Genomic DNA, 144,179 nt, shown 5'->3' with positions numbered 1-144,179 from the left:
GTAAAGACTTAACATAGATATAAAAAATATAATGGTAAAAATAAATCATAAAAGTAATAAAAAAAGAAAGCACTCTGCCTCGGGCCTGCAGTCGGGGACAATATAATTTTTATTACGGCACACAGTTCCATTCAGAGGGGTTTTGTAGGATAATTTAAGATGTTAATATATCAATGTGTATTGTTTGTTTTTTTAAAGTTTCACTTCTTTCTCGAAACATAGCTCATCTTTATAAAAGGTGTACACTAGACACTAGCGTGCGACTACAGAATGCATACATAATGAGAAAGACCAATCACGTTCTAGCAGCTATGCATGGATGAATTTACATAGATAAAAGTTTACGAAAAGCTTCTGCTTATGCAGAAATCTCGCTTGACTCAGACGCTTATCTGTCAACTCTTGAGGCCATTTAGTGAAAACTATATTCCAAGCAGACAACTACCTGAAACCGTCCATAGACTTCAAAACAACAAAATGTTTATATAGTGGACGTGATAGAAAACACATAGGGATAATAATCAACCATCAATTATTGCGTGAGAATGTTTCTTTTTCATCAAAACGTGACATAGTAATAGGACACCGTACAGTAGCGTTGGTAAACCAAATAAGTTAATAACAATGATAATGACGCAAAACCCCTTTATGTAATCAGTTTCATTACTTTCATGATGGTTATATTTATCCAGCGCAGTGTTACCGTGAGTGTTTGATATAAACATTGGAACAGCTGCTTACGAAGTGAATACCAATATTAACATATAAAGGGGTTGTGCTCAAACTTTGAACGTAGATAGTACTAGTATGGACAATTGTGCATACGTTGTCTTCGACGTGCATGCTATTTACCTCCGATGCATGAAATTGTATCATAATAATATAAACATGCACAGGTATAACGACATCGAGAAAAACAGTGGCAAACTTCAAGTATTAGTAGGAACAGAAAATTTAGCAACATCAATCAAACCCTTTAACATGATTTCCAAAATAACTAATATTTTACATCTGACTGTAATATACATCTTATAGGACATGGCTGTCAAATATTGGAGAGAATTGGTTTGAATATTAACACGTAATTCTGTTTTCATCTGCTCACGAAGTGAATGCAAAAATAGCACATTAAAGGTTGTGATCAAACTTTGACCGTACATACTACTAGCATGAGCATTTGCGAATACGTTGTTTCAATGTGATTGCATTCAATGCAACATAACTTATATGATACAGTATATACATGCTACATACGTGGGTTAATGACAAAATAAAAAATATTTGCTACATCAATCAAAACTGTTAATATGATTTCCAAAATAACTTATATTTTACATCTGACTGTAATATACATCTTATAGGACATGGCTGTCAAATATTGGAGAGAATTGGACAATTGGTAAACTAGGGTCTTACTGCTTTCTGTCGATATTATATGTGAGGAAATTGTTCAGAGATTGAACTAAAATGCAGAGAAAATGTAGTGAATACTTTGGTAAAGATTTGGAGAATCCATTAATGACTGGCGCTTTTTCTGTTTAGATCTGCTTAATTGATGCATGAAGGTATGTTATATTACCGAAGACATTTCCTAGCTTATCAAAGGGGCAGTTAGTTAATGTAGTTAGTAAACAAAAACTTGTACAATGAACTGAGTTGTGGGGGGAGGCAGCCGACAGAAGTTACGATTATTCAGAAGGCGGTGTAAAGTGATTTTAAAACCAAACTTCAAGCTGTCCAAGGGCTGTGTTTTATCAAACGTACATGCGCTTAATAGTTCTTAGGAAAAGCAATATAAAATGAGAGGGAAAATCATATACAATAATCAAATTGTTCATCAATATTGTAAAATCGGTTATTGTAGAACTTACCATTTTTGCTTGTATTCAGAAAGTCGACGCTCACTCTACCGCATTACAAAATATCAGAGTACGCAATAGTTCCCACTCCTCTTTCCGACCTGTTTTGTGCAAGTTTGGAAATAATTATCAAAAATCCAAACAGATCAAGAACGTTTATTTGTTTCAGTTAAGACTATCATCAACATTTATCATTTAATTGATTAAAACTTAATGTCCAAAAAGAAATTGAACAGCTAGCAGGTTATTGAAGGAAATGTAGGAAAGGTCAACAATATTAAACGAAAGAAATGTGGATTTATCAAAATTATGATAACGAATTTATGTTCGAGTATTTGTTTTCGTTTGTAAAATTTTTGAAAGATAGATAACAATTTTTGAAAACTCTTTATTCAAACATATGCAATCTTCTCTTAATGTTCATTTTTTTTTCTCTTGGCATTAAGGTTGGCATTTAGATTTTTTAAAGATGAGGTACTTATTAGACTGATTAAACTCCATATTTCACGGAAAAGTGTTACAGAAAATGCAATAAACCCAAAGAAAATACTTTACCGACAAAAAAGGAAATATTGCCCGCCTAAAGAATACTTAATAGGCCATAGATTGATATTGCAAGTTATGTTATTATAATAGTTGTTCATTTTGAAAGATGTGGGAAAGTCCCAAAACTATTACTAGCTGATACGTAAAACAGGACTTCAAAATCTGGTCATGGAAATTGATGATCTTGGTCCACTTATGTCATAATCAAGATTTATGATAAATGCCCACACTGTCATTTTTGATGGTAAGTGGTGTTTATAATGATTGTTCCATCGAGAAACAGAAACATGGTATGGCTCAATTGATCACTTTTATTAATCCTAAAGTGATGCGTAATCTGCAAGGTATCAAGAATGCGATATTCTATAAACCATTTTGGAATTCCTTTACAAGGTCAGATGACTTTCCAACTGTGACTATGTAATATGTCCTTACCATAAATAATAAGGTTTTCACAGATAGTGTCTTCCAAATAGAAATGTATGCAAATAACATTTAGGAGCTCTGATATTGGCTGTCCACTTTAGATACTTGGTTGCTATAACCAAACCTTTAAAAGTTTTATAGGATAAACTTTTAAGTTGAAAAAATCCCCTGTAGTTTCCAAAGTATTATGAATATCCATCCGAATTCTATTAGTCGTATATACCACCTTGTAATGACGAAGTTTAATGAACAGAGGTCTTCGAAGCTAGGCTTGCCCCCTGTAGTTTCCATTGTATTATGACTATCATTCTAAACAGTTATATCCACTGAAAATACTATTATGAACAGCTCACCAAGATGTCGCACCATATGTCCTAAAGTTTTTCACTGTTTTTAACCGAGGCAGAAAATTTTCTGATGATCAATGTCTAATTAAATTATTTAAATTCGTTTCTACCCGTTTATTTCCGTAAAGATATTAAACTTAACTGAAACAGAGATATCTGCACAGATTTAAGACATAAATAAGCACATTTGTTATAGCCAGCGTAAGCATATTTAAATATGTTCACAAAAGGGATCCATGCATTGTGAGTAGACGACACTGCATTGAATAATACAGAAGCTGAGTACATATGCACTTGACAATACCACCTTGTAAATAACGAAGTTTACTGTACATGGGTCTTATGCCCTAAGCTTGTCCTTGTAGTTTCTATAATATGAATATGCGTCAAAACAGTTTAAGCCACAAAACATATGAGTATGGACAGTTACAACCTTAACGCAGATATGTCTTAAAGTGATTAACAGTTTTTAACTGTGATAGACAACCTTTTGATAACTCAAGGATATATTACTTAAATGAAACAGAGAAATCTGCACAGAGAAGTATCTATTATCTCAATGAATAATCTCAATCTGTTGTCATTGTGGGAGCATTTAGTAATTTCAAACAAGGTATGCATGCATTGTGAGCGTACGACACTAGTTATTAAAAATTACGGGTTAGTAGGTTACATGATATGGGATATACGGGGCATAGGAAACCATATCGACCCATTGCGGCAAATGCTTTTCTGCGCCCCATATCGGTTCACATATTAGCCCCGTAATGTAAATATCAACACTATAATCTGTTCATATTGATCAACGTGTGGGAAATGTTTCATTAATCGGAATCGGAAAAAAATGCCATTTGCGATACAAAATAAAGATTAGTTACCCAATATTGAAAAATAGGGGGTTGGTCCTAGATCAACGGCTTAAGGTAATTCATATTAGAGCGGTGATATACGCACATATTAGTTAAACAATAACACCCAGTAATGACAAAGTTTATATCACCCTACAAAATAGAATATGCATGGTGAATCTATTTCGATGAAGAATTTCGTAACAAATGTCAATTCAATTTGAAAATACAGAGTTCGAAGGAAATACCAACAAATACTGTAATTTAAAAGTGCATCGCGACACGAACCGCCTTGTTACCAGATGAAAGTGTGTGTTTTTCAGTTACCAATTTAACAGAAATACTTCATTCAAGCTTTTGTTATAATCTTTTAATACGAACGCCTTCAATTCAACGAGAGTCAAATTAGCAAATGAGTTTATTTGACTTGATCTGATTTAAACCTATCAAAATGCTACTGTGAGAACGTTGTGATTATTATTGATATCACCCATACTGAAGTCGGCATTCCACTTTCACGTTCTACATTTTTGAGTTTGGGGTTTCTGATGAAATGTTCACCTGTGAGCTATATATGAAATAAACACACCAGTATTAAATTATAGTAAAATATCCTTCCATATTGTCATGTCACCGTAGTCGACATATATTTCTTCGCCAAGTTAAGCACTCTGATAACATGATCGAAAGATACGATGAAAACATTTATGACAAGAGCATGGACTTGCTACAACATTTCGTCAATTTAGGTAACTAATCCGATGATGGAAAGTCAACGAACATGTCCTTTGACCGGTTACTGCAGATGCTTATAATGCTTATAACCATGGTCTTTTACTGGTCATCGTCTTCATATTTATTATTAAACAGACTTGAAAACAAATTGGATCAGGTATGAAATGTTTATAGCAATAAACTTTAAGAAATGATGCATTAAATTACCAAAATATATTTCTCTCAATCGTGTTCATGACGTCATTAACTTTGGACTCGAAGGTTGATTTAAATTAACGAAGGCCATCATCGGAATTGACTATTATTGTGATAACTCATCGTAATATTACAATGGAGTTGTACGTTATGAAAAGACTGGATACTGAAGACGAACGAAGGCATGAGTGAGCAATTGGTATACATCTTAATACAAAACATTAAGACTTTTTAACTTTTTTAAGTAATTTTAACGATACCAAAGACGCCAGATCAGAGAAGATACCCGTTTATGAAAAACGAAAATGTTTAAGAACGTTTAACAAAAATCCTGAGGAACTTTCTCTCAAATTGCATAAATATGATGTTTATCCTAAAACTTCTATACTTGGCATAAATAAACATGCTAGCACATTCTCAATAAATCATGACAAACGCTTGCAAAAATATCATAGATGAAAACACAGTGTGTTTTTTTTAAACTAATGAATCTAGATCACCATGCAGATGAAACTATATAATTAAACAATTAACAGTACAAAAGGATTGAACAATGAGGTACTGAATTTATTATATATAACATTGTAACGCGCCATTTGCACAGCATAGGAAAAAGTCATCAGAAGGTAATACATTTTAAGTTTACGAGCATAGAATAAAACTTTAAAATATCTGGTGATACAAACCATTTATATTGGTTATATCTAGCTTTATGTTTTGCCGTGCAAATATCTAGTGTTTAAAGTCCTCATCATTTGTATTAATATATAAGTAATGGTAAGGAAACTTATTATCTTACACCTAAAATCCACATAATAAAGGAAAGGTTTAACCTCAAGACATGTTCACTTCGTGAATAGTTCATTACCTGCATTGATTTCCTGAACAAGCAAGCCTACTAATGATGTCTTGAACTTTGTTTTATTGCTAAAGCACATAGGCACAGTTATTATCATGTATTCTGAGCAAACACACAAGTTGTAATTGTTGGTTGCTGTTCTTTATATAAAAGCTGTTTATAGTCTACTGTGGTAGATGTTATCTCAAGAAACTCCAAAAACGGCTATAATCCCCATGCAATACATAAGTTTATGTCCCGAAAAGTTTTCATATTTGATTTTGCCATTCCTCTTTTTACAACAACTAAACCAGCATTACAAGACTTGTCATGTCGTTCGTATGAACAACTTTAATTACGTTAAACCCTTTGTTTTCATTTCAAACGTTTAATAGGAAAATTCAGTCTAAAATGCAACGCAGTATTCAAATTGAATTACATTTTATGTAGTCTGTATAAATTGTCAATACAATACACCGAAGGAACATAAAGAGACGGCATTAAGGTACAAATATGGGACATCTTCATTAAAAAAAATGAAAGCAACTATTACAAGTTTGAGGTTTCAAGAATGATTCTTTGATGGCGTTAATTTCAGGACGTTTGCCTGATAGATGGAGAGTACAGTGTGTTATTGTGTTATTGTTTCAATTCAACTTCTATTCTACAATTTCCAAAGTAATCTATCAATCCCGATTCCGTGGATTATTCACAGCAACAATGGCGATTATGTTACTATCAGGGACGAATCGGTTAGTCCGAACAGGTAGGGTCATGTTCATGCCACAGCCCCTACAATCATACAGACCACAATCTTACACCACTTTGGGCCTTGTTGCCTGGATTTTAATGGGGGGGGGGGGGTACTGCAACTGGAACCCCTGTAGACTTTCCCACAAAAGTACTTAATGCACGCCGCCACATCAAGGCAGAGTGTATGGCCGGCGAAAGTCTTACAGTCGTCAGGGCATTGAAATGATACAAAGTCTGTGACAATGGGCAATGCTTTTCAAGGTGGATATCAAGAGTGCATGCAAAAATTTGCCGGTTCACCACAATGACTCTGATTTACTTGGGTTCCAATTTGGGAATAAATTTAATTTTGATAAATGTCTGCCATTTCATTCGGTTGCAGCATTTCTTGCAGAACGTTTGAACAGTTTGTCACTTTTTAGAATTGTGTGAGCGAAGAAAGACATCGAGTGCAATTCATTACATAACCTTAATGAGATTCTTGGTCGGGGCAGCATCTGATGACTGTATTTGTTATGTGCATGGCAAATTTTGGGGTACCTTGGGCAGACGATAAAACAGAGGGTCCAGTAACTGTGTTTTCTGGGTCTAGACTTTTATTCAGAGAGCTAGTTGTGCGCATGCCTCTGGGGGAAATGTAAGGACATTGTGACATTGAAATTTAGAGTCTGTCATTGCAAATCGAGGGTCCAATTGCGGGAAATGCAGTCGCTCATTGGTGCTTTGAATTTCGCTTGTAGAACAATTCTTGCAAGTCGACCTTTTTGTCGTATGCTTATCGATTCCCTTTGTGGATTATCAAAGCTGCATCATGATCTCCGGGTTACAAGTGCAATTAAGGCAGACCCGGAAATGTGGTCGATTTTCTTAAGCAAGTATAACGGAATTTCTATGTTTCATGATCGTTTTTGGTGCTCTAATACAGATGTTGAATTTTTCACGGACAGTGTAGGTGGCAAAAGCTTAGGCTTTGGTGTGTATTTTGAGGGCAACTGGTACTTTGACCGGACAGTTGGCACGAGAAGAAATTTGCTAAAGACAAATTGTGGTGGAGATCACACTAAAACCTATAAAAATAATCATGTGGTGGTGGTTTTAAGACGTATTACACTCGCATGTTTGGCACATAATATCGAGATCAGAGCTGTGCATCTCCTGGTTCAAAAACACTTTATGTGACACTTTATCTCGTTTACACATCAGGCGGTTCAATGACCAATATTCGCATTTTGAGACAACATTATTTAGGGCAGCGTATGTCTTGGGTTATTTTTTTTATTAAGAGTCATCAAGATTGCATTATCGGATACTAACAAGATCCATTCGCAAGAGTGATCTCGTATTCGAAGGCGACAAAAGAGCCTTATTGGTCACGGTCAGGGCTGGGATTCTCTTGTAAGGTTTGTTGGCAAAATTGAACTTAAGACAATGTTAAGCAAGGCACCGCGCATCATTGTGATCATTTCTGGCATCTATGGAGCAATGTGAATTTAAAGCGCATGTCTTTTCAGATTTTAAAATTTATACGTACCGTTTTCTCTACTGCACTTTTAGCTTGGTTTGATATCCTCCCAAGGTTGCATTGTAGGTGAGAGGGTGGAGATGGATGATGCATCTGCGAAGCCAATGAACTAAAGAGAAAGCGTGCAAATCGTTTGGGTCGACAGGCTGTTTATAGCGGTCAATGTGGTTGGATATTCGTCTCTAATATTGATCACAGACCGCCTGGTGGTATCCACCTGTCCCAAGTTGGCTATCAGATGTATCCTGTCACATTGCTTTAATCCAGTTCCTCAATGATTCTTCTGAAGTCAAATATGTTGAAATTTAAATAAGAATGCCGCCTAGAGTTTTTCGCCACAGCAAGTTTGTGGGAGCACTTCTAAACATATTTGTCCCCCAAATTTCTTTCATAATTTTCTGACTTGTGTTGCCATTTATTTGATTATATTAATTTATTTACGGATGTATCTCCCTTGACCATGGAGTTGAACTCGGGTTGGGAGGATGGATGGTGCAGGTTTTTTTTCGGCATATATCCATCAAATATTGGTGGTTACGATTGCAAAAAAATGGTATGTAATTATGGACCAGGGTTAAGCCCAAATAGTTTAATACTAGGTTTGTCCCGTGTATCGCCTTATCTTTGGCTTTTAGGAATTAGCGGAATTGTAAGCTTGTGGAAATTTTGAAGGCTTTGGATAAAGGATATAATTATGCAAAACATAATCGTTACCACAGCATTAGGCATTAATTCTTATTTGGCTAACACATGTCAGTGGCATGTCGCTTGGGGTTTTACCTCCTGTTATCTGACTACGGCATAACCTAGCAGAGTACCATTGTGATCCACAATGTAATATCCTAGTATTTTTACTTTGTCTCAGCTTACTATATGTATGTGTAAATGCAATATGTTCTGAATAGAATGTGCCATGCCAGTATTGTATTCATTGCCAAAGACATATGAAAAATATCTATAAATATGTCGAGTTAATTTGTGTTATCATCATTGTTATCATTGTGTAGATCATGCTATCTAATTATGCGATTTCTTTCTCTACTGATTGGCTTTAGCCACACATAGGCTTTTTAATGATGGTTGGTGTCGGATATTTCGTTTCTTAGTCTTTTCAGGGCAAAAAGGCGAAAACAAGAAAATGCAAAAATCCCGCTGATGGTGTTGCGAAAATGCGAGATAATTTTGCAACACGGTAATGTAGTATTGTGCAGTACCATATCAAGATAATTCAAACCGCTGCATTTCCATTCCTACTGGAGAGCGAAATTGCAAAAATACACCCGGGTATGGAGCGAACATGAAGTTGCTTGTATACCCCCTTCATTACCCGCCAAACATATATAGGTAAGGAATCATCCGCTTCCTCAAGTTGCCTATATACCCCCTCCATTACCTGCCAAACATATATAGGTAAGGAATCATCCGCTTCCTCAAGTTGCCTATATACCCCCTCCATTACCTGCCAAACATTGATAGGTAAGGACAGTTCGGACATATCATGCTTCATAAAATAACAACAATAAACCGACTAGTAACCAAACCAAAAGTAGCACAACAAAATCAATCCCAATAAAGGTAAAATAAGCGTTTACAAGCATGGTGCAGATGAAAAACGAACATCTTTTCGAACTCAAAGCTGTTTTAATTGGTGTTTATGGAAGCCTTATAACGATATTGTTCTTAATATAATTTGCAAAACATTTTATTGAGCCGACAAACCTTGATATAATTTAATGGCGTTACTTTTTTTCTTTCGTATCCTTTAGCAGAATGAAACGTTTTTCATATGGTGCGATGTTTCTAGTAAAACTGACGAGTTGTGTCAACAATCGCTCGACACCTTTATTCAAGATCCCAGTTTTCTTCATTTATCTAGACTGAAAATTTATGCAACGCATCCTTCGATGAGCGTCATGTGATCGTTCGGGATTCCGTGAACATTGAAAACAGCATTCAATTTTTTGCTATTATCTCTATACCTTTTATCTTAAATGGTATTTATTTCATTGCAAACAAGCTTTTATCTAGTTTTAGATACTTACCTTAAACATTTTATTTTTTTGTTATTCAACATATAAGATCGTGCAACTACACCTAATGGTAAAGCGCTGTCTTAGCAATTCTTACACAGACGCCTGTATCTTCACAATTCTTTTCTATCGGTGCTATCCCCGGGGACCTAAACATGGTAAGAGACTATAGGCCATAGATTCTGGACACAACACTTTATGGAAATAACTTTGTTAATGTCATTTCCTTTTATTTTCTGTAAGAGTCCGTCCGAATTTCGAAGTCGCAATTATGTTTACTGGTTAGATTCTGTATCATATTTATCCGTGCCCAAGAGGGCATTTCCAAAACTGATTATATTGTCATTCACATATGAAGGTTTACAATAATAGCTGGAAGGTACAATTGATTGTTACAAAACGCACAACCTTGAACGAAAGATTCAAGTTTTTAACACTACCAATTATAAGACGATTTAAAATTGTAATAGAAAATTTCGTATGCGCCAAGTTATAAGTTAGCCAGTTTTAACATGTTTTTATATGGAATTTTCCCCCGACTAAACCATGAGGTTCCACAGGACGGTTTGTGCAATCTTGAGTAATAGCAATATATTCAAACTTGTAAAACATAGCAGTTCTTAACTTCCAAGCAGCGCATTTGAAAATCAAAGTCTTCATAATAATGTGTATGCTCACGTAGGCGAGGTTAAATAAGTTCTTCACATTATTCAGGTGTGTGCAGTAGGAAGTGTAAAACTAGAAGCAAAACTGTGTTGCTAGATATCTTCAACAATAGCAAAAAATAGTTTAAGTCTTCCTAGACACGACTTGGGTTACATTAACACAAAATACACATTAAACGATAAACAGTAAATCAGGTTAAACGACTCATTGAATTCGAGACATGTTTGAAGTACAGGTACGTCAAATTTATTTCTATGGCCGGTTAAATGACAGTAATCACTGTGTATTGAAACGTTTAAGGCATAAGAATTAAAACTGAAACGACACTATAGTTTTGAAATATGATACCAGAGCAATAACATATTTGTTGGAGAAATCGTGCAAATGCATTAAAAGCAGTAATGTGATGCCATTAACACGAAGCTGTGAAGAATGGCAGTTACCAAAGTGTTAGTGTACAGTGCATGATGGTGACTCGTATGGACTTCTTTTTCAAAGCAGCACTTAAGATGTCACTTCCTTTCCAGTGCACATCAAATATTTGACATCTGAGTTACAAATGACATAAATTATTAAAAATGAAGTTTAATCTCTCACTGTGAAACAATAAACTTTTAAAACTCTCTGTATATTTAAAAAACAATGATTATTTTTGATACACTAGTATCATGATCCTATAAACGTTGCAGATATCAAATTAAGTTATATCTTAATTTTTAAATTTAAAGCTTTGAATTCTCTTAGATTTGTATGTTGCGTTATTGCTTCGTATTATTATACGTGTTATTTCGAATATTTTAATCGTCTTATTAAATTAAAAGAAACAGTTCAGTTTAAATTGTGCTGATTTTTTTTAGATTAAATATGCCTTGAATTAATTATGATATAGCCATCTGAAATGGAAGCTTCCGTCTCTTATGTGTATATATACAATTATTGGCTACCTGAATGAACATATAGAATTAACTTCACTGTTTATTTTTTTTAATAATCGTGATATGGATAATTTTTCCAAAAAAAACACTCTAAGATGGTAATGTTAACGTTCTGTACTTTACAGCCATAATATGACTCCATGACATTCGTACATTTTAAGTACTGCTGCAGTTTTGAAGTCATTTTTTATCTAGAATTCTCCAATGCCTATCAATGTGCTATCTTTCCGCAAAAGAATATTGTAAAATACATGTTAAAAAGACCCAGTTTTTTGTTTTTGTTTTTGATGTCGTTTTACAATCTTTACGAAAATTTAGAGTTAATTCTTTATGAATTAGATATTCTCTAGAGTCCTACCTGAATGAATGTTGCTTTTACTGTACCTTCAAATTAGCACAATGTACAGTATTTACCTGTGTGAGAGTGAGTGTTGGTCCACAGTCTCAATATTTCAATTCATTAAGCGTATTGTCACATTTAGGCGGCCTCCTTTAGAATTTCATTGACAATGACGGCCATTTAAAAGAAAAGGAAATTCATTAAATGGGTTATTTTAGTAAAATACACCTGGTCTGGACTACCATCATGCAATTTGAAATGCAGTCGGAAATCAAACGCAATTACGGCTATTTCAGATAATGTCAATGAGCTCTCATTTTTTCTGATAACAGGTATACATGAAGGGTATTCAGTTTGATGCTTTTCTCACAAAGTAAACGAGTATTCTGCCAAATGACCCCACTACAGAGTTTAATTTGATACTTAAAGACGTCTGGAAAAGTTTTCCTTCGCATGTAAAAATACATTGATTTGGTTATATTGGATGTTGAAAAATTAAATGGGCGATCCGTGCCTGACGAGATGATTGTATAAGTCAAATAGATTACCTCTCCCGGCGACCATGTTTTAGAGGAATCATGACGGCTTCAAAGGGCAAAAGACCATTCCAGTAAAACTACACCAAAAAGGCTTCCAGTTCCTGACACTTTAAAGACATATGGTCTATGGTTGTAATATATTTTATCAACTATTTCGGCTCGTGTAACTGCATAAGGATCACACAAAGACTATATCTGTGAAGTAATTCCCTTATCGGATCATATGTAGTGATGAAGACATATGACCAATTGATTTTCGGGAAGTCATTTGAAACAACAGTTGACGATAAACATCGATCACAAACATTTAATCTTAAAACAGTTATATTCGTATCATACATGCATACACACGAGAAGCGACCTTCAACACAAGTTTGAATGGGAAATTAAACTGCATCAATTCAATCCGCAAACAAGAGTTCCATAAAATCTCACGTCTGACTGTATTACCATCTTGTAAGATATGGCTCTAAAATTCGAAAGAATATTGGACGATCGGAAAACAACGGTCTTGACCTTTTCAAGCATTACTTGTTGTCGATATTATATTCGTAGATTGAACAAAACAGATTCATAGAAAACAGAATGATCAGTTCGATCAGTTCAGATAGCTGTGTAGAATAATAAACAGAGGCGCGCAGCCAACGTCGATGCTCAAATCTAATGTTTTAGTCGAGCAAAGACTGCAAGCTGATGTTCTTAAAATGAATGTGCTATCTCTGGTAACATGTGTAGAAAAAATCATTTAGACATAATTTTATTATAAAATTTTACGCTATGACATAGGTGAAACAAAATGTTAGATGAGCCGATGACGGCAGAAAGGCTATGACAATGCCTTGACCTTTTATAAGTAAACCTTAGACCAAAAATGACAAGGGCCAGGTCATGAAAATGGGAGGTCTAAGTCCACACTGGTATAACAGTGAAGACTTGTGATGAATAGCTTCATTGTATTTTTGTTGGTAAGTGATATGAAATGTTTATGAGCATTAATCCTTTGACAAAATAAAAGCAGTTTAGCTCATACCATCGCTAATCTGTTTCCAAAATTGCTTTGTAATCAGATATTGAAATCAAGATGAGACAAACTATTCCTTCTTTTGTTAATAATCATAAAATTCAGAATTATCAAAACAAGTCAAAAAGGCACTTGCCCTTTATTTTAGAACCAACCAAGAGCAATAAGAGACTTTCCACATAGATAATTAAGTAAAATATGTCATCTAATCGAAATAAGTTATTTTTAAATAAACTGGTTTACAGTATGGTCACAATTTTAAATTTATTTAATTTAAATCGGATTTTAATTTGAAAAACTATGCTCTAGCCTTTAAGTGATTCTTAGTAATGCGGAAATCCTTTCAAACGTTCACTTTTCAGAAAACGTGGCCATAGCTTACCGATACTTGAAATTGGACAATTTGAAAATGAAATCACCGAACACCATGTCATATTCAAGACTCTGTGATTGTCAAGAATTGTAATGGGTCCAAGGTGTGCGTCAATTGCAAACTTGATTTAAAAAATCTGGTATGATTTCTTTAGCGGGTAGAAGGAAAATGTATAAAGGACATGATGTTCCATATTAATTTGTCTTTGGAGAACGCCGCTGGTCAGTTTTTCGCGCACGTATAAGAAATAACTGCAGTGATCATAATTCAGACTTCTTTAATAATCACCTCAAAGACTCTTCGTTGTGACCACAGCAATGCTGATGCAAATACCGAACGATATTTCTATTTCTACTCACTATTTGCAGGCAAAGGGCAGAGACTTGTGTTAGAAAACTAGCCAAGTTCATCTAGAAACGATGAATTTATGAAATTCACAATTTTTATTTTACTGATAAAACTCCATATTCCACCGAAAGAAATGAAAGAAAATGCATTAACCCCAAAGAAAAACTTTTCCGTCAAGAGAATTCGGAGCTGTTGCCCGCCTAAAGAACATTTAATAGGCCGGTGATTGTTATAGAATGTTATGTTATTAAAATGGACGTTTAATTTAAAAGATTTGGGAAAGTCACCAGACTATTCATTAACCACATATTAATGTCAGTCTAGAGCTGAGACGTATAATAGGACTCCAAGATCAGATCATGAAGATGGATGGTCTTGCGATTGTCACGAATGCATCATAATCAAGATTTATGATAAATGCTCGCACTGTTTTTTTTATGGTAAGTGGTGTTTATGATAACTATTCCATCGAGAAACAGAAAGTCGGAATGGCTCAATTTATCCCTTTTATTAATCCTAAATGGCCGTGAAATCTGAAAAAGTTTCCAGAATGCGATAGTCTATAATCATTTTGTAGTCAGTGACGTGCGTTCAGGCATTGATGTTGACCTAGTACAGTGTGTTGTATTCTTATCTTGTGTGATCTGTTTTGTCATGTGATAAATCCGTCATAGTTATTTCCGTTTTTATTTGGAAAAAATACAAAACAATTCAAAAGACATTTGCATCAGGTTTAACTTATGAGTACCTGCATGTGAACAACAATAGATATATACTCTTATTCATTAAAAACTTGTTGAGCTGTTTAGTTAATTCAAAACGTTTGTATTATCATTATCACACTTGTGTTGTTAAAATGCTGGTAAACTCTTCATATTGCCATATCAATTAATAATTCCTGGGAGTAGAATTATTGCCCCCGATTATTTGTATTATAGTTCATGTCGGCATCGAGTGACGTATAGCCCTGAAGAAATTCCAATAGTCCCCAACTTAATCAAGCAATCTATACTCTATTCCCTGAAGCCGGTCTTAGATCTGTACGTAGGAGTCTTTTCAAAGCTACTTTATTCAAAAAAGGATAAACAATTAGAATCTTGTTAATAGGAAGCTGGATTTGAAATGCTCAAATCGACTTGTATATGCTTCTTTACAACGTACGGTTGCCATTAAGCACCCACTTAGCTTTGATTCTGTTAAGTTTAAAATGAAATTGAACAAAATGTGTTTACATCAAAACAACTCAATAATATCATTTTCATAATTTATTTATTTAAATATGAAAATCTGCGATCTTATTTTTTGTCAGAAATCTTTTGGTCTCACTTGAAACCACATATTTGAAGCAATATATGTGATATCATTGTATGTATTACTTCCCAAATGCTATTAAATTCAAATGTCCAATAACTTTAAAAAAACAACAACAACACATGTATGAAGGTCCAGAACCGCGCGATGCGGCTAATATAGTATTCAGCATGCAATACCTCTTGTAATGATACCAAAAATACACGTTATCAACAGGCATCGAAAGGTTATATTATTGCCAATGGCTCGATAGGGAAAAGCTCATATGTACATCTGAGTCCTTACGTAATGAAATATATTAAAGAAGTGTCGTACAAAAATGTTGTGGTAGGGTTTACGGTTTGAAAGCTCAACAACATTCCGCAAGGTTAAATAAAATGAAGTCGGCATGGCCAACAGCCTTAATATTATAGAATTTTCAAAGTTTACAAACTTGAACTAGATGAGTAAAGGTTGAGTATCTCGCACTTATCTTCGGCGCCAAGCCACTTTGCCTGTTTTGTTCAGTAACTTTATGATCAGTGAAATAAATGGTTAAAAGTATGGTTTAAGCATCGTAACTTCTTTCTATGAAAAAAAAACGCTATAAGTACTCTCCTTCATCCATTTCAGGTATCTCCAACGTTGCTAAAGTTGCGAGTCCAACAGGATGGCCTGGATCATTGTCCGTGTAAACTCAGGAGTTATTTGGTAAAACAGAGATGCAATCAAATGAATTAATCGCATCCACACTTTATGGTTCGTGGAACTTTGCTGTCATTTCAAGTTTTTCAGAAATATAGCTATTTAAAATGCTTTTCGGACATAATGAACATGTAAACAGGAGGAAGTAAATACAGTTTTTATGACATTGCTTGGGTCATGCACAATTACATCTATATCGTCATTTTTAAGTGTTATATTTAGGACACACTACGTAAACAAAATAACTCCAAAGAGGCCGTTTAATGTAAAACAATGGGTTAGTGAAATATCGAACCTTCATCAAATTATACCAATGGGAAACTAATTACGAACTAATTCACAAACAACATTAAACTGTTTGCAAGGTTGTTTTGTGAAAACCCATTAATTTTATTACTCTGCATCCTATGGATATTTCCTTAAGCAGTGACATTTGCTCGATGCAAACCTCCAGCACAGACGTTGCTATCGTTAAGTTGTGGAGGGTGTCATTTTTAAAAATAAAAAGTTGGAGCAAAAGCATGAAGTAATAAGTCAATAAAATTAAAAACTAAAATTTTGTAACAGATTGAAAGAACTGTCTTAATATATTGAGTAAGATGCATTACAACCAGCTTTGAATGGAATGCAAAGAACGTTAAAGTCGAGGTGTAGCCTCGTATACTCAATACTCATATTCAGACAACATCTGCAAGATATGGATCAAGCAAGAAACTTCAATTTTTTTATACAACATGTGTACATATTTTTGCTTTTGTATTTTGAGAAGATATTTGCTCAACGAAATTAATCTACAGGCCCCGATCTCTCGAAATTTTTAAACTGCTTAGATTAACAACGAGTTTAAACCCGTTATTCGGTTTAACTAAAACGCTTTGTTAAACCGAAATTCACGAAAGCGTTTAACAACCGGTTTAACTAATCGAGTATATCGCGATTATATTTTTGGTAGTTTGGGTTAAAAGCATGGATACTCTTCAAATAGAGGTAAAGCTCGACCAAACATCATATACCTGTCAAGTCGTCTGTTTACAACAACGATGGCGTCCTGTAATAAAGTAGCGAAAAACGGTGTGCAAACTGGACAGACAAGGAAAAGGCAACGGCTATTGGTTTGATTGTAGAAGAGGAGGGCAGAGGGCTGTTCTCAACGTTCCGTGGGGCCTCTCAAGGTGCACACGATAAAAAAAATGTGGGAGAACATCTGCCAACGCCTCAACGCGTACGTACATGCATCTTTTAATGACTAGTTATTCCATGTTGAAATTGGCCTAAAACTCTTGTATTGTAAACAACCAATGCTACATCTTTCGATCCAGTTGACCAATAATTTTAGGATAATAGTATGTTTAATCTCAAGGTACGATAACATGTATTTTTTGTCCAAAGGATGAATCAAACTGTTTGTTGTTTTTTTAATTTCAGATCAGGACTTTGTGTCGAAAGAAGGTCTGTGGAGGACATCAAAAGTATGTTCAAAAACAGTAAATCTCTTGGTATGTATAAATGTCAAGTTCTTTGAATAATGTCTCATTAAAGTCTTGAAATAAATGCTGTGTTTAAACAAATATCATGAATGATTGAAAGATCATAACACAACTTCTTATTTAAACTGATGTAATTAATTATGTTATAACAACTGAAATCAGTCCGCTGTATGTTTGCAACATATGAATAATTATGTCTTTTTTCCAGTAAAAGGCAAATTAGATGCAGCCAAAAAAACAGGAGTGGTCCTATCAAACTCTCTCCAGCCGAAGAGGTCTTGGCAGACTACCTAAGGGATGATAACCCGCGACAAATAGACGGCATCCCTGGGGGTATTGAAACTTATGTTACAGGTATAGAACACCCTTAATTTTGAAAATAATTCAATAAAACATTTTAAGCTGCAGAACATATCTTCAACCATAACTGCAGCAATTAAACTGTTATCTCTATTCAATCACCTTTTTAGGGTTTAAATGAGAAATACAATATTCCCCCTTTTTACAAAATGTATATGTTAGCATAATAAGTCATGTATCTGTACTAAACAACTATTTATATATTTAAAAAACAAAACAAAAAAAACATGTATTGCAGTATCATCAGTGCCAGAAGTGAACATGCCTTCTACTCCAACGGAGGATGTTACTGTTATGCCATTGGGTAATATTGTTCTTTATTCCTTTGTTCAACATACACCTTATCACATCTTATCCACACAGAACATGCTTTAACATTTACAATCGATTTCAAAATTTAATTGATTTTACATCTTATAATGCATGCTTGTTTAAACTGTACAATCAGCCATTTTGTACTCTTGTTGTATTGGTACCTACTTCTGAAGCTAATTTTAAATATTTCACTGACAAAGTGTACACAAATAATGTATGCAGCAAATGCACAACATGATATTCCACTTTTGCACCCAATGACCAAGTATAGAACCCACAAAATTTCTCTTGCAGTATTCTCTGTATCAGCTGTACATGAAACAGCGTCACCTGACCAACCACAGCCACCAGTTTCTTGTCCAGGTACCAGTCAAGCGTGTGACCCTGCAAAGGCTTTTGACAACAGTTTTGCCTATGATTCTTCAAGTAACACGTGGGTTACATTTGAATCTTGAGTATACTTTAAATTTACATTAATAAACATATAAACTAGATCCATTACGGTATGAGACAAAGGATTCTGATCATATCGTGTATGCATGCTCAGTCATTTAAATTAGACTTTCGGATGAACAAGCCCGGATTCTTTTACTATTGCATGAAATCATGTTTATGAACAAGCCCTGCTATATAAAATTCAGAATTTGAGCAAGTCCGGAAGACATTTTACCAGTGCAGGGCTTGTAGGCTTGTGTTAATTGTGCATGCTGAATTGGTTTGACTGCATTTTGGGAGAGAAGCAGAGTTTCACTGAAAGTGAGTCATTCTGTGGCAAGTGTTGAAGAGGGTATGTGTATCGGTTATTTTTATGTTAGTAATTGTAATAATTGTAATAATAGTTCAGGTATCAGATTGTCATGGACGGTGCAAGTGGAAGTACAGTGGAAAAAACAGACTTCCAGAAAGGTAACAAAAGATACCTTTTAAACGTTTTGTTTGTAATGCAACAACAAATTGTTTGTTTGTAAAAAAGAAGTATTTTGGTAAGACTTTTAAATATATTTAATAAAACCATTTGGTATTAATTGAAATCTCATACTAATGCTCATATCAGTTTAACCAATTTGTTTTTTCTTCATTAAAAAGCTGAATTAAATGGTTACAACACACATAATAAGGACAAAATATTTTTTATTTGCATTATTATGTGAATGACAATTCTTAGATAATATTTTTCATTTATCAGGTAAAAAAACTTCCCGCAAGCGCAAAGGACTGTCATAAGAACGCTTGTTTGCGCTAGATGAAAAACGGCTGCTGGCAGAAATAAGAGCTTACGACAGCCAGCATCTCTTTTAGCAAAATAAAATAAAGAAAGACAAAATTCATGAAATTCATGATCTTAACAAAAAACTCCTTCTCAAAAGAATAAATGAAGAATAAATGTGTTCAATTTGATTGCTAGGCGCCGCTATCTTGAACCTTCTTATGTCTCTTATATTATAAACAGAACTAAGCTAATCACACTTTTTTGTTGTTCGATAAGATGCATTATATTTAATTCTTAAAGAGTTTTAAGAAATTATGTAGAAATAACCTATATAATATTAGAATAAACCATTTTTCAAAATCCATTTTCAGTATGTTTGAAGGCTTATTAAAATAAGAGACTTAAGCTTGTTAAGCCTAAGATGTTTTGAGAAATGTGGGCCTGAATGTTTTAATTAACAGTTGCACTCTCTCAAATTTAGATATCATTGAATTTGGTAATATAAGAAATATAAGAAAAGTTGGTTTGGCCATTAATGCATACAATTCAATTTTAAAATTTAACTCGCAATATAACATATCTCAAATATTCAGAAACTGACAAATTTTGTATTTCTTCAAATTACTATTTGATCTTTTGTTAAAAGGGTTCTGTCACTGATTTAAAAAAGTAAAAGCAAAAATTGGTATTATTTGTCTGATGCGAGAATTAAAAAGTTGACTAATCAGTACATTGGTGAGACTTCAACTTTAAATTCAGACTGGAATATCATAATTTGATGTGATTTCTTTTGTAAAAGAAATAAAAAATATTTGTTAAATTCAGTTTAAGATTGTATTTTATTTCGCTTGTGTCAGAAAAAAACATATTTTCACACTAGTGAATTAAGTTACTATGAAAAGTATCATAAACCTTTGTCATAACTTAAGGTAATAAGTTTGTTCCACATACAACAACAGAAGTTATAAAGAAACTTGTCGTACATACATTTACATTTCGAAATTATTGTCGAAATGAATCTCATTACAAATATTTGCATTGTAGTAAGAAATAAGAAAGTAGCTCAAATCTGTAAGGTGCAACCATCTATGTTACAAATACATGGTTTTAATGGCTTGTCACAATTATGGAGTTTATTAAATATAAAAGATTATTTCATAGTTAAATTACATGTAGTAAGACCTATTTCATAGATATCAAAAACAATGTGATGTTAAACAAAATACACATCATTAAGTCATTTTCTGAATTGTTGTCATGTATCGGTGTGTGACTTTCATTTTCAAATAATGTTGGAAAAATTGAATTACTTTTTTTAAAAGTAATTTACTTTTCCATATATACGTTCATATTCAATTTTGTACACAGACTTTCGTCAGTCATTCTAATTTTGATTAAGTGTTTTGCGTCGTCTTCTTAATCATAATCATTAGATCTTATAAATAAACCTTACTCTTTGAGATTTGACACTTCTCAAGTATATCTAACTTAATCTTTTGTAAATTTACTTTTTGACAATAGTTATTTTTGAGCAGCACTTCCTCAGAACTTTCATTAGCTTTTTATCACTTTTTTCTCAGTGGTAACTACTACTCCTTAAAATAAGCATAGTGATATATATATATATCACATGGGCTTTTGGGGCATATTAATTATACTTAAAGTTGTTAATCAAATTCATAGATTGAACTTAAATGACCTGATTAGCCTTGAGTATTGGTATAAGAGATTAAGGTGAAGGTCTTGATTTGAATGCTTTTGAAAAAATTGTTTGCTTAATTGCTTGAATAGAAACACTTCAGATTTAATTGAATTGATTTGTTCCATCTGGTCATTATAATCATATTTTATGTGAAAACACAAATGCAAATAAAATGTTTTTTGTTTAAAATGGTATGTGACTCACATTCAAACCCATTATGTTATCATTTTTATATATGTATAATTGAATTATATTTTGATCATGTAATGAGGAATACGATCGTGTTCAAATTACTTAATAAATGTATTGAATCTCTTATATCTTGTTTTTCATAACCAAAAGCCATATTTGGTACCCAAGAAGAAATACACTTTTTTGAAAACGATCATCATGATTGCATGGTTAATGTCCCAAAATGGTATAAATATAGATTATTATAATTAGACATTTAGTGTTCAAATGTTTATTTCATTTCCTCATGTCATTTTTAAACACTTTAAATGACTCATTATATCAAACATTAACAAACCATGCCAAGCTCTACATATGTGGCCTGTTGCTGATTTACACAATTTCTGAAAAATGTATCATACTTTTTGAACATGAAAGGCCTTCAACATGAAACAACATTCATGGCACAAATAGAGAACAAAAAAGTGGGTAATTTTTAAATAAAATTTTGCATTTAGCAAAGACATTTATTTACACACCAGTTCAATTGAAAGAGGATCATAGTTAAATACCGGTAATTAAAGAATTACTTCAGATTTGAAAGAACCATGTGAAAACATCATTTATAAATTTATGAAAAAAATAATGAACAGGCATGTAAATATTACAAAAATAACTGGTTTCTAGAGTATCTAGAGAATCATTTAAAACAACAAAAATGAAATCTGACACTACGGCTACTATGGGAGAGCGCAGCTTTAAGACTTCAGAATTCTTAAACTTCTTACTTAATAATGCTTTTATGAAAAACAATCATTACTGATAACTAGATTGAAACCAAGTATTATATAGCTAAAAACCTACAAATATCAATTGACTAGGGAGTCCCAAAATATTTAAGTGATTAACTATTGTCCAATAAGTTAGAAAAATGCAACAGTGTTTTTTTCTTCCACATTAAAAATGATATCCTTCATAAGAACAATTGGTTTTGACATGTATTCATCCTTTTGAAATCGTCTAATTCAAAGTCAATATTTAATATTCATTAAACATAAATTTTAAGTGACACATCTTGAACAACTTACCAGATAATGCATTTTTTTTGAAAATATCAATTACCAATAACAATATTGTAACAGTGTATTGAATCGTTGAAAATTTAAAAAAAAAATCAATTGATTGGTAAATGCTGAAAGATTTTAAAAATCTAATATAGTCTCATATGGTAGAAGTTCTGTTCATTCTGAACATTTTTTTCAAATTGAACTAATCCTCCATTAGAACCATTGTTTTAGACATATATTCTTCTTTTGGGGTATATTTAAACACATGTATAAATTGTGGTACATATATTTTGGGAATTATAGAGCATCTTTAAGAAGTGTAATATTTACAGTACATCAAAGGTGGAAGTCAAGAGTTCATCTTTTAGGCAAGCGTACCCCAAATTCAAAAGTACTGCTCTGCAAGAATGTCTCTGTACAGCAGACCATTCCTTGTGCCTTCAAAGTTCAATTGGACTTCTGGCTGGTCATCATTAAAGTCATCATTTGGGTCCAAGGTGTCACCATTACTCAATCCGAAATTGTGCAGAAACACACATGCCACTATGATTGTGCAACAAAAATCAGGCTCCACTCTAAGTCCATACGACAAACAGAGAAACCTCCTCTTCAGGATCCCTAAGGACTGCTCAATCACCACACGCCTTCGTACTTGTGCTCTGTTGTACCTTTAAAGGATACATGTTAAAAAAACGTCATTGTAAATTAAATATAATAAGCCGTTTTCAAAATGTGAATACAAACTGAAATGAACAATTTTAAGCATTTAGTTGATTATTACATTGCAATTGTTCACACACATTTTCAAAACTTGCCATATCAATAAGCAAAATGGTTTCACATAATTTAAATATCATTTTTCAAGACAATCCATATTACTATTATTATATTTTACTACTTTCTCATGTCTAGAATGACTGAATTGGAGGCACTGATACCAAAATCAGCTCTGACATAATTTAATTTCTTATGAAAAATGTCATAATGTGAAAGTGCAGCTCAAAGAGCATACCACTAACATACATGTTTGGAGAGTAGGTATTAATTTAATTCAAGGGTTCTTGTCTAAACTAGATTGATATCTGTCAAGTTGAGATCATAAATCAACAATAATATATGACATTTGATTCAAGTTAAAATTACCGCTCCTGTTTTTGGCTTCTGGTTGCCAGGTATGGTGTCAACAGGTACGGCTTTGAGGGGTAGCCGCTGTCACCCAAATTATATCCATTCAAAGCACCTGAAAATGTGGAAACAAGATAATATTTGGAATGTTAAGAAAACACTGGAATTGCTATTTCAGTTGAATAATAAGTTATTTTTACATTAAGAGGTTGAATCCCAGCCAAAATTCCTCAAGATGGCATATAAAAAGGAGATGGAACAGACATGTTGGTGTACATTATTTTTTAATGTACCAGCTTAAGTTTCCTTCCATATAAAATATAACTATTTTATATCTTCATTTCATTCTTTCATGCATTTTCAGTATCAAAAAGTGAAATATTTAGAATGATAGGTTGTGAACTACCGCAATGAGAACATATGACTGATTCCCTAACTACAACACTTTTTATTAAAGCTGCACTCTTAAATTTACAACTTTTTTATGTTTTGTCTTAGAAGAAACTTATGTTTGCATAAATATCTGCAAACCAGTGATAAAAGACTACTGACAAAATAAAAGATCGCTGATCTCATGTTTCCATTCCAAAATTAAGGTTTTATGGCTTAAACCATTTCTAACAATTTAAGACAACGCATAAAAAATCATTTTTTGAACTTCAATATAAAAATCTGCAATCTTATTTTTTCTGTCACCAGTCTTATGTGACTGGTTTTCATACATTTTAGCATAAATTGGCTCATTCCAAGTAAACAAATGTTGTCACAACGTTCAATCTATGAGAGTGCAGCTTTAAGGATAATAGTAGAATGTTTCACTCCGTTAAGGGGTGCTAACTGAAAAATAAACAGGACTGTTATACTCAAAATTAGGAACATTAAGTAGATATGTATACCTGATTCAAGTTGTTGGCAAAGTTCCGACTCTCTAAAAATCCTGGCATCATTAACACTACCAGGCCATTTCGCAACAACATTCAAGAACCGAAAGCTCGAGTCACAAATCATCTACAAAATTCATAGATGAAAATTATGCTTTATAAATGAAAGTTAATTGTGCAAAGTTCTTTGAAGAATGATACGTTGATGAATATCAAATAACACATTTTAAACACAATGTGATATAAACTTAAGTTTGTTAAATATGATTTGCAGCACTATTGAAGATTAAATATTGCAAGCGCCTCCAATTGTATAATAACAAATAAAAAATTGGTATTATTGATAGTACAGTACATGTACGTCATAATTCAGGTCATTAGTTCCTGATTCATGTGTTATTTCATCTTCACATAAAAGTTTTTGATGTTTTTGAAATAGCTACAGTACTATTAGAAAATGGCTCTATGACACTTAGTTACCATTGGGTTAAGATGATTCACGCTTTGTCTTTATATTATGCGCCAATCAATTGTAATCGCCCCCCCCCCCTTCCGGACGCATTTGGCAGTGATTTTACCTGGGGGGGGGGAGCACGCTGGAGACACATTGGTGGGATACAAGGAAGTCCAGGTGCGATACCCTAGCTTTTTTTTCGAAGCCTTAGTTCTTAGGTAAAGCACCGATACAGGGGGTGGGGCTTTCCTGGGTTAAACCAGTACTGGGTTGAGCAGAAATCCCATGGACAGCACCCACTATATAGTGGGTGCCGGTGGCCAAAAACTGCAGTGTAACAATTAAGCACACTTAGAAGTGGCGGCAGAGGATTTGACCGACTCGTCGGCCGGACCATTGATTTGTACGCCCTGTCAACAAGCTGTATGATAGAGTGTGGCCGGAATCTGTACCGGTTGAATACCTCTAATTCAGACATCACTTCCAGCGGGTTGGTTCGGTCCTGAAAATATCGCGGAATCGGCAAACCAGCGATGCGGTTACGAATACGACGAATTCGGCGTCTGATGTCGGCCATTTTTAATCCATCTATAACGCGTTTAAAACCACCAACAAAGCAGGTTTAGCTAACGGGTTTAAGTCTATCAGATTAAGCGCGTTATTTGTTTCGAGAAATGCAACGGAATTACGGAATGGGTTTTAACCCGTTACTTATCGGTTTTGGCTTAGTAAGAGGTTTAAGAAGTTTCGAGAAATCGGGGCCAGCTGTGTACATTTCAAATATGTGTGCCCGTATAGTTACTGTGGTTGATCGTTAAAGTTTTCATTTTATGTAATAAAATCAAGAGTATTTATCCAATGGTTATCAAACTTGGTCAGACTATTTATCGGTATATTATCTTGAATGTATATGAATATGGGTCATCTCGGGTCAAAAACTAGGTCACTAGGTCAAATCTTTAGAAGAAATATTTCACCGTAATAAATTCAACAATTTTTAACAAATCTTGATGAAACATGGTCAGAATGCTTGTGGCATTATATATTGCATATTTTTAATATGGGTCAACCCCGGTCAAAATCTAGGTCACTAGGTCAAATCTTAGGAAAAATATTTCCACGTCATAAATTCAACATTTTTTTCATATCTTGATGAAACTTGGTCAGAATATTTGTCTGCATTATATCGTGCTTATTTTTTTATCGGTCATCCCGGGTCAAATTATAGGTCACTAGGTCAAATCTTAGGAAATCAATCCATGTCATAATTCAACAATTTTTACAAATCTTTATGAAACTTGGTCAGAATATTTGTCTGCAAAATAACTTATAAAAAATCATTATTTTTTGTAAAATCTTTATGAAACATGCATGGTCAGGATATTTGTCTACATGTTGTCTTAAACATTTGTGAATATGGGTCACCTCAGATAAAAAAACTAGGTCACTAGGTCAAATCTCAGGAATTATTTTGCCGATTTAATTAAAAAAGAAATCTTAGATGATAATGTGTGTCATCTAGGGTCAAATTCTAGGTCTCTGGGACAGATCTTATTGAAAAAGCTGATGTAATTATAAATTGCTCATTTTTTCTCACACAAATGGAATAGTTTCTGTTGATCAGGGTATTTGTATGAACGATTTATCCAATTAGTATAAGTATGGGTCTTTTTGGTTAAAAATACTAGGTCACTAGCTCAAATCCTAGGTTTACAAAATTGCATCGTCAAATAAAAAATCCGGCTTTAATGCGGCGTTGCCGCAGTGGCGTCTTGTTTTACATATATGTCTTGCCCGTACACTCATGGTAGCTAATCAAAATAACATTAAATATATCTTCCCCGTATACTAATTGTGGATGATCAGATTTGTTTTACATATGTCTTGTCAGTAAAATGACTGTGGATGATAAGGATTATTTTACAAGTATTTGCAAGTAAAGTAATTATGGATGATTAGGATAATTTTTCATTTGTCTTGGCATTTTAGGTAATGTGGAGGATAAAGATCATTTTACATTTTTCTTGCCCGCATTGCGTTTGTGGATGATCTGAATTATTTAACATAAGTAGTGTCTGGACAGTAATTGTAGATAATCAGATTTAATTTACCTGTCTTGCTAGTTAAGTGACTGTTGGTGATCAGAAATACTTTTGCATGAATTTGGCAGTATAGTGATCGTGGATGATTTGGATTATTTTACAGAATTATTGTCCGTTTGGTAATTTTGGATGATCACGATTAGTTCATATGAGTGTTAACTATTACGTTATCGTGGGTGATCAGGATCATTTTACATTTGTCTTGCCTGTATTGTGATTGTAGATGATCTGGATTATTTAACATAAGTCTGGTTCGTTTAGTAATTATGGATGATCAGGATTATTCTACATAAGTCTTGGCCGTTTAGTAATTATGGATGATCAGGATCATTTTACATTTGTCTTGCCAATATTGTGATTGTAGATCATCTGTATTATTTAACATACGTCTTGTACGTTTAATAATTATGAATGATCAGGATTATTTAACATTTGTCTTGCCTGTATAGTGATTGTTGATGATCAGGAATAGTTTACATTTGTCTTGTCCGTTTAGTGAATGAAGATTATTATCATAAGTCGTGTACGTTAATTGATTGTGAATGATAAGTATCATTTTACAGAAGTCTTGTACGTTTAGTGATTGCAGATAATCAGAATTAGTTTACATTAGTATTTTCCGTTTAGTAATTGTTTGTGATCGATCAAATTGTGAATGATCTGGAATTTTTGCCCCTACAGTGATAGTGAATTATCAGATTGTGAATGATCAAGAATGACAGATGATTTTACTCATTTGCTCGCCATTTTTGTTCATTGAGTATGCTACCTCCCTTACTGCACACAGCACATATACATGTGATATCAGTTAAACTAAGTTGTGGGTTGTAAACATTTCCAGAAAATAATGCTTTCCTATAAAAAAAAATGTGTCAAAGTTAGCCTTTCGGAGGTAGGATGAAAATGTTTCATTACAACAGTATTGTTTGTTCATTTAACGTGAATTAACATAGGGGCTTTCTAGTATTCCCAATGTATCTGGAGACGTCTTTACAGAAAAATGGTTTGTTTCTGCCAAATTCCTGATACTGATTGAATTGACTAGGGTTAAAGAATCACAGCAAGTCTGTTTTAAGCTTTAATTTAATTACCCTTTGCAAATGCGTCTGTGTCCCTATAAATTGTTATGTCTATATAGCGTCTTCCCCTGAGAACGGACTATATAACAAGCAGCGGACGAGATTACTTTTGAACACATAACTGTCAAGAATTTAGTTGCTTAAATGTAACCGCTAACTCTGTGTTCCTTATGAAAGTAAAATAGTTTAAAGCCAAGTTGATAAACGAGTTGTGAAACATAATGATAAGATGTTTTACCCCAAAACATACTTACATACGATTTGGTCGCTAACAGGACTAAAAGGAAATTTTGTCTAATGAACATATGAGTATGGACGGTTGACCAAGGTGTCGCACCATATGTCCTGAAGGTATTCACTGTTTTTAACCGAGACAGAAAATCTTTCTAAGTCTAATTAAATTATTGAAATGCGTTTCTACCGTTTATTTTCCTACTGATTTCAAACTTAAATGAAAGAGAGAGATCTGCAAAGAGTATAGACACAAATAAGCACATTTGTCATTGCCGTCCTGAAATATTTAAATATTTTCACAGACGGGAGTCATGCATGGTTAGCAGATGACACTTCATTGAATAATACAGAAGCTAAGTACATATGAACTAAACAAAACACCTTTCCATTACCAAGTCTGATGTGACTTTTGAAATACATTTCTACCATTTATTTCCACAAATATATCTTAAATGAAAAAGAGAGATCTGCACAAAGAAGTACATATAAACTCATTGAAAGATATTTTAAGCGACAGCGTTTGTAGGTGTCAAAATATAGGATACCATATCGAAAATGGTTTCATGCGCCCCGTATATCCCCTATCAAGTCACCTATTAACCCCGTAATGTTAATATCACGTCGAGAAACTGTTTACAACGATCAATTTATTAATAATGTTTTCATTTATTTATCAGAATCGAGAAATTGACACCTATTTTGGTACAATATAAAGATTCGTCACCCAATATGGGAACAAATGGGGTCGCCACCTGATTAATGCAGGACCAATGGCGTTGTGTAATTATTGTTGGAAGTGTGGTGTAAGTAACAATTAGTTCAACAATAAAACCCAGTAATGACAACGTTTATAACATTATTTCACTTAAAAGGTTACAAAGAACCACAACGACATAGAATATGTCTGCTGAATGTATTTCGCTGAAAAATTCGTAGCAAAAGTAACTGCAATTTGAAAACAAGATAAAACAAAAACTGTGATTTAAAAGTACATCGCGACACGAACCGCCTTGTTATCAAAACAAACTGTTGTTTTCATTTGCCAATTCAGCAGAAATACTTCAATTCAACTAGAATATATTTTGCGAATGAGTTCATTTGACTAAAGTTCACGATTGTGCAAACTTGAGATCTGATGAAAACCTTTTACAATGCTTCGTTTGGATTAATATAACTCATACTGAAGTCATTCAGATCTCTCCTTATATAAAAATCAAATGTTTCCATTTCTTTCTGTGTAAGTTCGACCACTTGCGGTTTGGGATTTCTTAAGAGATTGGTCATATTTTATCTTGCGTTAACGCTGCTTGAACGCAGTAGGGCACGCGACAAACTCTATTAAGCGAGCTAGCGCTTGATGGTCATTTGCTTGCTTGCCTTACTGCGACATTCTATGTGAGACGGCTGTTACAATCAACGGGTTTCAATGAGATATGGCTATATAGAGATTCTGTTGTTAATATACCATGTTTTATAAACCAATTCAAATTGAGACTAAATGATATTTATGTTTCGCAGTGGTTAGAAGGTTTAAATAATTCATCAAGTCTTGTGTTATTTAGTGCTATGAAAACAACATTTGCAATGTCTCCATATTTATGTTTAGTTGACAATGTAAAACACAGACATGCTTTAAGCAAACTAAGACTTTCATCACACAGACTCAGGATCGAGGACGGACGTTACCGAAATATACCAAGAAATGAGAGGAAATGTGAACTCTGTACCTCTAATGACATTGAGGACGAATACCACTTTGTGTTAATATGTGACAAATATGTACACTTACGGGAACAATATATACCGCGCTTTTATTTTAATAGACCAAGTGTGTATAAACTTGTGCAACTATTGAACACTACCAAGAAGACTTTGCTACACAGATAAGCGATATTTATTCTTAAAGCAAATGAACATAGAGATGCTTATTTAAACGTTCCGGGATAAGAAATTTACTCTCATGAAAATTATGTTAAAATATGTACTCTAACTTTGCTAATATTTGCTCAATTGCTTTTTGTTTACTCCATTTATGTTATCATATGTATTGTATGTGCATGCATTACTAAATATTCCTAATGTTTATGATCATAAGCTGTATATGCTTGTATCTAAATAAATATTCTGTTCTGTTCTGACATTCAACATAAAGGGAAGAAAAAATGTGATCTATACTTATATTTATAATTAACACTTATTTATTAAGTAAAATTAGCAGTTTCTTCTGCAGTTGAGTATTTCTTCTGAAATAAATGTAACCGACAACATATGTTTGTATAAAAAGCTTGATATTTGTGACGTCGTATATCGTAAGTTAAATTGCTTCGCGCTTATCGAATCGGACCGCAATATTAGCAAAGGCCATCGTCGGAATCGACATTGATCTAGGTTTCATTGTTAATTATTGTCTCGTCAACATATACATAAAGCATTTCTAATATAAAACAATGGTTATAAAAAAAGTATTGCCATTCAAATTGAGTTATAAGAGTCTATTATCAATATTAAATTCAGAGACAAAAAGGTAATGAATTCCCTGTCAATTGCTTTATAATGTATCAAGTGTTGAATTTTATCTATTATATGTGGGTTTTATACTATATCAATTTCTTTTTTTTATTTTAAATTAATGCAACCATTTCTCTAGGAAAAAATCAGGAGATACATGAATATGTGAACATAAAATTAAAAATTATTATTTGTTATATTATATGTAAATACTACATCTCAAAAGTTTCACACATAAAAGTTTAAGAATAACACAGAATTATAACGTTCTATAATTTCTATAATATCCAAAAGTAAATACTACTCTCTACCATCAATTCTGTATAAAGTAGTAGATCTAAAATTTATAATATTAAAACGGGTTTTGGCAGTTACTGTTACTATACCATTGATGGAGAATATAAATAATAATTTATTCTCATTATTTATTGAATTAAATGTATTATTTTATTCATTTGCAGCGGAAAATAGTTCTTGTCTTAAGGCCTAGTATACATGACACTGAAACAACACATGTTTTGTTGATTCAAAAAAAATACCACAAATAGAGCATATTCATATATCTTTTGGAATATTTTCATGTCTATAAGCCTCCAATCTCCATTACTCTACATAATATTTCAATGGAGTTGTAAGTAAGAAAATAGACTAGACTGAGGGCGTATGAAGGTATGAGTGAACAATTAGTATTTATTTAAATACGAAGCATACATAATTTAAATCCAATTTTCTTTCTAGCATGTTGAACGGTTTAGTTGTTACGACCACCAAACACAACAGAGAAACAAAAACCAACAGCAAACTTTTAAAAAACGACAAGAGTTCTTATATAAACAATTTTACAAAGGGTTTTATTAATACCTGGAAAAAGAATATTTTTCAAAAGCTGACAAAATATCGTCACTGGTATTTTCACTTGAAATTCTGAAAGTCCATGGATTTTAATCCACATGAAATATTGAATCAATACATGAACACTAATTTAATCCATCAACATCTTCAGATTTATTCCACAATGGGTTGTTATATAATCCATAAAAAAGATTTTATAAATTTATCTATCACATATGTCTCTTTTACTAAGACCTTTTAACTTTGAAACGAACCTTTAACTATGCGAACATCCCAGATCAGAAAAGTAGCCCGTATAGGCATAACAAAAATGCTCAAGAACGTTTTACAAATATCCTGGTGAACTTTCTCTTAAGTTGCATAAATAAGTTATTTATTCTAAAACTTCTATACATGGCATACCTAGAAAATGGAAAACATTATAAATAGAATCTTGACAAACGCATGCAAAAAATATAGTATTAGAAGAAAACACTGGGGGTTCAGACTAATAAATCTAGATCACCATGCAGATGAAACTTGATAATTAAACATAAAACAGTACAAAGGGATCAAACAACGAGATACTGAATTTAAAATATCTCTTTATATAACATTGCAAAGCACCATTTACACAGCATGGGAAAATGTCATCAGAAAGTACAACATTTCAAGGTTCCGAGCATTCAATCAAAGTTTAACATATCTGGTGATACTAACCAACCGTATTAGTTGCAGTATGTCTATTTTTATGTTTTGCCGTGCAATAATCTAGTGTTTATTGTCTATATCATTTGTATACAATATAAAAGTTATGTTAATGAAACTTATTTTCTCACATCTGAAATCCACTTAATCACGAAAAGTTTAAACCTGAAGATATGTTTACGTAGTGACTAGTTCATTACTTGCATTGATTTCCAGAACAAGCGAACTACTAATGATGTCCAACTCTGTTTTATTGCAAAAGAACATCGGCATAGCTATTATCATTTATTCTGAGAAAACACACAACTAGTAATGGTTGGCTGCTATATATTCTATACAAGTTGTATATTACTGCTATTTTACCATGAAATAAATAACACAATGCCATTACAGTCCTGAAGGTTAAGGGTGTCATGGATGATACTTGACGTTAATTTCATGATGTTTTGGTGACGTCGCCGCATACGCCTAATAGACGGAGAGTATATTATGTTTAAGTGAACACATTAAACTGTCTTCTGTGAAATGTTACATGCTCATAAAATATATATTCAACAAAAGTATTTATTCATCATATTTGTTTATAGGCACACAAATGTCGATAAACATTCAGAACATTCGTCTAGTTAAGCAAACATTGCAGGTCTTTTGCATATCATATACGTGTGCTTTCAAATCATTTTCATGTCTGATTGCTTTCTCATTTTTTGTTTCCGACCCCTCAATATTGTTTTCATCAAACGCAATTCATACCAATACTTTTTTACAATGATGTTTCCAATGTAATCAATCAATCTTGACTCAGAGGGATCTTTGCAACAATAATGCGATTTAATAATGCAATTTCTTTTACTGATTGGATTTAGTCACACATAGGCCTAACTATGGCAGCTGATGACCGCCATTTCGTATTTTAGCCTTTTCGCGTCGTAAGGGCAAACATACAAATATGCGGAAATCCTCAACATGGCGGGGCGAAAATGCGCCTTGTGGAGGGCGAACATATGCCAAGTGGAGGTGCGAAAATGCCAGATAATTATGCGGCGTACATTCGCACTTTCGTCTTCCGTTGTAGGCTTGCGCAAAACGATCTCAAGACAATTAAAACCGCTGCATTTCTAAGCCTACTGGAAAGCGAAAGTTCACCAAGTGTCGGAGCGAAAAACACGCCTAGCGATGAGGTGACAAAGCAAAACAAAACTCCCAAGGAACATGAAAAAAGCATAAAATGGCAGAAATCAGTCACAATGCTTTTCGAACACTTTTAATAACAAAATGGAAATCTCCGTTAAGGTAAGACAAATTTACAACTTAATTTACAGGCTATGACAACTATGCAAATTTATTTTACCTGTCAATGCATCATGTTCTACCAATTAACATTTAAAATATGGCAATAACTGACGATATAATGGTTGGCAGTCTCAACGTTTATGGTTTATATCTTACTAAATGTATCCATACTATTTTGATCCCGTAATGCTCAATTTAAATACGTATGTACACCCAAGGATAACTCTAAAATCCCAACCGCCTTATTAAAATAATACCACCCGTCGTGTATAATTTATCCTCTCAATCAAGCTGCCTATATGCTTCCCTCCCCCATTATTACCCTACCTGATTGTGCCAACATTGAAAGGTAAAATACATTGCAGGCATATCATGCTTCAAAAATATAAGTAGCATAAAAAAACTTCAAGCAACCAAACAAAAGGGTAAAGAACAAGAAGGTTTGCAATAAAGGCAAATAAAGCGTTTTATAAGCATGGTGCATATGACAAATGGGCAAACTTTCGAAAACAAAGCTTTTGTATTGGTGTTTATGGAAGCTTAATAACAATAGTGTCCTAAATATAATTTGTTTGCAAAACACTTCATTGAGCCGACATCCCCTAATAAATTTTAATGACGTTCCTTTTTTCAAACTGCTTTAGTCTTTTAGCAGAACGAAACGTTTTCCATATGAAATGTTTATAGCACAACTGACAAGTTGTGTGGACAATCGCTCGACACCTGCATTTAAAATCCCGGTTTCCTTTGTATATTTGCAAAAAAAAAGTACTTCAAACAAATATCGAAGGCAAGCAATTAATTGTACAGAAATTGAAACAAAATGTCAAATATTTCGTTCCGCATCCATTGATATAAACATTTCTAGAGGTCTGGTATATGACATAGCATTCGGTGATTTTATTTTGTTAACTTTCAAATATCAGCAAACTGTGTGTGTGTAATTGCTTGACTCCATACAAAAGATATGGGCAATTTAAAAGATTCACTAGAAGGGCAAAGCAAAGTTATTTAAATTAAGATCTGATAAGAATTTAAAAAATAATAATAGTAAACATATTGTAACAAAATCTATTAAAAAAATAAATGTAAATCCTGAATTATATTATTATTAACTGTTGCCTAAATGCACTCCACACTCTTTGACCAGCCCAATTGCGTTCATACCCCGATAATGACATCAACCCCGCAATTCATTCCTTAATTAAACCTTGGTCATATGTATATGCATTTTGATAGGGTACACATATATAAAAAAAAAAAACAATAATGCTCACTCACACACACGCAAACACAAACTCATACATTCGCACACCGAAGCGCACGCATAAGAACAAACAAACATAAATTTTCATTTAAACGATAAAAAAATTGTTGTATTTTGTATTTTGTCACTATTCCAAATAAGGCTTTACGTTTACTTATAGTAAGAGAGTCTGATATCTTATGAAATCGTTGTTCATTATACCATATAAAAATTAATTTGATTAAAAAAATAAAAAGTGGTTCTATATAAGAGGAAAATTACAGTTACTACATAGAGACACAGTTTCCATCATTAACGCTTTTTAACCAGCACCAACATCACTATTTTTGTTTCCGCTATTGTACATACCCAACATCCTATACAAATACTTTCTCAGGTAAATGTTTGTACATAGAGACACTGTTTCTGTCATTATCCTTATCACCATCACCAACATTATTTTTTCATGCCATCTATAACTTATTGTTTGTGTTATTTTTCTTGTTTATCGTCAACAGTTGCTTCAAATGACTTCTCCAAATAAATTGGTCATATGTCTTCATTAGGACATTTGATCCGATTTGGGAATTATTCCACAGATATTGTCATTGTGCGATCTAATGCAGTTACAAGAGCCGAAATAGTTGATAAAATAGATTACCATAGCAGATAATATGTCCTTAAAAGCGTCAGAAATCGATAGCTGATTTTTGCACTAAATTTACGGGAATGGTCCTTTAAAGCCTCTAAAATATTGTCACCGGGAGACGTAATGTTTTTGACTTATACAATCTTCTTTTCAAGCACGGATCGCCCATTTAAATTTTCAACGTCAATGAACTATTTTATTTTTCTGGTATCACATTTCTCATAAATTGCGTCGTTTCAGTTCTAACTCTTATGCCGGAAAGGTCTCAGTACAAAGTGATTACTGTCACTTAACCAGCCAAAGAAATAAATTTGAAGTACTTCAAACAAAGCTCGATTGTAAACAGTCATTTAAACAGATTTAATGTATATCGTTTAATGCGTGTTTTTTTTGTTAATGTTACCTAGGATATTTATTCTGCAGCATATAACCAGTAATTAAAACTGCCGACTCAAAATTTCGGACGAACTCTTAGAGTAAAAAAGGCAATGACATTAACCAAGTTATTTCCTTAAAATGGTGTGTCCAGAATCCATCTTGGCTTCAATCTAGTATCATGTTTAGGTCTCCGGAAATAGCACCGATAATTAAGAATTGTTGAGAGACAGGCGTCTTGTTAGAGTCGCTAAGACAACGCGCTCACCGTTAAGTGTAGTTAAACGATCCTATCAGTTCAATAACATATACGTAAAAATTGTTAAAGGTAAGTATTGCAATCCATGCTTGTTTGTGTTGAAATAAATACCATTTGAAATTAAATTAAAGGTATAGAGTTAATGGCAAAAAAAATACAAATGCTCTTTTCAATGTTCACGAAATCCCGAACGATCAAAGGATGCTTTGCATAACTTTTCAGGGCAAATGTACAAAGAAAACCGGGATCTTGAATGCAGGTGTCAAGCGATTGTCCACACAAATTCTCACTTGTACTAGAAACATCTCTCGATATGAAAAGCGTTTCGTTCTGTCAAACGATTGAAACAGTTTGAGAAAGTAGTATTATATTAGGGATGTCGGCTCAATGAATTGTTTTGTAAATTATATTTAGAGCAATATCGTCATAAAACTTCCAAAAACACCATTTAAAACAGTTTTGAGTTTGAAAATATGTTTTTGATCTGCACAATATTTGTAATATGCTTTATTTGCCTTTATTTTGGATAATTTTTGTTGTGCTACCAGGTATCATTGTTGTGCGTTGATGAAGGATAACTTTAAATTAAAGTTGTCATTTGTGTCGGCAATGAGGTAGTGTAATATCTATATCTTTCTCAAAACATAGCTCAGCTTTTTTAGACTCTCATCGTGCATCTACAAAATGAATAAATAATGAGAAAGACTAATATCATTTTATCCTCAAGTCTTTTTCCACTTAGATAAAGACCATGTATTGATTAATTTAACAGCAATATAACTCGGGTTACTCAGATGCTCAGGCGGATCTGTGATCTAGTGGTAACACACTTGACTATCAATCCAGGAGTCGCAGGTTCGATTCCCCGTCGCATCACGAATAAAAATTCCAAAAATAATTATCGTCTTCCGGGAGGGACGTTAGATGGGGGTCCCGTGTGACAGTGCTATACACTGGAGCAAGTTAAAGAACCAGGGTAGCTCTAACTAGGGTTACATTCTGTCTGTGCACTACGCTCCAGACAAATCTAAAATGACTAACAATCTCGCAAAGCCCGAGTGCGAGTATAAATAAGCTTACATTCCATTCACACACTCAGACGCTTATAAAATAAGTTGTAGCAGACGGCTACCTGAAACTATCAACATATTCCCAAAAAACAACATATGTCATACGTGAGACAGTAAATAGGTTACTGTGAGCATGCGTTTTGAGGTTATAGTATAAGCATTGGGTCATCTCTGGAAACTTGTTACTTTGTTTTCATCTAGTATTGACGAAGTAACTGGTAAACAAACACATAAAAGGGTGTGGTCAAACTTTGACCTTAGATAATACAAGTATAGCTATGCGCAAGTGCGTATACATTGTCTTTAATGTGCATGCTATTGACATTCAATGCATACATTTGTACCATAAGTAAATACATTCTGCAAACGTTTTAACGAGATCAGGAGAAGCAAGGGCGTGATACATAAGTTGAAATAGAAATTGTAGCTACATCAATCAAAACCGGTAACATGATTTCCATATACCTAATAAATTACATCTGACTGTAATATCCATCTTATAGGACATGGCTGTCAAATATTGAAGGAAATTGGACAATCAGTGAACTTAGGTCTTATTGCTTTCTGTTGATTGAATATGTGAGAAATTTGTCCAGAGATTGAACAACTACCATCCAATAAATAAGAATGAACAGTTTGGTTTAGTTGTTCAAAATCCATTGGTGACTAGCTCTTTTTATAGTTAGATCTGCTTAATTGGTGCATGAAGATATTTCCTGGCTTATGAAAGGGGAACTTAGTTTATGTAGTTGGTAGACAAATACCTGTACATATATTGGTGCTAATGGTGCTTTTAATTTGCTTGCTTTGGATCAGGCTAGATCCGAGGAGGTAAGTTATTACGTCGGTCTTTTAAGAAGGTCAATTATTGCAAAAAGTTATCGGTTGTCTCCAGAAACAAATTAAAGTTAGTTACGACACTGCATAAGTAATGGTGAGGGATGCAGGTCTCAGTTTTGTTAGGGAAGAAGGCGGTGTGTAGTCTGATTTCAAAACCCAACTCCATGCTGCACTAACCTTTGAGGTGCTATTTAGTTCTAAGAAATAGCAATAGAAATTGAAAGAGACAAATTGACCTCTCTTTGATTGTATTCCGAATGAAAACAATGTTTTAAGATACTAAACTATTTAAATCGATAAACTATTTAATACATATGACAAAATTTCACTGGGCACAATTTAATGTCGGAAATGCATAAAAGGTCAAAGGTTATAAACGGAACAATTGGAGGATTATTACGAATTGGATATAACATCGAATTTGTTTTTGTTTGTAATGATTATGTACGAAAGCAAATGTTAGAGCATTTTAGCCATTTAGTTGCAAGAAAATGTTTGAAAGATGGATTACCTAATTAGACGGTAGGCTATGTTTATTTCCAAAACATTTAAGTGTTTAAAAGATGAGGAACTCCGTTTTGATCAACGAGAAGTAACTGAAATTGATTTTGAAAATAAGTTCTTAAAGTTGTTATTTCAAAAGCTTACTTTGCAGTGAAATATGAAATTCACTGTTCTTTTTCACTGATAAAACTCGAAAATCACATGAAAAGTATGAACCAAAATGCAATAAATTTCAAACCAAAAGAAAATACTTTACCGACAAAAAGAATCGAAACTGTTGCCCGCCTACAAAACACTAGATCGTAATAGAGAGTAATGTAATCATAACAGATGTTTGATTTGAAACATTTTGGAAAGTCACCAAACAATTCATTAACCACCTATGAAGCTAAGACGTATTATATGGCGACATTGTCATTTTTGATGGTAACTGATGATTGTGATTCAATTGCATTGAGAAACACAAGGTGGTATGGGCTCATTTACAAAAACCCAGAGGTGCTGCGTGATCTTACCAAGTTTCGAAAATGCCCTCTTTACCACCCTCTCTCTCTCTCTCTCTCTCTCTCTCTCTCTCTCTCGCTTATTTATTTTTCGATATTCTATCAATAAGTTTGGATTTTTACAAGGTAACTTGAGCCTTCCATCTTAAACTAAATGATTAGCTGTTGAAATTCCTTGAATATTAACTTCACAATTTTGCTTCATCTGGTTTATGAAATTTAATCGTCGGAGATGCACGTTGTAGACAATGTCGTTGTTTAAGGAAATAAACATAGCACGCAGAGTAATTAAATCGAATGGGTTTGCACGACACAACCTTGCCGACGTTTTAATTTTGTTCTTGAATTATTGTGTAATGATTTTTGCCATTGATAAATGAAAATATGATGAAGGTTCGCTATTTCACCAAACCATTGTTATACATTCAGTGTTCTCTTTGGAGTTGATTTGTTTCTAAATGTTTCGTAAATATAACACTTCGTCTCTACGAAAATGTTCGTATATGTATTTTTGCATGACATGAGCAATGTCATTAAAACTCAACATTTGTTTCCTCCTTTATACAAGGATAGTATGTCTGAAAAACCTTTTTAAATAATTATATTTCTGATAAACCGACAAACTTTTATGTATATTTGATAAAAAAAATCAAAGCAGCGCTCCGGGCGCCATAAATTCAGGATGCAATTAATTCATTTGATTGCTTCTCTGTGACAAAACAAGTAACTTCAGAATTTACGCCGTATAGCATTCTTGCTAGACTCTCATTCTTAGCAACGTCGTTACTATTTGTTATCTTCGATGGATGCAGGAGTATGAGTGTACGTTTTTGGTAATGTTCATACAAAGACGTGTCAATGTTTATACCACACTAACAAACATTTCTGTTTATTAATACAAAATTCCTGAACTTAACAGGCTGAAAATTTGACTGAACAAAAATGGTCTAGAGAAAAGTGGGATATATTCAATCATAACTCAAGTTTGCAAAACTTCTAAAATATTTAGGGCTGTTGGCCATGCCAAATTCATTGTATTTAAGCTCTATCTTGCGTTATGTTTTTGAGTTTTAAAACCTTAAAACCTACCAAAATGTTTTCACAAAAATATATAGAGCAAAAGAGGGGTTTTTAAACCGTACTATTGCACTCTTCAGAAATTTGTTTTGATTTTTACCCTTCAGAGCCCTAGATTTGTTTATCTTGTTATTGTTTGTAGTGTGTCAGCAGGCCCCGAAAAACTAACATCAACATTTAAGAAAGAGTTAATTTATGATATGTTCAATGTATTAATGTCATCAGTGTTTCGATTTTACGTTTAAAAGTGAGTTCCAGCGGTTGTTTTTTCCCGTATTTTTGTGGCGTAATTTAGTAAACTATTTCCGGTTACGGTCGGGTCGTTCTATTTTCAGAATGAGTGAGAAAGAATAACTGGAAGGTTTTTTTGTATATGAAATGAAGTTTTTGTTTAACAATTCTTGAATAAGGGATGAACTATTGGTGTAAATATAAGTAATGAATTGCGGGATTGGTGTCATTATCGAGGATATGAACGCAGTTGGGCATGTTACACGTCGATGTTAACTGATTGATAATATGTGAAATAAATAACCGAACATTCATTACAGATAGTTATTGCGTTTTTATTTCATTTTGGTTCTTTATCTAAACTGGCCTTTTTATTCAATAATTCCAGGTCGAAACAAAGCGTTTGCAAATTATTAATGGTTCAATATTTACACATTTTTCTGCATATTAAATCCTTACAAATGATACCCTAATATTATGAGGTCACCAGGAATCAGAATGGGGTCACCAGAAATCACAATGAGGTAACCAGAAATCAAAATGAGGTCAAATGGAATCAGAATTCGGTCATCAGGAATCTGAAATAAAACTATTCCACGAGCAGAAGATAATAAATTTGAATATTTTTTCTTCATTATTGTCAACATCTGCTCAACTCGTGTGGGTGTTGATATATGGATTTTTAAAAGGCTAAGGAGACGTGATAAATAACGAAGTGCATGTTCCTGTCAGCGATATTTTAAATGTCTATGGAAATAAAAATACTCTGATTAATTTATTTTAAATATTATGACATTTTTCAATTTCATTTCGAACTTAACAAAATCAAAGATAATTAAGTGGGTACTTTAATGGCCCCCTGACGTTAAAAAGAAGCATGCACAAGTTGACTTGAGGAATTCCTTTCCAGCTCTGTTCTTCTCACTTACTAAAATTTAATTGTTTCAAATTCAGAAGCTTTTTTAAAGTCCCCTACGTACCGATCTAAGACCAGCAGCTCGATTAAGTCGGGGACTAAAGGGATTCCTTCTGGGCTATACCTCGATGCCGACGTGAACTAAAGCCTAAGCCCATGTCACAACTAGCCGCATCGTCACTGCGATTGCACGGCGTTGTTAAGTGAGATCGCTGGAAAAATTGATATTTTTCATGAAGATGTCGATGTCACGGCGCTCTCATGGCATCACCTTGGCGTTTCTACGGAGCTTCATGGCGGTCTGCGTTCCTACGGAGTTCTATTGGGCGATTGTCTGCACTCTCATGTCGCTTCTCCTGTGTGCATCGAGTTGTCATGGCGCACGCATTGCATGTGCACTGCTCTTGTACGGCGCTCAATCTGCACTGTCGGCGTTTTATGTTGCACTGCCTACAAAAACAAGATCTCAATTAGTTCTCCATTCTTCTATTTGCTCTCAAACAATTTGAGACCACCCTGCAACCGCTTGCCTTCGTCCAGCCATGGTCGCACTCAAAGCCTTTTACGCATTGGGGCCCTCCTCCGTCGTCGTCTGAGAATGAGATTCAAAGCGTCTGCATCATTCTGGATCTGCTGTACTTGCATATAGACAAGCTATATTCCTGCTTGCTGCTGCACATCAGTCATACTCGATACACTACTGGGTTGGTTCATTGACATGCAAACGCCGTTTGACGCAGTAGAAGCCCATTTGGAGCGCAATGATCGCCGTAGCGGCTCCGTACAATCGTTTAAGAGCTCAGTAAGAAAACCAAACCTCATTGTCAGCGCCGTAGACGCGCCTTATAGGCGTGACAGGGACGCAGTGTCATCTCGGAGAATGCCGAACGATCGTCAGGCAAGTGTCACCAATAACCATTACGTTCGCACTGGCAACCTCTGTGTGTACCCACGACGATCCTGTGGCGTTGTAGGAGGCCTAATTGCTCTGATACGGCGACCTCGCGGCGATCCCACTGCGCTCTTATAAGAACGCCGAGCGACGACCTTTGTTTTGGCATGCTCAAAGTGCGCGCCGTCGCTCGGCGTTCCATGCGATCCCACCTAGTTCACTGGCGATGCCATTGCGTTTCCATGGCGATGCTTGTGTTCCACTGCTCGCAGATCGGCGTTCTTGATTTTTCTTGAACGCCGTGGGAACGCGGCCGTAGTGTGACAGGGGTTTTAGAGATAATTATGATATAAACGTACATAAAACATTAGTCCATAGAATAAAGTAAAAGATGGATACATGTATAAAGTTTTGGCGTGTAAAACATTTTCAGTACGCTCTAAATCGTAGTTACTCGGCCGTCTCCGCCATTCGTTTTGACGGAAACGACTATCTAGACAAGTACCGTGCAATATCACAGATAAAATTGGCGGTGTCGGGTGGATTCGGCTTAGTTCTCATTTGGCCTTGCTCTTTTCGGCCTACTTTTTATCATTAATGTTTGTTTTAAAGCAGTCAATTCGTTTGTGTTTGGTATTTATATGTGTTTGTTTTAAAGTGTGTGTATTGAACTGTCATTTTATATTTCTTATATTTAAGCTACCTAATTATTTCTGGTGTTTTGGTACTTTCGTAGAAAGTGATTATGTTTAACATGAAAACTCGCATGACGGCAAACAGCCAAACAAGCAACAACAAAAACACCGAATAACATTTTCCATTGCAGGCTCATTTAATAAAGCTTTTCCTTAAGCAAAGGTATCAATAGTTGAGAACATGCCACATGTGTTTGATTATAATCAAACATAATTACTGCAAATATATCAATACTTGAAAAGATGCCACATGTATTTGATTATAATCAAACAAAATGTCTGCAACGATATAAATATTTGAGAGAATGCCATATGTTTTTTTATTTTAATCACACAGACTGACTGCAAATATATTTATATCGATAAAAAAAGTATACGAGTATCTACCGAAAATGGACAGCATAATACAAACACGAATTTATATTGACAATGACCTAACGTTATTTCAATATAAAGGTCCTGTTCATTGTCTTGAGACAGTGTAATACAACACTGAAAGGGTGTTAGAGATATGGAGATGATTTGAAACTAGAAGAACCTGCTACAAAAGGCATTCGTCTTCAGTTCCCGATGTTGTATTATATCCCTAACAACCATTATATTGGTGTCGGGCTTTCGGATGTACCCAATTACTTGACGTATATTCAGGACGGAGGAAAGTTTGGACAATATTCAAATTTATAATTATGATACAAAATTATGGCGTAAATTGTACTCAATTCGCCAAGACTAATTGTCGGGTTTAAGCGATCTGAAGCCTTTGAACGCTTATCAAAATTCTGCTTAGGATCCAGATTGTGCTAATGCGAAATGGGCAAAGAGACAGGCAGAACTTCTGGGGAATCTTTTGTCATATATAACCATTAGTTTAATCATGCCTTAATTGTGTCTGTCACACTGTTCATAAATTAGATGTAAAGCCATGGTAAATTTATTCCAAGAATATCCCCCAGTGTCTGCAGACGCGCGGAGAAGCGGAATGCTTTAAGATGAGTTAAAAAGGAACGTTGAAATCGCCTTTGTTTCCATGTGGCCAATTACAGGAACTCTCAACGGGTGTTCGTAGGCAATGAACCACATAGTCCATCAGCGGTGACTGCCCTGCGGAAGAATTTTGGACACGATAGCTTATTTACTTTAAATGAGTCTGTTATTGCTTCATTTACAGCCCGTCCAGCGGGTTATAAATTAAATCATTCTACGGTCTCTTTGGCGATTTTGTGATGAAAATAAGAAACTGTTATATCACTCAAGATACGTCCAATGCAAATATAAACACGTACGTCCAATGCAGATATGAACACGTACGTCCCGTGCAGATATGAACACATCCGTCCAATGAAGATATAATCACGAACGTCCAATGAAGATATGATCACGTACGTCCAATGCAGATATGAACACGAACGTCTAATGCAGATATGAACACGTAAGTCCAATGCAGACATGAACACGTACGTCCAATGCAAGACATGAACACATACGTCCAATGAAGATATAATCACGTACGTCCAATGCAGATATGAACACGTACGTCTAATGCAGACATGAACACGTACGTCCAATGCAGATATGAACACGTACGTCCCGGGCAGACATGAACACATACGTCCAATGAAGATATGATCACGTACGTCCAATGCAGATATGAACACGTACGTCTAATGCAGACATGAACACGTACGTCAAATGCAGACATGAACACGTACGTCCAATGCAGATATGAACACGTTCGTCCAATGCAGACATGAACAGGTACACGTACGTCCAATGCAGATATGAACACGTACGTCCAATGCAGATATGAACACGTACGTCCGATACAGATATGAACACGTACGTCCAATGAAGATATGAACACGTACGTCCAATGCAGATATGAACACGTACACCCAATGAAGACACGATCACGTACGTCCAATGCAGATATGAACACGTACGTACAATGCACGTCCAATACCGATCTGAACACTTATGTCCAATGCAGATATGAACACGTACGTCCAATACCGTTATGAACAGGTACGTCCAATGCAGACATGACCACGTACGTCCAATGCAGATATGAACACGTACGTCCAATGCATATATGAACACGTACGTATAATGCAAATATGAACACATACGTCCAATGCAAATATAAACACGTACGTCAAGTGAAGATATGATCACGAACGTTCAATGCAGATATGAACACGTACGCCCAATGCATATAAGAGCACGTACATCCAATGCAGATATTAACACGTTCGTCCAATGCAGATATAAACACGTACGTCCAATGCAGATATGAACACGTACGTCTAATGCAGATATGATCACGTACGTGCAATGCAGATATGATCACGCAAGTCCAATGCAGATATGATCAAGTACGTCCAATGCAGATATGATCACGTACGTCCAATGCATATATGATCACGTACGTCCAATTCAGATATGATCACGTACGTCCAATGCATATATGATCACGTACGTCCAATGCAGATATGATCACGTACGTCCAATTCATATATGATCACGTACGTCCAATGCAGATATGAACACGTACGTCCAATGCAGATATGATTACGTACGTCCAATGCAGATATGAACAAGTACGTCCAGTGCAGATATGATCCCGTACGTCCAATGCAGATATGAACACGTACGCCCAGTGCAGATATGAACACGTACACGTACGTCCAATGCAGATATGAACACGTACGTTCAATGAAGATATGATCACGTACGTCCAATGCAGATATGAACACGTACGTCCAATGTACGTCTAATACCGATCTGAACACGTATGTCCAATGCAGATTTGAACATGCACGTCCAATGCAGACATGAGCACGTACGTCCAATGCAGATATGAACACGTACGTCCAATGCAGATATGAACACGTACGTCCAATGCAGATATGAACACGTACGTCCAGTGCAGATATGAACACGTACACGTAAGTCCAATACCGATGTGAACACGTACGTCCAGTGCAGACATGAACACGCATGTATAATGCAGATATGAACACGCACACGTACGTCCAATGCAGATATGAACACGTACGTCCAATGCAGATATGAACACGTTCGTCCAATGAAGATATGAACACGTACGTCCAATGCAGATATGAACACGTACGTCCAATGCAGATATGAACACGTACGTCCAATGCAGATATGAACACGTACGTCCAATGCAGATATAAACACGTACGTCCTATGCAGACATGAACACGTACGTCCAATGCAGAGATAAACTCGTACGACCAATGCATAAATGAACACGTACGTCCAATGTAGAGATAAACACGGGCGTTCAGTGCAGAGATAAACACGTGCGTTCAGTGCAGAGATAAACATGTACGTCTAGTGCAGAAATAAACACGGGCGTTCAGTGCAGAGATAAACACGCGCGTTCAGTGTAGACATTAACACGTACGTCCAGTGCAGATATAACACGTTCGTCCAATGAAAAGATAAACACGGCCGTTCAGTGCAGAGATAAACACGTACGTTCAGTGTAGACATTAACACGTACGTCCCGTGCAGACATGAACACGTAAGTCCAATGAAGATATGATCACGTCCGTCCAATGCAGATATGAACACGTACGTCTAATGCAGACATGAACACGTACGTCAAATGCAGACATGAACACATAGGTCCAATGCAGATATGAACACGTTCGTCCAATGCAGATATGAACACGTACGTCCAATGCAGATATAAACACGTACGTCCTATGCAGACATGAACACGTACGTCCAATGCAGAGATAAACTCGTACGATCAATGCATATATGAACACGTACGTCCAATGTAGAGATAAACACGGGCGTTCAGTGCAGAGATAAACACGTGCGTTCAGTGCAGAGATAAACATGTACTTCTAGTGCAGAGATAAACACGGGCGTTCAGTGCAGAGATAAACACCCGCGTTCAGTGTAGACATCAACACGTACGTCCAGGGCAGATATAACACGTGGGTCCAATGAAGAGATAAACACGGGCGTTCAGTGCAGAGATAAACACGTACGTTCAGTGTAGACATTAACTCGTACGTCCAGTGCAGATATGAACAGGTACGTCCAGTGTAGATATGAACACGTACGTCCAATACCACTGTGAACACGTACGTCCAGTGCAGATATGAACACGTAGGTCCAGTGTAGATATGAACACGTACGTCCAATACCGATCTGAACACGTACGTCCAGTGCAGACATAAGCAGGTACGTCCAATTCAAGTATGAACACGTACACGTACGTCCAATGCATATATGAACACATAAGTCCAATGCAGATATGAACACGTACGTCCAATGTAGATATGAACACGTACGTCCAATGCAGATATGAACACGTACGTACATTGCAGATATAAACACTTTCGTCCAATGACGATATGAACACGTACGTCCAATGCAGATATGAACACGTACGTCCAATGCAGATATGAACACGTACGTCCAATGCAGATATAAACACGTACGTCCTATGCAGACATGAACACGTACGTCCAATGCAGAGATAAACTCGTATGACAAATGCATAAATGAACACGTACGTCCAATGTAGAGATAAACACGGGCGTTCAGTGCAGAGATAAACACGTGCGTTCAGTGGAGAGATTAACACGTACGTCTAGTGCAGAGATAAACACGGGCGTTCAGTGCAGAGATAAACACGTACGTCTAGTGCAGAGATAAACAAGGGCGTTTAGTGCAAAGATAGAGATAGACACGGGTGTTCAGTGCAGAGATAAACACTTGCGTTCAGGGCAGAGATAAACACGTACGTCTAGTGCAGAGATAAACACGGGCGTTCAGTGCAGAGATAAACACGGGCGTTCAATGCAGAGATAAACACGTACGTCTAGTGCAGAGATAAACACGGGCGTTCAGTGCAGAGATAAACACGTGCGTTCAGTGTAGACATTAACACGTACGTCAAATACAGATATGAACACGTACGTCCAGTGCAGAGATAAACATGTACGTCTAGTGCAGAGATAAACAAGGGCGTTCAGTGCAGAAATAAACACGTGCGTTCAGTGCAGAGATAAACACGTACGTCTAGTGCAGAAATAAACATGGGCGTTCAGTGCAGAGATAAACACGTGTGTTCAGTGTAGACATTAACACGTACGTCAAATGCAGATATGAACACGTACGTCCAGTGCAGATATGAACACATGTACGTCCAATGCAGATATGAACACGTACGTCCAGTGCAAATATGGGCACGTACGACCAATGCAGATATAAACACGTACGTCCAGTGCAGATATGAACACGTACGTCCAATGCAGATATGAACACGTACGACCAGTACAGACATGAACACCTACGACCAGTCCAGACATGAACATGGGTGTCCAATGCAGACATGAACACGTAAAAAATGTCCTACATAGTAGTACAATAGTTTATTGAGTGTGGATAAACTTAGTACTTGCCAAAATAAAAAAGAACGCGAATAACTTTAGTTATTGAAAAGTTTAGGCTCCCGCCTTTTCTGTGTTAAACAGTTTTCGTATGCAATACCTTGAAAAGAACTACGAAATAGTTTCAATCGCTCGCATAAAACACACTTATAGTCATCATTACTGCAGGGGCCTTCGTATAGAAAAACGACGTTATGCAAACCCGTTGGTATATTAATGTTCTCAGAAAGAAATAATGAATTCATTGACAAGGTTTATAAAAGATGAAACATCTCGTTTTTGATCTTTTATCATCCAAAATAATAACAATAGTTGTGTTTTAGATAAACAGACTGCTTCAAAAGTCAGTTCGAGCCGATATACTCACGAATAAAACGGAGCAGATTTGTTCAATTTCGAGGAAAAATAATGCATTTTTATAAAGCGTTTATTTTCCCTAAGAACAATATCTGCCTTTGTTACTGTGAATGACGTCGCTAGGTCCTGAATGCCGAAAAAGGTGTCTCAATATTGACAATCGAAAGGAGTACAGTTCAAGAACCGACAGTTCGACAACTTTTCCGACTTTCAAGGCCTGTTGACGAAATTTCCAGCAACAAGATTTAAAGGTTTTAATGATGCGCATTCCGTGGTGCAAAGCTCAAAGTTAAAGGATCATCAAAGTTCATTAAAGAAATATCTTTTAAAATACACATTTTCCTTCCCGAATTTGAACGCACCTGCTCCATTATGTCCGTGAATACTACGGCACGATTCTACATCATAAGTAATAAATATCTTTCTACTACATCAACTATAGCCTATATTATATAATACATCAAATAACTAATAAAGCACAAAAATTGTGTGAAATTCTCTCAGAATTCTACATCACGTAGCATGTCTTCGTCCCTGTATCCGCGTGTCGGCGTTGCCGGCGCCACCTGATCCGCGAGTCGCTCCCCCCAGAACCATACGCGACGGTCGGCGTACCCTGGGGAGCGTGAGAAGGAAGGCAGCGACTTTGAGCCTGGAGACCGCGCCGCCATTTCGATGTCACACATGTCCAATGTCTCGAAAGGAGGCAGTGTCACTGAAACGATACCATACATAAACAGTGAGCATATGTATTTGTATTTATATATATATAAAGCAAGCTAGAGAAATTTTGAAATTGTCATGATTTAAGATTAAGTTAAGTTATTAAATGTCGGTGTCCGTGATTTAAGTGAACCGTAAAATGCATCTAACTTGCATGTCTTCAGATATATTTACCGTCTATCGTAACCTACTAGACAAAAGCAACATTTTGAATGATGTCGTCAGTAGTAAGTGACGACTGACACCGAGTGCAACCTAGTTCAATGGTTTATACAATTACTAATATGCCATCATTCAGGAGGCGCTGGGCGCTAACATAAACTATAAGCATAAACGAAGCCCGATGACGGTTGACATCAAGTGTGTGGGGGGGGGGGGCTAAAATTTAGTGCGTCGGTCACGACGTCTACTTCATGTATCGTACACATACGCCAAGAGTAATTGCAGAAAAATACCATTAAAGTATAAAAAACAAACCCTGGCTGAAGTGGGGAGAGATCCCCCGCCGGAACAGAGAAAAAATGATACAATATTCACTCACCCGTAAGGACTGGAACATAACTGGACGGATGTTTTAACCTTTATTGAAAGTGTGGTTGTAATTTACATGAAAAAGTTACAGCCCGGATATGGAAAGCCGGACGGAGGGACGGATGGTTTGACGCACGGGGTGCACGGAGCATAAAACTCGACGAATTATTGATCGTCAACACTTACTGATCTGTTTTGACATGGGTGACTTTACAAGAGAAAGTGACATCGGCGAAATGGGCGACGTCACAGAAGGAGCCGGTGAATTGGATAGTGTAACGTGTGAGTCTTCGAAACGTTCACGGTCTGAAACCATGAAGGCATAATTTCGAGCATAAACAACTCCATCGCTAAGAATATACGACTACCATGAAATACGGCATTATCCATTACGCTCTTTACAATGCACGACATGCGTTTACAGTTTCAAAGAAGACCCTGCTGGTCCTCGAGCCAGATTTCATAAGGTAAAAAGGTGAAATAATTAGTTTCCATTTGTATTTACATTAGAAGCACCGCATGTATTTAATTTAAATCCATTAAATGATTCCTTTCCGAGCGTGCTTTATTGTAAAAGCGAGTGACCTTCTATGACGTCAGTGTTAAAGGGCGTCATCCGGTCATTGTCGGGGTACGCCTGTTGACCAAGGTACTCCATATCCATGCCTGAAATTATACAAGACTGGTTCAATTTTGAAAAATTCTCTACAGATACGTCAGAGTGTTTGATTCTACTCATCTTTCGTAATAATTATTATTTTGTGGAAAGTGTTATTGCAGAAAAAGTTACAATTATTGAATAAAACATGTAGACTGACAAGTCGCTCATGTGTCATGTAGTTTTTTCCTATTTAAGTATTACATAAATAATTTCAAGTGACGCTATTTCCTACTTGTCTATTATGAAAATTGTTACAACTGTGATCAATTCTGTTGTTTTTTTCTATTCCATGTAGGTGATAGAATCAACGAAAACAAATGAGACACTTCAACAAACCGACGGTTTCTTATTTAAACAAGAGATGTTTGTCAAACATTATGCCCCCCCCCCCCCCCCCCTGAGCGCCATGTTGTCAGGATTATATGGACAATTGAATGAAATATGCATGGACCGAAATGACAGCTGATTTGTTGCTAAAATTGTATGCCGTTGAGGCAGTTTTAAGATTATGACCATTCAAAGTTTGAGGATAGAGTGTGTTATGACCATGACCTTTGACTCTATGACCTCAAAATCCATAGTAGTCATCAGCTGGTCACCAAAAATCTAAATGTTAAGTGTGAGGGCCATGGGTGCAGGCATTGACAAGTTATCACACAGACAAGCATTTTTTGTTCAAGGTCACTGTAACCTTGACCTTTGATCCAATGACCCCTTAAATTATAAGGGGTCATCTACAGGTCAGTCACAACTCCAAGTCAAGTTTGAGGGCCATGGGTGCAGGCATTGTCCTATTATCACTTGAAACATTTTCGCATTCAAGGTCACTGTGAACCTGACCTTTGACCCAATGACTCCTAAAATCAATAAGGGTCATCTCCTGGTCAGGCCCAACTTACATGTCAAGTTTGATGATCATAGATTCAGGCATTGTTGAGATATCACTGGGAGAAGATTTGTTAACTTTTTTTGCGTTAAAGGTTACTGTGACCTTGACCTTGGCCTGATGACCCCCAAAGTCAAGAAGGGTCATCTACTGGTCAGGCCCAACCTTCATGTCAAGTTTGATGACCATAGGTCCAGTAATTGTCGAGTTTGCTTTCAAGGTCACTGTGACCTTGACCTCTGACCCCTTAAATCAATAGGGGTCATCTACTGGTCAGGCCCAACCTCCAAGTCAAGTTTGAGGGCCATGGGCGCAGGCATTGTTGAGTTATCGCTCGGGCAACCTTTTACCATTCAAAGTCACTGTTACCTTGACCTTTGGCCCGATGACCCCTAAAATCAATAGGGGCCATCTACTGGTCAGGCCCAACCTCCAAGTCAAGTTTGATGGCCGTGGGTGCAGGCATTGTCGAGTTATCACTCAGACAACCTGTTACCATTCAAGGTCACTGTGACCTTGACCTTTGGCCTGATGACCCCCAAAAACAATAGGGTTCATCTACTGGTCAGGCCCAACCTCCAAGTCAATTATGAGGGCCATGGGTGCAGGCATTGTTGAGTTATCACTCGGACAACCTTTTACCATTCAATGTCACTATGACTTTGATCTTTGACCCGATGAGCCCCAAAAACAATAGTGGTCAGCTACTGGTCAGGCCCAACCTCCAAGTCAAGAATGAGGGCCAAGGGTGCAGGCATTGTCGAGTTATCACTCAGACATCCTTTTACCATTCAAGGTCACTGTGACCTAGACCTTTGGTCCGATTACCCCCAAAAACAATAGGGGTCATCTAATGGTCAGGACCAACTTCCATATCAAGTTTGATGACCATAAGTCTAGGCATTGTTGAGTTATCACTCGGACAAGCTTTAAAATTATTTTACCATTAAAGGTCACTGTGACCTTGACCTTTGACCCGATGAGCCCTAAAATCAATAGGGGTCATCTACTGGTTAGGCCCAACCTTCCTGTCAAGTTTGATGACCATACGTCCAGGAATTGTTGAGTTATCACTCGGACAAGCTTTGGTCTACCGACGGACCGACCGACCGACCGACCGACCGACATACCGACATGCCTGTGCAAAGCAATATACCCCTCTTCTTCGAAGGGGGGCATAATAATGATATGTTCATAAATTGGGCAAGTGATTATAACCAAGCGATCGAGGACGTCGAACAAACTGTTCTTCATTAACGGACATGGTCCTATTTCCAATTGAGTACCGCGAAATAATGACATCAGACTGAAAACAACTAAAGGAGCAACCGTGTATCTGTCTGGAATGCGACAAGGGGACGCAGGAGAGAAGGCGGGGCACCAGCAACGCGATACCCGTCACGAAGGCGGAACATCCCGCCAACAGGAGGCCCGTCAACACGTTCCATAACAGCGCCTGTATTCGCCAAATAAAAAATGAAATGTACATTTCGACATAGAATGTACTCAATGCTAAAATCATCACTCACAATATGTTGCTTGCCTTTTATTCTAGTAGATGTAATTTACTTTAATACTGGTACTACATGATCAGATGGTTTGACGTAAACAATTTAGTTCGGTTTCTTAAGCGAGATTTTTATATAAACACGGTTACAAGCGATTTCAAACAAAAACTTGTCAATACTGGGCTCTTATTTTGGTTAATATTTGAGAATGGCAATTTGATTTATATTTAATAATGTAAATTCGATGGTCATATGCTATAACAAATCTACATATTTATCTTTGCGACGTAGAATTACGTATATGCCAACTTTATCGAAGGAGTACACTGGTTGGTGAAGACTACCGAAGCGGTTCATCATATTTCCCCTTATTTGCACGAAAAGCAGTGCTGGATCTCGTGATATGCCAATAGATGAACGTTTCTAAAATACAGCACCACCCTTTTTTTTCCGACGGTACCAATTGAACGTGAGTTCACTCAAAATTATGATACTGCAATTTATTTGGAAAACAAGATAATTGCCAAAACATGAAGATAAATGTTTATGTTTCTACAACAGGAAATACCGAAATAAGCAACATTAAATCATTTTTGCGAAGCGCAAATGTAAACAGTTTATGTTGTTTAGGAAAATAGAAGACAAAATGACATTCGGAGCTCTTCGTCCATTTTTATCGAAAACAACCTCGGATATATGCCGGTACATCAGTAGAAGTTCGTATTTTTTAATTATGTCATTAATTATATGTAGTGTTTTAAGCTTGTACTGATTGATCTAAGTTCAAATTGATTGTCAGTGAAGTGTATTATTGCAAACATTATTAAGATTCCCAAGAGTAAAGTCATTAAGTTTAACTGCTAAAATAACTTACTACGTGATCTACTTGCAGCAGACTTAAACATACGGATTTCTTACTATGTTATCCGTCCATATACATCCGAGGTTGTTTTCGATAAAAATGGCCGAGGAGATTCGAATGACAAAGTGAGGGTAATTTTGGTAAGGTGCTCACATTTGCACAAAGCCCCTAGTTAGGTGTACTGTGGTATGATATTTTATTTCAATAACATGCGTTAAGGCTAGTACGAAAAATCTAGGATAAAATCCCTTTTATACAAAACAGTTTTGCAAACCATGTTGTCGGCGTTCGTTTGTTCTTTTTGAATTACCCATTTTGGCACATTCAAATGTATAACACTTCTAAAACTTATCCAATTTCTCGAAACTTGAAATGAATATTTATTATAACTAGATATTGTTTTAAACAACACAAATTGTATTTTTAGGTGAATATCGACAAAGTCGTCATTTAGAAGACAATAAATTAAAATGTTAATAGAAAATAATACCAGCATGAAAGGGTTCGTTTGAAATCATTAGACACATATTTCCGTAGAAATCTCGCTTAAAAGCTAACGTCTGAAAATGAATGGCCATGAAAGCCTTTTAAACAGCATTACTATCCACCCATAATTAATGTTTTGAAGAGGTTTGTGCATTTTGCACACACATCATTTCTAACAACAGCTTTAATACCTGGAAATGTGTACACTATCTTACCAGCGTAGCCCTTCCGGAGTGATGGGCAAATAGAAGCCCGGAGCCCGGGGTGAACAGTGGCCCGCACGCTAGACCCCACAACCCACCGCCCAGATGAACTGTATAAATGAATAAACAATATTCTAATGGCAATAAGAATTGTATCATGTATCACTTTTGGTCCGTTTCTTCGGTAAATTAGCTATTTTTGATGTTCCTTTAGATAGGCCAAGAGAACGTGTCCCATGGGAGCTCGAACCCATGTCATCATGGGTGAGAGGCGGATATAGAAACTACTAGCCAAATCCTGGCATTCTTGACAATAAGATTTCAGCTGGACTGTGTATTCAAATGATTCCTATAATGTACGCTGCCCATTGAATGTATACTCCAGTAACAGCGATCATGGCATCTCCGGTTACAGCGATCTTGGCCTCTCTTGTCGTCTGGATGACCCCGAGTTAGTAATTGACGGTGAGATATCTATTTCGGGTTTTACTTTAATCAGAAATTTAAGTATAAAGCTTTGAAAGCTGAACAGCCTGACGTCTTTCTCAGAAAAACAGTCAGAATTCATCTGTAGAAGTAGCAGAATAATATTGAAATGAAATCCGATTGAGATCCATTATCTGATATCACAAAGAAAGAATGTACCCATTTCCTGGATGTGACGAGACGTTTCTTTAATGGCGCATCGGGAGATAAATTATAATTTCCCATGGGCACCGAGTGTTGAAATCACATCGTGGCGGAACAGAGGTGCTAGACCTTTCAACGCATATAAGTGCAAAAACACTTTTAAATCAAACGATTTTAATGGAGTAGACATGTTTAACAGGGCACCGCCGGCAGGTGCCAGTGCTCATGTTATCTTACTCGGTCAAGGATCACTATTCGACATTTATTAAACACAAAAGTAGGGGCCTTGCAACAACTGACAATATTTGTACTAAGTTGTCACTGAATATTTGAAACGTATTTTAGTTATGGCCACGGTTGTATTTTTTCACGACCACACCGAGGATCTCTAAGGCTATAACAATGTCTCTATATTGGATACGGAAGAGCTAAATTTAACTAGGACTGACCTGCAACGGCCCCAACTGGATCATCAACGCGTAACGCGTATAGAATGGCACTCCACGTGACGTAACCGACTGTTGACGTCACGCCGATGACAAACGCTGCCCAGTGAGCGTATACGTGACAACCAGCGGCCACAGATACCTTGTAAAATTGTTTCGTACAAGTCAATTAAAAGGACAAGACAGCAGATGGTCCAAAGATCGGCAAATACATAATTGTCTCAAGACAAGCCAAGAATTGTCAATACGAGCGAGTATGAGGTCGATAATACATCACTTTACACGATTAAAGAATATTGAGTTTACCCGTTCAAAAATAGCGGGTCATGTTTTCACAGTTTATAGTGTGTATATTAAGCATGTGAAATTCACGTGATCTGTCCAGATACTTATTCCGTTGTGTGTGTTTTTTGTGTGTTTTTTTATTTACATGCATTTACGTGGGAGACAGCCCCAGTATATTTCGAGTTTGAAAAATATGCGAAATCTGCAAAAGATGCAAGCGAAATAAGCCATGTGATACATCAGTAAGTAAGATCCAATGAGTTGTACACAACGATATCAATTTTATATAAGTTTTTGACTAGTTTCTATGTTCTCTTGCAATGGTATTATCTGGCGTCTGGTCCTTCAAATCAAACAAATTAATAAATTTTGATTTTGTTCTCAATTTTCATTCGTAATATTTCTGACAAATTTAGTCAATGTGACGTGATTATTGTGATTTTTGCGATATATACTCGAAATACTAATACTAAGTGTATTTAAACTTTTCAGTAATACATTGGTCATACCATGAACGTTATAATGATAATGAAAGTGACTTTTAACTGGAGTATTTGGAAAAAAGGAGAAATCATCGAAAATTTTCCCGTTTGTTTTGCAGTAGGAAATATGTCCCCGTATAGCACATACCAGGCCGAGGAGAGCGCCGTTGGCCGTCATTCTACACAGCGAATAGTGGAACCTCCGCAGGCCCTTAAAACATATAATTATATTGAATTATTACTTTGGTTTCATAACCAACTTAAGATTTCATCTAGTGAACTAGTATATCTTAACAGAAGCGATTCGTGCTTTAAGAAAACTACAAAGCTACAATATAACATGATCCCCATTCTGACCAATTTTTTTTTTTTATGATTGGACAAAGGCTTTTAATGTTATTGATCAGACAACACACTGGACGACACCTGCCCGCCCATCCGCCCGCCCAAACGCCGCAGGTGAAAGTATTGTACGTCCCATTCTATGAATGGGGGATGAACAGATACTATTGATAGATCATTGATGATACATTTAGAGAAATTTGATGCAAAGAATGGTAACTAACTAGTAGATTAGTCAACAGGTGCACGGTTAACCCGGTGGATATGGCGGAGGCCCCTCCGGCCACGAGACTGTTACTGGCGGCCATCGCGAGACGGTGGACGACCGTGCTGCACGTGATGCATGTGACTGTCGCGCGCACGAAGTTAGTGCACGTGATACACACAAAACACAAGTACCATCCTAACATCTCGAGCTGTAAGTGAAATGATAAATTGTCAAGTTATAAGTGTCCGAGATAAATAAAGATAAATATGTTTTCTACAAGTTGCTTCAATTTGACCATTGCTGTGATCGTCAAAAAGATGAGCTTAATTACGATAAAAATTATAATCACTCGTATAAGAACGTATTAAAGGTAGACAGACATTTAACCTCTTCCTTATTGAAAAGGCCAAGCAAATGCTTAATCGGGTTAAGTAATTACTTTTATATATAAACATATGTATCAATTTGTTTATATATAAACCGGAAGTGAGTGTCCGTCCAGGTCATTAAAGATTATCTTGGACGGGCGGGGCCGGATCCTATAGAAGCGCGGTCCAAGCATATAAGTGGCCACCAGCGCTGCCGACCCGCCAACCACGTGGATCACGCCGCTTCCGCCAAGGTCCTAGAAATCATGGTAACATTTGAGAATAAGATTGAACAGTCATTTAGACAAAGAAATGTCCCACATACATAAATTGGCTTTATTTTAGATTCAACACAGGAACTGACTACGAACGACGTTCTTTTATTGCTTTGTTCTAAAGCAGGATGATACAGTTCTTTTTAAATTTCTTTTAAATTTGAAATATGTAACTACTTTTTAGCATGATATCACAACACTACCACATACTCAAACACTTAACTTTGTGTATGCGTATAATGTTTATATAAAGATATTTCACCGTGAATGGAGCGCCATGCAAGGGGGCCTGAAGGATTGTCCAACTGTCCTGGTGCCACGTCCATCGGTTCACCACGCCACACAACAACCCTTTTGTAAGATGATAATTTTGGCATTGTAAAATATAGAGTTAATGTTTCATATAACATTCATCATTTGTTAGATTTAATTGTTTGAGCTCTATGTTTTTATATTCTTGACATCGGTGTGTGTATGTTTCTTATGTTGTTAATATGTGAACGTATCAACAAATACTTAAACATTAACAGGACGTACCTGAGATTGTGGAGGTAACTATAACGTGCACATATAGCGGGCACCGCTCTAGCCCACCGGATGAGGCAATGTTTGCGGTGGTGACGCATGCGCAAAAGTGCAACAGCCAGTCAAGAGCTTTGTGACTCTCAAAGTCGTGACTAAACCAGTTGCTGTAGCCCAAAGGTGCTGCCCCGTCTGACCGTGCAAACGCGTATCCGACACTCCAGACAGACAACACAGAGACGCCTGCAACGAGAAACATGGTTCGACAAAACTAATAGTGAACATTGCAGATAGTACTGGTAGAAGTATTGCTCTTCTTGTTGTTGGTAATTGTGATGGTAATGTTGACGTGTTTGAATTCATTAATTTATTTTATTTACTTTATGAAACGTAAAACGTTACATTTTATACGAACTTTTAGCACAAAATATAATTGACACTATAGTGTACCACACGTTATAATTGACACTATAGTGTACCACACGTTATAATTGACACTATAGTGTACCACACGTTATAATTGACACTATAGTGTACCACACGTTATAATTGACACTATAGTGTACCACACGTTATAATTGACACTATAGTGTACCACACGTTATAATTGACACTATAGTGTACCACACGTAATAATTGACACTACATTGTATCTTATACCACACGTCATAATTGATACCATCTTAAAGTGAAAGTTATAAATGACATCATCCTCTTGCACATGTTGTAATTGACAGTATCTTATAGCACACGTTATAATTGATACCATCCTTAAAACACGTAATGATTACCATTAGGAGTAAAATCTTATATGGCGATAAAGGGAGATACAAAATAAATACCTAGTGTGAGTATGTTGGCGAGGAAGGGCGTGGCGGCGCTCTCCACTCTGGATGCTCCGGCCTGCATCATCCCCCACCCAACCTGACACACTGCAAAACGAATGCACGCATGCGTAATAAAACCCAACTGTTAACAATGACGTTTATTTTATTTATTTGCACATATTTTTCCATCCGAGAAAATTTGTTGACAGGGAAAAGTTCAGATTATTCACGAAAGTGGAATTATGTGAGCAAATAAAGCCCATGTCACATCAAAATTGCGTCCGCGGTGCAACCACTTCGCAAAGAAAAGAGACAATAGCGAAGATGTTTCAGAAATCTCTGACAGGTTTCGCAGAGCCAACAACGACGCCACCAATAATATGATACTACCTCGATTGATATCTTTGAGAAACCAGACAAGCAAGAACAGGGAATACGAACTCAGAATGAGGCACAGTGGCGAGAGTAGAAACAACTTGGCCACGTCGGAGTACACCACCTCCCAGCTGGTAGCGTTGGTACTGGTAGTAAAATTAAACCACTGCATGATGGTATCGTGGTCATCTGTAAAATATGTTGGACAAATAAAGTGTATAACATTCCCATGGAGAGCTTCTAATTCTCGCAATAGTAAGTATTCTCGACTTTGCTTATATAGAAGTGTGATTTTTGCATGACTGCATGGCTTAAATTCACCAAATTTAAAGTGACACTCTTATTCAAAATCATACATGCACATGTAAAACAAACATTCATTTCGAGTGATTAACCTTTAACTACTGACAAAATAATGCATATATATTTATTACAGATAACAAGATAGTTACCGTGCATTTAAAGCTTAAAAGGCAAAAAATGATTGGTGAGTGCTAAAAATTTAAAATAGTGTTTCATAGGATATAAACCAAAGTTGATGTCGGATCGATACAATGTATATTGGTGACAAATTTTCAGTGAAATTTCAAGCTTCTTTATCCATTATAGTTCTGCGTTTCACTTTCCCTCTCTAAATGCCTTATTTGCTTTAATTAGCGTTCGTTTTATTATGCAAAAACTCGCAAACCATTTTACTAAATGATTTTTAATGCAACTTTAATACATTTATATAGCTCGAGCGCAGAGGGACAGCGTTGTTTACTCACATGTTTTGCCGCCGCCGACGAAGATGAATTTCTCCCGAAAGCTGCTCCCGAGTCGGGCTAGCTCCGTGTCGGACCAAAGGAACGTGAGGTTATCCCGGGGGATCCCGAACACTGTCATGGTGAGGAGTTGCTAGGGGACCACCGACTGGGGAATAAATAAATTGACTACGTAGAATTCATAGATCATTGAACTTGTTTTTAAAGCTGTTATCACTGTTTTTTCAATGTTCTAATGCATCTTACTGTTTAGAAATGCATGCATGAATATACTAACGAACGGCTTTTGTAAATGCGTGTTCCAATATCTGTTAGTTTTATTAAACATATATGCTTTTATTTCCAGGTCACACGCTCAATGCTGTTTTATATGTTGTTTATGTTCGTTATTTATATCGGAAAATAGCTCATTGAGCTTATGTTTCTTGTTAACATATACCCGACTTTAAATAAAGATTTTTTATTCTTGTATCTTGTTTTATTATGATTATGACATGATCCTCCTGAAACACGTGTATAATAGTCTACCTAATGACAGCTGGGTGAGTACCTAAATCGGAACAGTACCTAAATATGGAAGACATTTTATAAAAGCATTTTTCCGATCATGATCGGTTTATTTACGATTTTAATCAATAAAAACGCTTGCCTTAGATACAAGTTCCAAAGAACACGATACTCCGGTAAGTTTTTCAATTGCTGCTGTCATTCAACGTTGTTCGTGCTCAAATGTATTATACATAATAATGTTCATGCTTGACACAATCATTGCATACTGCTACAGTCTGTATTGTTTTTACTTAAGGTAGCACACCCCTAATTAAACCCTCCACATAAAACTCTTCTATTTTAATGCGTTAGCCTATGTTGTTAAAGGGGCTGTACTCCGTATGATGAAATAGCGAAAAAAAAATTGTCGAAAACTGACAAACTTGGTATCGATGCATTGAAACTTACTGACTGAAGTACCACATAGTTTACAATTAATTTATTTTTAGCAGTTAATACGTATTTTTCCATTAAAAAAGATTACTAGGTATGTCTACCTAGTAGAATTCATTCCTTATGCGTGATTGGCTAGTCGATGTTATCACGTGATATTACCAAGTTAGGTATATAGCTTAAATATTCCACTCATTTAGGGTAAGCCTTCGTAGCACAGTGGATACAAGACTGTTGTAAAAAGTAATCAAATACGGCACGGCTAAAATAGCAGGTTGGGGATTACACACTTTTTTTAAATGAGACGGTAAAATAACTTCCAATAAAGAACAGGTCATGAGTATTTCTAGAACTTGTTATTTTTGCTTTTGACATCGATGTTCCAATTTTAAGCGGTAAAAACAGTATGATAAAATTGAAATACCATATGGCTATTTCAGTACAGTATAATAATATTTGTTGGTGATTTGATCAATAATGTATTATTTCTGAAAGCAAATATATTTCTTGTTACTCTGATACCAATTTTATCGACAATTCTGAAACGGGGATAGGGTAATTCAAATTTAAATAAAATTGTTATTTGACGGTAAATTTCTTTTAAATTTTGTTTTTTAATCCAGGGAATGATACACATTAAGAAATTATCAAGCTGATCATAGTTTGAAATGGTGCCCATTAGGAGTGTGCTACCTTAAATCGTCAATTTTTTTCTGACAAAAATGACAAAAGCAAGCTGGAATTAAAATAAATTATTAATTTACTAAAACAAAACATGTAGAAATAATTTCAAAAGGATACATAAAAATAAACAACGAATTAAAATATCCATATTTAGGTACTCCTATGACCAAAAATAGCAGTCCTTGACTGTGTGGTTAATAAAGTACTTTTCATGCAGATTAGTAGTATCTTGATAAATACCATTTATATCAAATAATTGGTCTTGAATCCTAGTATGCTGATGAAAATTTTTGTAGTTTTGGTAAAAGACTAACTAAAATTATTTCAAAAATAGTTCCGAAAGTGTTCCGATTCAGGTACTCACCCAGTATGTTCAATAAGTACGTTTACGGTTCTAACCAAGAAATGCAAAGTTCCCGGCTACTATAACATGGTGAATGAACGATGGACTTTCTTGACAATACCATACAACAAATTACTGTATAATTTACATGGCAGAAATTTTCTCAAATTAAAAAATAACAAATAGTTCCTTACCAATAAGCATGTATTTCCTTTCAGTTATGAAGTAAACAAGAACATCGATGTCTGATTGTTTTTATAAGGTCAACATGTGGTAGCTTTCACAATGCACGAGATGTCCGAGGAATTGTGGTAGCAGCTGTGATCGCCTTTCTACCTGACGGGGTATAGAATAGACAACTCGTGGACATATTAATGAAATGTAAACCCTTGCGTCTTTCCGACTTAGACCACGTGAACAAAAGCAATGCGGTTTGGTTCTTTTTCTTCATTTTAAGAGTCCAATATATTGTAAGCAACATATAATACAGTGTACCGCAAACAACGCGTATTTTGGTTTGTCTTTGCACGAATTTTTCATCATTACACATGCAAGGCAAGGATTTTGACCTCCTATTTGCTATTACCGGCCTTAGGCCATTCCATTTTCGAATTCCGTTTAGAGTCCCAGGACGGACTGGTTTTGCAACGGTGGCCGAGACGATGCTTTTAATATTATTTTTACATAATAATCATAATCATAACTTATCATTTAGTTACATGGTTTAACCACCTTTTTTCATCCAGTTATAATTAATTTTAAGATCAACATGAAATAAATCAACATTTTAAATATGTGCAGTGCTGTTTGAAAGGACAAGGCTGTAGTTTTGTTCGTTTTGAACAAAGTGTACAACAAAAGGGTTCATCTGCATGTAAATGGGTTTACTGCATGTATTTATTGTATTATCATTATTTAAGCTTCTGGTTTTCAAGTATTGGACTACTAGTATTTAAATCTAAACGAATCAATTGATTGGGTATAACATTACGTATCAAGGCGATTTTAATTTGATTGGTAACGTTGCGAGGAAAGATGGAAGTATTTTTCTGAGTTAATAACAAGATGTTTGGATATATAATTAACGCCATTGGATCAGTTGCTAGCGCTAGTGCCTTTTTAAAGGGGAAAGTCAAGAATTTCAGCATATAAATAAATCAAATGACCTTATAATTGACCTGTCTGAAATATACTGTAAATCATGATTATAGACTAATAATATATCATTGATCATTTGCCCATATGAACAAGAGGACTAAAACTAAATTTAATCGACTTAGATATAGGAAAAGCGAACTAAAAAAATGCTTAGTTAATCAGCTACCGCTGTGTTAGCTTTTTTAAATCCCATTTTAGTTTGTGGTCCAGTGCGAAAAAAATATTTACAGTTTGTATACCCAACCACGATTTTAAATGTGTAATGAATTATCACGTTTCAAGTTTCACTTACGATTAACACAGATACATGCGAATAGAGGTTGATATACATATATATTATGCATATAATTATAACTAATTACTTACCTATTTATGATAAGTGTGCATATTAAAATATAAAAACACTTATTACTAATGAACCAGGCTTTGTGACAATTATTAGACCATAAAACAATTAAGCCAATTCCTTTTTCGTTTTACAAAAAAAGTGTGCCTGAAAAACTACATATTTTTTTCTTGGACTCTAAGTACAGTTTCATGTTTGGCTATCAATGTAGTCTCGATGAAATCGTGTTTTGGGGAGTTGTAAACATACTTCTTATGAGAATAGAACGCGAATATATGTTAGACAACAGCTACCTCCAGCCGGCCAATCCTAGGCATGCAAAAGTTTTGATAAATCACACACACAACTGTTTTTCTGTCGGATATTTCAACTGGTAAATCTCGTGCAAATCGTGCACCTACTTATGTTACAAGGACGTTCTTAATACTACAGAAATGTTTGTTTCCTGTGCTTTCCTGACATTTTTCTCATACAAATGTATGGTATCGGACTGAGAAACAAGCAATACACTTTCTGTTGTCTAAGTCGGATAGATCACGAGTAGCCGTTTGATATGGAATTATCAACTCGCTACGCTCGCTGATAAATTCCATATCAAACGGCTACTCGTGATCTATCCTATACTAAATTGGAGCAATGGCGAATGTCGATTGGTTAGATTAAGAGTGAGCGTGGAGTAAGCGTGGATATTGTATTCGGTATCACAATTTTAGCGCTAATCAACCACAATTTCATTTTTGTACGGATGCGGTCTATTGATAATGAGAAATAGTCTGCCAAGGAGAGATATAGGTAAAAGAAACATTTAAACGCTCAACGGAATTTCCAAAGCTCCCATTTTATGGAAACCGTACCATTTTCGTGTACTTTCAATTATTTGTCGTGGTTTTTTTAGATATTCCATTTTGCTATATTACTAAAACAATAGAAATTGCACAGGTCGCATTTATATACTACCGTATTTTGTGTAAGTTCGTGCTAACAAACTCTTACTTTTTAGTGGTCTACATACTTTTGTGTAAATTACCCACTAAGTTGGCCAGCCACAGTTTATATCTACCTGTTCACCTGATTCAAATGAATAACGACTGACTGGTGATTTACTGAAATAAATGTATTGGCAAACTTGAAGTATACTGCCTCTTTCATTGGACAAAAACATACCGATTACTAAGTGTATATATGCACGAATCAATGTACACGCAAGTACGTGGCTGAATCCACATGATTTTGACCAAAAATTATCAGCCATAGTTGCAGTATGCGTACTTGACTACATTATCCTAAAACTGTCCATTTTCCAGTACTAAATAAAGCGCATCAGAACGCCCAGAATGCACCAGATTGCACCATGGTTTCCATTTTTTTCCGAGGGGGCATGCCCCCGAACCCCTAACACAACTATGAATCCACATGAATAGAGGGCTAGCTACGCCTTTGAGAGCACAGACAAAACAAATGCAAATCGTCTTGCCTTGGATGACAATTCATAAATTAAACTATAAGAAGAATCCTTAAAAGTTTCTTATTTCAAAGACTTTTAAACAAAATATTGCTAATTTAACAAAAAAATATTTATTATCAATTTGCAATAGAGAAATAGACATAGCCAAACTAGGGTGTTCTGAAAAGTATCTGTGTATACAATTTCTACGAACATCCAACTTACACTGGACATTTTATGTCAAAATGGTATCCGTCTTCAAGATCGTTCATGTTACAAAAGGTACACTTTCTCTCATTTCTTACAATATTAATATGTCTCCCAACTTCAATATTTAATATATGGCACGATAGTCGTTATTTTGCAAGTACTTGTCTGTACTTAGTGTTATCTAGTTTATAAATATAGCTTGAGACCTCGAATGTACATTTGAAATCTTTATAGATGTATAATGAGCTACAATTTTCCATACCCACTCCCCAGTCTGAAATATATAACCTATTTCTAAGCAAAGGTATAAAGGCAGTCATATTTACTTATTCTGGAAGTAACCACCAGTCATGAAATCCTGAAAGTGGTAAAACATCACGAGCGTTTGAAGCCCAATTTCTAACAGCAGGATTTAAATATATCGCTCTTAATTCTTTACAAATAGTTCTCCTTCCAATACATTTATCAATTTTGTTTGTGAATAGTTTCAGAATATATTTGATAATCCGCATATATCGTTCGGTATACAACGGAAACCTAGCTCTTTGTGTAAAGATAATGTATTTGTAGACATTTTCACTTTGAGGATCCATTTACAAAATATTGTTTGCACTCCTTCCAAGCACTCCTATCCTCCAAATCCCCAATCCTCCGATCCATAATTAAATATAGACACAACAAATGCATCAAACAGATTAGACATAACCTTAAATGGAGCAAAATAACCACCAGCCGTTAGTACTTCAAATACACCAAGTTAATTGAACGTGTTAACTATTACAGCATTAATGCCGTCATATTGTCATTGACCAGTTGGCGACATTTTACCACCTTTTTCGGAGACAACAATTTGAACTTGCTCAGTAATTACAGGGAGATTCCAGCTGTAATAACACATTTGCTTGTGATCTCATGATTTCTGGAGGTCTTCTTTCGACTTGGATATAAGAGCGGCATCGCGAACAGCACTAGTTAAATGATAAGTTCATCAATGGTGAGCCCGACGTTGGTTGCTTGTTGCATATGTAACTCAATGTAATTCAAAATTAGGTGAAACCAGGTCGAAGAAGTTAACTCCCCTTTAAAGTCCTGTTTTCTTTTTATTGGAAGCGAAATTTATATGTTTTATATGTTTTTAAGCAGAAGACTAAATCCTTACACGAAACACACAAAACCACAGAAAGACTTCACATGCATCAACATAGCTTGATCAGTTAATGTTACGGTCACTACCTTGGAGCGGTCAGCAACGAAGAAGTTCACGAGTAATTTTAGCTGATGTATGTGTGCCGTACACAAACTCACACATGTCTCAACATTTATGAAAAATGCAGAATTAAAACTTAATATGCTATCTCAACTTTAAGACAATAAAGAATTAAGTATGAGATTATTAACAGTAGCACTTAAATTCATTATTTTTAAAACTGAAACGCAAAGCTTTATCATTTCGATTCTTATTGACGTCGAGCACGATGTTGGAGATTTCGGTAGTTTCGGTTTAATAAAGAGGCTTCTTACGCAAGTAATCCAAGGTGACAAACTCCGATTGTACTTGTAATACGAGGTACTTGTTATACGAGGTAATATACTCCGGGTGCACTTGTAATACGAGGTAATATACTCTTTGTATTACGAGGTAATATACTCCGGGTATACTTGTTATACGAGGTAATATACTCCGGGTGTACTTGTTATACGAGGTAATATACTCCGGTTGTACTTGTAATACGAGGTAATATACTCCGGGCATACTTGTGATACGAGGTAATATACTCCGGGCATACTTGTGATACGAGGTAATATACTCCGGGCATACTTGTAATACGAGGTAAAATACTCCGGGCATACTTGTAATACGAGGTAATATACTCCGGACATACTTGTAATACGAGGTAATATACTCCGGGCATACTTGTAATACGAGGTAATATACTCCGGGCATACTTGTAATACGAGGTAATATCCTCCGGGTGTACTTGGTATACGAGGTAATATATTCCGGGTGTACGTGTAATACGAGGTAATATACTCCGGGTATATTTGTAATACGAGGTAATATACTCCGGGTATACTTGTAATACGAGGTAATATACTCCGGGTATACTTGAAATACGAGGTAATATACTCCGGGTATACTTGTAATACGAGGTAATATACTCCGGGCATACTTGTAATACGAGGTAATATACTCCGGGTGTACGTGTAATACGAGGTGAAATACTTCGGGTGTACTTGTAATACGAGGTGAAATACTCAGGGTGTACTTTCAATACGAGGTGAATTTCAAACTGTTTGATGCAGTCCACCAATATATTCACTTAACAAAAAGATTTGATTAATCGACTCCAGTTTAAATCCATCCTATGACTATTACTCTGCCTTTCTTCTTTCCTTCTCCTATCTCAACATAGCTTATCATTATCTTCTTTTGCTTTTTTTTCATTATCTGATATTAAATTCCTTTAAATTTGAAATTTTACCACCGTTCTATCTAAAATCATCTTACTACTCTGAGAGCTATCATATTAATCCTTTATTTAGTAAAACCTGTATTTAATACTATTGCAAATAACCATTCAAGGAAAGGAACTTTATTAGTTAATTCTACCGTTCCAATCCTTTATTTTATATGTTTGTAACAAATGCTGTATTGTTGTTGTTTTTTGCATAATAAATATGTTTAAACTAATACGAGGTGAAATATTCCGGTTGTACTTTTAATACGAGGTGAAATACTGATATTGTACTTACAATACGAGGTAAAATACTTCGGTTGTACTTGTAATACGAGGTGAAATACTCCGAGTGTACTTTCAATACGAGGTGAACTACTCCGGGTGTACTTTCAATACGAGGTGAAATACTGCTATTGTTCTTTCAGTACGAGGTGAAATACTCCGGTTTTACTCTCAATATGAGGTGAAATACTCCGGGTGTACTTTCAGTCCGAGGTAAGATTCTCTAAAGTACTTGCAATACGAGGTGAAATACTTCGATTGTACTTTCAATACATGGTGAAATACTCCGGTTGTTCTTTCAATACGAGGTAATATACTCCGGGTGTACTTTCAATACGAGGTGAAATACTCCGGTTGTACTTGCAAATCAAGGTAATATACTCAGGTCGTACATGAAATACGTGATGATATGCTGCGGTCGTACTTACAATACGAGGTGAAATACTCCGGTTGTACTTTCAATACAAGGTGATATATTCTAGTTGTTCTTTCAATACAAGGTGATATATTCCAGTTGTACTTTCAAAACTAGGTAATTTACTCCGGGTGTGCAGGTAATACGTGATGATATATATACTCCGGTTGTAATTTCAATAAAAGGTGAAATACTCCGGTTGCACTTTCAATACGAGGTGATATATTCTAGTTGTTCTTTCAATACGAGATGATATATTCCAGTTGTACTTTCAATACGACGTGGAATATTCCAGTTGTACTTTCAATACGAGGTGATATATTCCAGTTGTACTTTCAATACGAGGTGAAATATTCCAGTTTTACTTTCAATACGAGGTGAAATATTCCAGTTGTACTTTCAAAACGTGGTGATATATTCCTTTTGTGCTTTCAAACCTATGTACTATACTGCGGTTGTTCTTTCAATACGACGTGGAATATTCCAGTTGTACTTTCAATACGAGGTGATATATTCCAGTTGTACTTTCAATACGAGGTGAAATATTCCAGTTTTACTTTCAATACGAGGTGAAATATTCCAGTTGTACTTTCAAAACGAGGTGATATATTCCAGTTGTTCTTTTAAAACGAGGTGATATATTCCAGTTGTGCTTTCAAACCTATGTACTATACTGCGGTCGTACTTACAATACGAGGTTATATATTCCAGTTTTGCTTTCAAAACAAAGTATATATTCCAGTTGTTTTCTCAATTCGATGTGATATATTCTAGTTGTTTTGTTCTTTCAATACGAGGTGATATATTCTAGTTGTTCTTTCAATATGAGGTGATATATTCTAGTTGTACTATCAATACGAGGTGGTATACTTCGGGTGTGCAGGTTATACGAGGTGATCTACTCCGGATGAACGTGTAATATTTTCAATTTATGGTGAACCTTCACATTTATGTAAAATATGATTATAATTCAAATGTATATACAATTATACTATGAAATTTCGTGGCGATCGCAGTCAAATTAAAGTGGTTATTGGTAACACCAGAATAAGGAAAACTGTGTAATTGTAAAAATCACTTTTATTTTTAAATTTGCTTCGCTGATTTTCAAATATTTTATTGCTTACTGAAAATGGTATATGCATTTTCAAAGTTATACAGAAACAAGATACAAATTTTGTTATATATACATTGTATTGTAAATTAATACCTTTCATAAGTTATCTTCCAGACAAAAAGTTTTCGCAAATTCTAACCTGAAAAAGGGCCATTATTCCGTAAAACAAGAGGCCAAAATCAAGGCCTATGCTGTACTTTCAATGTGAGGTAGCTACATTTTCGAAGCAGTTAGTGCAATAATAAAGATTGTATTCATGAAGTTCGATTAAATTCCATATTACGAATTTCAAAAGGTAACAAAGGGCAATTACTCTGTAATAAGCCAATAACTAGTTATGGTTCTCTTACAATGCACTTTCTTCAATTCTATTTAACCACTGTATGTTGTTGTTGTTGTTTCAAAATTCATTGAGTATTTTAAGTTCAGCTGCGGTCAAGAAAACGAAACAAAGGGTGATTACTCTTTAATTAGTGTAGACAGGTATGGCTCTCATACAATGCTCTTTGTTTCATTGTGCTTTACAATTGTATAACTTTTTATCAAATTATATCCAGCAGTTATGCTCCGAATATATCTGTAATTAGCTGTAATAGAGCTATAGTTTTTGGCTACAGCACTTCTTCTCATTGTGCTTTATCAAGGTACGAAGTTTCAATAAAATCAAACGTGTGACAACAAAAAATAACAAAGGGCAATTACTCTGTAATTTGATAAAATAGAGTTATGTTTTTTTGCACGGTACTTCCTTTCATTGTGCTCTACCGTTGTATGAAGTTAAAGTAAATTATATCCAGTAGTTTAACGGATATGCTCTGGTTAAAGAAATTTGGAATCGACCGACCGGTCGCAGGGTGACTCCAATATCCCGTTTCAAACTTTTACAACTATTATTATTTTAGTAAGGATACAAGACCATTTTAGTAGGACACATCATGTCAGTAATGATTAATTTCTTTACGCCATAAAACAGTTTAAGACAAATAAAGTGTTTCACTATATTCTGTCTCAACATTATAAAATAATTATATTATTGGGGACTTAATAAAAACACAACACACCAAAATCTCCGAAAATCTAAAAACAATTGCGAAAATAACATACTTTTATGTCATTTCGTATGTTAACCCTAGCGGCTTCTTAGCTTCCAGAAATACCTCCAAATGGACGAATAATCTATACATATTTTCATAAAGATAATTTCAAATACACACGTACTGTATCTTGCTAGATTCACTGGCACCGGATTTTCAAACTCATTCATTTTTTCACATATTCGGTATTATAATTTTTAGTAAAGAATTATAAGATTTTTTTTGATTTTTTAAAAAAATGATTAAGTTTGAAAATCCGGTGCCAGTGGCTAGATTTTACACGGGTCCTGTAAAGCGATGCTTTTATGGGACCCGGGAATCATGCCATGTTATTCACGCATTATTATAAAATATATCACTGATTAAACCCGGTGAATGTAAATCATACATTCATGCATTGGGATATTTCTTGTTGTCAGTTTAATTTTTGTGTTGTTCCAGGGGCGGTCTCAAGGATTTGACGTTAGAGCAGGCGTAACTAAGGGGGACGCAAGGCATACTCCCCCCCCCCAAGTAACATCCCCTCTTAGAAGCGAAGTTCATTTGGTTAAAAGTTTTGGCACGGGGCTTTGGGGGATATATTTTAACATTTTCTAGCGCAAAACAGTGCATTTTGGGACGTTTTTTTACTTATTTTGTTCTCCTACATTGAAATGAAAGGAAATGACTGGCTCCGTTAGTGGGCTCGATTCTAAAATACATGTACTAGTATCAAGTATAACAATAATTGACAACGACGTATCATTGTCATTTCCTTCTCATGGTAAAGACGTTTCGCACACAGCCATTTCCTTAAATTGGCACAAGCGTGTGTTTCTTCCGCGTAACTATATGTTACCATAAGCGTTTGACAAAAGTGCACACGTGTCATTTCCTTCCGGTTGTTTTTTTATCCCAGAGGTCACATGAGAGCTGCATTTCGACGCCATTCTGAAACTGCCATCTGTTTCCTACTTTCCTTCCATCTACGTAATATATGTTATAATCCCAGGGACAGGTATGTATATAAGCCGAGATGAAGGCCAGCTTAGCCGCGCTGTCCACACGAGCCAGGTACCCTCCCAAGCCAGTACAAGTCGCATTTACTCTACTAATGCTGGCCTTGGTCGAGATCAACCTAATCTTATATCCGCCATCGTTAGGGCCAGTCCAGAACTCGCTAGAGCATTCTGCAGTTTAAAAAGGAAGCAATAATAAGCATGCGATATGCTTCAGTTGTATGGAAAATAAAATGTTGACTGTATGTATATAGCCCCACCCCCAACCTCGTCCTACACGACCCGAAATGTCTCTGATGTACGGAATTTCGTTAGGGCCATCGTATGTGAATGTGTTGATCTGAAACTTGATACTCGATAGTAAGAAATCACAATATGAGGATGATAACGCCACAGTACGATTATAATTACGTGACATTACGATGATGATAACGCGATTATACAATGATGGTAATGCGACAGTACGATGTGAAAACGCGACAGTACGATGTGAAAACATGACAGTACGATGATGATAACGCGACAGTACGATGATAAAAACGCGACAGTACAATGATGATAACACGATAGTACGATGATAAAAACGCGACAGTACAATGATGATAACACGATAGTACGATGATAAAAACGCGACAGTACAACGAAGATAACACGATAGTAAGATGATAAAAACGCGACAGAACAACGATGATAACACGCTAGTACGATGATAAAAACGCGACAGTACAACGATGATAACACGATAGTACGATGATAAAAACGCGACAGTACAACGATGATAACACGATAGTACGATACTTCAATAACGAAAACGCGACATTACGGTGATGAAAAATCGACAGTACGATGGTGAAAACACGATAGCATATCGCAAGATCGTATTACCGCGTTTTCGTTATGGAACTGTCGCGCTGTATCATCGTACTGTCTTGTTTTCAGTATCGTTGTTTCGTGATTTCATGATTTCGCATTATACTATCGAGAATCGGGTTTAGGTCAACACATTCCAAAGGGATTGCCCTAACGGAATTCCGTAATGATGGGATATGACATTAATACACACTAACACAGTCAACAATGTTGCATGGTTATTATAATCAACGAACACATCTACCTATGACATAGCCATCTGTTGGCAACGGAACGCATGAGGGCACGTGCGACCATACTCCACGCTCACCACACGTTAGTGACGGCATACCATTCTCTTCGACGTAGCCTTGGTCACAAAGTACGCGTAGTTTCGCGCCGACATCATATCGGTGTCCGAGAATCTTTCCGTGAGCTACATTCCTTACTGGCTTACATTCTAGAAAACAACAACATTGCTTGTGTTGTCATAAACATTTGGAAATCAAGATTTAAAACTATTATTGAAATTGCATACATCTAAACTCTGGGACTTACATGAAAAACCAATCCAATACACTTCGTGTCAAGTGCTTACCTTCTCGGTGGCAAGTTGTAGACTTGTGACCATTGGAGTCCCAGCTGATACATGTATCCACTCCCTACGATTCGGAAAGCATTGTTTGATAAACCAATTCACAAATCACATTTTTCCCAATTGTGTCGCCATCATCATCGTTATCATCATCATCATCGTCGTCGTAGTCGTCGTCGTCATCATCATCATCATCATCATCATCATCATCATCATCATCATCAACATCGTCGTCGTCGTCGTCGTCGTCGTCGTCATCATCATCATCATCATCATCATCATCAACATTATGACATGGTAACTTATACGTTATTTATAAGTGCACTTGTTCATGTTAAATTACATGTATATAATATGTTTTTATATATTATTTTATAGAATTAACAGAATACCATCAGGTAATTCAAAAAAAGTATATTATGTTTATTTAGCAACAGCAACAACAACCTCAGCAGCAGGATACACACAGCCATAGTCAGCATTACCATCACCACCTTTTTTGGTATAATTATAGAAATATGAGAGATGATTGCGCCCAAATTTAATTATCAGAATAATTGATTTATCAGAACAGAACAGAACATTTTATTAGACGTGTATCATAGTCAAATAATATCAAATATGAATTCAACAAGTCACATAATACAGAACCGATGTTGGTTGAATACAAATAGAAATGAAATAGTTTTCATGAGAATGCATATAAATGCACACACATGCATAATATGAGGATAAGCATATTCTACTAATAATCAAGTAAGAGAAATTCTATGTTTTATAGATTCTTTAATATATTTGGAAAATTTAAATATTGTATTTTTATTTTCAGATTTTAACAATTCTATAAACTTATGCATGCTTGGTCTAATGTAAACTTATTTATTAATATATGAACTTCTTATGTCAATATAACAAGGACAAATTAATACAAAGTGATATTCATCTTCTTAGTCACTAGAGTTACAAAAAATACAGTAACGTTCGTTTCTGGAATTTTTGTTTGTTGCATATATACATGTAGTATGTAATCTTAAAGTGACACTCTTATTTCTGAGTGATAAACCTTCAACTTCTTACTCAATAATACATTTATGGAAAAAATTGATCACTGATAACAAGATTATAACCGTGTATTTAATAGCTGAAAACGCAAAAATATTAAATGATTGGTGAATGCTACAGATTTACTGCGATCTACTATAGTCTCATAAGGTAGAAATACCGTGTTTTCTGCACCGTTCTTTCAAATTAAACACAGTATCCTTCATAAGAACCATTGTTTTCGATATTAATTAGTCCATTTTGGTAAATTAAAACAATTGTATTAAATATGGTAAACAGACACATCATATATTTCCTTAAGTATAACATTGTCAGTGTCTGCAACTTTATACCAATATTTTATTATAATAATAAAATGTGATACAAGCAATGGTTAACGTCCTAAATACTGCACTGTTTCATGTATAATTACATTAAACGCCTTAAAGCTGCACTCTCACAGATTTACCGTTTTACCATCATTTTTTTGTCCAGGAATAAGCAAATTATTGCGTAAATATCTGCAAACCAGTGATGAAAGACTATTGACAAAAGATCAGATCGCAGATTTTCAAATTTCCATTCCAAATTTAATGTTTTATGGCTTAAACCGTTACTAACGGTTTTAGAAAAATGCATAAACATCAATTTTATAGAGGAACTATGAAAATATGTGATCTGATCTTTTGTCATCAGTATTTTATCTTTGTTTTTCAGATATTTACGCAAAAAACTGCTTGTTTCAAGACAAAAAAATTAAAAAGTTGTCAAAACGTTCAATCTGTGAGAGTGCAGCTTTAAGGGCTTTCCCAACGAAGTATTCTTGGTTCAGTGCGAATTTACCTGTGTTATTAAAAGCAGTACCCAAATAATTGAAATAATTTATAACATCTAGGTTATTATTTTTGTATAAAAATGTTTCGTTTCTTAAAAGGCCACCTCGTTTTCGAAATAACATAGCCTTTGTCTTACTTATATTGACATCAAGACTCCACTTAACACAGTATATTTCAAGTAAAGATAACAACTTATTAACATCTTCAGGTGCGTTACCTAGAATAACCATGTCATCTGCAAATAACAATCATATGACAATAAGATCATTTATACTAAGTCCAGAATTCTTTCTGCTTGTAAGAACAATTCTAAATCCTCTAAAAATAGAGAAATCAAAACAATGGACATAACCTCTCTTACCAAAATTAATATAATCGTTTTAACACACTAAAAAGGATGAATTTATTTCGAAGACAATGTTTCTTTTGAATGATTCCGAGTTAAATTTGAAAGAAAATGCAGAAAACACGGTATTTCTTCCTTATGAGGCGATAGTAGATCACTCACCAATTATTTAATATTTCTGCGTTTTCAGCTATTAAATGCACGGTTACAATCTTGTTATCAGTAATTAATATTTTCCATAAATGCATTATTTAGTAGGTAGTAAAAGGTTTATCACTCAAAATTATGTTTCTTATACATGTGTATGTATTGACTTTGAATAAGAGTGTCACTTTAACAAATGTACTATTCAGTAAATGCAGTTACCTTTACATTAACATGAGCAACAATTGCTTAGGACGAAACAAGCTTTGCAAAACTAACCTTTTCCAGAAAATTAGTTTTCTTGATGACCTGGCATTGAGTTTCTGTGTTTCCACTTTTGCTGGCTGCAATGTCGCTCGAGTCAAGAAGTTCACAAAACCGGAGGCGGTGGGTACATGACGGCCTCACACACAGGGCGGCCTGCACAGGCCACCACACAGCCGTCCAGAGACTCGTCCGTCATCATCCGAAATTGGGATTCCATCTACCGACATGGTGCCCACTCGACCGTCGAGAATCGCACCGCGAAAACAGCAAACATTTGACACATTGAGATGAACAACGAAGAAATCATGGAGTCAATACGCATCTTGACAAAAAAATGCCGGTCTCTGTCACATTTCTATAACATGGTTATTGCTGTTTCTCTGAATGTGTCATTTTCAAAGATCCGCAGTTTGGACGGCAATTAGAGGAATTAATAATTCAACACTTACGTCAGCAATACGTACTCGATAGCTTGTTTTCATGCGCTTATTTAAATATTGGTTTAAAAGAGAATACACATTTGTTTTATTTGCATGTTTATTTTATTGACACCCTATATGTTTGTGAATGATATATAATTTGCAAAAACCTGGACAAAGTATATTCTTCAGTACTGTAGTTTTAACTTAAATAATATATATAATTATATAGATGCTTGAACATCAGAACCGGATTGTGATTTATCTTGACACATTAATTTTATGACAATGTCACTTGACCTCATGTTGGAGCACACAATTCACGTATCACATTAATGTTCACATATCGATTAGTACTTTCAAACAGTGGGTCGCAGAAAAGTTTCCGTATGATGTATCCAGTCTTCTACATTTCACGCACGCACACACGCACACACAAACATACGCCCACACACACATAGTTGCAGTTGGTATGTTAATGTTTGTTATGCAAAAGACAAGTTCAAGTAGTTCAGGTATTTGTGTTCAACAAAATCAAATAGAAGTGTGCCTTCACATGATATGAGATTACACATGCTCAATGGGTCGGAAAAGCTTCTATGTTTGTTTGTTTTTGGGGGGAGGGGGGGGGGGGGGAGAAAATAACCATAATTTTGTGTATATTGTTATGATTTATTTATAGATTGGGGTAATTTCTTAAAGAGCTTGTTTCCCCAATTGTGTGGTCGTTGCTGAAAATAATCACTGATAAACATGGCATTTGTACTCAACCAAGTGTGAAGCTCCTGGGTGCAAGCGTTCTTTAGTTGTTGATCGGAAACCATTTTTTCACCTCAAGGTCACCGCGACTATCTCAAAACGAATAGGTGTCATCTTTTAGTCATGACCAACTGGCATACCAAGTAGGAGTTTTCTGGGTGGAGGCGGTCTCAAATTAGTGAGCGAAAACCGTTTTTTCCACCCCAAGATCACTGCGGCCTTGACCTATTGACCTCAAAATCAATAAGGGTCATCTGTTAGTCTTGACAAACTGGAGTTCCAGGTATAAAGTTCCTGGGCACAAGCGTTCTATAGTTATTTAACAAAAAACATCTTTCAGTTGAGGGTCAACGCCAATATATCGTTCTTCACCTGAAGTCCACTGTGATCTTGACCTTTGACGTTTTGACCTCAAAATCAATAGACGTCATATACTAGTCATGACCGACTGGAATACCAAGTATGAAGTTTCTGGGTACAAGGATTCGGTAGTTATAGGGCAGAAACCATCTTTCAGCTTAGCGTCAACGCCAATGTATCGTTTTTCACCTGAAGTTCAGTGTTCTTGACATTTGAAATATTGATCTCAAAATTAATTGGGGTCAACTTCTAGTCATGACCAACTCACATGCAAAGTATGAAGTTCCTGGACCCTAATGATCTTCAGTTATTGAGCAGAAACCGTATGTTCACCTCATGGACGCCGCGCCCTTAACATTTGATCTTCTGATCTCAAAATATGAGTCATCTACTGGTCACGACCAACTTGGATACCAAATTTGAAGTTCCTGGGTCCAAGCGTTATTAAGGTATTGAGCGGAAACGAAGTGTGACGTACGGACGGACTGAGGGACGGACAGGGCATAAACAATATGTATCCCGCATTCATTAGGGGAGACACAAATATCATGTCAATCTTGGAAAAACAACGAACTTATGGCCAATATGGACATTTTTTGAACGACTTATTTTTCAGGGCTTGTCACACATATGTCGCGGTTTTGTCGCATGTAAAATGAGTACTAGAATCTATGAAACATGACTGTTTTTGAGTTATAGGCGACCTACCAAGTATTCAGTGGAATAATTCAATTATTATTAAGTCACAGTTATGGGCATGCTAACACGCGCACATTTTCCACGATCACAGATAACATGTGTACTAAGTTTAATGGGAATATCTTAAACGTTAGTTTAGTTATGGCCAGGGTTAAGAATTGTGGACGCCGATGCAGACAAGGCAAAAGCTCTGACATTTAAACGTTAGTTCAGTTATGGCCAGGGTTAAGAATTGTGGACGCCGATGCAGACAAGGCAAAAGCTCTGACATTTCCTCATTTTTTTCTCAAAAGTAACATACTAGTAGTACATTTTGCACTGCATTGCATGGTGTGCTATTAAAACAAGCAATAACAAGCAGACAGACGCTGCAAGACGTCAATTGAATTAAATATACTTGAATTAGAATCGGACAAGCACCATTGAACAACCACTTTAGAGTAAAGCCAGACTCAATTATTTCCCCTGCAGTCTCTTCTTTTCTAATTTGTAGAGGTTATTCAACGCCATAAAAGGTTTGTAAATAGTACGTCCATTGTCAGGGATTGTTATAATTATTATATCATATTTCATCATTATGTTCATTACTGGCTAGACACTTCAGATTTAACTGTCAATTGTAAAAATGGGTCTTGCAATGACGGGATATTCCTTTTGACAAGACGGTCGTTAAATGTAATACATTGGTAGAAATGGACAGCATTGTGGCCAATTAGTCTACTTCTATTCAAGTCAATGAAATGAAAAAAAAATTAGGAAAAGGTAAATAAAATATGGTGCCTTGAACACAAATAAACAAAGGCTGTGTTAGGTAACAAGAGTGGTCGCAGGAAAGTCATAGATGTCCATGTAATGACCCCAAACGCAATGTACACAAAGTAAATGGTTTAATGTGATAAAGGGCCATACACATCGTGTAATACACGTGTAATGGTGACTGGTCAGACGTTTAAATCAGTGCTCTCAATATGTGAGTAGGTTTGGGCTGAGGGCGATTCTACACGGACAGAGAGAGTATCGTTATTGTCGAAATTGTGAATGTATTGTAGAAGACAAATTACACTTTCTGTTTACATGTCCATTGTATTCAAACCTACGTGTTACCTACATGGCTTGTATTATGTAAATCCAACAATGCATACAGTTTAAGATCTGTTGTCTGGGCAGAATGAAAAGATTTTTTAAAAAGCAGCCTTATTCGTTACCCATGTCGTTCAGTTGCGAAAATATCATATACCCGATTATTATTCAAAACCATATACTCACATACAAAAACTATGTACTTGCTTATTTATGTTTACAAAGTGTAACTTTTTTAAAATGCCAAAATTGCGTTTTTTGTTTATGAACAAAGAAATTAAGGAACTGGCAGATACTCAAATGAAAATATATTTTTGTAAATCCAATATGGAAATAATTCAATTTTCAATAGCGCTACTTAGACTTACGCATTTTCTGTTACATTTTTAAATTATTACTGACAGCTCTAATTTCAATATTTTATGATGGAACTGATTGTAACACCCATTTTATTTTCTGTTCATAAAAAATAATTTCTTCAATATCTGACCCTACCAAATGTGAACACGCCCCTTTAAGTTATGGCTCAACATAGACTTTGGAGTCTGTGGTGCTATAGAAATATGGAACAGTTGAAGGCAGTCACATGGCTTATACTCTGTATATTTATAGCAGAGGGGAAAATGACATGACCTTTTAAAGTGTCAATTTCTTAAGGGGCCAAATATATTCAAATATTACAAATAATGATGACTAATGCATGTTTTGTTAAATACCTTGCACAAATATTAAGTTCCAAGAAGTATTGCGAGTTTAAGGGCAACTAATTGTATTATTGACTCCTTTCGTTAAAAAAAAAAACTGACCTAAAAAAGTTATAAAGGTATTTCTACAAAGACACACAATATGACATGACATTACTTCATACACCTATATATGCCCTCTTGTATGTGCATGAACAGAAACTGTCATAAACCAGCAGTATGCAGTCCTTATCTCAACAGCAGGAATTGTACAGAACATAGCAGAGACAAAACTAAGTTTTCACTGACATGAAATCTGGTCTTTGTTCAAAAAGTTTATAGTGTTCACTGGTCCGTTTACAAATTACATATGCAGTTTCACCAAGACTGTTTATCAGGCTGATATCTGAGCTTTTATCAGTAACAAGAGCTTTGAGACAGTCCATGCTCTCTTTGTCTGATGCTGCGATGTGTAGGGGTGTTTGGTCACTGTGAGTGCGGGCGTTGATGTTGGCTCCCCTCTGCAGCAGCAGGGAGGCGGCTGACGTTTGGTTCCAGCGTGAGGCGCTGTGGAGCGGGTGCCAGCCATCGTTGGTCTCTGCTAACACATCTGCCCCATTGTCTAGCAGTAACTTGGAAACATAAAACTAACTTTTCTTCTTGCAATCAAAAACTTAGTATCACATATAATACTTCAGTTATAATTATCACTTATAATATATATCTTTAATGTATTTTAAAAGGGTAATTGTGTCTGGTTCCTGTCTACTGCCACGGCATTTGCCATTCACATAATGTATTAAAAGATTTATGAATGGTCTATATTTTAGAATTTTTATTTATCTTTGCATGTAGTTATTAATTTTCCACCACATATAAGTTACATCTATAAAACATTAAAATTATTATATTTATCAATGAATAAAAATAATACTTGTATATATGCTATTAAGTCCATCAATTATTTGTCTTATTAAACCCACTTTGATCATATCTAGATGACCATTGTATGCTGCCCTGTGAAGGGGAGTGTACCCATCACTGTCCCTGCTGGACACAAGCCCCGGGTCAGTCTCGAGAAGATCTCTAACGATAGCTAACTCATTGTTCTCTGCAGCCCACAGGATCTTCTTTCTTGGATCCTCTGTAAAAAAACATGCATTAGCTAAAATCAACTTGTGCTTTTTTCCAACCATTAGATGATTGATGTATGTTGTATGTGCAGCAATGTTGTGGCATATGATAACAGAGGAAATTATCTAGAAATTTATGAAGGTAAAAGCAGAAAACATAAAATTATACATGTGAAAGCTAATTAAAGTCAAAATTTCTGTCAACGCAACTCCATATAAAGGCAACATGTTCTGTGCTTCTTTCCTGGTGAGTAATGGATACCAGTAAGCGAGAAGTTCATTGTTGTAAATTTATATCTGAGAAAGAAAGAAAAATGAAGTGGTTATTTAAAAGCAACTCACTATAACCTTGCATTATTTGAATCAAAAACGAGCTTAAGTTTCCTGAACAGAATATTATTTTGAGTGGTCTTCAAAATTTAGGAAAATATCTTGAAATAACCTCTATAAGTGTCCCAGAACCACACGCCCATGAGTACCGGTACATTGTACATATTCTCAATTTCTGTATTGGATAAAGCTTAACATTACATTTATATTTATTACAGTACATGTCTCATTTAATACCCCACTAACTCTGTATCTCCTCCATGCTCTCCTCCTCCACATCTTCCTCATCCATCTCCCAAAAGCTCTGAAATTTGTTAGGGTCTCCACTCTTTGCTGCAAATATCTGAAAATACAAAATAAATCAAAATCAAAATGTATTATGAAAGAAAACTGATCGTTTACATTTTATTAATGAGCAAATTCACATTCTGCGAAATAAATATACATTTATGAACATTGTAATCAATGCACTTATGCAGTCTTTAATATATATATACTCACCATTCCTGGGCAAGTGAAATAAAGATACTTACATGTATACATACATGTAGCTACAATAATGAGCGATCAGGGATATTTTTTTTTATTATTTTGACATTTCTTATGTATCCCTGTAACAGGTCTGCCTTAGTTAAAAAAATCCTCAAAAGACTCTTTGACGGCCATTTAGGTGGACTATATATACATGAAGTTACCAAATATGAAATTAAACTTAATGTTATGAGCATTTCCACAGACATTTATATTTGATGGTATATTTCACATTTGACTATGCCAAAAATGTTCAAGGACATCTACTGATATGAACTATGTGGCAGTTTACATGGGGAGATTAACTATTTCACAAGTACAATTAGAAAATAAATATTGGTTATGCACCAGTCAATTGAATTGTAACCACGCCCCCCCCCCTCCCCCCCAGGTCCGGGGAATAGTAGGGTCTTTGACTTTCGATCCAGCCAATCCCTGGTAAAATCCCCGTCCTGTGGGGACAAACTACTGGTCTGATGACAACCAAATGCCCCAGCACCCCGGGATACCTAGGAACGGTTAACACACAGCCCATTTCCCTCACTATCCCCCCAGACCTGGTGGGGCCGTGGTAACAATTAACTGGTGCATTACCACAAAGATTTTGAAGAACCAGGAAAAAAAAAATTCATAAACAAACCTGACATCCCTCCTGCAAGTCCTTGGATGATCGCATTGTTATATTGACTCATAATAATAAGGTTGCTTTTAGTCTTACCACGGACCTAGAAACCATGGATTGGCAACTGCTCGATATCGATGAAACAATAAGAAATAATAATTCACTCACAATCCTTAGCGCGCTCGGCAAAGAGCGGAAAATTCCGCCAAATCTCCAATCGGTGATTAACGGGGATCTTCGAATATTTCCGCCAGCTCTGCTGATAATTATTTTTAACACCGATCGACATGTCGCATGTAATATGTTTGTAGTTTGTCGTTATTGTATTTTCTCTAATTATTGAAGTATTAATCAGGACCGAATATTTTCCTGATTAAATTTATATTCAGTTTTAATTACTGTTATCCTACATGTATATATTCAGCCGATGTCGGACGTCTGGAAAACGATCACATGGCAAGATCTCAGAATGAAATCGCGCTGCATGCGTGAGTTTGAGCTAATCGCATTAACACAGACGAGAGTTGCTAATCCATTGTTTATAGGTCCGTGGTCTTACTGTCCAAAAACAATACTATCCGAAACACATGCATAAAAGAAAAAGTGGCTAAAATTGGCTAATTTACCTGTTGCAATATGTCAGCGCTCAGACCAAATGCATTCATTTCTGTAACAATATCTGATCCATCCTCTTCATCTGACATTCTTAATCAAAGATGACTTCTTACTGTTTTATAATCTATGACTATTTTGATGTTGATTTTGTAGTTGTTGTTGATCGAAAACACTAATGATCATAACATTATTTGCTCAAAGATCATAATGTTTATAAACTGTTGTCTGCAGCTTGAACTCTTAGAAAGGAAGTTAAAAACGACGTTCATGGCTGCTTACAGTGTTGACAATGTTGCGGAAAATCAACTCCAACATTCAGGCATATGAAGATTTCAATACTTTGATTCAAGCATGCTTGCTTTTGCCAATGTTTTAGCCAACCATATGGTGATTTCACTGAAAGATTAGTTCTGGGCGATGAAAAATAGCCTCTACAGTGGTTGAAGAATGTCAAGCTCAATGTTTGAGCTCACCATTTATAATTATTTTGTTGGGACAGACTGTCATTGAGTGATGTTAAAAAAGACTAATGCTTTAGATAACCATATACGTTTTAACAGCATTTAAAAACCCAAATTTATGATAACTGCCACTCGGAAGAAAATTATTATCACTTAATTGTGATGAGAGTGGGTTTGTTTGCTTGTCTGATATGGGAAGTGTTTTAAAGTACTATGGGAAGGATCTATGCATTATTTGATCAGTCATTTGTAACCACGGTCCCCCCAGGTCTGGGGATAGTCGGGAAATTGGCCGTGTTTTAACTTTTAAGGTAGCTCCGCAGTGCCAAGTGAATGTGTTTTGCACCAGTCAGTTGTATCCACAGCTAGTCCACCTAAATGGCCGTCAACCCGTCTTTTGACAATTTTTAGACTATGGCAGACTGGTTACAGGGATACACATGAAATGTCAAAATAATAAAAAAGTATCCCTGATCGCTCATTATTGTAGCTATATCCACAGCCCCACCAGGTCAGGTGGTATACTGGAAATGGGTCGTGTTTTTACTTCTATGTGGCCCCGCAGTGCCGGAGGAATGCAGTGGTTTTGTCTGCGCCATAAAAGGTGGAATTTGGCCTATCCTAGGGTCCCAGGGGTGCGGGGCGTGGGCATTTGGCGGGGATTTCACTGAAGTTAATGATAAAGATAGTTTATATTGAAAGCAACACTATATAATCAACATGTTTATACAAAATATGTATATACATCGAAAAAACTTACTCCCGTAAGAATATAAAGGTAAAGGATTTTGTTGGTTAAAAGTTTGAAATAAACAAATGTAAATGTTACAGATGGGGTCAAGTGCAAACATGCTGATTGATTTTAATTTTATTATTAGTCCTCAAATATCGGCAAATGGTAAATGCAGTGCCAGGGTGAATGCCGTGGTTTTGTCTTCGCGCTAAACATCGTGGCGAATGGGCCTTTAACCTAGTGTCCCCAGGGTTCAGGGCATTTGGCGGGGATTTTACATCAGTTCATCCCCACAGGGCGGGACTTTGCACCCAGGGTTGGCTGGACCGAAAGTCAGTCCCCACTATTCCCCGGACCTGGGGGGCGGCGTGGTTACAATTGACTGATGCATAACATACACTGGGAGTGTGAAGAAACACCTAAAGGAGAATGTCAGGACACTTTGTCTGCCGGGCATAAGTGTGGCCAACAAAAGTTTTTTCTGAACAGCAGAAACATTCGAAACCACCTTCTAAGGGCTAGAAAGAACATGGACCAGTCGCCTAATGATCTGGAGAATGTAGAAACATATGCTAGAAAGAAACTGGAAATGAAATTTGTCAAACAAAGGACAATATATCAATAATAACAAATTTACAAAGAAAATGATAGAATGGAAGGTATAAATAAAAGGTTACAGCTTTGACAGGAATTTTATGTTGATGTCGGTAGTAATCATGTTGGCAGTGAAAATTAGTTTTCCTACCAATTATGTAATGTACTATCTGCATTGATGATTCACCAGACAAGAAACTGTGAAGCTCGATGAAGTGGATGAAGAGGAAAATAACAACAAAGGAATGGAATTAAAGAATATAATTCAAATAGAAGTATTCACACTAGCTTTGTTGTTCAGATGTCCTTGCTACCTTACATGTATGGTATCGTAATCACATATTGTAAGAGGTAAAATGTATTATTAGCCGGATATTTTCCCAACTTCACTCGTATGAGGAGCAGGCTCAACAACATTTCTTTGTACACCTTCTATTCATGTTTCAAATTATTGCTTCAACTGTTTGTGATTGTATACTGTTCCCCCCATTTAGAATAAGAAAAAACAAATTTTGAATTTTATAGAAAACAATTTTGGGTAACAGTTTTTTCTATGATCTTCTTTTCATTTGTAATTGATAATGATACATTGGTATGCTTGATTATGCTTCATATCATTTGATACTTTTCAGAAATATTCTGTTTTATAATGATTTGTTTTAAAACCAACATACATACATAATATTGTATTTTCAGATAAATGTTTAACTACTGAGAAATAGCAGCCATCATTTCATTTCACATACATGATACATATTTCTCTTGAATTGTTATTTTTTTGTTTAATAAAGTTAAAATTTCAGAAGCATCAGAAATTCATGTTTCTGATACAAACATAGCAAATGAAGTATCTGCTACATAAGTTTGGAAATAAGGTGACCCGGATGGACATTTAACTTTCAAGACTATAAAAAAATCTCTAGTTTAAATCCAGATTCTGTTAATATTTCCATTGTCTTTATTTTTCAGAGGTTTTAATCCATACTGACATAGCAATTCAAATTAAAAAGATAAATGTAATAATTGATACTTTTATTGGAACATATTTTTACATATATATGCATATATATATAAATCATTCTTCAGGTTTATTGATTTTCTTTAGGAATTAAATCATGCACAAAGAGTCTTTTTTATTTCAAAGTATTTCACACAAATAATCAAGTGTTTCTAATGTTCTTTCAGGAGGAGCTATAGCCATGCCCTGGAAGTCCTGATGCTTTCTGGTATCCTGAAACACAAACAAAAGAAGATATAAAGAAAAATACTACAAATTTCCATTAGTTTGGCAGTTTTGGTCCATTCATGTATACTTAAGTATATACTGTCCATTTTGGTTGTTTTTGCATTGTGACATGTAAAATAAAATCTCAATGAGATTTATGTCTAATTTGTTAATGAAAATGTTCTTGAAAAGCACTGTAATTTCTCTATCAAAAAACATTTTTGCTAATTTTTGTTCAAAACTAAATTTTTAATATATATATGCCAATCATGATGTACAATACCTGACTGAAACTATTTTCTGTAATTCAGAAAGTCAACGTCTGCAACTTGCCAATGTGCTCTTATCTGACAATATCATCCGTGAGTTGGAACAAACATTCTGTAAATATAGAGCAGAACATGACTTGCATGTGGCTATATTTCATGCTTGGAAGATAACAACTTTTGTAACTGATCACTTCAAGGTTATTATGCTCATTTATTTTTTGACTGACACTCTTTAAAATGCAAACATTTCTTTCACAAATACATGGATGAATAGTATAAACCTTTGGCCATACTGTAGACAAATGAGCCATTACAGAATGCGATAAGGGCCCTGAATGATTACACATTAATGACTAAGGAAACACTCAAAAGACATGTCAAAAGTCAAATGAAATGTCAATAATTATTAAAGCTAGTAATATTAATTTTGATAATAGAATCTTTATGGAACATAAATAAAGAAAAAGTTAATGATGCATTAAGGTATTATCAAACAATCAGGTCTTTTTAAAAAGCCAATTGCAATGCTTTAAGGATGAGAGCCATGGTTGCTATAGAAATATGAGAATAGTTAAAGTATTAAATCTTCAAAAATTGTAACAATTATCTCCAACGCCCAAAGTTGCACAATGTCACTTGCACATCTGCATACTATTTTTTCAAACAGCAACCTAGCAGCCATTTAACATACCTGAGTAAACTAGTTTCTGCAATGCTGAGTCTCCAACTATTTCCCAATACTCAGAACATGACATTGTTGGTGACATCATGAAGTATGATATTGTATAACATCTAGCCATTTCTCATTACTAGGAACTGTACAATCTGTAATAAAATCAAGTAAATCAAATATTGCACTTAAATATATCACCATTCAGAACATAAAAGTAAGAAAAATACAGAAAAATAGTATTATTGACCGGCTAATGATCATCACTCAGAACGTAAAATTCATAAATAACAAAAAAACATTATTAATGACTGTCTTTTGTTTATAACTCAGAAAGTTAAAGTAAAAAACGACAAAAAATAGTAATATTGACTGGCTAATGATCATCACTCAGAACGTAAAAGTCAAAAACGACAAAAAATAGTAATATTGACTGGCTATTGATCATCACTCAGAACGTAAAAGTCAAAAACGACAAAAAATAGTAATATTAACCAGCTATTGATCGTCATTCAGAACGTTAAAAGTCAAAAACGACAAAAAATAGTAATATTAACTGGCTAATGATCATCACTCAGAACGAGAAAGTCAAAAACGACAAAAAATAGTACTATTAACCGGCTATTGATCATCACTCAGAATGTAAAAGTCAAAAACGACAAAAAATAGTAATATCGACCGGCTATTGATCATCACTCAGAACGTAAAAGTAGGAAAAGACAGAAAAATAGTAATATTGACCGGCTATTGATCATCACTCAGAACGTAAAAGAAGGAAACGACAGAAAAATAGTAATATCGACTGGCTATTGATCATCACTCAAAACGTAAAAGTCAAAAACGACAAAAAATAGTAATATCGACTGGCTATTGATCATCACTCAGAACGTAAAAGAAGGAAAAGACAGAAAAATAGTAATATCGACTGGCTATTGATCATCACTCAGAACGTAAAAGTCAAAAACGACAAAAAATAGTAATATTAACCAGCTATTGATCATCATTCAGAACGTTAAAAGTCAAAAACGACAAAAAATAGTAATATTAACTGGCTAATGATCATCACTCAGAACGAGAAAGTCAAAAACGACAAAAAATAGTAATATTAACTGGCTAATGATCATCACTCAGAACGAGAAAGTCAAAAACGACAAAAAATAGTAATATTAACTGGCTAATGATCATCACTCAGAATGTAAAAGTCAAAAACGACAAAAAATAGTAATATCGACAGGCTATTGATCATCACTCAGAACGTAAAAGTAGGCTATTGATCATCACTCAGAACGTAAAAGTAGGAAAAGACAGAAAAATAGTAATATTGACCGGCTATTGATCATCACTCAGAACGTAAAGGAAGGAAACGACAGAAAAATAGTAATATCGACTGGCTATTGATCATCACTCAGAACGTAAAAGAAGGAAACGACAGAAAAATAGTAATATCGACTGGCTATTGAACATCACTCAGAACGTAAAAGAAGGAAACGACAGAAAAATAGTAATATCGACTGGCTATTGATCATCACTCAGAACGTAAAAGAAGGAAACGACAGAAAAATAGTAATATCGACTGCTATTGATCATCACTCAGAACGTAAAAGAAGGAAACGACAGAAAAATAGTAATATTAACTAGCTATTGATCATCACTCAGAACGTAAAAGAAGGAAACGACAGAAAAATAGTAATATTAACTGGCTATTGATCATCACTTAGAACGTAAAAGTAGGAAAAGACAGAAAAATAGTGATATCCACTATCCACTCAGAACGTAAAAGTCACTAACGACAAAAAAATACAATTATTGACTAGCGATTGATCATCACTTAGACTGTAGACAAAAAATAGTATAACAGGTGGTAAATTGACTTTTGATCATCACTCAGAACTAGAAAGTAGCTACAGTATTTAATTTAAAAGTCTAGTAATTTCCAATACTTGGTAACCTTGCTGACAAGTTAAAAAACAAAACATGTAATCCAGTTACTCAGTATCTTATTTGTTAAACTTACCTGGTACATAAAAGATTTTCTTGCACATCCAAGGAATGAAAAGAAACATTTTTCGTACATGTTTAGATTTATGGTGGCAGACAACAATTTTAATTGTATTTCCATCTGTATGATCTTTGCTTGTGTCGATTCGGTATTGGTATGATCTTTAGCGCTAACCGTTGTTGATACGTTTTTTTTGTGACAGGCAACAGTTGAGGGATTTAGCAATTACAATTCTATGCGCAGTGATCTCCACTAATTAACTAGTATTGGAGATCTCTACTATCAAAACATTTTCGTAAAACCTGGTCTGCAAGTTGATAGCAGGTTGTGGGGCGCCGTGCTAGTGTTCCGGCATTCTTGGGTTTGAGCCCCTAGCAGGGCCCAATTTTCTTCCATGGTAAACTTTACTTCATGGTGTCAGGATGCCTGGATCGGCGGTGTAATGAGCTGGAGGTGGGGTGTTATGTGTGTGGTGGTAAGAAATATCAGCCCAGTTAACTGAGACGTTTAGAGTGCCATGCTTCACTGGTCCCCCTTTTCTTCTCAGGTTCACTGTAATGACGCAAATATACTTTATTAATTAAGAGGTTTGGTGGTAGTAAAGGGGAAATTAGCATTCGTATCCAAACAACATGAACATGCATTTCTAACATTCATGTGAATTTTATTTATATATATCACTTAAACGATTGAAACTTATATTGTACACAAACATTATCATTGTCGGATAGCCACGTGCACGTGCGACTCCTTCCGATTCTCTCCGTGTGACAGTGGTTTGGTCGTTGGTGCATGTATCCGACAATGCTGTTTGAACTTAACACATTTAATTGTTAATAGTTCTTGCTTTTATGTATTATCATACTACAATCATATTTTTTTTTATTATGTATGATTCGTTAGAAACATAATTATACACTTTTGTATAAACACTCATACATATATAAATAAAGCAAAAAATGCCAGTTTAAAGTATTTTATTGAAATTAAATGTTTTGCTTGGGACCAATGATTAGAACCATCACATTCCCAGGTCTAGCACAAGTAAAGGACGTACGCTACGGTAAACTAAGGTCATGTGTATTATTTATCTCACTATATACCACTCCATCATGATGTCCTTCAACTTTTAGTCAAATACAATGACCCAACTACTTATGGCAATAACTGGCTATAAAGCCATTTTTGAAAAAATGAGAATAAGGTTGTATTGCGGTATAGCTAGATTATATGCGTAAAAAACATTTGACTACGAAAATAACTAATGAAATACGTATAACGCTAGTAAAAACAATTAAATAGACCCATTTTGTAGATATTATATAAATATGATGAAAAATATGTTTCTGTGTTAGATATTATGACGACAAAATCGACATTTATTCAAATAATGAACACGAGGTGACGAAGAACTCGTACGAAAATAACTAACCCCTTACGCAAACAGCAAATAAAATACGTTTAATGCTAGTAAAACAATTAAATCGACACAATATTGTAGATGTGTATAAAGATGACGAAAACATGTTTTTGGGTTAGATATTATGACGAAATCCACATTTATTCAAATAATGAACACGAGGTGACGAAAACCTCGTACGAAAATAACTAACCCCTTACGAAAATAGCAAATAATATACGATTAACGCTAGTAAAAACAAAAACAAATCTTAATATGTCGTGTATTCAATTAGTTGAAAACTGTCTTCACAATTACATAATTAATGATGAACCTGCATTTTCAGTGAAATCCTTACGTTTTTTGCAAGTACAGTCCCCTATTTTTAATTATCTATATCAGCACTCTTTGTTTGTCTGGTTCCTTGCACAACAAGAGTACCGATAATGCAATGGTAAGGGCAGGTAACCCAGGCTACACTATTTGTTTATATGTATTGGTAATATCATGCATTTATAGCTTGGGTTTCATCAAAGCAGAATAGTTTAGTTTCAAACTAAAGTTAAGTTAAAACATCGCTGACCAAATCATCTGCGTTAAAGAAATGACAAAGTCACACGAATGTGTACAGAGTGTCAAAACATGTGAGCGTACTTCAACATCCAATTGTTACACTCTACACAGAACAACAAATCAATGACATCAAGAGTTTCTGTGGGCGGGAAAATGGCACAGTCCTGAGTATGGATAAAACTTATGATCTTGAGGAATTCCATGTAACCGCAACGGTATACAAGGACATGTCTGTTATCAAACGACAAACAAACGATCGTCCGATCTGTTTTTCGGCCGACGTTCTTTCATCAAAGTTCGACCACAGGAGCGTACCCTTCATTTATTCATGACATTGCTAACATCCTGACAGACACCGATCTTCAGCATCTAACAGTAGGCACCGACAAAGAATTAGCCATCTAGAACGCCATCAGACGATGTTTACCTGTTTGTTCACAATGCTATGTACCCGCCATGTTAAGGAAAACACAAACAGACATGGAAAACGTCGTTGGATATCCCAAAAAGGAAAGAGACGAAATAATTTCTTATATATTCGGTCAGAACAGTCTACTTGTACCAACGGACATAGATACGTTCAATGTGAGGTTAGAAACCTTGAAAAAATAATCAACGAAAGGGACAGCGCTGTCGGCGACAAGAAATTCATCAATTACATGTACTTTGAAAATAAACTGTTTCCACTGCTAAATACTCATATAACCGAATTAACCTGTGCGAAAAGGGAAAATAAAACCGACTTGGACGAAAAACAACTATGAGAGCGCGAACCACGTTCTAAAGTCTGCTATTCAGTGGAAGGTGCAATACCTCCCACAATTCATCGAATTACTTTATGGAATCGTCAAGGGAGAACAAAAAGAGAGATGCAGAGCGATCATGCAGAGACATGGGCAACTTCCGACTTGCAGACCGTTACTTGTACCACCTAACTGATATTGACCACTGGATGAACATCTTAGAAGAACATCACACCAAAAGGACAAAAAAATATTCTAATTGACGTTGGCAAATCGACCCTAAACACAATCAGTTCATCTGACGGGAACAGAACTACTCAAAGGACGCCAACAGCTGGAAGAAAGCCACATCATGTTAAAAGGAAAAGGGTTGAAAGGTCAAGGACTCCAAGTTCTAAGAGGCGGCTGTAGTCGGGAAAGGAGGACATAGTGGCCTCACCGGGTGTACAACACACCGACTGTGGTCACAGTGGAAAACATGATAATCACTTTATCACAAATACCTGGGAGATGGATTAAATGCTAATTGGTCCCAGCAAATACATGTATAAGTCATTTATTCTTACAATTAACATAAAACATTGATAATAAAATGAATACTTTACCACTTTAAATGTCAAATTAACAAGTGTACGGTGGTACAGCTGACATGGTGTAAGCTTGGAGCAATAGCATGTCTGTTTTGAACTTCGTTCCAGTTGGAATGGCCTGCATGTCCGACGTTGTTGCGACATAACTGTTGTCTGCTTCCAAACGGAAGTGGCATGTGAACTGTCAGCTCAATGTCAACAAATAAATGTCTTAATGGTCTGCACGCTTATTGAGCATAATGAGAGCAGTTTGAACTATAAATGCTTATTTTAAGCTTAAATCACGTTTGTGAAAAATGCATTCTTACCCGTTTTTGAATGTTGTAAGGTATTCAAAGGTGACTCGCACCTTTGCTATTCGTACCAACAATGTTCATTACATTCAAGGCATCAGGTAATACACTAATTACACTATATGCTAAGAACTGACTGACTTGATTTTTACTGGTGGAGACGGCAGAGTAGTCGGCAGCAAAAAAGTAGCCTTGTGGGCAAATACTGATAGCTGTTCTGCTCCCGTCAGTAGGAGCTTAGATAGGAGTGTAATGATTCCAGTGTATCACAGCTTGTGTAAGACCTGACATGTGTAAGAGTTTAATGATTCCAGTTGGTGTAAGACCTGATATGTGTATGAGTTTAATGATTCCATTTGGTGTAAGACCTTATATGTGTAACAGTTTAATGATTCCAGTTGTTATAAGACCTGACATGGGTAGGAGTGTAATGATTCCAGTGAAGCACAGCCGGTGTAGGACCTGATATGTGTGTGAGTTTAATGATTCCAGTTGGTGTAAGATCTGATGTGTTTACAACTTTAATGATTCCAGCTGGTGTAAGACCTGATGTGTGCAGGAGTGTAAGGATTCTTGTTGGTGTAATATATTTGTGATTCCAGTCAGAATCAGACCTGACATGTATAGGAGTGTAATGATTCCTGACATATGTTGGGTAATGATTCCAGTTGGTGTAATACATGACATGTGTAGCAGTGTTATGTTTCCAGTCAGAGTAAAACCTGACATTTGTAGGTGTGTTAGGATTCCAGTTAGTGAAGGTCTGACATGTTGGGGACTAGGAGTGTAATGATTGCAGTTGGTGTAATATATGGCATTTGTAGGAATGTGATGTTTCCAGTCTGACATGTGTAGGAGTGTGATGATTCCAGTAGATGTATTGTAATAGTAGGTGAAAGGCCTGACATATGTTGGGGACAAGAAGTGTAATGATTCCAGTTGTTGTAAGACATGACATGTGTAGGAGTGTTATGATTCCAGTTGGGTTTAGGCCTGCCGTGTGTAGGAGTGTAATGATTCTAGTTGGTTTTAGGCCTGACATGTGTAGTAGTGTAATGATTCTAGTTGGTTTTAGGCCTGACATGTAGGAGTGTAATGATTCCAGTTGGGTTAAGGCCTGACATGTGTAGGAGTGTAATGATTCCAGTTTGGTTAAGGCCTGACATGTGTAGGAGTGTAATGATTCCAGTTGGTTTAAGGCCTGACATGTGTAGGAGTGTAATGATTCCAGTTGGGTTTAGGCCTGATATGTGTAGGAGTGTAATGATTCCAGTTGGGTTTAGGCCTGACATGTGTAGGAGTGTAATGATTCCAGTTGGTTTTAGGCCTGACGTGTAGGAGTGTAATGATTCCAGTTGGTTTTAGGCCTGTTATGTGTAGGAGTGTAATGATTCCAGTTGGTTTTAGGCCTGACGTGTAGGAGTGTAATGATTCCAGTTGGTTTAAGCCTGACATGTGTAGGAGTGTAATGATTCCAGTTTGGTTTAGGCCTGACATGTGTAGGAGTGTAATGATTCCAGTTTGGTTTAGGCCTGACATGTGTAGGAGTGTAATGATTCCATTTTGGTTTAGGCCTGACATGTGTAGGAGTGTAATGATTCCAGTTGGGTTTAGGCCTGACATGTGTAGGAGTGTAATGATTCCAGTTTGGTTTAGGCCTGACATGTGTAGGAGTGTAATGATTCCAGTTGGGTTTAGGCCTGACATGTGTAGGAGTGTAATGATTCCAGTTGGGTTTAGGCCTGACATGTGTAGGAGTGTAATGATTCCAGTTGGGTTTAGGCCTGACATGTGTAGGAGTGTAATGATTCCAGTTGGGTTTAGGCCTGACATGTGTAGGAGTGTAGTGATTCCTGTTGGGTTTAGGCCTGGCATAGGATGGAAACTAGGAGCCTAATGATTCCAGGCAAGACATGTGAAGCACAGTTGGTAGATAATAGGCTAGTATAATGTGTTATTTAAAATGTATATATCTTATGCTCAGTTTTTCTGTGCCTCTTCACTGTTCTCCCATTTGTTCATTAAATGTGCAGCATCAACTAAACTTTAGAGAACTGCTGATGAATATCAAAATCTGCACAGGTGTAACTTAACAGCCTGAATCACATAGAGTTTCTTTTTATGTTGATTTATTTCAGGTCCTTATGGCTGAAACAAAGTGCAACAGAATTGAAGCAGTCAACAACATCTGGAACCAGTGCCATTTCAAAATATTTATCACTTAGAAATAAGTTATTAATTAGAATCAGACAAAGTGCATTAAGAAAGTCAAACATTTCAAGTCAAGATAGTAGCAAAACTGTTTCCCTACTGACAAAGCTGTGCACAGTATCTGGACTAACACTTGGATATGCAGCGCTAAATGCAAAAACATTAGAATGTGAAACAAAGACTAAGAGCAGTCGTTTAGATGGAATCAATAATGAGCGACAAGTGAATGATGATGTGCCGTTTGACTGGAAACAGTTTGCTCAGTTACTATGGCAAGATGTGCTTTCCCTCACTTTGGCAGTTCTGGTATGATAACTTATCATTTTTGTTGTACATTTGAAGAAAAAGGCTTGAACGCAATTATAATTCAAAAGCTAAGAACAGAATCAATGTTTGTTAATTGTCTGTTTTTGAAAACAAAGCTTTTTATCAGATGTTTGGTATACCCACACATAGAAAACATGTAAATAAGTAAACAGACTTTTTGAAAAAATGCCATTTAAAAGAATTCAGCAAATAATTAAAAAGCTTTACAACTATGTTAATGCTTACATTAAGGGTTAGAATTATTTCCTCAGATCATGATGCACAGGAAATATAAGAATTTTAGAACATAAACATCGATCTTGAACTTTTTTCACTGATGTTTGTATTACTTTCCAGTGTGCATTTGCTGCTGCCCTGGTGAACATCAAGGTCCCTTTGCTGGTGGGGGAGGTGGTGAACGTTGTTTCCAAGTTTGCAAGGGAGACTGACTGCAACTTCATTGAGGAGATCAAGCAGCCTGCCATCAAACTAATAGGGACCTATTTCATACAGGTCAGGTGTAGAAATAGCATCCAGTTATACCATACATGTAATTAGGATTTACCAGTAATTAGGTGGTAAGATTAGTAATTTGAAGAATTTGTAAATTATATGTTTCATCCTGATTGTCTTTGTATGTAACAGGACATGTATTCACTAAATTTTGAACATCTTCATGACAATTTGTTGCAGGTTTGTTAATTTCATGTTGATGTGAATGTTTGACATGCAGTTATCTCACTCCAACTGAACTTTTGTTATAATTATGGCTCTTTATGAACAAATCATTTTTATCAGTTGTAGGAATTATTCAGCTTGAACTCTTAAAGCTGCAGTCTCAAAGATTTTTCCAACTTTTTTGTTTGGGAATGAGCAATTTTTTGCGTATTTTCATATTTCCATTCCAAACTTTAATGTTTTATGGCTTAAACCAATAATAACGGTTTAAGAAAAATGCATAAAACACCAATTTTGGAACGAAAATATGAAAATCTATGATCTAATCTTTTGTCAGCAGTCTTTTATCACTGGTTTACAGATATTTACGCAAAAAATTGATCGTTTCATGACAAAATATAACAAAAAAAGTTGTCAAAACACTCAATCTGTGAGAGTGCAGCTTTAAGGCATCTGACAACAGCTGAATTGATATTTTGATTGAAGTGAAACACTTAAAAATATTATCTGTGTTGTTAAAGGGAGCTCTGACTGTGTCCTACATCTCCCTGCTGTCCAATGTCGGGGAGAATATGTCTGCCTCCCTCAAGATCCGCCTGTTTGACTCCCTCCTCAGACAGGACATTCAGTTCTTTGACAGGCACAAGACAGGCGAACTAGTTGACAGGTGAGACTCTTGGCATCACAACAAATGTTATAAACTTAAATGCTTTTGTATAACTTCTGTGCAACAGAGCTTAAAAAAGAAAAGAAAAAGCCTACCGGTATATTCTTTTATGTTGGCAGTGTATTAGCAATGAAGTTTTAGGACTATTTTGGTAATGAGTATTTTTTTTACTATCATTATTGATACTCAGTTTCTGCTTTAAATTGTAAATGAATTATTTTTTTAGGCTTACCTCAGATGTCCAAGATTTCAAGTCTTCATTCAAACTGTGTATATCTCAGGGTCTGAGAGCTTTAACACAGGCAAGTGGATTTTAGATATACATGTATAACTTTTAAGTATTTAGAGTAAGAGTAGATATTTAAAAAAAACAATGTTTTTCATCTTCATGCATCATAAATGACACATGTCTTCCACCGGGAGCCAATTGTATAGACCTGGTTAAGCTATCCGCAGGTTATCTTGTGGTTAGTTTGCACATGGAAGCAATTGAATTGGTCAACAGTCATGAATGGATAGATATTGACCAATCAATAAACATTTGGACTAACTTAAACCAACCCAATGAATGTTTTATACAATTGACTGTAGGTCTTTTTTAATAATATTGTGAAAATGTTCTATATCCTTGGAATTTTCAAGTAACAGTAGTTCCTTAAAGATTGGGAATATTCTCAAATACTCTTCTGACAACAACAATTAACTACAGTTTTTCAAACAGAACTTCAACTTTAAAAACAACACCTTTCAATATCCTGTTGCTGTACAGTAGAATGACAGTTTGTTGTGATATTTATTACAGGCTTCGCATACCGTATATTTAATAACCATTTACTTTACCTTTCTGCTCAATGTTACTGTGTTCCTATCTCTACCCCATGTAGACAATTGGCTGTATTGGTGCATTATGGGTGATATCTCCCAAGCTGACGGGCGTGATGTGTGTGGTGATTCCTGTCATCATCAGTATTGGCTCTGTGATGGGAGGGGGCCTCCGTAAACTCTCCAAGGCTGCGCAGGCACAGGTCAGGGAATAAACTGAGTACAGCTTTGTTGTTTTAAGACTGTATAAAGGTCTGTCTACGCCCATTGGCTGCATTTTGGCTTGACCATAGAGTACAACATTTGGGAGCACAGATTTTAAGGCATTAGACTATGTGATCAATCTGTGTATTAGTACACCAATAAATCATCTCATCAGTCTAAAACTTGTAATCACATCAGTCAGATCAATCCTCTAGACCATACTGTCTATATATGGAGGGTAGACCATACTGTCTATATATGGAGGGTAGACCATACCGTCTATATATGGAGGGTAGACCATACTGTCTATATATGGAGGGTAGACCATACTGTCTATATATGGAGGGTAGACCATACTGTCTATATATGGAGGGTAGACCATACTGTCTATATATGGAGGGTAGACCATACTGTCTATATATGGAGGGTTATTTTCCTACTTACATCAGGATCACACAGTCTCCCAACAATCCCTGAAGGTTAAATGGTACTTTGACGGTCAATTCTGAATACAAAGTTCATGTGTTACAAATGTTGATGTAATCGCAGTATAAACAACCTGTCATTTCTTGAATACAGATGTACTAAAAAATAATTCTGTCTGTTTATATATTGAGTATCTGTTTCAATCAAGAATATTATAACCTTTCGAGTTATATGTTTAGGTGTCAAGGTCAACCGCTGTTGCAGATGAGGCACTTGGTAATGTGAGGACAGTAAGAGCATTTGCCATGGAGGAAAAAGAACATGAGTAAGACCAATGTTTGTAATTTCTGATTGCTTTGGGAATGAATCAATTTTAAAAGCATTTCCTGACCTAAATATGAACGTGTTTTGTTTTTGATGAAAAAGGAGATTTATTGTTACCTATTTGGTTTCAAATCATCAGTTTTGTCTTTCAAATGTTAAATGTGCTTTGCAAAAGCTTAAGTATGATAAGAGTATGTTAAGTTAAGTATTAAATTGATAAGATTGGCTAGCATGCCATTATATACATGTATGCAGTCAGTACATAACTTGCAAAAGTATAATATTTCTTCAAGACTGTTTTCTGATGAGGTGAACAAGGCTCGGGTATTAAACATTCGACTTGGTCTCGGCATTGGGATGTTCCAGGGACTGGCCAACATTGCTCTTAACGGTAAACTTCCTCATACAAAAAATATAATGTTATAAGGAAGCCTAGATTTTAAAATTTCTTTTCTGTATCTGGAAAAAGCTAACCGCAGCTTGTGAACATTTACTTCTTTGCCAGGTTTGCCTTGAAAAACTGTAATATTGTCACATCTTCATTAGTTAATTGACATGGCTGCGAACCACCCTGATATGAATATTTCTAATTGTTAAACCAATCCAGAGATTTGCTAGTTATGTGATTATTCTGGTCAAACAAATGCACCTGGACTTGGATTCAGTATATTAGTTTGTTTAACAAAGTAGTTAATTATTGAGTGCAGTCCAAATCTGACTTAGCACAATTTCTATTCATCTAAACACTAGGTTTCTTTGGACAACAAAACATAGTATTGCATTTATTTTGCAAGCAACCGTTATTATTTGCATGTATGAAATAATCATAATGATGATTAGGCTATTGACCATCCTATTTCAGGTATTGTGTTGGGCACGATGTTTGTAGGGGGCCTGTTTATGTCACGTCAGGAAATCACAGCTGGTGACCTGATGTCCTTCCTGGTCGCAACACAGACTGTCGAGAGGTGTGTTAGATTACCTTCAACATGTTTACTATGTTTCATATTTAAAATTATTGCACATTCTTAGTGCTTTAGTGTCATTGTGTCTCTGCCTTCTTTAGTTAGACAATTTTTTTAGTGTACTCCATCTTGTTACCAGTATAATTTCAAGAAATTATGGTAGAAGGCCTTGAAAAATAACAGGAAATATTGAAAATGAGACTTAAAAACATATTTCCTCTGAAAAAAGATGCCCAAACCTTTTCTTCAATAAGTTATGCATCTTCAGGTCCCTTGCCCAGATGTCCGTGTTGTTTGGACAGTTGGTGAGGGGCCTCAGTGCAGGGGCCCGTGTGTTTGAGGTAAGACATACATGTTACACTGTTTCTCTCTTTTCTCTCTCGAGTTGTTCAGGTCTACCCATGCCCACTAGCTGTAGTATGGCTTGACTCCTACTGCATCCTACATGCATTTGTAAAGACAAAACTGTAAACATAAGGAGGTGAATTTATCCTCAGCAGTGGGCGGGGTATGAAACCAAAAACATAAATAGTTAATACCCAGATGGTGATTGTGTAATGACACAACCAAGAGAAGAGGAGAAAGAAGGAGATATAGTTGGATCTCAAGGGAGGCTCAGAGTATGTTGTCTCTATTTTGAGCTGTCTTCACTGCTTTTGTTCTGCATCAATGTTAATGTGTTCACCTGGCCCCAATTTCTCGAAACTTCTTAAGTTTAACAGGCTTAAGTCGCTTATTTCAATTAGCCAGAATACATACTGAAAATGGATTTTGACAAATGAAAAATGATTTATTCTGATAATCATACAGATTATTCCTAAATAATTTCTAAAAATTCTTGAATAAGTAAATATAACACATTTTATCGAACAACAAAAATAGTGAGATTAGCTTAATCCTGTTATACGGGACTTAAGAAGTTTCGAGAAATTTGGGCCTGACTTTTAAGCTTTAATAGTTGTCATTATATGATATTAATAGAGAACGTCTTTCTCAATCAAATTTTAGAAAACAGGAAATATAAATAAACAATACAGCATAATGACCTTAGGTTAAATCCAGTTATCCAACGGTTTTCAGTACATCAACCATGACTTCAGCATTCCACTGAAAGGGGGCGTGAAGGTTCCTTACCATAGTCTCGAGGGAGAAATAAAGTTCTCTGATGTCCACTTCACATATCCAACTAGGCAAGACCAGGTACATGATCGACGGTTTCATCTATTAGCTACTAAACTAGTCATACATGTAGTATTTTAGAACTTTAACTATTAAATATATCTAAAATCTACAGTATATTTTATTTAGACAGTTAACATGCTTTCCAATTTAGAAATATCATTTTGTTTGAAGAAATGATTTATTAGGATAATATATGAAGTAAAATTGTCAGACAGAGATGCAAGTCAAAAATAATGGTTTGTTAGCAGTTATACCTAATAAACCAGATCAACCTTCTCATTGAATAATCATGGCTATTATTTTCACTTTCCTCATTAAATAATCATGGCCATTATTCTATATTTCCTCATTAAATAATCATGGCCATTATTCTATATTTCCTCATTAAATATTCATGGCCATAATTTTCAATTACCTCATTAAATGGTCATGGCCATAATTCTCAATTTCCTTATTAAATATTCATGGCCATAATTCTCAATTTCCTCATCAAATAATCATGACCATAATTCACAATATATATTTTCTTGTTATCTTGTACTTGGAAATGTTAAAAAGACTGATATACATGCTAACTACTTGTAGATGAAAATATTTTTATTGATTTTATAACTGATCTTGCCTTCTTAGTCTGTTTTATGTGTGAACTCATTTTGTATGTTTCAGGAGGTGCTGAAGGGGTTCAGCTTGAGGATTCCACCTGGGAAAACTGTAGCTTTGGTTGGGGCCTCAGGAGGAGGTAGATCAGTTATACATTTACTTTTGTTCAAATTTATGTCTAAAATGTATGGTAACTGAATACCAGACAGTTCTCAGCCTCTCTTTGTGAATTGTGGTTTAAGTTATGAATTCTGTGTTTGAAATCTTTTGTATTGCTCTGATCGAACATTTTACTAAGTGTAACATGTCAGTGATTTTCCTTGCTTGCTACATAAACCAAAAATATTGCTAACAATCTTATATTGTCTTTATTCCTTAATGTTTAAAGGCAAGTCGACTATTGCCACCCTGCTACAGAGGTTCTATGACACGGACGGGGGATCGATCACTGTCGATGGTATCGACATCCGTGACCTCGATCCCAGCTGGCTTCGGGGACACGCTATAGGTTTTATAAACCAGGTAGGATTGGTACTGTATCTTAGCTTACTGTAGATATATATAAGCTCTGTAGTGGCGTGTCCATTTCATCTCTTTCCATGATAAATATTGATTTATATAAAAAATATACTTTCATTATAGTAATAAAAATTTGTAGTATTGACAAACGTGACTTGTCAAGTGTTGGGTGTTTAGTGAGTGAAGTTTTCATTGTTTCTAGAACAAATTGTGTATTGGGTTGGATTTGCATCTATCAACATCAGAGTGAAATAACTGACGTAAAATTATGTTTTAGTTATATCATTTTTAGCTTGTCTGTTTTTTGAAGAAAGAAGTCATGGTATTTTTGTTATGTCCTCGGTGTCGTAGGTGTTAGCGTCATTGTGCAAAAACTTTAACAGTGGCCATAACTTGATGAAGATGTTGGAAGATATTCAAATGAAACTTGGTATGCATGTTACCAGAAAAAAAACATGGACAGCAAGGCCCATAACTCTGGCTTTAATAATTGTTGAGTTATTCCCCACTTTTGAGCTAAAAAAACAGTTTGTGTTTGTTCTGTTACAGCGCTCTTTGAATAGTTACAGCAGGTATTGATACCCTATAATATGATATTATGTATACCATCAGGAGCCGGTGTTGTTTGCTACATCTGTGATGGAGAATATACGCTATGGAAAACCAGATGCCACCGATACTGAGGTGGGTTGTGCATTCAATGGTTATTTACTTTAATATAGGCTTCTGCACTTTTATTTTTACCTTCTTAAATTCTTTATTTAGAATCAGTACGAAAATTCAATAGGAGCTCAAGAATTTTGAATGATGTAAAAATCGTATTTACATTGATACCTAATATGTATTATATATTATTCACTTATTTAAACATTATACATATGAACTTATATTTTCACACAGTAGTATTGACAAAAGATATTACCGGGTACTGTTTAAAAATTATACATATGAACTTATATTTTTACACAGTAGTATTGACAATCGATGTGTGTGATGTACTTAAGACAAAGAAATTCATTAAATATTCTGTTGATGTATTCTGATATCTTAAAAAAAAAACAGTCACTGAAATGCAATCAAATTTGAGAACCAACAATATACCACTGATAACTCTAACTGCTTTATCATGTAGGTAATGGAGGCTGCACAGTTGGCGAATGCCCATACATTCATTGAGGGGTTTCCTGAGGGCTACAAGACTGTCCTAGGGGAAAGGGGCCAGACAGTCTCAGGGGGGCAGAAACAGAGGATTGCTATCGCCCGAGCTCTCATAAAGAACCCATCAATACTGGTCCTGGATGAGGCAACTAGGTACTGTAGGCTAGTCTGAAGAGTCTTTTTTTTTGCCCCAGAGTGTGGCATATAGTAATCCCACTGTCTGTTTGTCTGTCTAGCCTTGTGTCGGTCTGTTACATTCTTGTTTCAGCAATAAATTTGTTATTATTGATGTAACTTCACTTAATTGGTAATGTGTCTTATCTCAAAGTTATAAACATGGATTTCATAGCAATAATTTATGTCTCAGCCATAACTTTTTAATTTCTAATGGGAACTCAATCGAACTTCACAGAATTGTTGAGCACCGTGGGAAGGAGTGTCACACGCAACTTGTTAGTTCTCAAAGGTTAAGGTCACACTCTGAGGTCAATGTTAAACAATATGAATATCCTAGCAACATTTTGTTTCTCAATCATAACTTTGTCATTCTTAATAGGAATTCAGTGAAACTGTAGCACATGAATTTGATGCTCCCAAATACATATATTATTATTGCTACTACTTCATTTGATTTTTGGCAGTGCTGTCTTATTCTTCCTATTGCTTTATTATAGCTGTTATTATTAGCTTAAAGGTCAACACTCTATCTCTCTGACACAGCCAGATAAGGGGAATTTGTGACATTCCTGTCACCACTCTCGTTATCTCAGTTTCTTAAGCTGAACTGCTGTTTGATTTAGGCTTGGCAGTGTTACAAATATATCATATTTGGAATTACAAAAAAGTCTAGGGAAAAAAATATTTTTTTTTGCTCATAAAGTATTTCAAGAAAATGAAACCACATGATTTACATATAAAATTATGTCTGAACTGTTTGACATTTCTTTTTCAGTGCCTTGGATGCAGAGTCAGAGCGGGTCGTGCAGGAGGCTTTAGACACGGTCTCCAGAGGTGGGTTAAGTGCTTTGCGCTACTGTTAGGTATAATAGTAATATACTAGAAAAGTCTCATAGAATTTTCGTTTCCTTTAAGATATTATTCAATAATATTATACATGTTAAATGAAACGCATATGTTTCTAGCTCACCTGAGTGCATAGTGCTCAAGATGAGCTATTATGATCGGTCTATGTCCGGCGTCCATTTTCCAGCATCAGCAATTGCTTCAAACATCTCCTCCTGAACTGCTTGGACAGTTTTCTTAAAACTTCACTGGGATGTTCCTTGGGTGGAGCATTTTCAAATTGCTCAAGGAAATTAATTTCATGCATAACTCTGGTTGCAATGGCAACCAAAAGGAAAAACTTATATAAAGCGAAGTTTTCACAAAAACTGTAAAACCTAGAGCTTAGATACTTGGTGTGTAACATTGTCTAGTGGTCCTCTATCAGGATTGTTAAAATTCACACACCCCTGGGTGACACCTTTTTTACATAATGATATATAGGGAAATCTTCTTGTCAGAAACATCTGGGCCCAAATCTTTGATATTTGCTTTGTAGCATCATAAAGTGGTCCTGTATCAAGTTTGTTCAAATCATGCCCCTGGGGTCAAAACTGGCCCCACCCTAGGGGTTTGCACGTTTCTTATTTACTTATATAGGGAAATCTACTTATATAGGGGATAGCGTTGTCTAAAGGTAAAAACTCTTTTTGTATGAAACCCAAAGGCCTAGAGGTAAGATATTTGGTGTGTTACATTGTCTTGTGGTAACAAAGGTTTAAAACTTTAACTCAGGTGAGCTATTTAGGGCCATTGTGGCCCTCTTGTATCTGTATGATTGAGTTTATTTGCTTACATTTAACAAAAAAACTTAAATCTCATGTGGTAGTTTATGATCCCTTATTACCTTGTAATAAAATTACCCTAGGCAGATTTGTTGCCATATTTCTAGGTAGGACTGTGTTGGTAATAGCCCACCGTCTCAGCACAATCAGAGATGCAGACATCATTGCCGTTGTATCCAAGGGCAAGATTGTGGAGGTTTGTCCAGCTTTTTATATACGGAATAATACCATATAAAGAGTCCTAAACACTATAATAAAGCTGATGTCAGCTGATGTTTAATCAACTGTCATACAGTGTTTGTGGGAACCAATTTAGCTGCTTAAAGAAGGCTTTACTTTCGCTTTTTTCTTGATTCATATGGTTTCATTATTCCCAATCCTTTAACCATATTTTATATGTTCATTGGAAAGGAATGTATTATTCATAGCTGTTATCTATTTATTTATCAACTAAGAAATTCATGCGTATTTCAACATTTGGTACATTGATGTTCATTGTTTACGATGATATTCTTTCTCTATCAGATGCATTCACAGTATTAAAAGTATTTGCTTGCCCAATGTTACAGATGGGCGATCACACAAGCCTCAAGAGGAAGAAAGGCCTTTACTGGGAGCTCATCAGACAACAGGAATTGGAGGAGGAGATCCAACATTTCCCCGCATAACTTGCCAACATTAATCAAATCAGAATATATCAGAATATATTTATTTATTTTCAGTTTTATTTTCATAAAATCTTATATATTAATGTCTGATTTGTTCTTAATGGCCGTCATTGGAGGTATAAATGATGAAATATATTTTTTTCTGATTTATTCTTGCCCATTCAGTCTGTGTTGCCATCCAAACACAATGATTTATGGCACGGTGTGCTATGTTGCCATCCCAACACGATGATTAATGGCATGGTGTGCTGCGTTGCCATCCCAACCAATGATCTATGGCATGGTGTGTTGTGTGACCATCGAAACACAATGATTTATGGCATGATGTGTTTTGTTGCCATCCAAACACAATGATTTATGGCATGATGTGTTCTGTTGCCATCTAAACACAATGCTTTATGGCATAGTGTGTTGTGTTGCAATCCCAACGCAATGATTTATGGCATAGTGTGTTGTGTTGCAATCCCAGCGCAATAATCTATGGCATGATGTGTTCTATTGCCATCACAAACACAATGATTTATGGCATGATGTGTTTTGTTGCCATCCCAACACAATGCTTTATGACATGGAGTGTTGTGTTGCCTTCCCAAAGCAATGATTTATGGCATAATGTGTTGTGTTGCAATCCCAGCACAATGATCTATGGCATGATGTGTTCTATTGCCATACCAACACAATGCTTTATGAGCAGTGTGCTGTGTTGCCATCCCAACATAATAATATATGGCATGGTGTGTTGTGTTGCCATCCCAGCACTCGATCTATGGCATGATGTGTTCTATTGCCATACCAACACAATGCTTTATGAGCAGTGTGCTGTGTTGCCATCCCAACATAATAATTTATGGCATGGTGTGTTGTGTTGCAATCCCAACACAATGATTTATGAACAGTGCTGTGTTGCCATCCCAATATGACGATATATGGCATGTTGTGCAGTATTGCCATCAAAACAATATGCTCTATGACACGTTGTGCTGTCTTGTCATCCCAACACGATAATCTATGGCACTGTGTGCTGCGTGTCGTCCCAACACAATGATCCGTGGCAAAGTGTGTTGTCTTGCCATCCCAACACAATGATCCGTGGCACAGTGTGCTGTTTTGCCATCCCAACATAATAATCTATGGCATATTGTGTTATGTTGCCATCCCAACACAATGATCTATGGCACAGTGTATTATGTTGCCATCCCAACACAATGATCTATGGCACAGTGTGTTATGTTGCCATCCCAACACAATTATCATGGCACATTGTGTTATGTTGCCATACCAACACAATGATCTATGACACGGTGTGATGTGTTGCCATCCCAACACAATTATCATTGCATTTGTGTTATGTTGCCATACCAACACAATGATCTATGACACGGTGTGATGTGTTGCCATCCCAACTGAATGATCTATGACACAGTGTGATGTGTTGCCATCCCAACTGAATGATCTATGACACGTTGTGATGTGTTGTCATCCCATCTGAATGATCGATGACAGGGTGTGCTGTCTTACAGTCCCAACACAATGATCTATGACACGGTGTGATGTGTTGCCATCCCATCTGAATGATCTATGACACGGTGTGCTGTGTTGCCATCCCAACACAATTATCTATACACGTTGTGCTGTCTTAAGTCCCATCACAATGATCTATGGCACGGTGTGCTGTGTTGCCATCCCATCTGAATGATATATGACAGGGTGTGCTGTCTTAGTCCCAACACAATGATCTATGGCACGGTGTGCTGTATTGCCATCCCATCTGAATGATCTATGACAGGGTGTGCTGTCTTACAGTCCCAACAGAATTATCTATGGCACGGTGTGCTGTGTTGCCATCCCATCTGAATGATCTATGACAGGGTGTGCTGTCTTACAATCCCAACACAATGATCTATGGCACGGTGTGCTGTGTTGCCATCCCATCTGAATGATCTATGACAGGGTGTGCTGTCTTAGTCCCAACACAATGATCTATGACACGGTGTGTTATGTTGCCATCCCAACTGAATGATCTATGGCACTGTGTTGTGTTGCCATCCCAACTGAATGATCTATGGCACGGTGTGCTGTGTTGCCATCCAAACTGAATGATATACGGCACGGTGTGCTGTGTTGCCATCCCAACACGATGATCTTGAAACAGTGTGTTGTTTCCGTACTTAATTGTTTGCCGGATGTATTCTGGTTCCTTACTTTGCTATGCATATGTTCATTTAAAACATTTTCGAACTTGGCATGAATATTCTTAATGGGAAGACGGTATGTCGGGTGCAAGATCCATATTTGTAGGTTCTAGTTTCACTGAAGGGTCATTGGGCATTTTGGATTGTCCGGACTGTAAATTGGCCATGCATTTATTGGTTAAATGTTGACCATCAACAGGTGTGTCTCTAAAATTTATGATGACTTTCATGGTTCTGTTCTCTGCTTCAGTCTAACTTCTTTAAAAGATGCTTTCCTATTTAAAACAGTCATAAAATACCTCTAATACCCTTCCATGCATGATTTATATTTGCAACATAAAAACATTTACTCCTGTCTGCATTTGCTTAACAATCTACAAATGGTTAATTAATTTTGTTAATAATATGTTCAGTTTAGTTCTGAAACCAGCTCGATATACACATGGTCATTTTCGGCTTATATTGAATGCCGACCATTAATTATATTTGTGAATAGTTTTCCCACAACACTTAAAAATGTGATTCCGCGAAAATTTTCAACTTCATTTAAATTGCTGTTTTTTATGTCTTGGGACTATACAGCCCTCAGTCCGCTTAACCTGAAAATAACCGATACTTAATAGTTCATTAAAAAGAATTTATGGAAAAGACGATAAACTTTATTTACCATATATCAAAAATGCATGAAGAATCCGATCTGGACCAGCAATTTTGCCCAAATTTAAAGTTTGAAATACCCTTCATGACGTCCTCCTCAGTAAATGGCAAATCTACTTCAGAAAACATAAGCTTTAATTCATTTTGTGAACAAGTATTATTAAAGTATATTATGGTTTCGTCTGACTGAACAAAACACTATCATTAGGGTCATTAACTGCCAAGAAAAAGGCTCTAAACGATTCAACAGATATATTTTTAGGAGTTGTTCTATCTTTTGATAACCAATATTCTTTTGCATTTTTTATATATCAATTGCGATGCCAATATCCATTTTTTTTTAAAAGATGAACACCGAAGTATTTAAAAGAGGAAACCACATCAATTTTATTTATTTTTGGAAAAGTCCTATGAAGTATGACGACCATTTTCGAAAATCATTTTTTTTTTTTTTTTTTTTTTTTTTTTATTTACATTCAGACGCAATTCCCAAGTGTTACTGTAGCACTCGATATAGGCTAACATCGATTGTAGAGTTTTAGGTTCAAATGCAAATACTACCGCGTCATCGGTAAACAATCATATATATACTTTCCATTCATCGACTTCAACAATACCATTTAGATTACTATTGATCAACAAAAAACACCAAAGATTAATTTGTTAACTCATATTTGCTATCAATGTGTGTTGCCGTCATCAAAATCGACCACTAAACCTTTTTTTCATTTGAACAGAATTATTTTACAAAACTACGAAGAAGTGCGTTGGGGTAGTTCGATTGTTGAAAGACATTGTGAAATGAATACACGTGTATGACAAAACTGTTTGACAACTTGTTAAAAAGAATAGAAAAAAACTTTATTTCTTTTAAAGTTTCTGGGAGATAAATAACTGACCATAGCATACTCATTGCAGTGTTGTCCCTTGAAGTTGTTTTTAAAGAATTGTCAGAACAGTTTTGCGATTTTCCTCTTTCACTTCTTTTGTAGTGAATTGATGTCGGGAGGAAAGTGAACATAATACTATAGATTTAACGTTTGATTTTTTTTACAGACAGGATCTGGTGCAATGCTTACGAACAGCCTCAAGACTTGACTTCAGACTCAAGTGGCAAAACTGAAAATCTTGATATCATTGTCAAATTTCTTCTACTTAAGTATCGATGATGAAATTTGGTGAATTTTATTGCTTTGTAAAACGAACGGAATAAAGATGGTTCTTTGTTGTTTAATAAAAGTGCTTTTCTGAGTCTAGACTGTTTGTAATCTTGGCGGAGGAGCTTCATCCCATCGATCATAAATAACGCAGTGCCAAACAAAACACTGATGTCATATAGATACTGCAGCTAGTGTGATCTCGCATTTTTCTTGTAAAGAAATGTGTAAGGAAATTCCTACTTGCCTTGCAGCAATCAATTATTCTCTTATATCGGTTAAAACATTTTTAGTTTAGCTGGTTATGTCAAACGAAGTACCGTTACATCACGTCTAATGAAAGGTTGATATGGCAGCAAAAGGTCACACAACAACATGTTGTGATACAAATTTTTTTTATTAATGTCAGAGTTTTTGCAAGATGGGAATAATTATTTAACTTAAAATAATAAACCTAGCCTAAACGTTTAAAGATGCATTCTTACTCCCAAAAAAGATTAACAACAATTAATAATTTTGTTTTAATATTCCAAAAGGATGAATAAATGTCGACGACAATGGTTCATATGAAGGATACTGAGTTTTATTTTGAACGAAAGGTGCATAAAACACGATATTTCTACCTTTTGAGACTATAGTAGACCACAGTAAATCTTTTAGCATTCACCAATCATTTAATATCAGTAATTAATATTTTCCATAAATGCATTATTTAGTAAGTAGTTAAATGTTTTTCAGTCAAAATTGATGTTTGCTATACAAGTGTATGTATGTATTGATTTTGAATAAGGGTGACACTTTAAGAAACTTTCATTGTTACTGCTTTAATAGTCATGCCCTTTGGTTTAACCAATATTTATTTCACATATAGTGATACGTTAGTCATGAGCATTGAAAGCGATAAAGTTATAACGAAAGTAAATTCGAAAGAACATTAACAACAGTATACATTCTACAGAATTGAAAACTAACAAAACAATTGATTTTTTCTGGTTCTTTCCTCCCAAGTAATTGAAGTTATACCCTGTGGAACAAACACTACTCATACAATCGTTTGAACAATAAGTTTGACAGGAACACTTTGGTAACCAGAACAACCAGTTTTTCAATGACAAAAGCAACTTTTAAATGTATTTTATTATTTTCTTACATATATCATTACAGTGTGCGCCACCAATATCCCCCTAAGGGAATTGTATACAATATGGTTTTATGAAGTACATACAATTCCTAACAATTCCCGTTTACTGTCATTTGGCGATTGGTTCTTACAGGCTGTAATGCCCATTATTTATCTATTGTTAACTGCATCCATCTATTTTGGAATACAAAATTGTGATATGTCATGATATATGCCTTATTTCAAGCTGACAATGCAGTAAAAAACGCACTATTGTATAACAGTTTCTTTTCAATAATTATCGAGCCTGAGAGATCCATTACCTTACCTTAAATGTGTGTTTTGTTTTGCAATTAGCCTATTGTATGAGAAGAGGTTCTCAGGTTACAATCTATACCTTATTCCAATATCTGTATTTAAAACATTAATTAACATATTCCTGGCAGAACATAGCGTGTAATAATTGTAATTCAATATACGTTCTCCGAAAAACGTGTGTTTTCTGATTAAATTTCTGTGTTAGGACTCAAGCTAATTTTATACATTTATATTTTAAACTAAATATTAATAAACGGTAATGCATGAAGTTATCAACTTGGTGAACGCGCGTCGTATAAGTCAGTTGTTGGTAGACCGAACTTAAAGCTCACTTTCCGATTAATTAAAGATGGCTTCTTCCCACTACAAAGCCTTTTTCGAAGAGGTAACAGATTTTGTCGGACAAACACCAAATTACGCTTCATTTTATTTTGTCAATTGGTTGTCGACTTAACTCTTACTTCATAAATCGACTCATTTTTTGAGTCCTAAAACGCCCTATGTCGACTCAATTTGTATGGACTAAAATAGATGAACGCCTGTCGACTTATGTTGTAACGTGAAAATCTAGATAAAAACCTTTGTTGACTCAGTTTGTATGGACTAAAATAGATGAACGCCCGTCGACTTATGTTGTAACGTGAAAATCTAGATAAAAACCTTTGTTGACTCAGTTTGTATGGACTAAAGTAGATGAACGCCCGTCGACTTATGTTGTAACGTGAAAATCTAGATAAAAACCTTTGTTGACTCAGTTTGTATAGATAAACGCCGTATGCCAACCAAGTGGTACTTCTACTACTGCTACTGCTGCTGCTGCTATTGCTGCTTCTACAGCTACTACTACTACTACTACGACGATGACGACTAAGAGTACTGCTGATGATAATAATATTTATTTTTAATCCCATGGGGATGATTGATAAAAAACATAACGCTGACAAAAAAATATAAAACAGATTGCTGGACGTCATTTAGTACCAACGTTGTGGAAATAGCTTTTCAAAGAGAGAAAACACACAGAAAGTGCACCTCCATGAAAGTCCATTTAAACTAAATATCTAATGCATTGTACTTTAAAATGGTTATTTATACGTAAGTTTCATTCTCAAAAGACTTTCTCTGATAATATATGTTGTCCTAATTATAATGCAGATATACTATTGCATTAGTTTGTGTGTGTTTTATATTTGCATTCCACTTTGCGCTTCCATAGTTGCTATAATTAAATACATAGCAGCTATTAATGAAAAATGTTTTTAGAAACATATCACATATACTTGGTTTAAGAATGAACTTTAGCAAGGAAATAACCTAGATGCAATACAAACGACGAAATTTAACATAGCACTTATACAAGTTCAGCTTTCCTCTCACGATTAAATGCTTGAAACGGAAACGCTCATAATAACCACAAAAAACAGATAGAAATTGTACTTGCAACATTGATATCATTGAAAATGAAATATCATGTTTGTCTCAATTATATGTCATTATTAAAATGAATTCAATGTTTCTCCGGTTTGGTTCTAGTTTTCTCGCTATATTCTTATTGGAAGTTTTTAAAGTTTTTTCCGGCTTTTCATCACCACTTTGTTCGTTTGCAACATTAAACGGGAACCAATCATTTGACATATTGCTGCACTTGCTGTCAAAGTTCAGATGAAGTGTAAGCAATATAAATGAAAATAGGTTTGCCACACTTTCAGAAATTTGAAAACAAAAATAATGGAGGCCAACGAAAAGAACCGATATTAACTGTATATTTAACATTCAAGGTAGATTATATTATTCATGTAATTATCCAAGACTATTTTGAAGCTCGCATACAACATGTTTAAAACGACTTGGAATAAAAAATGTGTCTTTGAGAGTAAATAATTTATGGGACATGTGTTTTGAATTACATAGATGGTAATATACCTAACACATGTTTTAAAAAACTTAACAAATATTAGTCCAACGATTACATCCAAATGACTGCCTCTAGTCATCTGCGATGGCAGGATATTTGAAACAAGCATTAAAAACGAATCTTGGACTGAAATGTCTGCGTAAGACAGCCGTCTTCTCAATTTTGTTAATACATGTATCAAATATTCAGGAACTGTACACAGTTAAGGTATTTTTCATGGCAAAGTGTTTTTGGAATCTCGAAGCAGCCATTTCAACTAATTATATTATGCAAAACATGGACATTTTAAGTGAGATTTTCTAAAGAAGCTGCATCGGAAGTTTTCCAACGGGATCATTTAAAATTATTGTCCTTGCTGATTTTCCAATACGTTTGCCATTTCGTATAGACATTGATAATAATGTTAAATGACAGCATATCAGTTTTTATATTAATTGAAAAGGAGTTTGTTAATTTTTCAAAATAAATGACAGAAAAACTGTTTTGAACAAATATATTGCAGTTTGTATTTTGTTCTGTATTTCCATTGGAATCGGAAGTGAAATGGCCTATTTTGAAAACTTCCAATGTCAAATAAGCATGTTTGCAATTTTATTATTTCCGCACTTTCACTCATAAAATCCTCTCAAATCATCCAAAAACAATGTAGGGGCACCACGCAGGCATCCAAAAATGAATGTAAATCAGATATTTCAGTTCGGAACAACTGTGGACCAAGTATAGACCCATGAAAAATCACGTGTTTTCAAATATCACGTATTTTGACGATATTCAGCATAACATAAAACAACGATATAAAGTTTGTAAATATTAATATATCTTATAAGATATAAACAAAAGCTGAATTTAAAAGTGTACGGAAAATATACCGTAACCAACTAAATCAAATGCTTTTCAGACATTTCCAAATAGGGTAAATACATCAGTAGAGATATCTCCATTCAACGGCTTTGAACACAATAAGTAAATCGACACCATCGGTATTGGTACTGTTTGATATATCATAAAATTATGTTATAAATATAAAGTTACATCACTGTTTATATCGTAAACGGACGGTACAGAAATAACAACCGTATTTATATCTTGACCAAAGATAGGTTTTTAAGCGAAGAAATCAGTCCAAGGCAAAACTAATATGGATGAGTGGAAAACAAACTCGTAGATTGTATAAAAAGGGGCATTTTTATTATTATTTACGTGTAATGCAGTTTTAACCGAAATATATTTGGGTGGATAAAACCACCAAAAGGAGAATTTTATGCCACCCAGAAAATGTTTAAAAAATAAATATAACTAGAAAGCATATGATAAAAGTCGCATTTGTTGTGAGGTTATGCTTTTGATGCCTGGTTATTTTTTCTGTAATATGTCTTCTTCTAAGTACTGTACATTTTCCTGAGTTTCGCGATGAAAGCCAGCTCCTTCGTATTCATCCAATCGCAGTCCGTCCTTGTAATTCTAAAGGAAGTGTCCCACTTTGAACTCTCAAATTCGACATAAGTTACATTTATATTTTCTTTTCGTTGGCAAAACTGGTATACACTAGTCAAACATTTTTTAACAAACGACACTTCCTCTTTTAGGTCTTGACCCAGGGCTTTCATTTTTTCCTCAAAAACAACTGAGAAGTATTCATATATTGCGTAATCCAGAATATTTGTCTTCTTAAATTGTATCAGTTCCGATTGATTTAAAAGTGTAGGATTGTGTTTATGAGTGTTTGTTGATAGATAAATAATGTCTGATATAGACCAGTTTAAGAGCCTTCTCATCATTACCAACGACTCATCCATATGTTCTGTTAGCATTACTAAAGAAAACTCATTGTCCAACTGCTGTAAATAGTTCCGAATTGTGGTATTATCTTTGGCTGTATTCTTTGAGAACCCGAAATCTTTGCCCATGGAGTTCTTAGTTCTCGAGAAGAAAGCACGATCATATGTTTCGGGTTTCTGTATAATATTGTGAATAAAATTTGCTTTTGGCACATTTTTAAGGTAGCCGACTCCCCATACATCACGGTAGTAGTAGGCTGCGCTTATCATACGGTCTAATGGTTCGCGTATGATTGCTATTCTCATAGCATCTTTTGGCAACAAAGCAGAATACCATGCATTACTGTATACAGTATGACATGCAAATATATCATAATGGTCAGAGTATTTTGGTGGCATTGCCTTAGATTTTTTCAGCAAATAATTCCCAGACTTTGGAATAACAACGTTTAGTTTATGTTTAATTCCAAATCTGAAAAATAAGTTCTGCATAGTAGTTGATCCAGCCTTGTGCACTTTTAAAAACCCAACATGCGTCACTTTTGATCTAGAATAAACGTCAGATGTCACTGTAACATTCAGTAGCTCTGTAATTGATTCAACTGGAGTATTAGGGGCTTCTTCATAATCTGGAATACCATCATATAGGTCGTAGTAAATTTCAGTGTTTTGATTGACTAGTAAAGCTGACATGTGATAGCCAAACATATCTGCCCCCAGCATAACACACATGAATGCTGTCATCAGCAATATTGCCCTGAAACAAAAACACCATTATGATATCATGTAATATTAATGCTAATAATATCCTTTTAAATTGCTCGTGTTACAACTAACTGAAATGCTATTTAGGTCCTCATAAAACTCAGTATAGTTATGTAAGAAGTGGATGCATAACATATGTTAATCCCGCATACTTGCATCATAAATATATTCAAGGAGATACATGTTAAAAAGGCAATTATATAATACATCAGCATCGATGTCAGAAGAGTTACGACGCGAAGCACAGGATTTCGCAGTGTTCTTTTTGGTACACAAAATGGCCAGAAAATGCAAATCTAAATATTTCACCAGAAAAATCGAAAAATTGTCGTAAAACGTTTTCCTATGGAGCAAACAACACATTTACAAGTTATATATCCCTGACTGAAACAGTTGCATATAATTATAATGCTTTGTTGGATATTATCTGAAACTTGCACATAGATGTGAAAAAATGGTCTGGACTCTAGGTTGTTGTTTGCGGTGAGCTACACCTTATTGTCACGATGGCGGCTCCGTGTGTGAATGTGTCTGTCCGTCCGGACTAAATTTGTCCGGGCTGTATCTTGACCATGCATTATAGGATTTTCAAATATCCTGTCATAAGGTGCACCATATTGAGGCGATGTGTCTTGCACAAGACCCTTTCCGTACCTATGTGGTCAAGGTCAGAGGTCACAGGTTCAAATGTTCCTTGTCCGGGCTTTATGTTGACCATGCATTATAGAGTTTTGCAAAAACACTTAAACCATAAAGGTTCACTATAATGTCGCGCACATTACCCAGGTCTGACGCAAAAAGGTCAAGGTTAAGGTTAGAGATCAAATGTTGTAATGATCCTTGTTGGGATTGTATCTTTACCATCCAGTATAGGATTTTTAAAACAACTTGTCAGGAAGATGTTCACTTAGAGGTCAAAGGATGATCTCTAAGGTCAAGGCTAGAGGTCAAAGATCGAAATGATAAACATTGTTGTTATATTGCAGTTGCAGTTGCATGACAGAGCATTATATATGTGTCAAAGTCTTTTTCGATGGGTTCGATATGTCGACGTTTGGTGTCTAGTTAAAATCAAATAGAAGCTAGCTCCAATTTTTCTTGCCCAAAATCAAAAAAATTAAATTGGTGCGCCCTGGGCCATATTGACCGATACCAAAGGACCAGAGCTAGTCGAAAAGAATCCTGACCCTTGACAGTAGTACGTGTAAGCATATACTGGTAGTGTTTTCGCAAATTGGTTGTCTCCAGCTCAATCAATGAACCTTTCCACGACGATAGTTTGTCCTAACCATAAAAGCACTGTTTCACCTCATCAACATAGTTATTGTCCCATGAACTGTCGAAGAGGTTGGGAAGATGTTTATCACACAGGTATTAACATTAGTACATACCAAAAACCAGCTTTTAGTCCGTATGTTTTCCACGAAGAAGTCATAGCTTTATAAACTCCTGTCATGTTGAAATCTGAAAGCATTCAAATATCTTAGTATCATAAATGGATAATTGGCATACCTGAAGGTTTATATTGTGTTTCAAAGAAACATTTGTCCTTTTTAATGGCAAATTTGCAATTTTATACAATTAACTGAACAAACGAGTTTCAAACACCAGTTGAGGTAAATACATAGATGTTTAAACACGACTTCGATCTATTTAATATCGACGACATGAATAGTTCCCTTACCGACCACATTTCACGGTTTTACTATAACGCATGTAATAGTTACTGCACCCACATCCCGAGTTATTGAAACTTTACCAGAGCGTTTCAACGCGATTGTTTACTATTTATCACGAGGGTAGTGGGGGTGTAACTGTTTGGTATCATCTTGATTTTGGAACCACGAGGTAAGTTTTGAATGGGCTTGAAGGTTGTACAATTGAGGGTCACGTGATCAAAATGGACCAGCTAACATTTTATTGTAAAATAAAACTATATAAGCAAACAATTATATACACTAATTAAAGAAAGCAGATACATCAAAAAGAAAAAAAAACGTATGTCTTACACCGTTATTACAACTTTTGGACACATTTAATGGAGATAATTATACATGTATTGTTATAGATAAAAGTTTCGAAGGATGTTTTGCTTGTTTAACATAATCTGATCTTTTAATTAATCATTACACATAACAGTATCAATAATATAATGTAGGATCTGTACGTAACCCAACTATGCAATGATCATGGACGTATTATTGTCTTATTACCCCCCCCCTTTTCTTGAAATTAACATAATATAGCTTTCAGTTGAAATATTTAATAACAAAATAAAGTGTATGTATGTTTGTTTTGTTTAAAAAGATATTTAAAGGATACTTTCTTCGCTAAAATATGAAAAGTATTAGTAAATAAAGCAATGTGGGTTTTTTTTTCGCATGAAGAGGGTCACTTGCTAAAGCAGTTAAAACATCTTGATTTCTAATATGATTGTGGAAAAATGTCATCCTTTTTACAAACTTAAAATTGGCCCATCTGCTGGTCATGACCAATCATACTACAGAATTTGGAGTCACAAAGCTAAAGCCTTATTTAAGATAGTGAATGTAACCGAATTTCAACTGATCGTCAGCACTTCCTCGTTCTTTTATACACCTGACCTCAAACTCAATAGTTCCTACACTAGTCTTGACCAATCTATCTAGAAACTTTAGGTCCCCGTCAGTCGATTTTGAGACATTTTTTTTAAATATCAAAACTGACAATCTGTGACATTGCAGCTTTAAGATAATCCCGTTTACCCGTGTAAATCATTACGAAATAAAACAAAGTGTTCATTCCAAAATAAAAGATTTTTGAATTATTTGAATATAGCCAACCCCAGTCAAAATCGTGTTTTTAACGAAAAAAATATTACTATTTTTTACATATTTTCACTAGATTTTCACTCTTCTTTGCTGTCTTAACATAATAAAGCTTTCCCCGTTTTTACCGACTTTTTTCCAAACTCCACAGTTTTTCATATTTATACGCTGGAAATGGTGTTTAATGTCACAATTCTACTGTGGGAGGCATAAATGATAAAAAAAACAGCAGTTCTTGCTGTAATCTCGGTTGGACCTTTAGATATAAAACACATCGTAAAAAGTTTGAAAATGGATAAAAAAAAAATGAACAGCATTTTTCTTCATACCAAAATTCATTTCGAAGACTGAATTTAACTTTGTGTTTAAACCTAAAGTAAAGTATTTTTTCATAGAATAAAATGAAGTAAACATACCTGTACACTATATTTTCTATAATTCTGTTGCAGATCAGTTGAATGTTAAATGTCCCGTTAAAATCCAAAATGTTTCTAAATTTAAACGCGTTGGCAGCATTCGCGCTAACACAAATACTTGTGAATGTTGAATAAAAGTATATTCACTTTTTTGCCCAACATTTGTAACAGTCGATATTGTGCCGACTAAATGCCACTTATTTCGCTGGCAATTTGAGGCTGCACATGTATACTATCGCATTAGCACAATATATCGATTACGACGTTTATGATTCCATTATTATTGGTACTACAGAGAACAAATATCATTAACTATAGCCAGCGCGTAATGGTCAACTGGCTGGCCTTTGTCAAGTGTTTGCCATGGTTAGAGGCAAGTTTGCTTAGATTCAGTTAAATATTTATATACCATTAAATGGAACGTTAAAAGCAGGGAAAATTTAAATTCTCCAGCATCTTATGAAGTTTTTGTTTTTAAAAATATATTTTATTGTGAAAAATCTACTTAGTAATTAGTGTTAGCACTGATTTTTATTCCAACGACAATCGAGTATTTACCTCATATTAAAAATGAAACACACCAAGTACTTTCTAATAATCCCAATTTCCAGTTGTAATCGTGAGCGTCAAGTGACCAAAACGTTACCTTCCGTATAGTGATTACGTATAGTCTATACACTACGGACCTGTACACAATATCGGTTAAGGCACGTTATGCCTTTTTCCTGCAACACGTTTAGGAGATGGTGGATAATATTAAACAAAATAAAACATTTCTATGTCTTAATGTAATTAGAGTAGCAAGGTACTTATTTAAAAATCAATAGGTAATGTATGCTCCATGCTTTATCGCCACTTCCGCCAAGGGAACGTGACAGAAAATGGCAAAAGGTTCAGTAACCAAAGTACTTTCAGAAACTATGTAGATGTAGAAAATTGAGATAATGAGCTGAGGCTTTCATTACCTGCCAATACACTCAATGTAGATACTCATTGGTGGGTTTGGGGTTCACTACCTGGCCCATATTAGTTAAGTCATATTGTGACAACATTTAACCAAATTGTGCACTTTTGGTTCAAATTATGAAACTATGCCTGTTGACACGTATCCATGTTTATGTAAAAAAAGCTAAATGACCGTGTAGATGTAGAAAATTTCAGAAAATGGGCTGAGGGTTTCATTACCTGGCCAATAGCCTCAATGTAAATACTCATGGGGGGGGGGGTCACTATCTGGCACAAAGACTATATCGCTTATCAAAATAAGAACATCTTTTAAATACATGTACAATTTAGGACTGTCATGGGTACACAAACATCTTTACACAGTTATTTAGAATTATAGTTAAGATACATGGTTGTTTTCGTCATAATACCTTTGTCATAAAAAATATGTTAAAAAATGAGAATTAAAAAAACAATGCTTATGCGCTGTATTCAGGAAATGATACAGAACAAGGATATGTTGTGATGTGCCATTTCCACCTAGATACCTTATTTTGGCCAAACATATCATTAAATAATAGAAGTGCTGAAAGCTGTAACCGACAAGTCCGTACCATGTTAGTTGATGAATTTGATTTTAAATGAATTAAGATGTTACAATCTGTCCATATACTCGATGATTTTTCTAAAATTTATTTATTCATTTATTTATAAAAAAAAAAAGTGTTTTTTGTTTGTTTGTTGTTGTTTTTTGGTGGTGGTGGTGGGGTGGGGGTGGTACGTATATACGGAGTGTATCACTACTCCGTTTCATTCACTTGACAGGCACAAACAATTAAAAGTACATTGTTTTGTTCTTAATAATTTACAAATGTATGTCAATAATCTTATTCAACATTTTGAATGGGCCTAGTCGGCTTTGACGAGTTTATTTATTTATATTTAGACAAAATGACAACGTTGTTAAATTAGCATCTTTCAACAGCCCACAACAGTTTTATAATACAAACACAAAAACATTCAAATGTTGACAACTTTTTTTTCAATGCTGATATGTTTTAAGTAGTGTTTATATGTATCATAATATGTATTGAGAGCATCTTATATGGAATGATGAGTAAAGTACTGGAGCGCTGACCTAGAAGATACGGGTTCGAGCCCGCCTGTCAGGTACATTATAGTCTTCTTATGTTTTATTTTCTAACTTTCGCTTTATGTTATGATGTTGATAACATTTATTTAATACTTTAACTGATCACCTTGCTTGACAAATCTTTTTAAAAAGTTTAACATTTGATTAGATGAAAAAGCCGGCCATGCCCCTTTAAACTCCCAACACTTGTGGTTAAAGCTTCAAACACAAGTTATCATTTTAATATCAGAACAAACAAATCTCAAGTGGCCAAAATCAATCTGTCTGAAAAGTGTGTTGTTGAAATAAAATATTTATAAATTTTGTTTTAGCTCGTGATATAAGCACAACACGAATATAGGAAATATCATAACGATTGTACAGAAGCATACCTTTCTAAGCAAACACATGGCTTGTGCTGGGTGCACTTTAATAAATAATTTAGTTGTGCGCTAAAAGCATACGAAAGCCTTTTGTTTTGGCTCTGTGTGTATTTCTACTACCATAACATGACTTATGAATGCTTATAACATTTACCTAGCGTTTACCGTATATAATTATTTTATGCAATAGTTAGATGACATGAATTAAAACTTAAAAGATTAAGAATGGGCCGAGCGAGAGAGCCCTTTTTAGTGATCAAGATTTTAATTCAGGTCATCTAAATGACTTAGAAAAAAACCTCATTGGCTGACACATAATTAACGCAAAATCTTACTCAGGTATTGTGTATCGGGTGAGTGGCAGTAGGCAGACTTTTAACACCCGAGAACAGTGAACATGTTAACATCTTAGCTCTTAATGATTGTCTATCTGCAATTTCATCGGCTGTAAATGTATGTTGTATCCTAAGTCTTCTTTAAGAGTCATACGTTTCATTATGTCATGCTTGTCGACTTCACACTTACTTGATAAATCGACTCATTTGTTGTCGACAAAGATGGTTAAACACCATATGTCGACTCAAGTTGAATAGACACACTAGATAAACGCCCAGTGTCGACTTATTTGTGTGGACAAAACTAGATAAACGCCATATGCCGTCTCAATTTGTATAGACGCACTAGATAAACGCCCTGCGTCGACGTATTTGTATAGAAAAAAAATAGATAAACGCCGTATGCCGACTCAATTTGTATAGACACACTAGATAAACGCCCTGTGTCGACGTATTTGTGTGGTCAAAACTAGATAAACGCCTAATGTCGACTCAATTTGTATAGACACACTAGATAAACGCCCTGCGTCGATGTATTTGTATAGAAAAAAAATAGATAAACGCCGTATGCCGACTCAGTTTGTATAGACACACTAGATAAACGCCCTGTGTCGACTCAATGTGTGTGGACAAAACTAGATTTACGCCGTATGTCGACTCATTTTGCATCGAAACAACTAGATAAACAAACTGTTGACTCAAGTTGTATGGATGACTAGATAAACGCCGTATGCCGACTCAATGTGTGTGGACAAAACTAGATAAGCGTCATATGTCGTCTCAGTTTGCATGGACGAAACTAGATAAACATCATATGTCGACTCAATTTGTGTGTACGAAACTAGATAAACGCCATATGTTGACTCAATCAAATGTTTGCACGGGGGTTGGGGTTACTCCCCCCGTTTTTTAAAAGTATTTTTTAATCCGAAATTTTGTATTTTGAGCGTATTCTATTACTTTTTTTCTCATGTATTGACTTAAGAGTGAGCTTGGACGATGTAAGGGGTATCGCGCGCCGGGTGCCCCCCCCCCCCCCCTAAATCTGCTAGTGAAAATAGCATCAAGAATCATAAGATCTACGCAGGCCATGTATATGTTAGATCTACCTACCTATCTACCTACCTACTGCTGCTGATGATGATGATGTTTTGAACCCCTGTTGCATAACAGCACATACAATGCAATCGGGAGACCAATTCAATGATAAAGATGGTTGATAAGAACAACACGACGTTGTCAATAATATATAAAACAGATTCATCGTTTAGGTGTCATTTCAGTACTAACGTTGTGGAAATAGCTTAAAAAGAAATAAAAAAGAATGTAAATCTAACAAATATCTAACGCATTATTCTTTACAATGGATATTACATTATATAATATTTACAAGATCTTTGCTGATAAAAGTACACGTGTATACAAAACCGTCAGAAAGTTTCTTTGATAACGTTCAGATCAATGACAAAAATGGAGTCGACATGTACATAAGTAGTCATTTTGATAGCGTGCTCATGTATTCGGTAAATTCTTAGATCAAATACCTCCAATTGCCAAAGACCATTCTTTGATAAGTGCTGTCATTATGATTTTAAAATCAATGCCAAAGAATATGAGTTTGGACGTATATTCGTATAAATGCATTGCCTGCTAAAAGAGTGGACACCTTTTAGGACCATCCCTATTTTCCTAAAAGCATTTTTGAAAAATAATAATAATAATAACAAAGTAAGTATGTCAATATTATAATGCATTATAAACTATTGCGTTAGTTCGTGTGTGTTTTACATACATGAAATCGACATGGCTGTCTACTATGCGCTTCCATAGTTGCTATCATTGAAACGAGCACACGAGGATGTATTTATATCCTATATTATTACATACAAATTAAGCAAATAATTATTATTTATATATATTTAAATATGTATCTTGATATTTTAATGAATCAAACATATAAGAAACATACCGTTGGTATATAAATGAACTTTAGCAAGGAAATGCAAATGATGCAATACAAACGACGAAATTTAACATAGCACTTACTGATGTTCGAGTACCTCCTTAGATTCATTAACTGAAATGGGAAGGCATCATAATATCCTCAAAACAGTTAGAATTTGTACGTATTGCAACATGGATGTCATTGAAAATGAATATCATTTTCGTTTGTTTGTCACAATTATAATCATTAATGAAAGAATACTTTAAACACTTTTTGCCATTGTCATACAAAACAAATATTTATAACTTTGACGTCATCAGTTTCTTGAAATATGTTAGTAAATTTGTATACCAAGCATTTAAATAATTACAACAAACCTAATAAGAAGGTAACAATCAATTCTATTGCATTCATATGTATGAAATTATGCTAAAATGTCTCCGCTTTTTACGGCAAGGTGTTTCTAATGTACGAAAGCTATGAATGCTGTTAACATTAAATGCTGAATAATTGTAATATCGATACTATGTCAAGTATTGTTGTTTATCCTATAACAGCAAACCAGAGTCCAATTTGAAGAGTGTGCTTTTCAGTTGTTTTATCGATAACGAGACTTTTTTGTGTTTATCAAATTTTTGATCCTGCTTATCATAATTGCATTATTCATTTTTATAGTAAATGAAAACTGCTAGGTTTTATTATCAAAAGTCCGATGATAAATAATGAAGTCGCTATGCATAAATCTTTTTTTTTCCCTTTATGACCTTTAAATAGACAGTCTATCATTGGCCCAGACAGCCATCGAAGAAGAAAAATATATTTCAATGGGGTTTTCTCATAATCCTGATCTAAATATAAAATGTCATTATTGAAATAGTTCAATGTTTCTCCGGTTTGGTTCTTAATTTTATTTTCATATTCTTATTTGAATAAAACGGGGACCAATCAAAAGTATTTTTCCGGTTTGTTTCCTAGTTTTTCATCTCCAGGTTGTTTAATCGCGTTTTTAAACGGGAACCAATAAATTGACATTTCCCAAATCAAAATTGCTGCTCTCTGTCAAAGTTCGAACGACAGTGTTAGCTATGTAAATGGTAAAAGGTTTGCCAGATTTTCAGAAAATTGAAAACGAAAAAAAATAATGCCAACGAATAGATTCGATATTAACTCTATATTCAAGCTAAAGTATAGATTCATCTAATGATACAGGATAAGTATAAGCTCGCATACACCATGTTTATAGTTGGCATCTTAAAATTTAATACCTTATGGGACATGTGTTTTGAATGACAAAGATGGTAACATACCTAACATATTTTTTAGAAAACTCTTAACAAATATTAGCCCAACGATTACATCCAAATGATTTCTTCAAATCATCTGTGATGGCAGGATATTTGAAACAAACATTAAAAACGCAAAACTTGTAAATATTGACAGCCATATTCTCAATTTTGTTAATATCAAATACTCAATAACTGTACATAGTTAAAGTACTTTCCATGGCAAAGTGTTTTTTGGAATCCCGAAGCAGCGATTGGAACTAATCATATTATGCAAACCCATGTACATATGAAGTTAGGATTTCTAAGGAAGCTGCATCTGAAGTTTTCCAACGGGATCATTTCAATTATTGTCTTTGCTTGTTTTCCAATACGTTTGCCATTTCGAAAAGACATTGATAATAATATTAAATGACACTATATCAGTGTTGTATTATTTGAAAAGGAGTTTGTTTAATTTGCAAAATAAATGACCGAAAAACGATCGAAGACAAATTGATTGCAGTTTATATTTTTGTTCTGTATTTCAACTGAAAGCGGAAGTGAAATTGCTTATTTTGCAAACATTCAATGTCAAACAAGCATGCTTGCAATATGTTTTTTTATATTATTTTAACATATTATTTTCCCACTCTCACTCATCAAACCCATTCAAATCATCCAAGAACAATGTAGGGGCGCCACGCAGGCATCCAAAATTCATATGAATGAACATCAGATATTTCAGTTCGAAACAACAGTGGACCAAGTATAGACCCATGAAAGAAACATTTTCAAATATCACGTATTTTGACGATATTCAGCATAACATAAAACAAAGATATAAAGTTTGATTAAGTCTGTTAATATTAATATATCTTATAAGATATAACCAAAAGCTTCATTTGAAAGAGAACGGAAATATACCTTCACCAACTAAATCAAACGCTTTTCAGAAATCTCCAAATAGGGTAAATACATAAGTAGTGATATTTCCATTCAATCGCTTTAAACACAATAACAAAATCGACACATCCGTTATTGGCACTGGTTGGCATATTATATACAGTTACATCAATGTTTATATCGTAAACGGTTTTCAGAAATAGCAACCTTATTTATATTTTTACCAGAGATAGGTTCGAACGTAGAAATCAGTCCAAGGCGAACTAGTATGGATGATTGGAAAACAAACACGTAGATTGAATGAAAAAAAGGCTTTTTTTAAACTGCCATAAAGATGTTATATATCATTTATATACGTGTTTTGTAGTTTTAACCGAAAGATCAGGGTGGATAAAACCACTAAATGGAGAATTCTGTGCCACCCAGAAAATGTACTAGGGACAAATTATTTATAATTAGAAAGCATATGATAATAGTCGCATTTGTTGTGAGGTTATGGTTTTGATGCCGGGTTATTTTTTCTATTATATGCCTTCTTCTAAGTAGTGTACATTTTCCTGAGTTTCTCGATGAAAGCCAGTTCCTTCGTATTCATCCAATCACAGTCCGTCCTTGAAATTCTGAAGGAAGCGTCCCACTTTGAATTCTCAAATTCGACATGAGTTACGTCTATATTTTCTTTTCGTTGGCAAAACTGGTATACACCAGTCGAACACTTTTTGAAAAACGAAACTTCCTCTTTTAGGTCTTGACCCAGGTCTTTCATTTTTTCCACAAAAACATCTGAGAAGTATTCATATATTGCGTAATCCAGAAAATTGGTCTTCTTAAATTGACTCAGTTCCGATTGTTTTAAAAGTGTAGGATTGTGTTTATGAGTGTTTGTCGATAAATAAATAATGTCTGATATAGACCAGTTTAAGAGCCTTCGCATCATTACCAACGACTCATCCATATGTTCTGTTAGCATTACTAAAGAAAACTCATTGTCCAACTGCTGTAAATAGTTTCGAATTGTTGTATTATCTTTAGCTGTATTCTTTGAGAACCCGAAATCTTTGCCCATGGAGTTCTTAGTTTTCGAGAAGAAAGCATTTTCATATTTTTCTGGTTTCTGTACAATATTGTGAATAAAGTTTGCTTTTGGCACATTTTTAAGGTAGCCGAAGCCCCATATATCACGGTAGTAGTAGGCTGCGCTTATCATACGGTCTAATGGTTCGCGTATGATTGCTATTCTCATCGCATCTTTTGGCAGCAAAGTAGAAAACCATGCATTGCTGTATACAGTATGACATGCAAAAATATCATAATGGTCAGAGTATTTTGGTTGTATTGCCTTAGATTTTTTCAGCAAATAATTCCCAGACTTTGGAATAACAACGTTTAGTTTATGTTTTATTCCATATCTAAAAAATAAATTCTGCATAGTAGTTGATCCTGCCTTGTGTACTTTTAAAAACCCAACATGCGTCACTTTTGATCTAGAATAAACGTCAGATGTCACTGTAACATTCAGCAGCTCTATGTTAGATTCAACTGGAGTATAAGGGGCTTCTCCATAATCTGGAATACCATCATATAGGTCGTAGTAAACCTCAGTGTTTTGATTTGCTAGTAAAGTTGATGCGTCAAACATCTCTGCTACCAGCATAACACACATGAATGCTAACACCAGCAATATTGCCCTGAAACAAAAACACCATTATTTTATCATAAAATATTAATGCTAATAATATATTTTTAAATAGCTCGTGTTACAACTACCTGAAATGTTTTAAAGCTCATCCTAAAATTTAGCAAAGTTATGTAAAGAGTAACTGGATGCCTAATATATGTTCAGAAACCCACAAACTTGCATCACAAATACATTATAGGAGATATATGTTAGAAAAAAAACAATTAAAAAAACAGCAACATCGATGTCAGTAGAGTAAGAGCAAAAAAATCAACGCCGCTTAGCACACGATTTGGCAGTGTTCTATTTGGAACAAAAAAAGTCAAGAAAATGCAAATCTAAATATTTCACCAGAAAATTCGAAGAAATGCCCTAAAACGCTTTCCTGTGGAACAAACAACACATACACATGTTATTATATATCTCTGACTGAAACAGTTGCATATAATCTGAATGCTTTGTTGGATATTATCTGAAATTAACACATAGATGTGAGAAAAAATGGTCTGGATTATTATTCTAAATATAAATTATAGGTTATTGTTTTGTCGAGTCCGCTTGCGGTGAGTGACACATAGTGGTCACAATGGCGTGTGTGCGTGTGTGAATGTGCGTTTGTGAGAGAGTGCGTGCGTTTGTGAGAGCGTCTGTCCGTCCGGAATGATTTTTTCCGGGCTGTAACTTGAACACGCATTTTCAAATCACTTGTCACAAAGGTGCACCATGATAAGGCCATGTGTCGCGCATAAGACCTACTCCGTACCTAAGAGTCAAGGTCAAGGTTACCGGTCAAAGGTTAAAATGCTCCTTGTCCGGGCTGTATGGTGACCATGCATTATAGGATTGTCAAAACACTTGCCATAAAGGTTCACCATGATGTCACGCACAATACCCAGGTCTGACCCCAAATGGTAAAGGTTAATGTAAGAGGTCAAAGGTTGAAATGATCGTTGTTCGGTTTATATCTTTACCATGCATTATAGGATTTTCACAACAACTTGCCAGAAAGATTCACTATGTTCACCTAGGTCTGCACATAAAGGGTCAAGATCAAACTTAGAGGTCAAAGGTTGATCTCAAAGGTCAAGATTAGAGGTCAGTGGTCGAAATGAGCATCCAGATATTGTTCAACCATGGTGTTCTACTGCAGCTTTTCAATTGGCTCGATATGTCGCCGTTTGGCCTTTAGTTTAAATCAAATGAAATAAAATGATTTATTTCATGCAAGCTCCAGTTTTTCTTGCCCAAAATCCTAAAATTAAATTGTTGGGACCTTGGCCATATTGACCGATACCGAAGGACCAGAGCTAGTCGAAAAGAATCCTGATCCTTGACACTCAGCAGTACGTATAAGCATATACTTGTAATGGTTTTGCCAAATGGTTGTGTCCAGCTCCATTAATGAACCTTTCCACGACGATTGCTTTTCCTCACCATAAAAAGCACTGTTTTCCCTCATTTTCCTCATCAACATTGATATTGTCGCTTTAAATGTCCTAGAGCTCGAGAAGATGTATATCACACCGGTATTAACATTATAACATACCAAAAAACAGCTTTTAGTCCGTATGCTTTCCTAGAAGAAGCCATTGCTTTATAAACTCCTGTCATGTTGAAATCTGAAAGCATCAAACTATTTTAGTAACATAAATGGAAAATTGGCATACCTAAAGGTTTATATTGTGTTTCAAAGGAATGTTGTCCTTTTTTAATGGCAAATTTGCAATTTTATACAATTTACTGAGCAAACGACTTTCAAACATTGTGTGTATATGATTGAAGTAAATACATGAATGTTTAAACACGACCTTAATCTATTCAAAATGACGAGATGAATAGTTCCTTTAACGACCTCTTTGCACTGTTTTACTATAACACAAGTAAGCTAACAATTGTATACACTATTAATAAAAAACAAACATCAAAAAGACAAAAAAAAAACGTATGTCTTATATCGTTATTACAAATTTTGGACACATGTTATGGCTATTTAACCACTTGTCCCCAATCCCGCAAGCTATGTTTTTTATAGCTCGGTTTACGAATTTAAGGACCAAATTCAACAAAGCATAGATAAAAGTTTCGCAGGATGTGTTGCTTGTTTAAAATAATCTGATTTTTAATTAATGGATAAGCTTAATTAAAAATCATTACATATAACTGTATCAATTATATATATATTATAATGCAGGATCTGTACGTAAACCAACTGTTGTGTTTCAATGTATGTAATAAAGACACTTAAAGTTTTACTACACTTATTCTACAAGAGTAGTACATGTGAGTACATCAATAAACTGAATCAACTGCCTCTCTGATACTTCTAGGGGTTCCACCTTGGTGCCTTCGGAAGGCGGTTACTGATTTGCATATAGAGGCGGAGCTTCTATGCTCACATCATTACATCCCATCTTTTCTCAGATTTAAACTTTCAACATCTGCCAAAGATAAGTTTAATATTAAATTCATTAGGAGAGTAGTTAATGTTCTGGCAGTTTTCAAAATGTGGCATAATGGTCAGTATCAGATGAAGCTCATGTCCAACAGTGTCAGATTTATGGCAGCAGCGAGCACTAATTGCTTGATTCACCACAAAGTTTTTGAAAAACAACTGTTTGTAATTACACTGGTCGTTTGCTGAGATTAATAGTATGTCTTTGGGAGGATTGTAAATTCCAAAGAATTCCAGATAACTCAGTATTCGATCGAAAGTTGAGTCTGTTCAATAAATTTAGACTGGTCACTTGAATCGGTATATAGATTATCTGGTCTTACTTTTTGTTCTTTTTTTAAACTGTTACATGTTAAGAGATTTGCACTAGCATCAAAATATCATGAATTAAAATGATATATACACAGGTATAAACTTAGTAAACGAATATTCCATTTCTTAAACATAAAAAGAATGCGCAGACATATTGGTAAATTAATCCAAATACATAAAGGGATTATTATGCCCTTTTCACTATAAATCACGTTTTCACAAATACTTGGAAACGCTCTGGGGGTTTTCGAGTGCGCGATATACGTCTCGATTGTGAAGCCTCTTGTTCGCCCGTACGTACAGTGCCAGGACGGTAGAAGTCGTCGAAGTCGTTCTCGCTGTCGGAATCGTGTAGCCTTATCAGCTTGAAAGAGGACGAATTGCGGGTGATTGACTTGTCTCCTCTTTTCGCTGTTATCATCGAACCGTTTATCTTTGTAATTTTATATGGCTGACTCGAAAGGTGTTGAGAACTTGTTTGTTTTGTGTGGTTTGACAAGTACAGTGTCACCAACGTTAAATGTTACCGGCTTTGCATGCCGTTTTGCGTCCGCATACGATTTTATTTTAGCATTTTGATTTGCGTCATTATCACGAGCTTTGACTTGCACATTTTTCTTCGATGGTTTCAACGGTGCAAATGGTAATTTTATTCTAATTTGTCTTCCAAATAATAATTCTGCTCGACTGTATTTTGTAGTCGCATGTTTTGTAGCTCTATAGTTGCGTACGAATGCATACATGTCTGTGCGCCAATCTGTTGGGGTTTTTTTTTAGTTTTTGCTGCGCGAATTACTTTTCCTATTGTTTCCATGAAGCGCTCGCATTCTCCGTTTGCTTGAGGCCAGATAGGGGTTACTTTTATGTGTTTGAAACCAAATTGTTTTGAAAAGTTTTGAAAGTCTGCACTTTTCATCGGCGGTCCATTTTCAGTTCTCAGTACTACAGGTATTCCATATTCTGAGAATATTTTGTCAAGCTTCTCAATAACTCATTTTGCATTAAAGATGTTATTATTTCAACAGTTGGGAATCTTGAAAAGTCATCAATCAAAACAAGAAGATATTTTCCATCAGGAAATGGTCCACAGAAATCCATGCTCACTGAATCCCATGCCTGTTTTTTGGCATTTCAGTCATTTGAAGTGGTTCCCTGGATTTTTTTATCAGTTGCATCGAGACAGGGAATACAACTGTTACACAAGTCCTCAACCATTTTGTCCATTCTTGGAGAGTACACCTTTTCGCGAAATAGTTGTTTTGGCCTATCTATTCCTGGGTGTCCAAGAAAGAGAACTTCGCCGCTTTCGAACGTCACAACTGTCAGTTCATTTTTCACACGTGCAAGTGTCTAGTACCGTATTTTGTAATTTGATTTCCACGAGGACTGTCTGACGTTTTGCATCACCTGTTGTATGTCGTTGTCATGGTTTGTCTCATTGATTATGTCCTGCAACGTCATCGCTTTTGGAACATCATGATGCGTAATGAATGGCAGATATTCTTCTGCATTTTTTCCTGCACTGCTTGCATGAGTCTTTGTGACATCAGGGTGCCTACTTAGGTAGTCCGACATGTTTGATTCACCTGGCTAGTATATGATATCAAAATCATAAGCTTGTATTCTCATTCGCCGTTCGAGTCTGGCTGGCGGCTTGGACTTCGGGTTTTTGTATATATGTTCAAGCGCTTTTGCGTCTGTTACGACGGTGAACTTGTGTTCAATAGCCCATACGATACCTTAGTTTTCTTTTTCGGTCTGATAGTACCTTTCCTCGATATCTATCAATGATTTTCTTGCATAGCTAACTACTTTCCCTCCTTGCAGCATGATAGCTGCTATGCCTACGGGGCTTGCATCATCTGCAACATTTTTTGTTGTCAGTTTTGGATCGAAATACGTCATTACAGTTTCATTGCTTAGATCTGATTTGAGCTTGTCAAAAGCTTTTTGCTGTCTTTCTTCCCAAACGAATTTGACATCTTTATTCACGAGCATTCGCAAAGGTTCTTTAGTTGTTGAGTATTCTGGAGACATAGTTTGTCATTGCGAGGAAGCTTCGTTCTTCTGATGCGTTTTGTGGAGCAGGTGTGTTTTTGATTATTTCACACTTTTTCTTGTCAGCAGAAAATCCATTTTCATTGAAAATATAGCCGAAGAATTCAAGCGTTTTCTTGTTGAATTTACATTTCTGATTGTTCAGTGTGATGCCTTTTTCCTGTAGACGTCGTAAGGCGGCTGCCAGTCTACTGTTGTGTTGCTCCTGCGAATTGCCATACACGATTATGTCATCGCTGATGTTTTGTACACCTTCAAGTCCTCCAAGTGAAGTCCGTATTGCATTTTGGAAAACTTCTGATGCACATGTGAATCCAAATTTTAGTCTTTTGTAACGTCTCAGGCCAACATGTGTAGTGAATGTGGTTATTTGGCGTGATTTCTTTGAGATTGCAAGTTGATGGTATCCTTGATTTAAATCTAATTTTGAGAATACTTTTGAACCATTTAAGTCCACAATGAGGTCGTCAATTGTTGGTTTAATGTGTCGAGTCCTTTTAATGGCTTCGTTAGGAAGGCGCATGTCTACACAGATACGTATTTCATTGTTTTTGCTCTTCGGTTTCGGTTCTACGACAATCGGTGATACCCAGTCTGTTGGTCCATCTACTTTTTCGATTATATCCATGTCTTCGAGCCTTTTAAGTTCAATTTCCACCTGTTTTCAAAGGTGAAATGGTATTTTCCTATGTGGTTGCACAACGGGTTGAACTGTTTTGTCTACAAATAACTCAATTTGTGTGTCTTTCAATTTCCCAATGCCTGTGAATACCTTCGGGAATTTGTCACATATTTCACTTTTGCTTGTCATTGAGTATATTTCTGGAACGACTTGCAGTGACACTGATGTAGAATATGATAACAGATTGCCACTGTTTCCTTTCGTTACGTATATCATGACTGTTGTAAACTTGTCTTGGGATTCTATCATTACTTGAAACTGGCCCATAATTTTGACAGCTTCAGTTGAACCATATGCGTATACTTTCGTATCCGTTTTGTTTAATTTTGGCTTCGGTTTCATGGCGTTGTATGCGTGTTCATCAATGACGTTTATCGATGACCCTGTGTCTACGAGCATTTTTAGGGCATTACCTTCGACTTTGATTTTGATTATAGGTCGCCTCTAGGATATGTCTAGCTTGTTTGAATTTATTGCAAGTCAAAATGCAAATTCGTTACTGTTCTTATCATTGTCCGAAATTTCACTGTCTGAACATGTATCGGTACCTACTGTATGCACTGGCTTTGACTGTTTGTGCTTTGAACGACAAACAAGCTCAAAATGATTCATTTTCTTGCAAAAAATACCTATTTTGCCGGCAGCGGGACATTGGCCATTCATGTGCGGATATTCCTTACCACAGTTTCTGTAGCGTCGTGTTTTCTGTTGCGACTGACGGTAAGTGTTGGTAGTCTGTCGTTGTTGACGATGGTTTGGTTTTTGCTTTTGCCTGATTGCATAGGTGTTGTAACTGGTGTTGTGGTTGGCTGATTGTTCTACTTCGCTGGCGTTTTTGTCGGACATTTCTAGAGATCGCGCTTTTTTATTATTTCGTCTCAAGAGATTTCTGATCTGGGCGCTTTTTGCCTTAGCGTTGTTGACGTACACCCTTGAATGAGTTGTGACTTAATTTCCTTGTCTGTGTTTGCAAAGTCGCAGTGTTTTCCAAGCTTTCTGATTCTTGTGTGGAAACTTTCCAAGTTTTCGTGAGATTCTTGCTTTGCCTGTCGAAACTTGCACACTTCGAATTCAATAATAATAATAATAATAATAATAATAATAATAATATCTTTATTTTAAGAAGGTGACATATTAAGATCATGTACAAAACTACAGAATCTTATTTTCGATATGGCCCTCTGAAACAGAATGAAAATATGGCAAATAATCATAAGACAAACATGAAGACGATGCTAACAACGATGACGATGATGATGATGATTATAAGTATGCTGTTGATGCTGACGATAATGATGCATATGATGACTTGATGATGATGTTGAATCAATATTAGACAGATACTCTCAGTTAAATATAATTATGAATAAAACATCACAATTTGTATAATCACAAGTTTCCTATGAGGTACTGTTTGACCTTTATTTTATACGTATTAAAGTTTTTTGATTCTCGTATTTCCAAAGGTATATTATTCCAAACAATTCTGCTGTAATATGTAAACGATGCTTTCATATAATTAGTACGAGGTCTAGTTTGCAAAACAATATCTTTGTGTGCCATTGATCTTAGCATATATACATTATTGTCTGAAACTGTTACTAATTCTGACATATATGATGGAGCCATGCTATTCAACGTCTTGTAAACTAATACTGCTGCGTGGTATTTACATCTATCCGAGAAGTTTAGCCATTTTAGTTCTTTAAATAGATTTGTTGATGAATCTCGTTTAGATTTACCAAGTATGATTTTTGCAATTCGTTTTTGTAAGTTATTTATTTTATTCACATATGAATTGGTTCCCTTGCCCCAGACCAAGCAGCCGTAATCAAAATTTGGCAGAATATATGCATTGTAAGACATTCGTTTTGTATCAGGTGTGAGGAAATATATTATATTTTTTAGAAGTGCAATTTTCTTATTCAGATTTTTACAAACATAATCGATTTGCACATGCCAGTTTAGTGTATTATCTATATACAACCCTAATAACTTTTGCACAACAACATTAACTATTTGAACATCATTAATACAAAGTTCAAGATTCCCAGTGTTTTTTAATGTATTTGCAGACCCTATTAACATGCATTTAGTCTTGGAAGGATGCAATGACATATTATTTAGTTGACACCACTTATTAACATAATTTAAATGATGTTGTAATTTATTTTGAATATCCGTCAACTGATATCCAGATTCATAAAGTGTTGAGTCATCTGCATATAGATCTATATTTAATGTTGGATGCATAACTGCAATATCATTTATGTATAAAATAAAAAGCAAGGGTCCCAGTATGGAACCCTGGGGTACCCCAGATGTAACAGTGAGTTTTTGCGATTTAATTTTGCCAATCTTTACAATTTGGTTTCTATTTTCAAGATATGATTTAAACAAATTCAATGCTATTTCAGAAAAATGGTACAGTTTCAATTTATAAAGAAGAATTTCATGATCAACTAAATCGAAAGCTTTTCTCAAATCCAAAAATATCGCACCAACTAGTTTACCACTGTCAACATCTTTAAGCCAAGTATCTATAAGTCTTATTAGAGCAGTGTTACATGAATGGTGTTTTCTAAATCCAGATTGTGTTTTGTGTATGACATCGGTTTTCTCAAAGTACAACTTTTCAAAGTTTCTCAAAGAATACTTTTCTTGGGTGCAAAATACTGGGTTAGTGCTTGCTTGGCAGCATCAAACGTTTCATCGACGTCTGGAAGTGTTGTAAAAATGTTCCACCTTGGTGCCTTTTTACTGATTTGCATATAGAGGCGGATCTTCTATGCTCACAACATTACACCAACTATGCAACTCTTGTTTTTAATAACATAAATACTTATGTGAAAAACTACAGAAACAAGCTCAGTAGCAAAAAGTTTAAACATAAACCCGGTTTAATGGCACTGGGTAAACGCCAAAGACATAGAACACAAAAACAAAAAATCACAAACAAGAAACATGGAAGAACAGCACAAAACTCCACAAGCAGCACAGTGCATATAACCCTTATAAACCGGAAAAGGATAGAACTTCTCTTATTCCTACAAAGCTTGTGTCACATTAAACATGAAACCTTAAACATTAAAGTTCATATGTATTAGTATTAGTATTACAGCACCAGGGAGTTTATGGCCCATAGGCTGGCATATAATTATCAGGTCGTCCGTCCGTCCACCCGTCCGTCCTATGTTGTTTTTTTTTATCAATATCTGAAGAACTCTTAGGCGTAGGGTTCTTAATCTTTGTATTCAGGTTGTCGTGACCAGCAAATAAAGCCTTTTTATTGGTCAGTTGGTCAAAGGTTAATGTCGTGTTGACCTTAATATTACCGTCAGCTGAAAATCGGTTTCCAATCAACGTACTAAGAGCGCTTAGGCGAAGGGACCTGAACTTTAATAGGTTGATCAAGACCATTGTAGGAACTTTATTGAGTTTGAGGTCAGGGGTAAATAAACGAGGAAGTGCTGACGATTAGTTAATCATCGGTTTAAATTCAATATCTTAAATAAGGCTTAGGCTCAGTGACCCCAAAATTTGTAGTAAGATTGGTCATGAACAGCAGATGGGCCAAATTAATTTTGAGTTCAGTTAATCAAAAGTCAAGTTGGTGGTGACCTTTAGCTGAAAGCTGTTTCTGATCAATGTCTGAAGGACGCTATGGCCAAAGGACCCCAACAAGACCAGCAGATAACCCTATTATTGATCCGCACTCTGAGAATTTCATTATAGCTCTTTCTGTATATAAGGTACCATTCTGGCGTTATTGTGCCATATATAAGAGTGTTTTCATTGTTTTAGTTTTAAAAGCAGTAATTCGCATATCGATAAGTACGTTCACCTGAAATTTATACCGTGTAAAAAGTAAACAAAAACATGAGGATGAAGTAAGTCCAGTGTTCAGCAAGGTTTTTAGCTTCGAAACCTGTAAAGATTGAAACAAGCCAATTGACTTAAATGGTATAACCATGCTTTGTTCACAAAAGGCAAGAGTCGTCACTTCGGAATTGGTGTGTTTTGCCCTTTAAAAAGAGACTCGCTCATATTTTGAGAGTCAAGAAAAAAAAAGATATCAAAAACGCTCGCCCCACGACTCATATAACTGTTAGGGGATATTTTAACCTTTTAAGCCTTTTGTTAAATCGCAGTACTAACGCTTATCAAAACCGTGTACTTCAAAGACAACAGATCAGCATACATCATTTGTTGAAGCGTTCCAGCCGTCAGTATCTTATTTTAAGCACTAATAATGATTTTCCAACCTTTATTTCGCCATAGAAAAAAATGCATTTTACATACAATGAGCAAGTCCCTTTAAAGCGGCATTTTCACAAATTGATCGCTTTGACAACTTTTATTTGGCTTGTCTTTATATAAGCCATTATTTTGTTTGGACACCAGTGATATAGGACTACTGCCAAAAGATAAAAGCGCGGGGGCGGTATTCATAAAACTTCTTAAATAATTTCCTAACTTAAGTCAATTTCTTAAATTGTTTAAAGTCAAAAGAAAAGAAATGTTTAAGTGTTTTTAACATTAACGTATGTTTTATTCAATAAGGGCAATAGAAATAATGCATTTGGGAATTTCTATATTTTTTTTATTTCATATGACTAAAGAGATAATAAAATTAGGAAAGTGATTTAAGTTAGGAAAAGACTTAAGAAGTTTTATGAAAACCGCCCCTGGTTATCATATTTACGGTCAAAAATTGGTTTTATGGCTAAAATCGTTACTAAAGCTTTAAGGGAAAATCAAATTTTCGGCAGTTTACCAAACAATTGAGATCTGTTCTATTGTGAGTTATCTATAACTACTGGATTAAAATCATTGATGTCCAAATCACACAAAAAAAATAATAATAAAAATGTCAAAACTGACAATCTGTGAGAGTGCAGCTTTAAGATAATCCTTTATTTTTCAATTGATAGATTGTTTATCCGTGTAAATCATTACGAAATAAAACAAAGTTTTACTTGAAGTTCTCATTCCGAAATTAGAGATGGCCCATAGTGTGGCATTTAGTTTTTAGTTCGTCTGTCCGTCCATCCGTATGTTCTTGATTTTCGATCAATATCTGAAGAACGCTTAGACCCAGGGTTCTTCAAATTTGAAGTCATGTTGGTCGTGACCAGCACATAAAGCCTTTTGATTTAAAGTTCAGTTGGTCACAGGTTAATGCCTTGGTGACCTTAATATTAGCGTTAGCTTAAAATAGACTTCCGATCGATGTATCAAAAGCGCTTAAGCACAGGTACCTAAACTTACAAGATCGATCAAGACCATTATATGAACTCGATGAACTTGACCTTACATTCAATACCTTAAATAACGCTTTGGCTCAGTGACCTCAAACTTGGTAGTATGATTGGTCTTGACCAGCAGATGCACCAAATTAAATTTGAGGTCAGTGAATCAAAAGTCAAGTCGATGGTGACCATAAGCTAAAAATCACTTTCCGATCATTATCTGAAGTACGCTATGGCAAGGGACCTTAAATTGTGTATACTAGCAGGTGAACCCTATTGCTTTTGTGGTTTGTGGGTCAAAGGTGAAGGTCGTTGTGACTTAAACCTGGAAATACACAGTTCCTATCAATAACTGAAAAGGCCTCGGTCTTGAGACCTCGAACTTGGTAGATTTACCTCAAACATGACCAGCATTCTAACTATTTTAACAGCAGTTGATCAAACTTCAGGGTCGTGGTGACCTTAGGCTGAATTTCTGATTGTTATTTATCTGCCGCTACCTACAGCTAGTTTAACCATCGCCTATGTAAAGACGAACATATAACAAATATAAATTTTCAAAATCCACAGTTTTTCATATTCAAACGCTGGAAACGGTTTTTAACGTCAAAATTCTACTGCTGGGAGGGCATAAAGTGTAAAAAAAACACATATAATTTGGTAGTTTTGGCTATCAAAGGTTAACCTTTATATATACAGCACATCTTATAAAGGTGAATGATGTTTAAATTATCGTTAGTGTTTATATTTAACAAATTATACATTTCCATTGTAAATTATGAATTAGACATTATTTCATTTTCAGTACATTATTACTTATTAAATAAGCTAAACTGAATGTATCAGTACTACAGAAAATAATACGGTTACATAGTTCTTAAGACTAAAGAAACAAATATATTCAATCAGTCAATACACTGAGGATAATTGTTTGTTTCATTGTAAAGTCTTTATATTTTCACCGAATGAGCACCAAAAGCTGTATTGAATATGTACTTTTGGTTATCACGAGGTGAAATATATTGCGATCTTACACTGAAACAAATAAAAAAAATCCTTTAACTAAATGCGTATAAAGGATATAAAATGGCAGTCGAGTGTTTCGTTTTGTTTTCAGAAAAGCACACCAAATTGTTTGCGAACGTAACGTCATTTCGGAATTGACGTCGTTAAAATTGTGTCTCAGCCCTGTGCGCGCTGACGTTCGATTTGGTATTGAAACGGGCTAAAGTAACAAAACAGTAATAATTATCGAAATGTTATTTCACTGTTTGAACTGTGAAATATCATTTATATTTTACTGATAAATCTCTATAAACCATCAGAAAGCATATAATAAATAACAATATTCCAATCCAATGTTTTAAATGTAAAGTCATCTACGGTCAAAACACCAACGATATTAAGGAAGTCATAAAACGAAAGTAGAATGTCTAACATTGCTAACAGTTGCTGTCACTAGCTTTTTATCAAAATATACTTAGCTAAACTACACACGTACTTAGCAGTGAAAATTGAAGTGACCATCTTGCCCGACGTCCTCGGCAAATAAATCTTGCATCGGAAAAGTGCATTTCCTTCCAAGCTTGCCTGCACGTGAAAAGTGAAATATCTGGACACGAAGGAGTATAATTAACCAAGTGCTTGCAAGCAGACAGAGTATATTAAAAAACATGTTGCTGCTCTATTGTTAATCATGGTATTCAATGGAAATGACGTTAGCAAATTATAAAGCAAATGTCATGATAAACAAAAATATAAACATTTGAGATAAGCATTTCAGACTCTGAATTTGTAAAGCATTGTCATTTTGAAATAACAAATGTATAATCGTAAAAACAATTTAACTTACCTACATGCGTTGCTTTGCTGGATGAAACACGGTCGTCTAAAACTCCTTCGTGTACTGAGTGCCGAATAAATATATTTGAAACTTATAAATTCATGCCTTAAAGTGTCAATCAAATCAAGACTCATTAAGCTGGTTGTTTAGTTTATAATATTTTAAATTTTAATGGTTTCGGATTTTAATTTTTTACTGAATCTTCGTTCAGTGACGAACCATATTCACTCAGTTTGAATCGTCTTCAAAATAGTAAGTTACAATTGACGAAATGTATATTGAAGGACAGAAGAACAAACTACGTGAATGAGGTCCTCATATCAGAAATGTTATCCCCTGACAATGACACGCAGTTTCAGTATTGTTTTTAGGCACAACAAAGGCAAACGTGGCCATTAAATTTATGATAAAAACATTTTTTCTCAGCAAACATTGATATAAAAAAAACATTTATAGCTTATTATTACTTGATCGTATTCACACTTGATATATAATAGCATAGTAGTAAGCCACAATTGTATAGATGAACAGCTGTGTTTGATGGCGGGAACTATAATACATTATTATGGCCACTTTATGCCAGTTCCACCACTTAACGGTGGAGTAATGAAATAAGCTGTCGACTCTTTCGTGGTGCAGCTGTGCCTTGTGTTTACTTCTACACTCGTGGGAATGACTTATATTTTATTTAATAATTTTATTAAACAGACATGTTTCGAAAATCGGAGAATGTGGTACCGTGCAGGAACAACTTTACAGCAGGCTGGCTACGGTTTCGTTTCAATATTGTGCGACCTGTGGTGCCAGGAGCTTTTCTCCCGAATCGGACTTTTTCTACCTCATATTTTGAGATCTGCTGGCATGTCAAGTACACTTCGTTGATTACACACACCGTAAGCCCATTCTGGCGCATGCAAATATAACTGTTATGTTTAGTACTTACGCCGGAACATAACAACCACGGATTTTGTCCCGACATATTTTGACTTCCTCATAGTCAGTGTTTGAAACGGGTCAATGTATTAAAAATACAAAAATGAGTCATCTTCTTTTCTTTATATATGCTCCATAAAGATTCCGTGTACATGGTCTCACTCGTAAACACTTGTAAACACGTGTCTTACACAATACAAGTAACATCATCATGAATTATTCATTGTTACTTCCTGAAATGTTATTAAATTCAAATACTCAATAAAATAAAATAAAAAAGCAAAGGTATGTTCGGAAAGTTCCCGGACTGAACGCATTCCTTTTGAAAGGCTCATTGTAGTCTAATGAAACTAAGTACGGATTTACTACATCTATTATTCCATATCACTCTAAAATTTCGATTCCATACATATAACAGTAAAAAAGTTACAATAAATTTAAAACATGTACCAACGATATGGCGGAGCAACCCGACGTTAAAATTTATAACGTCAACGTCAATTCAGTTTACTCTTTCTCGAAAAAGCGGCCATGTGCTTGCACGCAACGTTCATGTCTCCTGACCCATGATGTGTAAACAGTTTGAAACCATTGTTTATCAAATGAAGACATTATTGTCTGCACGTGACGACGTAGGCGCTCGAGATCGTCGAATCGGATTCCGCGTACCTGGGCTTTGACGGCCGGGAATGAGCGCAAAATCAAGTGGCGCAAGGTCTGGGCTGTAGGGGGCGTGCTCCTCCCTCATCTCTTGTCGTCGGATGTTGACTCGCGCCCCTCCTTAAAGCGTCTGTGCCACTCAAAAACAGCTGTGCGACTCAAAGTTTGGTCTCCAAACGATTTCTTCAACTTTATCAATGTTTTCGACGGTGAAACATCTAAACTCTGGAGAAACTGTATCACGACACGCTGTTTTTCAATAATTTCGCGTTGTATGTTTGTTTTTAGCACCTGTTATGGTGGCATATTGGTGTACATAAGAGAAGATATCCCATTCATTCGCAGAAAAGAGTTCGAGTCTGAACACATTGAAGCAATTTGGATTGAAGTATGTTTTTGCAATGCCAAACCATTTCTAGTGTGTTTCATTTATCGACCACCTGAAAGTAAGTTAGAATGGAATAATATGTTCAGTAATCAGTTAAAGAATGTTGAAGACTTAAATTTAGAGTATCATATCATAGGAGACATTAACATAAATTATAATGCCGAATGTGGGTCATTTAAAATTACCGCATGGCAGGATTGTATTATAAAATACGGATTAAACCAGCTTATAGATGTTCCTACAAGGGTAACAGAGAAAACATCTTCTATTATAGATCATGTATATACGAACTCAGTGGATCGAGTATGTGAAGCATTTGTATCAAGTATAAGTGACCACTTTCCAGTTTGTTTCACTAGAGCTGCCCGTTTACAAAAAGGTTTCAGAAAACACGCATCAACATCATACATTAAAATATAGGTCTTTCAGAAACTTAAATGAAATTTCCTTCTGCATTGATCTTAACAAGGTAAATATAAATGGGGTTGAACAAATTCAAGACCCTAATGAAGCCATGGAAGTTTTATATAAGCGACTGAATGACGTGTTGTCGCACCATGCGCCACTGAAAGAAAAACGAATAAAATTTGAAACACAACCAGCCTGGTATACTGACGAAATTTGGTTGGCTATAAAAGAAAGAAATCGATTCAAAAAGCGTAAACAGTGGTCGGAATATAGACTTTCAAGAAATAATGTTACTCGATTAATACGTCAAACCAAGAAAGATTATTACAATAAAGCTGTAAAAAACTGTAAAGATCCTAGGGTGTTATGGAAGAACCTCAGAGAGTTGAATAATAATAATGACACTATTAACAATAATAGTATAATATTACCACAATACCTTCATACAAACGGAATAAATGTTGTTGGCGATGCACAAATATTAGATGTATTCAATAAGCATTTTACTGACATATCCGATTGTATCAATAAATCAGTGTTCGATGAAACACATTTTTCAAAACCTAGCACTGCTATGTACCAAATTAAATAGTTTGCTAAAAGGTCAGTACTTTGATATATCTTACATCACCCCATTAGAGGTAAAAATGTATATTGATAAGCTTAATACGGCGAAAGCTACAGGATTAGATGGAATAGGGCCTAATATCCTAAAACAATGTGGTGATTGTATTGTTATACCACTAACGTCCATTATAAATAATAGCATACGGCTAGGAATATTCCCAGACTCATTAAAAGAGGCTAAGGTTTTGCCTATATATAAATCTTCTGATCGCAATGATCCAAATAATTATAGACCAATTTCTATCCTTCCAACACTGTCAAAGGTGTTTGAACGGCACTTGGCAGATCAAATCAAAACATTTTTAAAAAATACGAATGTCATACATGAATTTCAATCTGGGTTTCGAGAAAAACATTCTTGTCATACAGCGTTGATAAGAATAATTGATGATTGGATTGATGGAATTGAAAATGAAAACTATGTAGGTGCTCTCTTTCTTGATTTACGAAAGGCGTTCGATCTAGTAGATCACCAAATACTTATACATAAATTGAAATTATACAACTTCAGTGATAATTCCGTCCAACTGATAACTTCGTATTTGAAAGATAGACACCAAATTGTAAAGTTTGGGGATTCCCAATCTTCACGAAGATGTATAAGGTCTGGAGTTCCTCAAGGATCCATTCTTGGTCCCATTCTTTTTCTTATATATATTAATGACATAACCTTTGAAATTGAAAATTCCATGATTGACTAATATGCTGATGATACTACACTATATGCAAAAAGTTCAAATACGCAGGAAATTGAACGTACGTTGCAAATAAATTTAGATATGGTATCGGATTGGTGCAAAGTAAACAACATGGCAATACATCCACAAAAAACTAATTGCATGTTGTTGGGTTCAAATGCAAAATTAAGAAATGCATGTGCACTCAATTTATTCGTAGACAAAGTACTAATTGAAAATGTAACTTCGAAGAAATTGCTTGGAATTATTTTTGATTCATCATTGTCGTGGAATCTGCAAGTTGAATTTGTCTGCAAGAAAGTAATTGCAAAGATAGCCCTTTTAAAAAGACTCGATTATTTTTAACGGATCAAATGAGACAATTGTTTTATAAATCGTATATTCTTCCTATGTTTGACTATTTTTGTAGCGTTTGGGGGAAAAGTAAGCAAACGCATATGAGAAGAATCACCTTGCTTCAAAAAAGAGCTGCAAAAATTATTCTCTTTAAGCCTATTAGAACGCCATCGCATGAATTATTTAAAAAATTAGAATGGCTTCAATTTGAATACCGTTGCAGATATCAAACGGCTGTTACGGTATTTAAATCTATTAATAATCTTGCACCGAGTTACATAAGAGACATTATTAAGATATCTAGCAACACAAGATATGGATTACGATCTTCCACGCGACAAGACATTGCTCACTTTCGACATAAAACACAATACAAGAAACACTCGTTTGCATGCTACAGTGGGAAAGTTTGGAATTTTTTACCAGAAGAAATACGTAAGTCTAACACGGAAAAGACATTTAAAACCCGCTGTAAGAAGTTCTATTTACATCATCAATCGCAAAATCCGTTGTAAAAATTATATGCATAATTCCATGCATACCACAGGTATAGTTTATACGTATGTATTTGTTGAGTAAGGTGTTAAATAAATGTGTGACTGTCCTACTTACT

General features: G+C 35.3%; 5 protein-coding genes across 5 annotated transcripts; 1 reads left to right on the top strand and 4 right to left on the bottom strand.

The window, feature by feature from the left end:
* Nucleotides 1-23,013: 23,013 nt before the first annotated feature.
* Nucleotides 23,014-24,761, bottom strand: LOC128230896 (putative nuclease HARBI1). The gene is made up of 3 exons (XM_052943324.1): nt 24,650-24,761; nt 23,772-23,868; nt 23,014-23,296 (listed from the first exon to the last, which is right to left on the bottom strand). The coding sequence occupies exons 1-3, from the start codon at nt 24,759-24,761 to the stop codon at nt 23,014-23,016; spliced, it is 492 nt and encodes a 163-aa protein (XP_052799284.1).
* Nucleotides 24,762-49,395: 24,634 nt separating this feature from the next.
* On the bottom strand, nt 49,396-60,400 carry LOC128230895 (putative ammonium transporter 1). The gene is made up of 14 exons (XM_052943323.1): nt 60,283-60,400; nt 59,582-59,704; nt 59,156-59,245; nt 58,329-58,556; nt 58,054-58,142; nt 57,630-57,773; nt 57,165-57,356; nt 56,747-56,809; nt 55,835-55,973; nt 54,768-54,865; nt 53,026-53,152; nt 50,735-50,815; nt 50,336-50,455; nt 49,396-49,610 (listed from the first exon to the last, which is right to left on the bottom strand). Exons 1-14 carry the CDS (start codon nt 60,398-60,400, stop codon nt 49,396-49,398), a joined length of 1,827 nt encoding a protein of 608 aa, XP_052799283.1.
* Nucleotides 60,401-79,459: 19,059 nt separating this feature from the next.
* Nucleotides 79,460-89,229, bottom strand: LOC128232619 (ankyrin repeat domain-containing protein 49-like). Its single transcript, XM_052946282.1, has 5 exons — nt 89,216-89,229; nt 83,092-83,244; nt 81,559-81,655; nt 80,833-80,993; nt 79,460-80,481 (listed from the first exon to the last, which is right to left on the bottom strand). The coding sequence occupies exons 2-5, from the start codon at nt 83,167-83,169 to the stop codon at nt 80,143-80,145; spliced, it is 675 nt and encodes a 224-aa protein (XP_052802242.1). The 5' UTR covers nt 83,170-83,244; nt 89,216-89,229; the 3' UTR covers nt 79,460-80,142.
* Nucleotides 89,230-92,506: 3,277 nt separating this feature from the next.
* LOC128232890 (mitochondrial potassium channel ATP-binding subunit-like) lies at nt 92,507-105,341 on the top strand. Its single transcript, XM_052946676.1, has 18 exons — nt 92,507-92,730; nt 94,768-95,146; nt 95,504-95,659; nt 96,346-96,491; nt 96,718-96,793; nt 97,376-97,516; nt 98,183-98,268; nt 98,561-98,658; nt 99,130-99,235; nt 99,501-99,573; nt 100,313-100,432; nt 101,081-101,153; nt 101,403-101,536; nt 102,146-102,217; nt 102,666-102,844; nt 103,644-103,702; nt 104,646-104,734; nt 105,108-105,341. The coding sequence occupies exons 1-18, from the start codon at nt 92,633-92,635 to the stop codon at nt 105,204-105,206; spliced, it is 2,184 nt and encodes a 727-aa protein (XP_052802636.1). The 5' UTR covers nt 92,507-92,632; the 3' UTR covers nt 105,207-105,341.
* An 8,603-nt stretch (nt 105,342-113,944) lies between these two features.
* LOC128230894 (galactose-3-O-sulfotransferase 2-like) lies at nt 113,945-114,934 on the bottom strand (the record flags this gene model as incomplete). The annotated part of the gene is made up of 1 exon (XM_052943322.1): nt 113,945-114,934. A coding segment is annotated over one exon (990 nt), but the record flags the coding sequence as incomplete, so codon positions are not given.
* Nucleotides 114,935-144,179: the final 29,245 nt, after the last annotated feature.

This window comes from Mya arenaria, chromosome 4 (genome assembly GCF_026914265.1).
Source record: "Mya arenaria isolate MELC-2E11 chromosome 4, ASM2691426v1".
NCBI lineage: Eukaryota > Metazoa > Mollusca > Bivalvia > Myida > Myidae > Mya > Mya arenaria.
Note: the sequence above shows the minus strand (reverse complement) of the source record. Positions and strands in the feature narration are given on the sequence as shown.

What these genes read in the sequence shown, in the direction of transcription:
- LOC128230896 (XM_052943324.1), bottom strand. Translation starts at nt 24,761, where the DNA reads ATGATTTGTGACTCGAGCTTTCGGTTCTTGAATGTTGTTGCGAAATGG. An exon ending in TTGCCAACAACTTGAATCAG is followed by an intron (nt 23,869 to 24,649) that starts GTATACATATCT and finishes CCACATTTTCAG; the next exon opens with GTGCTTTGAATGGATATAAT. An exon ending in AGAAGCCAAAAACAGGAGCG is followed by an intron (nt 23,297 to 23,771) that starts GTAATTTTAACT and finishes TATCCTTTAAAG; the next exon opens with GTACAACAGAGCACAAGTAC.
- LOC128230895 (XM_052943323.1), bottom strand. Translation starts at nt 60,400, where the DNA reads ATGACAGTGTTCGGGATCCCCCGGGATAACCTCACGTTCCTTTGGTCC. An exon ending in GCCACTGTGCCTCATTCTGA is followed by an intron (nt 59,246 to 59,581) that starts GTTCGTATTCCC and finishes TTCGTTTTGCAG; the next exon opens with TGTGTCAGGTTGGGTGGGGG. An exon ending in ACGGCGCTCTCCTCGGCCTG is followed by an intron (nt 55,974 to 56,746) that starts GTATGTGCTATA and finishes CAATTTTACAAG; the next exon opens with GTATCTGTGGCCGCTGGTTG.
- LOC128232619 (XM_052946282.1), bottom strand. Translation starts at nt 83,169, where the DNA reads ATGTCAGATGAAGAGGATGGATCAGATATTGTTACAGAAATGAATGCA. An exon ending in GCGCTGACATATTGCAACAG is followed by an intron (nt 81,656 to 83,091) that starts GTAAATTAGCCA and finishes TTGTATTTTCAG; the next exon opens with ATATTTGCAGCAAAGAGTGG. An exon ending in GTCATCTAGATATGATCAAA is followed by an intron (nt 80,482 to 80,832) that starts GTGGGTTTAATA and finishes TATGTTTCCAAG; the next exon opens with TTACTGCTAGACAATGGGGC.
- LOC128232890 (XM_052946676.1), top strand. Translation starts at nt 92,633, where the DNA reads ATGCATTCTTACCCGTTTTTGAATGTTGTAAGGTATTCAAAGGTGACT. An exon ending in ATGGAGGAAAAAGAACATGA is followed by an intron (nt 98,269 to 98,560) that starts GTAAGACCAATG and finishes TATTTCTTCAAG; the next exon opens with ACTGTTTTCTGATGAGGTGA. An exon ending in GGCCAACATTGCTCTTAACG is followed by an intron (nt 98,659 to 99,129) that starts GTAAACTTCCTC and finishes ATCCTATTTCAG; the next exon opens with GTATTGTGTTGGGCACGATG.